The sequence below is a fragment of the Odocoileus virginianus genome, chromosome 5, assembly GCF_023699985.2.
Source record: "Odocoileus virginianus isolate 20LAN1187 ecotype Illinois chromosome 5, Ovbor_1.2, whole genome shotgun sequence".
NCBI lineage: Eukaryota > Metazoa > Chordata > Mammalia > Artiodactyla > Cervidae > Odocoileus > Odocoileus virginianus.
Genome location: NC_069678.1, coordinates 58,630,349 through 58,774,527, shown reverse-complemented (window position 1 = coordinate 58,774,527; position 144,179 = coordinate 58,630,349). Strand labels below are relative to the sequence as shown.

The 144,179-nt window shown below is 42.0% G+C and overlaps 1 protein-coding gene across 2 annotated transcripts; it reads right to left on the bottom strand.

Moving 5' to 3' along the window:
* Positions 1-22,936: 22,936 nt before the first annotated feature.
* WLS (Wnt ligand secretion mediator) lies at positions 22,937-135,838 on the bottom strand. Of its 2 annotated transcripts, XM_070467962.1 has the most exons (13): positions 135,484-135,838; positions 95,930-96,202; positions 66,372-66,496; positions 60,506-60,667; positions 59,422-59,558; positions 54,172-54,340; positions 52,147-52,244; positions 51,726-51,789; positions 49,273-49,416; positions 41,494-41,577; positions 34,694-34,847; positions 30,909-31,039; positions 22,937-23,762 (listed from the first exon to the last, which is right to left on the bottom strand). In XM_070467962.1, exons 1-13 carry the CDS (start codon positions 135,587-135,589, stop codon positions 23,676-23,678), a joined length of 1,734 nt encoding a protein of 577 aa, XP_070324063.1. In that variant the 5' UTR covers positions 135,590-135,838; the 3' UTR covers positions 22,937-23,675. The 2 variants fall into 2 exon arrangements, with proteins under 2 accessions (XP_070324063.1, XP_020751837.1); XM_020896178.2 differs by lacking the exon at positions 30,909-31,039 and having other exon boundaries at positions 135,484-135,836.
* Positions 135,839-144,179: the final 8,341 nt, after the last annotated feature.

The window sequence follows — 144,179 nt, the reverse complement described above, 5'->3', positions numbered from 1 at the left end:
TGTCCAGGGCTTCTAGATCCTTGTCTGCACCTGTTGTCGTTTATGAGTTCACCTTCAGCATTTTAAAATTCAGGACCACAGGGATTGCAGTCTCCTGGCTCTTTGGCACCTCTCCTGGTTTTTAAGTTCCCAGGAGGTCACTGCCTGTGGATAATTGATCTCATCAGCATGTTGCTATTCGCCTCAGCTCTAATTTATTCAGACCAGTGTGTTTAATGAAAATAAATGTCTAATCTGCCCTTTATCAGTGTCCAGTCTCTCTTTCTAATTACTTGACTAAAAAGTTGGAGGGGCTGAGGGGTTCTACTCTTTCTCTGATCTACTGAAGCATCATAGTTTATCTGATAATATTTATCTTACCCATGTGAGAGATAATAGTTTAGGATTTTGGAGAAAGACTTCCAACATGAGTGTTTTATATTTTGCATAGCCCTTTCACATTGTTTAGTACCTCTTGTTTATGTGCTAATTGTTTTAACAACTTCCGGGTCTATAAAAAAGGACACGTGTTAAATTCTTATTCACTCTTATTGAAAATCTAGTTTTCTGTGCCACAAATTCATAACCAAGGTTTGCCTCACTGGAGAGAAAGAACCCAGGTAGAAGTAACTGGTCATGAATGGCAACTTTGCAAATTTCAAACTATGGAATGATGGCAGACATCGTTAAAGGAGTCCTGGGCTCTCTAGGAAGTCCAAATCCCAGATAAGAAAGAATCCTAGTTTTCTCTCAGAATTCTGTTCAAGAATTACTAAGAAACTAGCTACAATGTAAAACTGTAAATTATACTCATTAGAATGTGGGGGGTGTAGGTAACCTCAGATTTAAGAGCAAGGAGTTGGAATACGTCTGATTTAGGAAGCAGGGGTGGGAAAAAAGGACTGGGTTCCAAGGCTGCATCTATGGGAAACCTATCAGGAGTACACATTGGAAGTCAGAGGAATGCACAGACATTCAGTAGGAAAGAGGGAAAGGATCCTTCTATGAACTGTGAGTACGTGTGTGTGGCTTTTCCACCTCAGTTGTGCATCTTTGGTTAACTCACCTTACTACTCAGATTCTCAGTTTCTTCATCTTTTAAAAGGAGTCTTAAACAGAGATAATAATGCCTTTATGCTCTAGGATTGTACTGAAAATCAGACGAGGTCATGAAGAATATTAGAAATGCCCACGACTGTCTGCCTCCTCCCTCTAACACAGGGTACTCATCTCTCCCTGCTTCAGGAGAGTCCCTGCTCTGGATTCTGTGGGGACACAATCCCCTCCCCCAACTCCCTTCTCTACTGTGGCTGATTAGAAAGAGCTGAAAAGTTACACCAAAGAGGAGGGAGCTGGTCTCAAAGAAAGTCATCAATATGCTGAACTGAGTTACTTGGAACACCTTCCTTCTTTTGCGATTTTTCACTGAGAACTGACTTTTTCACTGAGAACTGATTAATTTAAATTTAAATAGCCACATGGAGCCAGTGGCAACCATACTGAATGGCATAGGCTTATAGATTCATTCTCTGAAGAGGGTGACAAACAGAAATCAAAGAGCTGGAAAAAATTGAAGAGATTTTTTTATCACAGGAAAAATTCTCACACCAAGATGCTGTGGATTCAGAGAAAATGCCAAATACAGAGAAAAGAAATGGAATCGCCTAAAGGTATTCAAACACCCTTTGGGAGGTAGAGATGACTGTGAACACCAGATAATTTCTGTCCTCAGCAGCTACACCAAAATTCCCTGAGAGTAGAATCCAATAGTGAAGTGCTACAAAGCACGTCTGGCACTATGGAGACTAGATACTGTGGAGTCTCCCCTAGTATGAAATGAATACAACCTGATAAAACACACCTTTGATTTTATCCCTAGGTTTGTGAGAAGCAATGTATGACTCATCCACATTCACACTCACCCTTTCCCAAAGATATGAACTCACTGTAATAAGTGATAAGTATGGGAGAAAGGTAGGGCTGGCAAATGCTGATACTAAAATCAAAAATCAAAGCTAATAACAAACATAGGAAAAGATGCTCAACATCACTCATTATCAGAGAAATGCAAATCAAAACCACGATGAGGTACCATTACACGCCAGTCAGGATGGCTGCTATCCAAAAGTCTACAAGCAATAAATGCTGGAGAGGGTGTGGAGAAAAGGGAACCCTCTTACACTGTTGGTGGGAATGCAAACTAGTACAGCCGCTATGGAGAACAGTGTGGAGATTTCTTAAAAAGCTGGAAATAGAACTGCCATATGACCCAGCAATACCACTTCTGGGCATACACACCGAGGAAACCAGATCTGAAAGAGACACGTGCACCCCAATGTTCATCGCAGCACTGTTTATAATAGCCAGGACATGGAAGCAACCTAGATGCCCATCAGCAGATGAATAGATAAGGAAGCTGTGGTACATATACACCATGGAATATTATTCAGCCATTAAAAAGAATTCATTTGAATCAGTTCTAATGAGATGGATGAAACTGGAGCCCATTATACAGAGTGAAGTAAGCCAGAAAGATAAAGAACATTACAGTATACTAACACATATATATGGGATTTAGAAAGATGGTAACGATAACCCTATATGCAAAACAGAAAAAGAGACACAGATGTACAGAACAGACTTGTGGACTCTGTGGGAGAAGGCGAGGGTGAGATGTTTCGAGAGAACAGCATTGAAACATGTATATTATCTATGGTGAAACAGATCACCAGCCCAGGTTGGAGGCATGGGACAAGTGCTCGGGCCTGGTGCACTGGGAAGACCCAGAGGGATCGGGTGGAGAGGGAGGTGGGACGGGGGACCGGGATGGGGAATACATACAACTCCATAGCTGATTCATGTCAATGTATGACAAAACCCACTACAATATTGTAAAGTAATTAGCCTCCAACTAATAAAAAAAAAATCAAAGCTGAGTAAATCAAGATGAAGAGATTAAGCCTGGGATTCTAGTAGGGGGGTCTAAAGTTTTTACACATGGGTAACACCCTCTGATGGAGAAGGCAGTGGCACCCCACTCCAGTACTCTTGCCTGGAAAATCCCAGGGATGGAGGAGCCTGGTGGGCTGCAGTCCAAGGGGTCGCACAGAGTCAGACGCGACTGAAGAGACTTAGCAGCAGCAGCAGCAGCAACACCCTCTGACTCTTGGCAAATGCAATTCTGCTCTAGAGAAAAGCTTCCTCAACTAAGAAATTAGGGTTTCTAGGATTTCCACAGATGAAGATCAAAATAGAAACTCTTAATAAAATTTAAGAAACAAAAACATAAGAAAGCAAATAACTTTGGGCCAGAGATGGAAGAAACAAAGTACATCAAATTTAGATCTTCAAAGATTTTAAATATTAAAATAACTATATATGTGAAATAACTATGTATGAAATCCTTAAAGACATAGATGACAAAGTCACAGAAATATAATGCATTGGGCAGACCATCAAAAATAAAATGGTAGAGTTGAAAAATTAAATAGAATTTTATAAACAAAATATATTATTATTATCAAATAAAACCCAGGTGATGGGTTAAAAAGAGGAGAGAATTAGCGAAGTAGAAGACAGAGTTGGAGAAACTAAACAGAATATATCCCAGTGAGAATCAGAAGAGGATAAACGAGAAAGAAAGATTAATAAATGGTTATAGGTTCCAGGTGAAGACAGAAAATTGAGCACATACATCTACATATAAACAATTTTATTCCCTTCCCAAAACCTATTATTTAAAAAAAAAATTATATATATATATATATATATATGCTCACAAATATGGGTAGAATATAAGAAAAAACAACTACAGCAACAAACTTTTGGAAAAGGGAAATGAGGTGAACACATGATATCAGACTTACTAGAACTGAGCAAGCCAAATCATAAATTGGTGGTGAGGAATTCACTGAAATCCAGCCAATCTGAAAGATAAAACAAACACTAAGAAAGCAGAAGGGAGGATATAACACAGAAAAGAGCATACATTACTGTAACATGAAACAAGGACATGATACAACAGAACTACCAAATCAAAAGTTCTTTGAAAAAATGATTAAAACTTGATTAATCAACCTCTGGTATGATTGAGAAGACGAGAGAAGGAATGAATATATATGAACAAAGGGACATGTCTACAAAATTTTTTTTAAAAGTGGTACTAGAATAAACTACTTTATGCCCATACACTAAAAGAAATGAAAACATTCCTAAAAATATACTGCTTATGAAAGTAATTGAAGAAGAAATGGAAATCTAAATAACTTTATAATTATTAAATAGACTGAAAGAGTAGTCCAAATTGTTTTTGCAAAGAAAAGGGTTAAATGGCTTTATCAGCATATGATTCTCTCTCAATGCAGAAGAGCAAATAGTAAAGCAGAGCCAAGACATTTTGAAGACAAACAGGATGAAGGAACTTTCTTTTCTGGATTACAAGGCTTACTAAAAAGCTAATGTTATTAAAACACTGTGGTTTTGAGGTCAGGATAGTCAAACTTGTCAATGAAACAGACGAGGGAAATAGGTCTACATTTATCATATGGTAAGTTGCTAGATGAAGAGAGTGACCTTGAAAATCATGGGCAGAGCATTCCATAAAACGTGCTGAGGTGACTGGTTATCCATATAAGAAAACTTGAAAGGTAATCCTAATTCTCATACACAAAAGTTAATTCCCAATGGATAAAAATTTTAAATATGCAAAAAGTTTTTAGAAGAAATTGCAAATACCTTTGTAACCTTGCAATTTATTAGAATGATTTCTTTAAAAAGACACAAAAACTACCAACAAAAAATGAAAATACTGACAGGACTTCCCTGGTGGTCTAGTGGTTAGACTGTTCTCCCAGTGAAGGGGGCCTGGGTTCAATTTCTGGTCAGGGAACTAGATCCCATATACTACAACTAAGACTGGCATAACGGAAGAAATAAAATAAATAAATTAAAAAAAATTGATAATACATCTACATTAATACTATCAAAAGACACTATAAAGTGAAAACACCAAGATAATTCTAAGAGATATAACTAACAAGGAATTAATATTCAGATTGCATTTTTTAAAAATTCTACAAATTAGGGCAACTTAATGAAAGTGGGAACAGAACAGGAACAAACAAGCATTTCACAGAAGAGGAAGCACAAATGACAAATAAACATGAAATTATGTTTAATCTCATTAGCAATCAGGGTAATGAAAACTAAGACCAAGAAGACTATATTACACACACTAGATTGAGAAAATTGAGATAATAGCTGGTGTTTATGAGAATGTGGTTTAACAGGGACTTTCACACACTGTCAGTAGCAGTGAAATTCGTACAATCACTTTGCAAAACAGTTGGGTGCTGCACAGAAGTTGAAAATCTGACTCTTTGACCTATCCACTTCATTCCTAAATACATACCTGAAGACATTTGCCCACGTGCACTGGGAGACCTGTGTGAGAACGTGAAAATGAATGAACTACAGCTATTTGTATCAACTCAAATAAATCTCACGAACATAGCTTTGAATTTTTTAAAAATGTAACTCACCAAAGGTATGACCTTTTCGTAACACTTCCAAAACGAGCAAGATGAAACAATACACTGTTTAAATATTCATAAGAATGTGATAAAATATGAAAATAAGGCAAAGGAGCAGTAAACAACCCAAGCCACGCATGATCTTCTCAGGCTAAGGGGTGGACCTGATGCTGGGTTCACCTCCCTGACAATAATGGGGGTGGGGGGAACCCTGAGCGCTCCTTGCTGGGGGGCTGTGCCACAGTCAGTAGAGTCCCCTCACTTTTCAGAGGCGCCTAACCAAGACCCTGGCGGGAGACAGTGGCGCTGCGCTCAGCAGCCTTTGAATGAGGCTGGGACCCTCGCCTCTAACGCCAGGACGCTAGCTCAGTTGTTATTTGGGAATGATTCAACCCTCCTGAGGGGGCCTTTGAAACACGCAGGGGAAAGTTTCTGGTTGTCACAGAGCCAGGAGAACCCAAAGGCTAGCGGTGGCTCTGACGAGACACACCTGCTGCCCCATCCTTGGAGCCCTCGCGTCTCTCTGCATCCTCTGATTCTGTGTCTCCGCTCCTGCCCGGCCCGCAACTGCGGGACAAGTCTCCGCCCAAACCCCTTAGGACAGCGGGCTGCGGGTCCTAACTTTAGGAGCTTGAGGGCTGCAGACGCTCTGCTCTCACTTCTTTCGTGCTGGGAATTGAGTCCTCCTCGCAGTTAAGATATCGTTGAATTCGGTTGCGAGGATGGGTACAGACCACTTGCTCGCTGGTCCGGGAGCCCAGGAGCTGAAAACCGGCTTGCTCCAGTTCTGGCTGCATTCTTAGAAGAGCGCTGCGTTCGGGGCTCTGTCGGCCTGTGCTAAGCTGAGCAGCGCCCTCCCCGGGACACCCTGGGAACATACACAGCGGCAGCTCGGAGAAAATGTAAACACCTATGGCTGTGACTTAAGAGGATCTGACCACCGCCAGCTCACCAGCTCACAAGGGTGTCTTTGCGAACACCGGATTCAGGAGGCCCTCGAGCAGAAGGCAGTCCCGTGCCAGGGTGCACAGCTGGATGAGGAGTGAGAACCTGCTCCCTTGGTCAGCCACTCTGGTGCAGTGCACAAGCTGAACAACCGTACCTCGTGGCTGAATCCAGTGTCTCCCTATCAATCTGGTGACCCACCCTTGGCTTCACTCAAGAGGAGCCTTTCTGTGACTGCCTAGTGGTTGCTGGAACCAGACTCCAGTTCTAAAGAGATGGGTCCAGGTGTCCAGCCCCCATGGCCTGACATTTAAGGCTTTTTACACTTTGCTTCCAGTCTGCTTTTCTATCCATTGCATATCAGAGCATCTTCTAGGCAGGCTACTCTAGTCACAGCTTTACAAATAATGCTTGTGGAAGTTCATCTTCACATTCACACACCCGTCCTTTATCCTGCCCTGTTACCCACTTGAAGACTCAGCTCATTTTCACTTCTCTGAGAGGTCCTCTCGGATCGGCTCGGCTCAGGAATCACTGAAGAGCTCCCAGTGTACTTCCCATCGGTCACTGGCTACACGGCCCATGTACTGAGGGCTGGGGCTCCCCAAGAAGGTTGTAAGTTTCTCAAAGGTGGGAAGATGTTGAAGGGACTACGCCCCATGCTCCCCTATTTAAGAACCTTGCTGGAAGGTATTATTCTTTGTGAAATAAGCAGACAAAGAAAGATAAAGACTGCATATTTTCACTTACATGTGGAATCTAAAAATAATAATCATAAAACAAATGAGCAAATACAACAAAACAGAAATAGACTCACAGATAGAAAGAACAAACTAGTGATCACCAGTAGGAAGCAGGATGAAGGAAGGGAGTGAGATGGGAGTAGGGGATTAAGAAGCACAAACTACTGTGTATAAAATAAGCTCCAGGGATATATTGTACAGCACAGGAAATATAACCAATATTTTATGATAACTTGAAGTGGAGTATGGGGCTTCCCTGGTGGCTCAGAGGTTAAAGCATCTGCTTGCAATGTGGGAGACCCAGGTTCGATCCCTGGGTCAGGAAGATCCCCTGGAGAAGGAAATGGCAACTCAGTCCAGTATTCTTGCCTGGAGAATCCCATGAAGGAAGGAGCCTGGTAGGCTACAAAGTCCATGAGGTCGCAAAGAGTCAGACACGACTGAGTGACTTCACTTTCACTTTAAAGTGGAGTATAATCCATAAAAAATACTAAATCACTATTGTATACTTGAAACTAATAGAATATCATGAGTCAACTGTACTTCCATATAAAAAAAACAAATAAGAATCTCACTGAGTACTTACCATGGTAACAAATAGCTTCTCCTATTCTCTCAGATCAAAACAAACAAACAAACATACATACACACACTTGAAGAGCAAGGAGTTTGGCTCCCTGCCTGGATTGGTAATGAGAACATCAGGACAAGATTGAGGCCGAATCCTTGATCTTGGTTTAATAATTTTCCCATGAACTTGGTTTAATAATTTTAATCCTTGATCTTGGTTTAATAATTTTTCCATGAACTTTGCCTGGGCTACTTTGGTCCTATCTCAAAGTGCTTCATTCTGAAAATAATGGGCTGCCTGTAGCCCATACCCCCAAGTGCCAGAGCAGGATGCCCTCTCTCTCCATGAATGCTCAAAGACCACGTGAGCTGAAGCTCCCATAACAAGAAAAGCAGCCATGCCTCATAGGTGGGGGCCTCACCTAGATGCTGACTGAGTCAGATTTATAAGCTTAAGAAAGAGATGCTTTGGATGCTTTTCGAAATCTTTGGTGAGTCTGTAGCAATCTCAGCCCACTGAGAAACTCAAATCCATCACAGCTCAGCACAGCACATGTTTCAGAAGATGCCTGGAAAAGAGCATCTTGGTGAGTTTCCCTAGTAATACCATCACTTCACAGGTGTGACTAAGCCCCTCTGTGATCCAGGCTCAGCTCCCGGTTCCAGAGACATTGCTGGGAGCAAAACAGATAGAACCCTTTGCTCTCCTGAGCTTCCTCTCCAGCCCGGTGCTCAGCTCACTTTTCACACACTCCAAGCGCTTCAGCAAGTGTTAAGGTTGTGAAAGGGAGGTCACAGGAGCCCTCTGGGGTAGTGAACGCAGCACACACACCTTTCAGAAGTATCTCCTCAAACCCCAACTGTTCCAAGTCCATGGAACCAGTAGCCTCCACAGGACCCGGGAGCCTGATAGAAATGCAGACTCTCAGGCTCCTCCTGAGATCTTCTGAGTCAGAAACAGCACATAAGCTCCCAGGTGAACCATGTGCAGAGGAAGGTCTGGAAAGTACTGCAGGAGAGCGTGTCCCACACAGACAAGAGTAGGTGGTCAAAGAAGTGTGAGGAAGAACCTACCTGTTCCTCCCTTGCAAACTCAAAGTTGGCTTGTGAAAGATGCAGATGTCCTCAGAAAAGGAACTTGCTTAAAATGCCAAGGTTCCTCAAACTTCCTTGAGAGCCCAGCGAAGACTCAGCACCTGTAAACATTCACTGGAACTAGCATCCTCTGAAACACGTCTTGGGCAAAATCATAATGGCTCTCTGACAGTTATGGTGCCAACTTACTTGGTTTAAGCAGTTCCAGATGGAATGACCCCATAGCTTGAGAACTGACAGCTTTGCTGGGCCACAGATTTGAGTCATGTCCACTCCTGGAGCTCTGGGCAAAGTTCTCAGCTCTGCGGGGCTTTTGCAGGGGGTGGAGGGGACCCAGGGACTGCTCATTCATGTGGTTGGGTTGGTCTCTGCTTATGACTGAGTCAGTGACAAACTCATGGGGTAATAAAAATACTGCATCTCAGTGAATTCTGGCCACCACATACTCACCCCCATAGTGAGAGCTAAGCCAAATAGTTGGTTGACTTGCAGTGTGATGATGTACACAGGAAATACTGCATTCAACATGGAACATGTCGTTTGGAGAAACTCAGGAGCCGGCATATGCATTCTTTATTGGTCATTTAGGAAACTGGAAAAGGATTTGGGGTACATTACACCCACAGATGTCAAGAATCCGTGATGTTGATGACCACAGCTAACATTTATGGAGTGTTTCTGACATGCCAAGCCTGTCCTAACTCACCTTTCCCTACAACAACGCAGTGAGATAAACAGTATGAATCATTTTACACATGAGGAAACAGTGGCACAGAGCTGGGTTCCTCACTTCGACCCCTTTCCTGCTGAATGCACTGTCTGAGATCTAGGTGACAGGACCAAACCAGCCAGAGGATGGCCCCCTCCATCCTCCCAGTCAGCACCCAAGAGCACAGCTCCTTCCCCAGACTGCCAGCCAGGCAGTGGCCATGACTCATATTCGTGCCTCAGTAAAACTTCCAGTTACCATGCTATGGTCTTCCTATTCAAATAGTATCAAGCAAGAAAGTTGCATCTTCTTCGGGAAAATGTCTCTCCTGTCTGCAATTTGGGGGTGCCCCTTCAGGTGTGAGGTAACCCTCAGAGGGCAGGTGCAGGCTGCAGCAGCCTCACTGGGGGGCCGGGGCTGGGAGAGGATGCTGGTTTGCCTGATTCTGCATTTCTGTCATGCCCCAGGTGATGTCGATGCTGCTGCGGCTGACCTGGAGGGCAGGGCCACAGGGCTGGACCGCAGGTAGGACTGAACTTACTTCTGTAAGGCTCCAGTGTCCAGCCAGCGGAGAAAGCAATGGCAACCCACTCTAGTACTCTTGCCTGGAGAATCCCAGGGACGGCGGAGCCCTGGTGGGCTTCTGTCTATGGGGTCGCACAGAGTCGGACACGACTGAAGCGACTTAGCAGCAGCAGCAGCATCCAGCCACTACCTGGCCTCTGGCAGGCTTCTTCCCCTGGGCCTCAGCCCCTTCTCTTTAGTGTTCAGAATAGTGATACCCCTTCCCTCCCACCCTCACATAAAGCTACTGAGAATTTCTCACCAAGTATGTGTGACAGCTCCTGGAAGCTCCTGTTTCAACTCACTGACTGCTTCTCATGAAGTCCTTTCTGGGGCTCCCTTGAGCTTTTGGCTGCTCCAGGCTGGTGGATCTGGATCATGTGAGAACTGGCCCCATCACCCCTCTCTCAGGGATATGCAGATCTGCTGCTTTCAGATCGCGTGACAGAAGCCCAGAGATGAGGATGAAACTTCTGTTCTGTGTTCAGACAAAACCCAGTGAAAAACTGTCTTTGCTTTTTGGAATGACACTTAGAAGACCCTGGGACCTAGAGGTCGGTCAGTCAGTTTATGATGTTCTCCTCATGTTGGGACACAGAATAGGGTGGTGGTAACCAAGCCATCCAGGCACAGCCATGAGAGTTGGCTGTGTGACCCAGGACAAACAACTTAACCTCTCTGAGCTTCAGCGTGTTGCTCTCTAAGTGATGTAAATGAAGAACTTGTGTCATAGGGCTGCCATGATATGCTGGCACGTGAGTGCTTCCTACAGAGTAGCTAGTATAATGCTGTTAACTAGATGGTTACCAGAGGGGATTCTAGGGTATACAATGTTAGACTACTTTCAAAATTTGCTTTTAAAAACATCAAATTTCTAAAGATATTTTAAAAAAATGAAATTTAGCAATATGTCCTTTCTCTATAAAACTGACATTTTATGAAGTTGGGCACACATGATAAAAGGAAAATTAGCAAGTGGAAATCTAGGGCTTATAAAATGTGAGGACTCCCTCACTTGTCCTGGGCCCCACGGCTCTCCACCCTCCCTCCAGCATCTGACTGCTGCTTTCCCTGGAGCCTGGCAGGCTCTCCACCTTCCAGTCAAGAGACGCCAGCTCTCACCTGGAGCTGACCCAAAGCCCTCTTGCTGTAAGCTGACCCTGTGCCCCAGAGATCCAGGCTGAGCAGGGCAGAACTTTCAGTTTCATCATTAACCTCCAGGTTGCCTCCTGCCCCTTTGTGCTGAACTGGAGACGCAGGACTCACAAGGACCTTGAGACAGAAGCCTGGAGCAACAGGTCAGAGATTCCGCCCCTCCAGTGGCTTCCTAGACCCTCTCATCTGAAGATCATCTTAGGAGGAGGAGGACAAGGATAACATTTGTCAGGGCCTGCTGTGAGCATGCACTTACCATGTATTAATCTGCCTATAACTACGTGGGATAAGAGACTGGCTCAGGGCCACACAGAGGCTAAGATGGATGAATGGCTGAACCAAACAAGTAGGTCAGAGTTTGCCTTTCCATTTCATGTCAGTGTCTGCACAGTTTTTGGGACAGGGAGAGAAATGTATCTGCTAGAAATGACAGTAAAGACAGTGAAGGGACTTGGTTAAGAACAGACTCTAGAGAAAAAATGAATTAAACCTGGTTCAGTTATTTTCCAGCTCTCTGTGCTTAATCGTTCAGTCGTGTCCGACTCTTCGCGACCCCATAGACTGCAGCCTGCCAGGCTCCTCTGTCCAAGGGGATTCTCTAGGCAAGAATACTGGAGTTGATTGCCACACCCTTCTCCAGGGTCCCAGCTGTTATAACTTCAGGGAAATCGTTAACCTCTCTGTGTATAATTTATTCAGCTTTAAAATGATGGAAATACATACTTATTTCTTAGGATTGATTTTAGGATTAAAAAGAATTGATAAATATCAAAGAATTAAAATACTACCTTGTACATACATAGCAGGAACTCTATAAATGTTAGATATTATCACTATTATTATTGAATTAAATCCCATGAAGGTAGGCATATCAGTACATTTTGGTCACTGATCTGCTTTAGAACAGGCTTCTCAGTGGTAAAGAATTCATCTGCACTGAAGCAAATGCACGTTCGATCCCTGGGTTGGGAAGATGTCCTGGAGAAGGAAAAGGCAACCCACTCTAGTATGCTTGTCTGGGAAATCCCATGGACAGAGGAGCCTGGCAGGCTATAGTCCATGGGGTCACAAAAGACTTAGATACAACTTAGCGACTGAACAACAACTGTGGCTGGTACTTAGGTGCTCCATCAATATTTGGGGTGGGGAGTAAATAAATATCATTATTACAATCAGTTAAATGGCCATCATCAAGAAATCTAAAAACAATAAATGCCGGAGAGGGTGTGAAGAAAAGGGAAACTTATTCCACTGTTGATGTGAGTGTAAATTGAGACAGCCACTATGGACAACAGTATGGAGGTTCCTTAAAAGACTAAAAATAGAGCTACCATATGACCCAGCAATTTCACTCCTAGGTACAAATCCAGAGAAAACCATAATTCAAAACCATACATGCACCCAAATGTTCATTGAAGCACCAGCATTATTTATAATAGCCAGGCCAGGGAAGCAACTTAAATGTCCAGTGACAGAGTAATGGAGAAAGAAGATGTAATACACATATATGATGGAATACTACTCAGTCATAAAAAGGAACAAAATAGTGCCATTTACAGAGTCGTGGATGGACCTAGAGACTCAGAGAGAGTGAAAAACTCAGAAAAACAAATATTTATAATATTGTTTATATGTGGCATCCAGAAAAATGATATAGATGAACTTATTTGCAAAGCAGATATAGACACACAGATGCAGAGAAGAAGCATATGGATACCAAGGGGGCAATACAGGGTGGATGAAGTGGGAGATTGGGATTGACATATATACATCACTATGTACAAAATAGATCACTAATAAAAACCTACTGTATAGCACATGGAACTCAACTCATACTTTGTGGTAACCTAAATGGGAAGAAAATCCAAAAAAGAAGGGATGTATGTATACACATAGCTGATTCACTTTGCTGGACAGTAGCACTAACACAGCATTGTAAGGCAACCATGAAGTGAAAGTGTTCATCGCTTAGTCGTGTCCAGCTTTTTGCGATCCCACAGACTATAGCCCACCAGGCTCCTCTGTCCATGGAATTTTCCAGGCAAGAATACTGGAGTGGGTAGCCCTTCCCTTCTCCAGGGGATCCTCCTGATCCAGGCATTGAACCTGGGTTTACTTCATTGCAGGCGGATTCTTCACCATCTGAGCCACTGGCAAAGCAGCTATACTCTTAAATTTTAAAAACAAACAAACAAACAAAGAAAAAAACCCTTATTTTGTAATGCAGACATTATTTCTTTTAACCAGCAGAGGGCAGCAAGTAGCTGTGAGTGACAATTCTGGACAAGGGTGGTTTTAAATGTTAATTTTGAAGGCTAGCAGGACTATCCCCTCCTGAGGCAGTTGGTGGGTTGAAAGTTTGGTATTGCATCTATATGAGTGATCCCTACCCCTCCCACTTACCTTTATGCAGGTTAGGATGATTGGCAGAAATTCCAACTCACAACAAATCTTGGCTTGATTCTTCTCACAGGGCCAACTTATTTCCAATTTCCTTCTTACTTTCATTCTTCCTTCCCTCTCTCCCTCCCTTCTGTCCCTCCTCCCTGCTCTCTCTCTAATTCTCTCTCTCTCACTCACACACACACACACACTCATACACACACTCTCTCACTCATTCCAAAGCATCAAGCTAGTGTACTGTACACATTCCCCAAATTTATCTGTACAACTGTACCAAGCACTCCGAACCAAGAAGTCTACAGTGGATATCCTTCCCAACCAATTAATGTTGCTAGATATAGTAGAATAGAACATCTGATCTGATAAAACTCGAACCAGAGAGGTATTGTAACTTGGTCGAGGACACACAGCAATTAGTTGCAAAGTCAGAGCACCAACGAGGACATTCTGCTCTGTTTATCCCACCAGGCCATCACTCACCTCCCCTTCTACCCACAGAGGAGGCTCAAGTGGTCGCCATTTATTGGTCCAATCAATGTGGCTAATAGCTTCTGATCCCAGATGCTATTTCCCTGAGCTCCGCATCAGAGGAGCTGATGGCTTTCTAGTGCATCCCCTGGGAGGCCTAGGTACCAGGGACAGTCAGCAACCACCACCTACTTGTTCCGCAGTAAACTCAACCCCTGCCCACAGCTCTGTTTCCTCCGTGACCCCGTGAGAGTCTACCTTTCCTATATGGCAGGGCCCACAGCAGCAGTCAAGGTGAAGACATGGGGAGCCCCTAGGCAGCAAAGCACAGAGGGCTCTACTTCTCCAAGGCAGCCTCTGGCATCACTGGAGGCTGGAAGGGCTCCCACACTTCAGCCTCAGGGCTGCCCCAGAGTCTCAGCTCGGGGGTGGCCCCGAACCACAGCCCCACCCCCACCCCTCCCCTCAGCTTGCTTAAGAGGGTCTTTCCCAACCATTTTCCAAAAAACTTCAGAAAAAAGTATCTGAGAGTCCTACTGAAAAACAAATTCCATATGAATTTAATTAAAGAAAACTTCAAAAGAAGATTTAGAAAAATAGAAAAAAATATGGATGACCTAAAGCATTAATTAAAGAAGATTTCCTTCAGCATTACAGAAAACATAGATTATATAAAGGAAAAGATTTACAGATTTGATTACACAAAATTTAAAAGCTCCATGCCCCCAAGAAACATCAAAAACAAAATTAAAAGCAAGTAGTAAATTGGGAAAAGTTTGGTTACGGGTATGAGAGACAAAGGATGAATATCCTAAAGCAGAATATCAGAGGAAGACAGATGAAGAATCTGAACTGACAACTTAAAAATATAAACTCACAGTAATGTGTTCAATGTCACTGGTCATGTAATAAATATAAAATGCAACCTTTTTGCATCTTGAAGTGGCAAATGTCAAAACTGCATAGTGTCAGTGAGGACGTGAAGCCACAGGCCCCATTCTGCTGGTGGCATGTTTCTGGGGGCCATGGTAAACTTTCAGGTGTCCATGATAAATGCTTTTCTTGATGGTTTTTATCAGCACCACTGTATTTGTTTATTATCTATTGCCACCCTAAAGGAGATTAGTCCTGGGTGTTCATTGGAAGGACTGATGCTGAAGCTGAAACTCCAGTACTTTGGCCACCTCATGCAAAGAGTTGACTCATTGGAAAAGACCCTGATGCTGGGAGGGATTGGGGGCAGGAGGAGAAGGGGACGACGGAGGATGAGATGGCTGGATAGCATCACCGACTCAATGGGCATGAGTTTGAGTAAACTCCGGGAGTTTGTGATGGACAGGGAGGCCTGGCGTGCTGTGATTTATGGGGTCACAAAGAGTCGCACACGACTGAATGACTGAACTGAACTGATTGCCCCCTCACCACCTCCCCCTCCCAGTCAATACACATCTTAGTGACAGAGACATGGCTTACTGGTCTGTCCCAAGGACTTAGGACAGCATTGGCACATAATAAGGTGTTTGACATACACTTAACAAATGAATAATTGATCTTCTGCCTAGTAATTCTACCGTTAGGAACTGATCTTGAGGTAACCGTCAGAGATCTACAACAAGATTTATATCCAAGGATGTTCATTTTAGCATATAATAGTCAGATTTTGCAAATCATTTAGATGTCCAAAGTAGGGGCTTTAATAAACAAATGACATATCCTTATCAGAGACTACAATAATAAAGTAAAATCATGTTGTAGGTGATGGAAAAAGGGAAAGAGTTTTACAATATAGTAAATTGTAAAAAAGGCAGGTTACATAATATTGCTCTCTAGAGAATTTCTCCAGAAATCTTGCACATATAATATCATCATAATACTTGCAAAATACATGATAAATATTATATACACATGTATATTTGATATATACACATATACATGATATATACACGCATATCACAAGTTGTAAGAACAAAATTTATCTCTAAAACTTTGTATGATCAATGAAAAGTTTACCTTTTGTTCCTGACTCTTACGCATCTCTCCAAGGTTTTTAAAACAAGCCTGTTTTGCTTTTGGGATCAGCTAAGCACACAGTGTAGCACCCATATTCTTCAAGCTGACCCTGGCTCCAGGTAGCTAACAGCTCAGGGGTGACCCTGCACCAACAGAGGGCAGGAGCCACCTAGACTCTGCCTCCTTGCTCAGTAGGGCTGCCCCTCACCCTCGGGGCCTTCCCAGTCTCCCACCTTCTCTTTGTCTCCTCTGGTGGCCTTCCAAACCTACATATGAATTCTTGACTCAGAAGCTGCCTTTAGGGTAACCCAGCCAAAAAACAGATACATGATTTAAAGCTCTTGCCCATTCCTAGGAACAACTGCCTTTGTGAAGCATTTCACAAAGGAAGAGTCTTTAAATCAGATTCCCAGTTCTTCTATGTCTTGACTGGCTTCTGGCCTTTCGTGCCGTGCATGAAGCTTCCACTAAGTCAGCATGTGAGGAACGTCCACCAAGCATGTGCAATGAAAGACCCCGTGTGTTGGCCACTCCTGTTTATGGCTCACTTTCAGTCTCTTGGTGTCCCTGAACTGAGAAGAGTTCATCATGAGAGTGAAGACCATCCTGACCTTGACTTACCTTGATGAAAAAGGTTGCTGGATATAGCAGCCACTTGAGGGAGCTCAGAGCCTTAAAGGGGCTCAGGAGAATAATGAGCAGGATCGAAGGGGCTTCCTAATCAATAAATGCAGGGGGTCTATTTGCACTGGCACCTGCCCCCGCTCAGGCTGCCACGCTGCCATGCCTTTGCATCCATCCAGCAGACCTGGCCCTGCATTGCTGTAAGACATCATTAACACAAGCTTCCTTTACAGTTCTTGCAATCAGGGCTGGTGAGGACTTCAGAGATCACCAAGTTCAAGGGGGATAGGGTACAGGCAGTCGTCTGGAAGGTCCCAGAGCAAAGTCATATGCAAAGCTATGACAAGAACTCACTAAAAAAGCAATAATCATCACTGAGCCGCTACAAACTCCCCCATATGAAGGTCTGACTTTTGTCCTAAGAATTTGCTCAGTGATAACCGTCATCCTCCCTTTGGCCAGAAGAGGGCAGGCACTTGCCATCGATGAAAATGGAGAGTAGGCAGATTATTTTCTTCGTCTGGAATAACATTTCCCAATAAGGTCATTCTGTTCTAATGAGAGCCGCAGCTCAAAACAAAATTCTTGACTTTTCTGCTGCAAGTAAGCTACTTAAGGGGTAGGTTCAGAGACTGAAGATCTCTTCTTGGTTCCAATTTTGTCATTTCACCTCTCTGAATCTCACTTCTTTATTATGTAAAGCAGTCACTATGTGACTATACTTAAGGGGTAGGTTCAGAGACTGAAGATCTCTTCTTGGTTCCAATTTTGTCATTTCACCTCTCTGAATCTCACTTCTTTATTATGTAAAGCAGTCACTATGTGACTATGAAGTGGGTGCATGTGTGGTAAGTTGCTTTAGTCATGTTCGACCCTATGGACCGCAAACCACCAGGCTCCTCTGTCCATGTTATTCTCCAGGCAAGAATACTGGAGTGGGCTGCCATGCCCTCCTCCAGGGGATCTTCCCAACCCAGGGATCAAACCCAGGTCTCTTATGTCTCCTGCAATGGCAGGCAGATTCTTTACTACTAGCGCCATCTGAGAAGCCCTGTGACTATGAAGAGGAGATATTAAAGGAAACATATGTAAATTATAAAGTTCCATATTACAAAACACCAACACATGAAAAAAGGAGTTTAACAGTAACAGGATGTATATGCATGTGTGTGTAGACAGAGAGACAGTGGGACAAAGAAGAGGACCAAGCCAAGGGAGGCAATTCTCCAGCAGTTGAAACCAACACATTCTGCACCTAAAAAGGACTTAACTACCTTCATTTATATATCAAATTGTGCATATTTTAAAAGTTAAAGATGTGCTTTACCCATTGAATCTGTGTGTGGGAAAAGTGAAATGCATATGTATAAAGTCCTAAAATTTAGCTGAATACAATATTTTTGGTGATATAGGCATACCTTGGAGATACTGCAGCCTTGGTTCCAGACCACTGGGATAAAGTGAATCCCACAATAAAAGGAGTCACATGGATGTTTCGGTTTCCCAATGCATATAAAAGTTATGTCTACACATACTGTAGTCTATTCAGAGAACAACAGCATCATGTCTAAATAACAATGCACATACCTCGGTAAAAAATATTTTATTGCTAAAATAAAAAATGCTAACCATCATCTGACAGAGCGTTGGCATAAAGCTTCAATTTGTAAAAAGAAAAAAAAAGGCAGTATCTGCAAAGTGCGATAAAATGAGGTATACCTGTATTAATTTTTAAAACTGTGTCTTAGTGGTTAAATGTTCATGAGAAGCAAAGAAGTAAGAAATGGATAATTGTTCAAATCTAGGGCCATTTTCTTAGGATGTTGAACCCTAGCAGAAGTATTATTTTTCCACTAACCTGTGCCAGCTGAAGCAATGCTGCAGTCTGATAATCATATCCTAGAACAGTGAGGAACTAGAATGCAGTTAACAGGGCACTGAGGCAAGGGGGTCTGGAAAACACATCTGGGGGAGGGACTGAGGATCTGAGACACGAGCCTGAAGCAGAAAAGTCCTGGCTAGGACAGGACTTGTGGGACGAAGTAGTCAGAACAAAAAGGCAAAGTCACAAAGAGGGTCTGGTCTCCATACACATGGGTCTTCTCAACCTCTGAAGCCAAATGCCTGGACACTGAGACAGGAGGCTCCCAGACAGTAGGTGATTCAAGGAGTGCCCAGAAGATCCCTCTGATGTGAGGAGAGAAGAAAGGCATTGCTGACACAGTCTCAGAAACCAAGTCACCCCCGTACAACTTATCAGTCACAAAGCAAAGTGTGATGGGGTAAGAGCAAGCAGCCAAAGTCAGAAGGATTCCCATAGCATGAAAGGATGATGGGACCTTCAATGAGTGAGGCACAGACTCAGGGAGTCAGGCTGCATCCATACTTAAGCCTAATTTACTGCATTAACATATCCTGATGCTGAATGGCTGAAAGGAGCAGGGTTTGATTGAACCAAAGGAAGGAGGAGTCCACAGCAGCTAGAGAGACTGGGATGAGCTGAGCTGCGTTCACTGGTTCACCCACCAACCCTCCCCAGCTGAATTCCCACATGGTGTTAGGCACTTTCCAGGGAGCTGTGTGTATTTCCTTTAGAGGAACAGGGATGATCCCTCAGGCTTTATCGTGGTTGAGATGTTACTTCTTTCAAGTGCACTCATTCCTCCGTACTTTTATCGTTTGTCCACCAAAAAACCCTTCTGTATTTCCTCTCTTAGCCTCCATGGTTACTCAACAATAGCAAGGTAGAATGTGTCTGGAATGATGGAGACAGAAGACATAGCAAACTTGTCCCTATAAAAGATTGTATAGGAATTGTCATTCATTGAGATGCCCCAGTGTGGCCAGGCAGCCTCCCAGAATTTGATCTGTCTGAAAGAGCTGACAATATAGAGTTTCTGGAACTGCCAAGATGAGGATGAGACCCATAACCTGCCTTCTAACATTTTTGTAGACTTTCTCAAAGTACCTGCAGGGATCCCAGGGTGCGACTTCCAAAAGCTTCATGAGCTCTCAGGCATCAGAATTGAGGCATCATCTTGGTTCTGAGAAATGATTAGAATTACCTAGAGGTTGTGAAAGAAACTACTAATTTCATTATTATAGACATTTTCTTCCCCTAAGGGGAAAATGTAGGATTAACACCTGGTGAACCCAATAAGTTAATATAAAACTGACTGTTTTCTATGGGAAATACCGATTGTATTTTACCTGTTTGTTGCAGATAATGGCAAGTTTTCTTATTTTTAAAAAGCAGACAGTTGGCGAATTTTAAATTCATTACACTTACTATAATGTTCTTCAAAACTACATAAACATTTTAAGACAATTCTTAAAACATATACATGACCAATAACTAATTTTTGCTCTGGGTGGATAGTCCTTACTAAAGGCTTTTTCTCACCTTTTGAAGAGTTTCTTGAACTTCCCGCTGACTGGAAACAATTGTGTTCTACCTGCATTGATGAAACCAAGAAATTCTTCAGGACAACTCCAAGCTCATTTCATGTTCAAGGAAAAAACAGAACAGAACACAAAGAGGGACAGGTTGCCAACTTCTCTTCTTTTGACCTCAAGTTTCTCCTCTGGCATCCATTGGTTACTTCTCTCCTGTCTCTGGATAAAAGTGACCTTTCACTCTGTCAAAACTAACTCATCAGCTTCTGTCCTTTATCCCAAGTCTCTGACCTTCCTTGGGGCTTAAGCTACTTCATCATCATCTTGACTTCACGGCTGACTCTCGCCCTCAACGTCTACAAATCCAGTCCCATTCTCTCCCTAGACTCTGGTTTCTTTTGGAGCCACCGTCCTACCTCTTATCTTACCATCACGAGCACTCACTGACCTTATTCTACATCTAATTTCTGCGCTTGCCAGGAGGTCCCACACATCAATGCCAAATCCAACATGCCTCATTCAATGTTTAAACACTGTTGAGTTTCTCAGGGTATCTAACTCCTCCCACACCCCTACCCCCGCCTTGAATCTGGTATACTCTGCATGGCTGTGAGTCACCCACCTGTCTCCTCCTGTCACCTCTTGAACATGGCCATGCCTGGTTCACCATACTGATGTGATGTTTTGATGCTCTGCCAAGCCCAACTTCATTCTCAGTGATGGCGGCAAAGCCCCGTGCCCTGATGGTTTGCTTCTCCTCTTGCTTCTGTTAGCTTGTCATTTCTTCCAGAAGACGGCTTTTAAAACCCAGCCCAAGCAAATCCACACTTCTCATCTGGCCCACTGTAGTACATCTTTTCCGACTGTGTGTCAGCTCAAAATGGACTCTCCATTCTTCAGAAACCGACCCCAATCCACAGGGTAATCTGCTAGCGGCCACTGGACTTGGTTTCCTGATCACAGTTGATCAGCAAGGGGCAGCCACTTGCCTAAGACTGGGCCACTCATGCACCTACCCTAGTTCAGAAGCTAGAGTGACAGACAGCTAGTAAATGGTACTGTTTTAGTGCAAAGGTCCATGAATTACTGGTATTGGTGCTCTTGGAAAGTTCTGCTAAAGTCTCTCTTTTAGGTAAGTTTGCTAGATTTGATGTCTAGTATTGATACAGACCCTTAGGTGATAGACTCACTGATGCTGCTCCTCCAGGAATCCTTAAAGGGCCATACCATTCTCTCATCTAGAAGGGCTTGACATTTGACTCTGCTGTTGCTTTTCATGTTCACATTCAGAATGCCCAAACCTTGCCATTTCTATCTCCAAAACGAATCTGCTCTTCTCCATGTTCTCTATTATCGCCCTGGTTTCAGCCTTTGTAATCTTTTTCCTGGGCTTGTCCAGCCTTTCTGTTGCTGCAGCAGTAATTCTGATCATATCACTTCTCCACATAAAACCCTACGCTGAGTCTGATAACTCTTCCCACAGCATTAAGGACCCTTCTCATTCTGGCTCACAGATGCATGGGGCTTACCTTCTGCTACTTCCACTCCTTCTGTATGCCAGCCAGGCCTGATGACCAGCCTTATCTAAACATTCTCCATTCTTCGCTTCCTCTCTGATTTTTGTACTGCTGTTCCTTTTGTCCTTCAGCCCTGGTAAAATCTTACTTCTTCTTCAAGACCTATCTCAGGCCCTTTTCTGATCTCCTTGGAGAAATCCTGCCTCCATCCTCTGAGGCATGAGATTACTTGTCGTATTTGAAGTTTGTCTTCCCTTTCAGACTATGAGACATGGGCTACATTTAAAGCCTGGCACCACAGTGATCAATCAGAAGTGGATGCTGAGTGCACTAGATCAGACATGATCAAATGTTTACCAGGACAGGAAAAGGCCTGAGAGAACAGCCAAAACCAAAATATTTCCTCCCATCACTATTGACCATGGCTTTCGCCAAAATCAGGGAAAAGAAAGGATAGAGAAGGAGTGCTGAGTGGGTAAATCAAGTGGATTGTGTCCCAAACCACCAGGCATCAATGTCTGAAAAACAGGGCACTCATGAAATTGTCTTTAGACTCCAGAAAGAACATATTCACACAGTTTCAGAGTTTAAAATGCATTTCCATACACATTAACTGATCTAATTTGCACTGCCAACCCGTGAAGCAGTTAAAAGTTCATGAATGGCAGTTTGCACGTGAGGGAACAGCCAGGTCAGGTGGCTTTAACAAGGTCACACTATGTAATAAATGTCAGACCTCTGCTAGGAAATGCTGCCTTCTCACCTCCCACCCACTATTCTTTCTCTGTACTACATTGCCTGTCCAATGGCAGAGTTAAAGTGCAATGAAACAGCCCACTTGGGGAATTTGGCATAGTAGAGGAATCATAGTCTACTTCTAAATCATTTACCTTCCCCCCCCCCCCGCACACACACTTTGTGCCACACATGCCATCCAGTGGAGGTTAACCATGCAGTACAGAAAATGTTACCCTATTTCCAGAAATATATACTGCCCCCAAAACTTTGATGGCAAAATATTTTAATTTTTCATAAAGCTATTTCCCCCCACCCCAGAGACACAACTCGAAAAAAGAATCTGCATGCATGTGTTCCGGCTGAGCAGGAGGACGAGGTGTGCATATACATACATGCATATACATACAGGTTTATTTAAATGATCAGATCTACACTTTTGGAGGCTGTTTGAAGCATCTTATCAAAAGAAAACACATTTTAAGCAAGAGGTTAAAAAAGTTTTTTAGACCCAAAGGCCATTTAATACAATAAATCCTACTTGGATAGTTTAGCAAACATTTTTTTAAAAACTCACATCCAACAGACTGGTTAGTATTGGATACACAGATTTGGTTTCAAAGCTGAAATGCCCCTGGTGTAATAGATCTTCTCATGAAATTCGATTATTTTAGACTATGCCTTAAAAAATAGGGACACATATCAATTGACAAATTAAATATTAACTTGATAGGCTACCTGGTGATATAAATAGGGAAAAAAGTGGTCATGGATTAGGAGTGAGAAGACTATGACACCAGCCCATCTTGGACTGCAAAGAATGTTAAATTCTATCCTAGAACCTAAAACAAGAAAAAAAAAAGTCAAATATTCCACTCCATATAGACCCCATCTGGCCCAAACCATCCCCCAAGGAGTGCACCCCCAACACATGAGGTTTACTAACCACCTGCTACAGATGTTACTATGTCACTAATCAACAAAGATCACAGAAAATGTGTCATACACAACACATTAGTGGCTGCAGGAGTCTTCCTCCGAGAACTACTTGTCGGAAAGCAAGCTGACAAATGTCCACACCATTGGTCCAAGAAACCACAGCTAAGAGACAGAGCATTCGTTGGCATGTGGAGCTCTCTGGCATGCTCCCCGTTCCAGTCAAAACGGCTGGGATGTGGCGGACAGTCCCAGTTGGGGGCTGCATCCTGCTACTCCTGGGCCTCCTTGCGGGTCAACTTGTAGATCTCAGTGGGCCCGTCCACGTGGGTGATAGTCGTGGTGAGCTGGAGTTCTTCCCCACTGTGCACCCCCAGATCACCTGAAACAGGGATTTTGCTGTTAGATGTGATCAAGAAGGAAGGAGAAAGCAGGGATTTGCCTCACTAACAGCTGTCCAACCAGACCTCTTTCACATTCTGAGCTTAGAGAGAAAACTATGGCACTGACGCCTAAAACTGGGGCTGACTCCCACCCTTGGCACTCGGACTTGGCAGTAATTTCTTAACAATTTTGTCTTCCAAAAAAGATTTTAATAACAGATGAGTCAGCTTAAGGCTTATATTATTCATAGTAATTATTAACATTTAATGAGAGCTTACTTTGTGCCTACCGCTATTCTCAACACTTTATACATGATCTCTGTCAAATGCTTCATGCTATTTCTGTATCTATTGAGATGAGAGGTTTTGCCCTCTGAGGCAGGCACTCTGGTCTTGCCAGCTTTACAGGTGAGGAAGCAGGGAGGGAGGCCAGGAAGAGGTGCAGACACATGATGGAGACAGGAAGGAAGGTCTGATTCCAAGACCACATACACATTTGCTGTGAATAATTTACAAAGCAGCTATGCCATGTGAAGGCCAAGAAAACCTGCCTATATTTACCAAAAGATTGGATGGTACTACATGTAATGCCTTTAGGAATGATTAGGGGGTTTCTCCACCAAGAAAAATAGTACCAGAAATGTGCTCTGAATTTTCTGTTGCCTCCAGGATTCTACACAACACCAGTGTTTTGGAATCATCACCAGTGAACACAGGTATTCCTCTGCTAAAATGGCATAACATGGCCTCTTCTCAACTATCAGGAGAAAAATAAGTTTCTATGTTAAACCCTTAAAGTCTGCTACCTGCCATAAGACATTCAAGTAAATAATGTATAATTACACGCATGCTTAGTTGCTTCAGTCATGTCTGACTCTTTGCAACACCATGGACTGTAGTCCGCCAGGCTCCTCTGTCCATGAAATTTCCCAGGCAAGAATACTGGAATGGGTTGTCATTTCCTTTTCCGTGAATATATAACTGGCAAAGGGAAAACGAAAAACACCCACACCCAATGCTTCTCAGTTAGGCTGTGTATGGGGTGCATGTATATAGTCATATTTGCAGAGAGGGGGACTGGAGAACAAAAGGTTATGGTTGTATCTGGGATTTTTATACTTACACATGTACACATGATTTCATAGTTTTGGGGATTAAAATTTTTCCTAGTTCAAAGCATGGAATTAAACACACAAGCTCCATTTTCTACTGGGATTCCATACCTTTACTTAGAAGAAAGCTCTAGCCTGACCCTCAGGACTAACATCTTGTCACTAGTTTAGGACCGGCTGTGCATCCATGAATCTGAAGGCCTTAGGAACCCAGGGACCACCCCACTCACTGGCCCTGCAGGCTGCCTGGCTGGTGCCCTTTAAGCGTGCCACATGGTGTTAGGTCTTCACTGTAGACCCTCGGAGGCTGTGGAACTACATCCATCGTATGGAGTGCTGGCATGGCGGCTCTCTACCAGGGGAATCCTTCGTCCTAGAAGGAGGGTCGTTAGTGTTGCAAAGACTACTAATGGCAATCTGGGGCTGTACTAGCAAGTAGCCCACCACCTTCCTCTTTAGTATGGTGATGAGTATCCCCTCCTGTCAAGTGGGAGACCAGGGTTCGATTCCCTGATGGGGAGGCAACATGCCCTTTTGGGCTTCCCTGATAGCTCAGCTGGTAAAAAATCTGCCTGCAATGCTAGATACTCCGGTTTGATTCCTGGGTCAGGAAGTTCTCCTGCAGAAGGGACAGGCTACCCACTTCAGTATTCATGGGCTTCCCTGGTGGCTCAGATGGTAAAGAATCTGCCTGCAATGCGGGAGACCTGGATTCGATCCCTGGGTTGGGATGATCCCCTGGAGGAGGACATAGCAGCCCACTCTAGTATTCTTGCCTGGAGAATCCCAATGGACAGAGGAACCTGGTGGGCTACAGTCCACAGGGTTGCAGAGTCGGACATGACTGACTTAGCACAGCACAGCAAGTATCCCATCAAAGGACAGGGGGTGGAACAGGTACCAAAGGGATGTCAATCCAGCCTCCAACACTCCTGACCCTTGGCACAGCACTAATAGGTGGAAAGTCTGCCTAAAGGCTTTACACAGAGCTGCCTGGAGCCACACAGAACCTTTCCTAGGTCACTAACTTGCTTTCTCATTGCCGCAACTTCTGGCTCACTCCTCATTCAAGAACAGGCATAAACCTCAAATTTCTTGCTCAAAGCTAGTTTTGGATTTGCATATCTAGCTGAGCCACCAAAACTTCAAAGCAGATTCCATGATCTGCATGTCTGAAAGTCATCAAAATTTCAAATAGAGTCCTGACCACCCCAGCAGACCCATTAGCAGCTCCAAGTGTTTACCTAAGAAATCCCTTTCATTGAAGACTTCTTGGAAATAGACATAGAGTGTAATTTCTACTTCAGTTTTGAACTGAAGGTGCCAAGTATTTAAGCTAAAAATGTGATTCCAATTAGCAGGTCCTAGAAAATCTGTCTAACACTACAGATCACATCACATGAAGGAACAGACAAAATTACTTTTTTTAAAAATTTTAACAGATATTGCCCTGTGTCTGACTCTATTCTAAACACTTTCCAAATCTTAATGCATTTAATCCTCATTACCAACCCTTTGATAGAGGTACTATTTCATCACCCTCATTCTTTTGAAGAAGAAACTGAGGCAGAGAGAGGTCAAGTAACTTTCCTGAAGCCCAAGTTGGTAACAGGATTTGGGGTTGAAACTGGAGCAATGAGGCTCCAGAATCCAGGCCCCTCAACCTTAAGCTATGCTGACTCTGAAATATTCAAGTTTCCAACTGCCATTGAGACTGCGGGTGAAGTATGAGTCCCCATGCAATGCATTACCATCATAAATATACACATACAACAACTTGGATGAATTGTTCAGCATATTAATTTTGCTTTTGCATCTGATGAAAGAGAATTTATAGCACACAACATCAGTGTGCTGATAGTAAAGAGAGCTATTATTTATGAGTATTTACCATATACACAATTAGGGGCTTAGCATGCCCAGTATTTCCTACTAAGATGTGAAGACACCAAGGCTCAAATAGGCAATGAATTTCTATAATGTGACCAGGCTTGCTCCCGGCAGAGCTGGAATGAGAGCCCAGATCAATGGGATTCTGGCTAGCAAAATCTATGATGCATGCATGGTTTTACTGTACCATGAAGGCTAACATTTTCCCCTTAGGGAATGGATGGGAATATGGCAGTGACATAGCAGGAGTGGGGATCCCATCAAACTCCCTCTTCTGCCAAGGTCTCACTCCATCTGTTACCCTCCCTCTCTCAGCTTCTGCTGCTCAGCACAGAAACATGCTTGAAGTCTTTTCCTTTCCAAGACAAAAAAACAAGCCCTTCCAAAAATGTGATATGTTGCTTATTAGGGAGGAAGGGCAGAATAAATGGAAAAGAATAAATTATGAAAGGAAAAGAAAAGAATTCTTTAGTTTGCAGTAAGTCTCTTTCCCTAGTTATGATGTCAATTCATCTCGGCTAATAAAGAATAAGATGAAGGCTTATTTCTCACTATTGTGAAATGAGACCAATCTCTGGCATTGAATGTAATCTCAAAGGACTATCAGTGGATCCATATCACATCCATGGATATGCAGCTGCTGCTGGATTTTAACTGCCTGGAATGCATACTGGGGATGTAGAAAGCTACACAAAATGCACTCGAATGATATAATAATGAGCACAGCTTCCTAAGATTGGCAGCATTCTAATGACAATCATTTGTATATCTCTGGATACTTTAGTCAAAAGAAGGGGAACTTCTAATTGAATTTCAAGGCTGTTTCACAAATTTGGGAGAGAGCCACAGTTTTCTAATATTAATAAAGGCTACCTAATTCTGTCCTCACAAGCACTAGGATAAATTAACACCTCATTATCCAGATGTGGAAGCCAGACAACTCTTACACCATGAGTTCATATTTATTTCTTGAGGTCACAGTATATATTGGAGCCAGGATTCCAAACCATCTGTGTCCTTTTGGAAACTTTATGTTCTTTCTATAACACCCCTGCTTTTTTCGTGGAATTTTTTCTCACAACAAACCTCCTCCTATTCACCTACAAAGCTAAGCGCAAATGATAATGATGTCCTTGGTTCACTGCAAAATGAAAAAAATCAAGGCGTGAGTAATGTTTGTAAAGTGAAATTATTTCCATATCAAGGTCTGTTGCTTACTCTTAAGATTACATCCTTTTGGCATTTTGGGTGTTAACAAAGTAGTGAATGGTGGGTTTTCTAAATCTTTAAAAAAAATTTTTTTCCTTTTTTTTTTTTTTTAAAGAATGTAAATCACCAGGACAGTATCTGGTATATAGTTAAGTGATCATTAAAATACCTACCAAGACGTCCTAGCATGGGCTGGTCCAGCTGTTCCCTGCTCTGCATGGTTTCTACTCCCACACCCCAGCACTGGTGTTCCCCACCAGGGTTTAGGGACAAACACGCAGCTAGAAAACAGGTGTGCTCTGGGATGACTCAGCCTTTGTGATCCCTTCTGGGCAATAAGGCAGAGTGAGATCTTGGTGAGACCGCGTTCAGGAAACCCTGGGTCCAGCCATCTCTCCATTCCTTTCAACCATCAAGACAGTTTGTAACAGGCTTGAAGTATGCCATTTCCTGTCTGCAGACACTCTGCGCCAGGCTTCTCTAAGAATACAATAAAGCCTAGACATTTTGCGTGAAATCTTAGCATGATGGCCTGAATCATATGCTATCCCTAGTCTTTGTTGAAGCCCTATTTCCCAGTACCTCAGGATGTCAGTGTTTAGACACAGGGTCTTTAAGGAGGTGACTAGTTTAAAAGGAATTCGCTGGGGTGAACCCTAATCCAACGTAACCATAATGCTATGGTTTTTCCAAGTAGTCATGTACAGATGTGAGAGTTGGACCATAAAGAAGGCTGAGCATCCTAGAGAATTGATGCTTTTGAACTGTGGTACTGGAGAAGACTCCTGGGAGTCCCTTGGACAGCAAGGTGATCGAATCAGTTAATCCAAAAGGAAATCAACCCTGAATTAGAAGGAGCAGTGCTGAAGCTGAAGCTCCAACACTTTGCCACCTGATGTGAAGAGCCGACTCATTGGTAAAGACCCTGATGATGGCAAAGATTGAGGGCGGGAAGAGAAGGAGGCGACAAAGGATGAGATGGTGGGATGGCATCACTGACTCAATGGACATGAGTTTGAGCAAACTCTAGGAGATGGTGAAGGACAGGGAAGCCTGGCATGCTGTAGTCCATGGGGGTCACAGAGTCGAACACAACTTAGCAATTGAACTTCCCATGAGAAAAAGAAATTAGGATATAGACACACACGGGGGGAGACCATGTGAAGACACAGGATGTCAAGCCCCACTTCAGAATCTGAGTCCAGTCGAGGGGGTAAGGCCCAGGCCACCACTGCTCACAGACATCAAGGGGAAGCCAGGGAAACCATGGCTGGGTGCATGGTATCTAACACACAAGCTTGGGAAAGATCGCAATAAAAACCAGCCACTGTTTAAGCCTCACGACTCAAACCAAACATTTACTGAGGCAACAGAGGCCAAAGCCACCTCTCCTGTGAAGCAAGCAGCTGAGACCTCAGGGGCCTCCAGGAGCTAAAATGACACCAGGCAGAGGCTCTGAAGACACGGGGCCCGGGCTTGCTGCTGTGGCTTCCAAAAGAAAGCGTGTGTCAGACAGAAGCCACTCAGTACAAATGGAAATAGAAAGGAACCTGTCAGCAATCAGTGTCTCCTGTTCCCTCTGTCATCCAGTCAGGAATTCCATTTCTTACTTTTTCTCTAAAACCTTCTGACAAGAATTTCGAAGACAAAATAACACAAAAATGAAACCTAGTATCGAGAATTGTCTGACTTCCTAAGCGGCTCCAACTTTTTTCTCTGCATGAACTGGTGACTGAGGGAGTCTGGTCACTGTGTCCTGTGTGCAGGGCATTGATGTCACACCCGTGGGGTATGGAGCCTTCTCTCCGGGCTAAGGGTTACCACCAGCCTGTGCTGGAGTTGGTTTCTGCCTGGGAAGACTTAGGAATGAGTCACAGAGTGGTTATGGAAACAGGTGAAAGGAAGAGCAGGCTTCTCAAGTGGCGCGAGTGGTAAAGAACTTGCCTGCCATGCAGGAGATGGAAGAGATGTGGGTTCGATCCCTGGGTTGGGAAGATCCCCTGGAGAGGGCATGGCAAGCCACTCCAGTATTCCTGCCTTGGAAATCCCATGGACAGAGAATCCTGGTGGGATGCAGTCCAGTGGGTTGCAAAGGCACAGACACGACAGGAGCAGCTTAGCATGCACACATGCAAAAGGAAGAGCTTTAATGAAAACCTAGGAGCAGCAGGGCAGAAAATGTGAATGGTCCTTAACTTTTAAGAATCTAAAGTATCTTTCCTAAATTAAAAAAAAAAAAGTGTATTATGTTGACTGCATATATGTATATATGCATACTTGATACAGACAAGATGATTTGTCTGTAAACAACAAACACACTGATCGTCTCACATATACAGACTGAACTGAATGTGTTCATTATACCAACACTGTAGCTACAGTGGATCCACCAGCAGTGTGGAACCCAGAACACCACACCCCTGCGGCACCAATCAGCTGCTGACACATGAAAACATTCTGGCCTGGACACTTTGGCTGGAGCTGTCCTGCCACGTCCTGTGTTTGAAGAGGCAGAGGAGGAAGTCTCATCTCCCAGACCAGGCTACTAGTTCTGTGAGAGCAAGGGCTGTGTCTTTATCGCTCATCCTCTCAAACCCCACGCAGTGCCAAGCACTGTGGCACCCACTGCTTCATTTCTAAGGGTCACTTTCCAAGCCACACAATAAAGAGAAACAGAATTATGTGAGAGAAAATGTTCTTTGGAAACCGACCCTTTCTCAAACCTGCTTCCCACTTCGTTTCTCTCTGCCATGCCTGGACGGAATGGGAGAAGCAAAAATCCAAGCTCTCTACTTTCACTTTCTTCCTACCCACTCCCCCTCCATGTATACATACTTCTCGGCATCTCCCTCCATCTCCCAAACAAAATGCTTCTTAATATCTCTTTCTCTTTCCTTAGACTCCCTGGCTTCCACTGCATCAGAAACTGCTTACCAAGTTCCTGGAAATGAGCTTTTTTCCAGCGGTCCACCCAGGATCCATCTCACGAAGGCAAGAAGAACAACACACCTGGGATTCATTCTCCATAGCAAGAAATCCGAATTCTTGGCTCTGGACCTTAAAAGCTAGAGCAGGGAGGGAGTCCAAGCCATTTAAAAATAAAAACTTTCCACAAGAAAGGAAAAGAAGGCTGGGGGGAGGAGGAGGAGCGCCATCCAGAGACTCAGAGAATTTAAAAATACAGTGTATCCCTCTGAGAGTTCATTTTCTAGGTTTCCACGTCCTATTCCAAATTAGCTCTTTCCAAGGAGCTTCAAAATCTTGGTAAATGCTCCATAATTCCTGTGATACAGTGTGTGGTCTGGCAGCAGATGAGGAGATGAAAAGAGAGCAGAGAAGGAAAGTGATCAGAGAGCCCAATTTGGAAGAGGCCTTTCTAGACACAGCACTGCCCAGGGAAGCGAGAAGCAGAAAGTCACCAGGGGCTTGCTGACTGCCGCAGTCACAGCAGGTCGTGTCATAACCGCAGAGATGCCGAATTGTGTGCCTACTGTGTTTATGATCAGAACAGGGTCCCCAAAGAGTCTGCTGCCGGATTGCTTGAATGGTTTTCCGCCAGGGCCCTACTGGCATGTTGGGCAGGACCACTCTCTGCAATAAGGGACTGTTTTCCTCAATGTTGGACATAAAGCACCCCTAGAATGTGGCCACTCCATGCAGGCAGCACATCCCGGTCATAAACGACAACCCAGAACAACCATGTCTGTTTCCGAATACCTCTTGGCATGGGATTCGGGGAATATGACCTCCTGTGGAGAATAGCTTTTGAACTTTCTGTGAAATTGCAGATCCGTGTTTTGTGTGGTCTTCAACAGCAACAAATCTACTGAGGAACAAATTGAGTACTTTCCTCAACTGCAAGGTTTGAAGCCAAGGAGGGTGGCTGCTGTCCTGGGTGAGAAGTCATGGGAGCTGCCTAGCACCTGGCTCACAGGTCAAGCATCCGGTGTCACCAGGTAGAAGGCAGTCATCCTGCCCCTATAGGCTTGGCCGCAGCTCTGGCCTCGCATGTGCCTGAAAGTGCTGGGCTTGGGTGAATTCTTGCCAGTGTTTGGAAAACCCTTACATGTGACAGAATCACCCCCTGGATAGCCCCTTCCCTGATAATGGGCAGGAAGACAATCATAGAACTTTATGGTCCCAGAAGACTTTAAGAGATCATGTACAGGTGGGAACAGTGGTACCCAGCGAGGGCAAGCTGTTTGACAAGTCACACAACCAAACCAAGCAGAACGGTTTACATCCAAAAACTGCTGCAGCACACCCACAACTTTTACCCGCAGGATTATCATTCCAACATCCTGGGGAAGTCTAGCTACTGCTATAGGTGGTATTTCCCTGGAAGGTAGGAACTCCACCTACTAGGTTCCTGCTTAATATTCTCAAGTCAAGGACAACTCCATATGGTTTCTGTCACAGTCCAACAGGATGGTCATGAAATGAAATCAAGATTTTTGTTAACAAGTCCAGAACCTCTTCCTCTGGCATTTTAGAAGGCCATGGAGAGAGAACTGTGGTGCTGGAGAAGACTCTTGAGAGTCCCTTGGACAGCAAGGAGATCAAGTCAATCAATCCTAAAGGAAATCAACCCGGAATATTTATTGGAAGGACTGATGTTGAAGCTGCAATACTTTGGCCACCTGATGCGAAGAGCTGACTCATTGGAAAAGACCCTGATGATGGGAAAGAGTGAAAGCAAAAGGAGAAAGGGGTGGCAGAGGATAAGATGGTTAGAAAGCATCACTGACTCAATGGACATAATTTGAGCAAACTCTGGGAGATAGATGGGGACAGAGGAACTTGGCATGCTGCAGTCCATGGGGTCACAAAGGGTCAGACACGACTTAGCAACTGAACATCATCAGAGAGACCACACGCTCCCAACCACCATGCATGTGTAAAATGCAGAGTGCTAGCAGGAGAAAGGAAGCCAAAGCCCACCCAGCTCACATGCTTTCTAGATGCAAAGTCAGTCAAACCAAGAGTCGGGGGGTGGACAGGTGAGCCAAAGGTCTTTACTCTTGCCCAGGACCTATAGCCAGAGATACTGAGTAAGACAGGAAGTCATGGAGTTGTAAGGAAGAGAACCCTGGTGTCTAGGATGCTTTTGTACAGAGTCAGGTGTAGTACTGCACATAGTGGTTGAGACCATTCCATTACCCTTGACCCTCAGCACAGATGCCCTCCTCTCCCTGCCCTCTCTCACGTCATCACGGCCCTGTCTCAAGATCACTGGCCCATCTGTGAAATAAGAAAGCTAATCTAGAGCTCTTATTTCTAAAGCATTAATACAGGACTTCCCTGGTGGTCCAATGGTTAAGAATCCTCCTGCCAATGCAGGGGACACGAGCTTGTTCTTTAGAACATCACAAAGATAGCCTGGAAAACGGGTTGCAAGGTCAAATGACTTAAGAACTTGGAAATGCTGTTACTCCCACCCATTTTAAAAGACTTACAGTACAAATTAATGTGCTAAAGGCATTAATATATCCTACAGTAAATCACATTAATGCTGATTAAAAACCAATGATTCTCAAACTTATTTGACCACCAAAACCTACTAGCATCCCATGGCAACAATATTCTATTGAATATAATTTGCCACACGCCAACTGGAGTGATCAGAAGGAAACATTTTGAATAGACCCAGAAGATGAATAGGACTTTGTCAGACCCAGATGGAGGTGGGATATGTCAGGGGAATAGGCATATGGCCAGGGCTTTAGAGGCTCAGACAGTAAAGAATCCGTCTGCCAATGCAGGAGACCCAGGTTCAATCTCTGGGTTGGGAAGATCCCCTGGAGAAGGGAATGGCAACCCACTCCAGTAATCTTGACTAGAGAATTCCATGGACAGAGGAGCCTGGCAGGCTGTATAGTCCATAGGGTCACAAAGAGATGGACATGACTGAACAACTAACACCTTCACTTCAGGGTAAAGCAGGTATGAAAAAAGAGAAAAAAGAGTAAAGGTGGAGCCAAACAATGTAGGCTTAAGTATGCAAAGAGAAAGGAGCTATCAGATGCGTTGCTTACCAGGCCACCTCTTCCATGCTACTAGCACTGACCCAGGCAGTAATGTTCATTTCCCTCTGCCATGGCTGGAAGAGAAGTCCCAGGGCAAGTCCCTCCCTTCTCTTGGGTCTCAGTTTCCTTGTCTGTAGAACCACTAGACTAAGCTCTCCAAGGTTCCTTGCAGCGTCAGCGCCACAGACAGCACATACTAGTACTTAAGGGGAGGAAGGCGATGGGGACAGGAGCATGGCCATTGGTTTGGACAAGTCAACAGGCTTACAGGAGAACGAGCAGGGAAAAAAATGAAGCCAGCTTCACTTCAACTCAGGACCCAATCCCCATCCACCCAATATCTCAGATTGTGGTTCTCAAACTGGAAGAATAAATTTGGCACATTTTCCAACAGTCAATTTTGCTCAAAAGATTGAGGAAAGCAAATTTAATTTTTGTACCAAGACTGGGAGATATTGTAAACTAGCATGTAATATTCCCAATGCATTTAAAATATTTTAAAAAGTGAGGATTCATAGAAATATCAGTCCTGTATTGGCTTTTTGTCTTATGGCCTCAGAGTCCCTAGAGGTACTTGTTCACACTTGGAGAAAACACTTGACTAGGGAACCCGGAGCCTTTGCTGCCTAAGTCTTGAAGAGTCAGAAGCCTACTTATCCTGAATAAAGCTATGCCAAAGAGACTGTAACTCACCATTGGATTGGTCTTCCCCATAGTTCTTATGGGATGGCGCATACAAGAACATCAAAGCAAAGACATACAGGTTCCACATGCCATAGATGCCCGTGAAAAAGGCACTGTTCACTTGGACCGTGACGCCACCCCACTTCCAATGGCCTTCAGTCACCTATGGAAAAAAGGGGTGACATTCAATTGGACCCAACAAGAAACAACTCCAACATAACAATCAACTAATACAAACACCAAGTCTCTCCCATATATGGAAAAGTGAAGGGCAATGTAAGTGTCCATGTTTTTTTTAAGGTTTTCTTTTTAAATTTTTTGGCTGTGGTTGGTCTTCATTGCTACACACGGGCTTTCTCTAGTTGCAGGGAGTGGAGGCTAATCTTTGTTGCAGTGTGCACGCTTCTCATTGTGGTGGCTTCTCTTGTTGCAGAGCACAGGTTCTAGACGCAGGGGCTTCAGCAGTTGGAGCACATGGGCTCATTAGTTGCGACACATGGGCTTGATAGCACCAGCTTAGCAGTTGTGGTACATGGACATGGTTGCTCTGCAGCAGGTGGAATCTTCCTAGACCAGGGACTGAATCAGTGTCCCTTACATTGCAAAGTAGATTCTTAACCACTGGACTACCAAGAAAGCCCCAAGATTCCATCTTTCAATCTGAATCATACTAGGATGAATTGAGGTTAACTGAGGGTTTCCCATGTCAGGCACAAAGTCAGTGGTTCTCATCTTGTCTGCACATCAGCATCACTTGGAGAGTATTTCTTCCTAAAACAGCAGTACATTGTTACACCTAATTTAATGAACCTGCATTTGAGTCTAACACTTCTCCACAGTTATAGTTCCTCCCCTGCTATCCACCTTCCACCTTCTGCAAGGTGGATGTAAACACCTTGCAGGCAAGACTAGTTCTGGTTTGTTTTCTGCCATATCTTCAGGACCTGATGTACCACAGCATTGATTAAATAAACAAATGGTCCTTGGACTGAGTAGTTTTCCTGGGTGGGGCATTGTAGCGAAGCAGAAAGACACAGGCTTGAAGTCAGAAACCTGGCTTCAAATCCAGGCTCTCCCACTCCCTTTCTGTTTAATTTAAGAGAAGTAAGATTAAGACTCTAAACTTCAGTTTTCTTAGGTACAAAACAAAAACTTGCAGGGTTAACCACTAAGGAGAATTAAGTAAAAATATTTTTAGGAATTTCCTGGCTCATAGAAAACATTCCATAAATCTTATTTTATAATGTTACATATATAAGCCACTCATGAAGGTAATTATGAAGGTTTCATATACTTTACAATTTGGCAAGAATGTTTTGAGGCTGGTTTTGTCTATGTTAGTAACATGGTAATTGTTTTAAGGGCTATCTGATATGACTTATGGATTGCACTAAGACCTGTCAAGAAAACTGTGGTGCAGAGGAACTAAAAATTTGTGCTGGCTCTGAGATCAATGAAATGATTTTGACTACTTCTGCCTGCTACAGGAAATCTTGAAAGTGAAAGTAAAGGTCACTCAGTCATGTCCGACTCTTTGCGACCCCATGAACTATACAGTCCATGGAATTCTCCAGGCCAGAATACTGGACTGGGTAGCTTTTCCCTTTTTCAGGGGATCTTCCCAACCCAGGGATCGAACCGGGGTCTTCTGCATTGCAGGTGGATTCTTTACCAGCTGAGCCGCAAGGAAGGCCAAAGGAAACCTTAAATGGGAGTAAAAGGAAGTGCTAGACAGCTGTTTCTGTGATAGCTTAATGAGGCTGGCTTATATAATCCATCTCTAAGAGCCCCTCCTTCTAGGAGCTAAAGTATAAGATGGCAAGCTATCTCTAAATGTTAATGACTTATATAAGTAGGTTGCTTTCACTTCCTGTTTATGAGGCTGTGGGTCTATATTCATTTGGTACCCTCTGTATAATCCACAACTCACAGGGTCCCCAGGAAGAATAAAGATATAAGGACAGGTATTTCCTTCTGAAAGGCCTGGAGCGTCCGTTAACCAGGTTAATGAATTATAGACTGATCACTTATTTACTTTTAGTTTGACCTTGGTCATACATAATTTTTCATTCTTGTGATTCATAAACAAACCACCATCACTAAGCTATTTCCTTTGGGAAATAATTCACTATATCACATGCTCAGGGAAGTGTTAGCAAAAAAGGATTTCATCAGTGATTTTAGGATAATGCACCAGCATTCAAGCTATTCAGAACTGCTTCTTAGAAACATCACCAAATGTCACTCTTCTTACTTTAAAGTACAGTACTTCCATGTATATGGAAGATCTCATTTAGTCTTAATAACAGCTCTATGAGATAGACAGGTAACCTCTCAACTCATGGGTAAACTGTGACACAGAGAGTATACTGCCCAAGACTATTCAGCTAGAAAGTTGTGGCCTTGACCCACCAAAGAAAGTGGGTGTTCCTAACTACTTTACAACAAAAGAGTAGGAATATTATCTTAAATAGGATGAGTCTCTCACTTAGAGAGACTAAGAGGCAACTATTATGTCAGGTCAGATTTCCTTTGAAATTCACTTAATTGGGCATTATGCATATATTTATACAGTATATATAGAGAGAGTATTATGCATTATACATATACTATATATATAGTTTGTGTATTCAAATCTGTATAATAATATGTATGCACTGTATATCTCAGACGTAGTAATGTTTGGTATATAACTGCATATACATGCAAAATACAATTTTGCATTTCAGTGGTCCAGTAGAACCACTGAAATGAAATGCTTATGAGGGACACACTGGAGCCAAGACTGGCTGAAGAAACAGTAGATTCATGCCCCCTGCTCATGCCTGCTTCAGGACACGTGCACTTGTTTAGAATGGAGTTGCAGAATTGCCCATACTCTTTCATTTGTAATCTCTAAATGCGTTATTTCCTGCTGAGGGCAAAGAGTTGAATTTGCATAAATGGACTGTATACATAACGTCACTCTACTGTTGGGAGACGCCATTGTGCTTTCCTCTCTCCTCTCTCAATTATTCATGCTTGAGACATCCTGAGCTCTGAGTACATTCCCACCAATACATACCACAATGAGCAGCCTCAACAGAGCAGGCCTTGTGAGTCCAAATCTTATGAATGCCAAGGCAAAGAGGTGACAGTCACGCCCTTTAAACTTTCAGAGAGAAAAATCAGGTAGCCCCAACCACAAAAAGAAAAAAGAAAAGAATCTCCCCTCTACCTAAAGTCTTATTTCTAAAAGTCCCCGTTTTTCCTGATTTCACATTTGAACAATTTACTTTTGTGTGAAACCACCCAATTATACTCCTGTAGCCAAGTGAAGGTCAAATCCCTTTACACCCAGTAGTCTTGACAACCAGCATTCCACTTCACAACAAGATTTCCAGATCCCAGACACAAGCTCTCTTACTGGAAACATTTCCTCTATAAGTAACAGAATGAAGTGATGACATGCCCAACCCCCACCCAAGGAAAAAAAAAAGCTGCAGACTGGCTCTCTGGGAGTCTGCTGCATATGACTTGACCTGAATGTCAGGTACCTGGAGTCCCCTTCGTGAAGGTCAGTGACCTTCTCTCCTGCATTGCACTTCTGTTCCCTACTGCCTGCCACCTCTAAACGGAACGCCTCTTTCTTTTCCAGAGTGAACGGGCTAAAATACCAGACTCTGATGTGCCATCGCCCGGTTGCTATGACTGAGGCCATTAAAATGGCAGGCATTAAAAGACTGCACCTCAGTACCCAGCTACAAAGCCTCAAGGTCACTGCATTCCACAGCTTCCATCAGCCTTTCATTCCTGGCCTCAGAGCTTCAATATCCTGGCGAGATCCCCTTGCATTATATTTCATGGGGCTTAAATGCAAGCTCTCCCAGCAAGTCTGAGAGTATAATGGGAGTTTTTAATACATTTCCTTTTACCTAAGGCTGGGATCTATTTCAAAAAGTTACCCAATAGGTTTCCTTTCAGGTGAGCTCATTGCTGAGACATTCCAAAATGACATTAAAAAATAAATCCTCTGATGACTGTATTAATACAGTACCTGGGACACTGAGAGTTATGCCTGAAAACGTCTTAGATATCTAAAAATAAACCTTAAAAAAAAACAAACCCAGCAGGAGGACTGTAAGGAGCTAATGGAATCCAAAAGACCTCATTGCTACCCTCTTAGAGTTGAAATCCACTCCAGGCTGACTGTTGACTGTCGCAGCAGATATAAAAGGCCAGCCACAGGCTGGAACCCTGTTAGAAAATACTAGGGCAGTAGAATATCAATCTTTTTCTAAAAGCCACAAAGTCTGCAACTTGGAAGACTGGCCTCCTTTGCTTCAAAAAGGTGCACTAATTAAATATGTACAAGGTAAATTTGGGCAACACGTAGCCACCTGAAACACCAGCACACAGTCCCTCCTGACTTCAGGTGGGAGGGACTCTGCAGAAAGTAAGTGGGATGGGGTGGGGCTGTGGGGGATGACTTCAGCTTTCCAAAGTTGCAGAGAGACTTCCCTGGCAGTCCAGTGGTTAAGACTCTGCGCTTCCACTACAGGCAGCACGGGTTCAATCCCTGGCTGGGAAACTAAGAACCTGCATGCCACAAAACACAGCCAAAAATAAGTACATAAGAAAATTAAGTGGTAGAAATATGTGCTGGGCGCAAAAGTGCCCTTTCTTTTTGACTCCCTGAGAACGTACCTTGGTAATACCTTTTAATCCTCAGCTACCTTCCTCAAGTTTCTGTTTCTCCAAGAGTGCGTCCTGCTCTCTCAGCCTTGCAGAACTGGCTGTATTATGTGCCACAGTGCATTACTGAGGGACTGGAGGACTAGAGAGCTTTTTGGTCACATGAGGGAATCAACCAAGGGATAAGTCTGGCCTCAGACACCCTTATTGGAGCCTCAACTGGTTGAATAAAAAACTCATTCAGAATTTGAAATATTTTTACCACATTTGGAGCAGAGAGTGAAGTTTCCAAGGTTTTATAAACAAACAGTCTGATACAAACACAGCGCTGTTATAGGTCAAAGCAAAGGTGGTGAACAGGACTTCTTAGGATATGTATGTGTATTTATTTTTTTCTACTCACTTCAGCCTTCAGCAGCAGCACTAGCTCTGCCCAGTGGACATAGCCAACAGGGCTCTAGGGGTTAGAGGCACCCTTGAGTATCCTTGGATAGAATTCAAGGGGTCCATGAACTAGAGTGAGAAAAAATTATATATTTATTCTCACCAGCCTCTAACTGAAAGGCTACCTTTCTTTCCATTGTGAATGTAAAAAATAAATTCCCATTATTTATCTAGTTTCAGCACCCCCTGCAATTTTGTCTCCAATAGAAATCATATTTTCATATCAATTATACTACAGATCTGAAATATCTGTAAAAGTATAATTGCAAATATATACCATCTATCTATATGATTCCCTTTTAAATCCAAGTATTCTGTTCACTTAAAAACACTCAAAGAAGAGGCTTTTGGATGTTCAGAAGGGCAGGGCCTTCACCCAAGTTTGCCTAACGGGTCCAGAACACACAAAAAGCTTAGGAGCCTCTCTCCTAAAAGGAAGCTTGCTAGCTGAATGGGGCACGTCTTGTCGTAAGGCTCTACCTGCACTACTAACATTCTCAATTTTAGCCAAATATAGGGATGACAGAACAGTTGGCAAAGAAAATCAGAAAGATTAGATTCTGGTCCCTAACTTACTAGACGTCCTTTGACACAACACTCACCCTTGTTGCCATTCATAAGAGGACAGCTATTCATGCTCAGGGTGTGCCAGGCAGTCCACAAACCCCTTTATAAGCATTACTTCATATGATCCTTATAGCCACCTAAGTCAGGTGGTACTATTGTTACATCTATTTTATGGATAAGAAAATTAATCTTTGGAATTGTTAAGTAGTCCATTCACAGCTCACCCAGTGGAAGGCAGCATAAATGGGAAATGTCTCTAAGGCCATTAAATTTCATATTCTAGCAAACTGGGATATCCTACTTACCCATAAGACTTCTGTGAAGCTCAAAAGAATGATAGATACGTAAACTTCCCTGGTGTCCAGACGGTAAAGAATCTGCCTGAATTCGGGAGACCTGGGTTCAATCCTTGGGTTGGGAAGATCCCCGGAGGAGGGCTTGGCAACCTACTCCAGTATTCTTGCCTGGAGAATCCCCATGGACAGAGGAGCCTGGTGGGCTACAGTCCATGGGATTGCAAAGAGTCGGACATAACTGAGTGACTAAGCACAGTACATGATTTAAACAGTACTTTCCACTTTCTATAACAAGTTACCAGTATTTAAAAATCATTATCATGACTGAGATTTTCAAGTATAGCAAAATTTTGAGTTTTGGAAATAACTAGCAAAAGGATAAAGCTCTATCAAGGGGACTTTTGAAATACATTTCATGTTGTAAGCAGCAACATAATTATTCTAAAGAATGGCTGATGGACTCTAAAAGGATCTATGTTAATGCTAGATAAGGATCAAATCAAATTAATACTAGCTCATTGGTATTCTGCTACAGAGCTTGAAAAGTTATTCTCTTAAATGAATGAAACAAGTGCCCTTCAATCTAGCTGCAGGCTTTTAATTTATTTACTTTTTCCTCCTATGAGGCTGCACTGAAAGGAAAATTCAGTCTACCTCTGGAAAAAGTGATAACAAGTCCCAGATCAGAGCAGTCTAAAACAAATAGCTTGATGAGCTGCCCAGCATAGCAGTTGCTTCATTCCTTTCACAGTAGCTCTACATAATTTCCTGTAAAGTAGAGGCACCTTCTCAGGACATTCTCATCCTGACCTCTTTGGGTCCACTTACCTGACTAACAATGAAGAAGATGACAGTCATGGCAGCACAGGCCAAGGTGATGAGCATGAGGAACTTGAACCTGAAAATTAGCCCCTATTGGGAAAGAGAGAAAGAATAGTTCAACACTCTACCACCAATCCTTTTCTCAAAATGTAAACCTATCAAAAGCTAATTTTAAAGAAATCTGTAAAACCAATCCCTAAGAGTGACAGTAAAATAATTTCACATAGTAACATTTATCTTGCAGAGGTGAATGTGGCTGAAAATTTTATTGGGCCAAATATTTCCTCGCTTCTTATCTCTCATGAAACAGTGATACCAGAGCCTGGGAAATTACATTCACAGCACGTCACAAGGCTGCTAATTTCCCTGCTAAGCTGGTTATGCTTCTCTGCAAGGGTTCAAAGTTACCAAATCCAAGTTTTCTGCGGTTGTAATAAAATTCTGCTCCAGTGAACAAAAAGAAATGTGCATATTAATCAACATGAAGTGGATTTGGTTGCATTTTCTCATGTGTCATTCCAGTTCGAGACACGGGCAAAGCTTCAGAAAATACCCCCGCTTTCCTCAGAGGAGGACTGAGGAAACCTGTGTTTCAGGGAGAGAGGCCTCTTATTCAGGGACTCTTATTTCTGCTGTCTATGAAAACCCTGTAGTTCTGCAGTTTCCGTTTCTCTTTGCACAAAGGAATGAGGCCCATGCTTCCAAGGAAGTGGCATGAGCCCAAGGGATCCTTGAAAAATTAAGAATGTGTTGCCTGCATCAGAGATGTCAGTCTGTCGAGTGTGTCTTTGAATAGGGGGCATGATCTGTAAACAGAGATCACCGAACTCTATGTGAGCACCTGCTGGATATTTTAGGGAAAAGTTGGCTAACTGAAGTCTGGAAGTTGGCTAACTGAAATCAGATCACCAGGACTGAATCCTACTCTAAAGGCTGATTCTCAGCAAGAGATTTTTAAATAAAGCCTCACTCCAAGCCAAATCCCAATTCTACTATAGTCAGGTCTCCTATCTAGTTCGCACCCACATTCCATTCCAAAGCTGAAGAACCTGCTGAACAAGTTTACTCTTCATTGAGGATAAAAAGACATTTATACCACAGAAAACTCTAAGACCTAGATAAGCCAGAAAGCCAGATGCCACTCAGAGCAGGATTTAGCCTCTTATTTTGCCCAGAGAGCCTATAACAAATGAGAATCTCTGTGTATTTGAAATGGAGGCTTCCATATCCCCCACATCTCCAGGCATAGTGGGGTGTTTGTGTGTGTTCTTATCAAGCAGGGGCCAGTGAGCACCAGTTCCTCAATGAGCCCAGAGATGTGCTGCTCCTGGTGAATCTGAGGTTCTTGCTTCGTCGCAAAAGAATTCAGACAAGTGGTAGATAAGAAGTGAACTTATTTAGAGAGAAATATTCCACAGGCCGAGTACGGGCTATCTCAGAAAGTGAGAAAAACTTGGGAGAAACACACTCCATAGAGTGTGCTCCATCTCATAAGGCTTGAGAGTCCCCAAATAGGGCATGGTTAAGTTTTACGGGCTGAGTAATTTCATAAGCTGATGAGTGGGAGGATTATTCCAATTATTTTGGGGAAAGGGTGGAGATTTCCAGGAACTGGGCTACCGCCCACTTTCTGGTCTCTTATGGTTAGCCTCAGAATTGTCCTGGTTCTAGTGGATGTATTACTTAATGTGCTAATGTATTACAATGAGCACATAATGAGGCTCAGAGTCTACTGGTCTTGGACACTGTTAACTTCTAAGTTCGTGTCATGTTCTATGGCCATATCATTCCTTTAAAGGTTGTGCCCTGCCCTCTTCCCTTCTGTTTGATTCCGCTCTCAGTAGTTTTACACTCATATTCTTACGGGAAGCGGAGGGGCAACTGCCTTCTGCTTCAAGGCTGAGTAGGAGTGTTGACCCTGCCTGTTGGGGAGTAAAAATCTCTGGGTACCTGATCTAGGGGCTGCAGGGGCAGGACAGAGTCTTGTTTTAAACTGCTATGGGCTGGAATCCTCATGTAGCCAGCATTTTGATGTGGAACTGTTGTAACAGCTTCCATAGATTTTATATGAATCTCCTTGATGATGAAGCACTTTTTATAACAGCAACAGAATACAAAAATATCTATAAATCATAGAAGACTTAGAAACACAAGCTTAAACATCTGATTACAGTTTAATCAATAAATTTGGTTACAGTAACCAGAATTACAAATGATTACATTTAAATTAACATACCAAATAATCCTAGTCAAATATTTTTCTTTGAGATACCTCAGGGACCCTGTAAAGTATCCCAAAGTTAGCTGGAAATCAAAAGAACTTTAATTAAAATTCAATATTTGGGAAGCTTGTCAAAAAGTTTTAAAACACTTGATCAACTAGTATCTAAGTCACTGTGAGACAATATTTATACCTTAAACAAAATGAAAATAAAAGATTTTAAAGGCAAAGAAATTTTAAATCTGTTATCATAGGCAATTCAACATTTTAAGAAAATTGTCCTTTTAACAAAGAGAAAGCCCAAATTCAGGTTCTGCACCAACTTACTTTTAAAATTAATTTACTCAATTACATGTATTCCAAACTTAGTCAATTCTGACCATGCAATTTCCCTTTTCTCAGGGTCCAGTTTCCACAAACCCTCCATCACTGTCTGTATCCATCACTTTATTTTTTTCCATCCAGAAACAACTGGAAGACAGACTTACTTTCTTTTCCCTTAATAAAATGCAATCCCACTGCTCATAACTTTTTTTACCGAAAACACACAACCCACTTTCCTTAAAAGCTTTTTTTCATATCGAGTTAATTTTCTTGTTGACAAATTTGTAAAAGACAGAATGAGGTCTTCTTTGACCTCTAATAAATCTAGGTACAATAAAGGTATTATATTTAACGTTGATGACACTAAAGACATGTTTGTATCAATCAAATCAACAAGTTTAGGCACCTCCAATTCCAGATATCTGTTTAGTACTGAATATCTTATAGATGACATGAACCTGAACTTCGTTCTGACCAGTTTTCTATTTCTGAGTGTTTGTATTACTATACGCACTTAATTTCCTTTTGGCAATACCATACATCTACAACACAGATACATACAAACATGCAAACACAGAGACCTCATAATTCCCATTTCAAAATTTCAGCCCTGAGTCAGTTACAAAAATGTAAAACGCATCAGTTACAAGGGGTTGGATTCAAACTGGGCTTCTGGCAGTTGGAACAAATCAAGGTCACTTATCTAGACAGCTAAACCCTTTCTTACTGGTGTTTACAGAAAAGATACTTAGGATTTCCATTTATCCTTGACCAGTCAAGTTCTAAATTACCTTACCCCCTTTTTCAAAATTTGCATTTAACAAAGATGGCAGAGATAAGGGTTCCTGAAGAAGACCTGGTAGGATTTGATGTATTACAGGGAGAGTGGCATGGCACCAAAAACCTGTATTTAATGAATTTTTAGATTAGGGGTTGGAGGCCTCATCGAACCTCTGATTTTACGTGGTACTGCTACCTAGAAGGGTAGTGATTAGTTTCCTTTGAGGTGATTTTTATAGGAGTGACAAATTTTGCCTTCCCTGGGATTTCCTATGGATCTATCAGTTTTTCAGATTCTGAGGGAATATTTTGGATTGGATCATTCATGTCTTATATAATACACAGTCCAGTCAAAAAAATCCTTCCCTTTGGTCTTCGGAGAAAGTAAGCGTTGCCCCCAAAGCTAAGAGAAAATCACTTCCCAATAATGGGTTAGGGATATTCAGGCATGAGAAGAAATTTGAAAGTTGTAAAAGTCAGGTACTAGTGAAAGGGCTGGTAAAATGTTTTAGTTTTGGCTTTCCTTCTGCAACAGAGCAGGTTTCAGGGGCAAGGGACCCAGTGTCAGAAGTCTGGACAGGGTCAGCGTTTCCCACGTCCACTAGGAATTGGACAAGCTTACCTGCTCCATCAGTGGTCGCCTAGAGCACCTCCCATGTGCCGATGACTGTCTTCTCAGAAGCCTTGGGAGGGCCCAGGTCCTGTCAATCAACCACTGCCATGACTGGCATGGGGGAATTTCCTTCCTTCCTTCAGAGCTGGGGGCAGTCCCCTCCTCCAGTGACCCATCTTTTTACAAACTGGGCATGGCAGCTAGGATGGAGGCTGGGACATGTTTGCACAGCATTCCTTGCCCTAGTGTTTAGGGTTGCCACAGTTAAAACATACTCCCTTTCCTGGTGGGAGTCTTCTGGGGGTACTTCTGGGGTAACCAGGAGGGGGTTGGGTCTTGTCATGACAGCTGCCGAAAGCCTGGCTTGCTGTCCTCCCTTAAGTCGCGCTGTCTCTTCTTTTCCTCCTCAGAGTGCTCCCTATTATTAAAAACACGGAAGGCTGGGTCTATAAGAAGACTGACAGGGGTCAGGGGCCCTATGGCAAATTTCTGAAGCTTTTGACAGATGTCAGGGACTGACTGACTAATGAAGTGGGTTGCAAATAATCAAATCTGAAATTGGGCTGGATTTTCATCTTGGGTTTGGGTGATCTCTTTAACCTTATCATAGTTAACAGGTTTAATTATGCATCATTTCATCCCTTTAATGAGGCAAAGGATCCCTACCAGCAAAACAAGGCTGGCCTGGCTGATAGTCCCAACTGGGATCCATTAGCGGCACTGCTATCAGGCCAACAGGGCATCAATGTGGCTGAGCAATGTGTAACTCATCAGCATATTTTTGAGCCTGTGCCCCAATATGGGCCTTTTCCTCACTGATGCAGCAGTGGGAAAGGATAAAATTTACATCCTTCCAGATAAGGTCAGAGGAAAGAGTCAGTGCCTGGAATTCTTCAGTGAACCAGCTAGAGTCCTCTGAGAGTCTGCCTAAGCACGTGAGGCGTTAAGGTCAGACAAGGAAAAAGGGGTGTGGACTCTGGGTAATTCCCTGAGACACCTACTATTCTCTGAAGGGGGCAAGGAGGCTCTGGCTGCGTTTCAGGTGTGGAAGGGCAAAGACGCTTAACAGGCAGGAGAGAGGCTGAAGATGGTGGAAGAGTATTGGGACTTGGGTCTTCTCTCTGGGGCTCCTGTTCTTCCAGGGGTGCCACTAGAGAGGGCTTTTGTGTAGTCCAAATGGGTCCTAGTCGGCAAGGTTCTCTAACATGGAAATTGAATAGGTCTGGGTTTTCTCTTAGGGCCATAAAAGCCTGTGTAAGGAATTTCTATTAATTTTCCCTGCCTTTTGCAAAAAGATGTCTAACTGTAGGGTGGTACTATAGCTGAGGTTCCCGTTTTCTGGCCAGGCCTCACATCCTGAAGTTTATACTGGAGCCAGGCTTCACTACAAAAACAAATGAGCTCTTTTGTTTTAAAGAATCTAGAGGCTTCCCTGGTGGCTCAGTGGCAGAGAATACGCCTGCCAATGCAGGAGATGCAGGTTCGATCCCTGGTCTGAGAAGATCCCACGTGGCACTGAGCAGCTACGCCCATGCGCCACAACTCCTAAGCCTGTGTCTAGAGTCCAGGAACCACAACCGCTGAGCCCATGTGCCACGACCAGTGAAGCCCGAGTGCCTTAGAGCCCGTGCTCCACAACAAGAGAAACCACGGCAATGAGACGCCCTAGCACCATAGCTAGGGAAGAGCTCCCACTCACTGCAACTAGAGAAAAGCCCACGTGGCGGCAAAGGCCCAGCCCGGTCAAAAGTAAATAAATAAAATTACTTCTTAGAAAAAGAATCTAGAGAAAACATGTCCCAGTGACTCAAAATGCACCGCAGGGGTGAGTTCCTGGGGATGGAGGAGGTGTACCCCATCATTCCTTCGGGAGAAAATGCTCCTGTACCAGAGAGGAACACTCTCACTATAAGGTCCCATGGGGGCTGAGAGAGGACTGGTTCCAAGTGCTCCTGACCACCTATCCTGTCAACTTTATCCACGATGAGAGTTAGCTACTCCCCTCTGTGGCAGTAATGGGGCCCGTGTCCTATCCTGACATCCACGGTACCCAGTATGAGTGACCTTCCTGAAGGTGTCTCTTTAGATTAATCCCTGTGTTCCAGGTTTTGCTGCTTTTGGAAGGACATCCTCATGGCTCTGCATGTGCGCTCAGTCGCTAAGTTGTGTCTGACTCTTTGTGACCCCGTGGACTGTAGCCGCCAGGCTCTCTGTCCAAGGGATTTCCCATGCAAGAATACTGGAGTGGGTTGCCATCTCCTCCTCCAGGGGATCTTCCCAATCCAGGTATCGAACCTGCGTCTCCTGTATTGGCAGATAGGTTCTTTACTACTGCACCACCAAGGAAGCCCCCTCATTATTCTCAGACCTATTTAAGTCCCAGCCTTTTTCTCTAAAATGGTGGTTAAGCTTTGGAAAACAGGCACTGGCCATTAAGGGAGATGGTATGTGAAAAAGAAAAAAATAAACCTTTTTCCCTTTCCTTTCTGAGGGCAGCATCCCTGGGGCTTCAGTGTCATCCTCCCCCTGTGCCTTCCCACGCGTGCTCTGGTCAGCAGACAGGGGGACTGGGTGCAGGCACAGATACGGCAGCAACAGTGGAGACATGACTGTAGGTAGGGGGAGAGAGGACCCCAGGACACTGGAAGGACATGCCCAATCACAGGACCCTGGGGGTGTCAAGCACAGCAAATGCAGGCCATTGCCACAGCATGCAGCCCCAGGGGCATAGCCATACAAGCCAGCTCGAGTCTCCTGCCTTGCCCTACGAGGGAAGGGTGGGGTCACGTGGACCCTAGCGGAGGCCAGCCAACACCAGGAGGGTGAGGGCCACCACCAAGCGGAGCAGGACCAACCCCCGCCCTGCCAACACCCAGGGGTAAAGGGCACAAATGACCTACTACTCGAGGGAGCTCCCAACGGAACTGCAGCCCATGGTACAAACTCTAAGGCTGTATTTCATATTTTTACACAATTGCACCTGTTAACAGTTACTTATATGGTGGATAAGGTAAACCCAAAGGGCAAACATCGTATGGCTCGGTTCCCATCCTGTGAGGATGGCTGGAGAGTTTCCCTGACATGCCCTGTGCATATACAACAGTAAAAAGTGGAAGACCAAGTGGCAAGGTTTGAAAACGCCTGGCAGATCTCTCTTTCCCTATTTCCAGCAGAGTAAGGCAGCACCTCTCAAGGGCAAGGGAGGTGAGAGGCTAAGTCTAAAAGGTGACAGACTAAGAAAGCAAAAGAATCAGAGTAAGGGAGAGAGTGGGCAAGTAATGGCAGGAAGTAAGCTAGTGCCTCTTGAGCGTAATGGAGGCCAGAGGCTGAGGTTTACCCAATCCTCCTGGCTGGCTTCACCAATATGTTGCTGGTGAGTTGAGGTTCTTACTTTGCCTCAAAAGATTTCGGAGACAAAATGATAGACAAGAAATGGATTTATTTAGAGAAAAACACACTCCACAGACATACGGAGTCTCACAGAAGGTGAGAGGTGCTGAAATACGGTGTGGTTAGTTTTTATGGACTAGGTAAATTCATAAGCTAGAGAGTGGGAGGATTATTCCAATTATTTGGGGGCAGGGGGAATGATTTCCAGGGATTGGGCCACCACCCGCTTTTTGGTTTTTTATGCGTTAGCCTCAGAACTGTCATGGAGCTGGTGGGTATGTCATTTAGCTTATACTATGTATTACAATTAGTGTACAATGAGGCCCAAGGTCTACTGGAAGCCAAATCTTCTGCCATCTTGGGCGTAGTTGCTTCTAACAGTTTCAGTCGTGTCCTATGGCCATATCCGTCTTTTAAAGGTTGTGCCCTGCCCTCTTCCCTTCTGTTTCCTGCTCACCTCATAGTGTAGCCTCCGGACTTTGCTCATGGCTGGCAGGCTAGACTGCTTCCCGCTGATGTTCCGAAAAACCTGAAAGACCATGAAGCACAGAAACAGGAAGTAGAGGCAGAGACAGATCCCAGCCACTATGATGAAGGCCATCTGATGGTGTCCAGTCAAGGAAACGGTCAACTTGCCAAGGACTCAAGACACCACTCAAGGGTGACACTCTCTGTCTCTAAATATGTAGGCAATTTTCAGGAGGGTAAAATATTAAAACCTGGCATTCTAATATCAACATTAGAGAGGTTCCCTGACATAAAAGTACCAATGAGTGAAGAATGTTCCAAATAGCTTTCTAAGCTGGATAACAAGAGGGACAGAACCTTGCTTTTAGATATGTAGACTCTAGGGTCCACCCTAGACCTACTAAATCAGAATCTGCCTTTTAACCAGGTCCTAGGGAGAGTCATATGCACAGTAAGTTGGAAAAGCACTAAAATATTGGATATTGGTTGTAAAATATTGATTAAGTAGAAAGCTGTATTAAAATCACCACAAAAGTAAAGATACAGGTGCCTAGGTCCCACTACAGATCTACAGAATCAGATTTTCCAAGGGCTAGGAAACCAAGTATAACCGTGTTTGTGAACCATTGGCCTAGTATCCAGATTTTTATGAAGAGGTTGAAGTGCCCTGGAATTTGGAGAGCATGGAGTGGGGGTTGGATGCAATAGCAGCAACTGCTGCTATAAGGGATGCTAGGCATGCGGTTGAAGGTATTGAAGTGAAACCTTCAAGATGAAGTTCTGTTGCAATCTTCTCTCAACACAAGAAAAATCTTGTCAGATAGAATGGGGAGCAGAGGACACATGGCCAAGGTGGGAGTTGAGGGTGGGGGCAGTATACTCTGAGGCTGATCTTCAAAACTTAATCTGACAATCAGCAAAGCTTGGGGTGGAGTGATCTGACTTGGGAGGCACATGATCAGACTCCACAACTTTTTTCTGCTATAACTCCAGGCCAAGTAGCATATTTAAAGAAAAAAATTAAATAAGGGTGAACTCATCATTTATACTTCACTAAAGTGAAAGTGTTAGTCACTCAGTTGTGTCCAACTCTTTGCGACCTCATGGAATGTAGCCCGCCAAGCATCTCTGTCCATGGGATTCTCCTGGCAAGAATACTGGAGTGGGTAGCCATTCCCTTCTCCAGGGAATCTTCCCAACCCACAATGAAATCCGGGTCTCCTGCAATGCAGGCAGATTCTTTACCGTCTGAGCCACCAAGGAAGCCACATATTTCACTAAATAATAGATTTAATGCAGTTTCTCTTTCTTTCCTTGGAGAAGGAAATGGCAGCCCACTCCAGTATTCTTGCCTGGAGAATTCCATGGACAGAGGAGCCTGGCGGGCTAAGGCCTATGGGGTTGCAAAGAGTTGGACACGACTGAGCGATTAACTACTACTACACTCCTTTCCTAAAATCAATGGTGCCTTTGAATGATGGGAAAAGAGTTAGTTGCTGCAAAACTTAACCAATTATTTGCCTCCTTGGACCTCCAGCATTTCTAAAAAATGAAGGGGTTGAAGCAGACTAAGGATCATAAACAGTCCTCAGGTGGTATAGCTAACTTTTTTTGGCGGTGGGATGGCAGAAATGGGGAGCTCAATTCTCTCATCTTTAAAGCAATGATACCTTGTTCTAGTTTACTTGCAAAGTTTTTGCGATACCAAGAAGCCAATATAAAGACCATGGCCAGATAAAGCTTATCTATCAGCATATGACAAGATATTATCCATCAAGAAAGAATACAACTCAAGCCTTTCTCTCCTCTCCCTAGGACAGTCTTTTTTTCCTGAAGCACTTAACATATTATTGAGAAAGATAAATGTTTAAATCCAGCATCCTAAAAGGGATAAGCTAAGATTGTCGCTTCTGCTTCATGAAGATGACTCAGAGAGTTTATGCCAACCAACCAGAAGCCTGGGTGACTCTTCTGGAACTAATCACCTTAGCCTTATCTCCACTTGGTCTTGGAAATGAATAGCAGAGGCATGGGATGCCAGCACACCAAGGTCACCGTAGGAAGTCTGGCACACAGATGATGTCAGTAACGGGGGCCCTGAGATGAACCTCCGTGGCTGCAGGGAAAAGCCAGTCATGCTTCAGTCAGTGGTAAACAAGTACATAATACAGCATTTAGACAGGCAGCGGCAAGACGAGCCACTCCGATCCCTGGGCTGTGTGGACTTGCTGCGACCTCCTCGTTTTGCCTGCTCTCACCCAGGCTTGAAAGCAAGCATTAATTCTCCTCATTATTTGCCTTAATTGTGCTGTTCTCACTGGTCTGAAGATCAAAGCTGCAGCTGAGCACACATGGAGAGCATCAGTGAGACTTAGAAAATGGTCTTGGGGACCAGGCGGCTGCGGGAAGAAATAAAACCCTGAGCCCATCAAGGAAGGATACAGCCAGTTCTGTTCCGACATCTGTAGTCCAGATACTGTAGAAGGGATTCGTGAGTTGTACCCCTCTACAAAGAGAAATGAGACGGAAAGGCAAGACACAATTAATACACAGGCGAAGGGGAGCTTTCCTTTCTACACACTCTCAGCTTTTCAGCCAGAGGGGTGGTGTCTGTATTCAGACTAAGTCGCAGAAGATGTAGAGAGAAACAGTTTGAAGAATACGGTTAGCTCAAATATTTTGTATTTCTAGAGAGCTCTGTCTCTTAATCCCAGTGCCAACCTGAGGATGTGGTCATGTCCTTGCTTTCATCCTACAGGCTCGCAATCCCCTCCTCTGCCTTTTCAGATACTTTTTCTAAAGACCTGAGGGTGAACCTGGTGACATGCATTTCAGTCCAGAGTTCCACAGGCCCCCTGCTTACCTCTCACACATGTCAAATATGAAAAGGCAGAAAGAGCCAACAGCAATTGGTCCGACTTGCTTCCAATACCCTGCTATGTGATTCCGCTCATGCTGGTCCTGAGGAAAACCAAGTTGAGAAATGAGAAAAAGATAGGGGAAAGCAAAGCAATTCTACAGGTGAGTCAGTCACCCAACAACCCTTGCTGCCTATCTGCTGTGTATCAAATCATGATATAGGTTAAAAAAAAAAAAAAACATCAACATAGTGCTAACAAATGGAAAAAATTTCTCTAAATTGTACATAGTTTTTGATTAAAAAAAAAAATTACAACACAGAGTCTTACCAATTCTTTCTCAACATCTTCCAGAAGTTATCTAAATAACTGATCCCTTTGTTGTTTTGCTTTCATAAATACTTTGACCTAATCACCAGACCTAATACCTCATACCGTCTTCAGCTAAGGACAGAAGATGTTGGGAGTAGTGGTTTGGGACTTCAAAGGGGAAGAAGGCAATTCACATGGAGATAGAAAAGCAAACATTTGGTAAACAAATGTTTGCTGGGCCAGGCTGAGACAATGGGACAGGAGGTAAGCTGATCTTTAAGGCCCTGCCTTGCGTTTTCCTTCACCACCCAGCCCATATTCTTTGCAGATATCTCTGGTGATAGCTCTATTCAGGGAAACAGGTCATCTACCGAAATTCTTTTAGGCAGTTAAGGGGAAGGTCAAAGTTTCTCCCTTTTTTTTTTTTGCTCTACTGGGTCTTCATTTCTGCTGGGGCTTTGCTCAGTTTCGGTAAGCAGAGGCCACTCTCTAGCTGTGATGTGTGGGCTTCCCATTGCTGTAGCTTCTCCTTTGTGGAGCACGGGCTCTAGGGCATTTGGGCTCAGTAGTGTGGCTCCCGAGCTCTAGAGCACAGGCTCAATAGTTGCGGTACACAGGGTCAGTCGTTCCAAGGCATGCGGGATCTTCCCGCATCAGAGATTGAACCCGTGTCTCCTGCACTGGCAAGCAGGTTCTTTACTACTGAGTCAACAGGGAAGCCCTCTTCCCAGTCTTTTGATCCTTGATTGTTTTCAGCTAGAAATAATTTATGCGTCAAAGAGATATTTTGGTTTGTGGTAGCAAATTTCGCTTCCTTACATACCTTAGGTAGTAGAAGTTCCGTGATCCGTAAAGTAACTCTTTCAGATTTAAATTGCGATGTGACTTATCACGGGTATTTTTTAAGGTGGTGGGGGGGGGTAGTTCCCAGAGGACAAAATAAAGACTCGAAAGCATTAAAATATGTCAAGTGTAAGAGATTTCTTTCAGTTAGGAAAACAGTCCCTCCATTCCCATCCATGCTGACGAGGGCTCATGGTCAGTGCAGCTTGCTGGAGGACTCCCAATGCCACCCAGCTGTAAGAAAAAGCCTCTCTCTCCTCTCACTATTCTCCTGGAAGGGCTGCAAGGCTTCAGAAGCCATGATCAAACCATGATGGAATTTAAAAATAGTCCGTGTTACTATGAGGCTCATGTGCCTAACACAGGCTCCAGGCTCCAACTGGCACACCACAGCGTGATGGCTGCACCATTCTTATTTTTATCCACGATATCATCAGTCCCTCTTGAAATATGATTTGGTGTCTGTGCAAACTGAAACCAGAGAGGTCAGCATTTAGGGTAACAGGGGTTACTAGGCCACCTGAACCCACTGCCAGCTGGAAAATGCCTGGCCCACAGTCTCTGGTGGTCACCTTGGTCCTGGGGACAAGCAGAGCTGAAGTCAAAGGACAGGAAATGCTGATAATCATTAATGTTTGTGCATCTACTTTATGTTAAATATTTACTCATATTATGTCATCTAAACCTCACAAAAAACCTACACATTAGCCTTTAAAATCCATTTTATAGATGAGGAACCTGAGATTCAGAGCAATTAAGTCACGTGGTGATGCAGGAAGCTGAACCATGAGTCTGATTCCAGGGCTCTTGAGCCCACTCCTATAACCACTAGTTTATTCTGCCTCACCACTGCCCCTTGCCCAGGATGCACTTACCATCATGTGCTCACCACAGAAGATGATCCAGAAGGAGAGAAGCATCGCATAGAAGATGCCCTGTCGGATATCACCAAACAACAGCATCCAGGTCCAGTCAAACCCAATGGAAAACCACTCCACTGGGATGTTGATAAACGTCATGGAAATCCCAAGGGCAAAGATGACTCTGATGGTGAGAAAAATATCAGGAAAACTATTTTATTTATCTGGAAGGCAAAACATTTTTTATTTAAAAATCAAAACTCAATTTTGGGAAATGAGATGCTCCATATTGGCACTGAAGCCATGTGACCAGTTTCTTTGCTCTAATGAGAGTATCTACATGGAGAGTATCTACATGGAGTATCTACATGGAGATGCTAAATGTCTTCTTTCATTGGCACCACTGCAGAATGAAGGACTGTTACATTAATCCTTCTACACAGTAATTGAACCTAACCTGAACGCTCTGAACTTTATCTTGGTGCCACCTCAGATTAAGTGCTTCCTAAATGTTTTCACCCTCCCTTGCCTTCTTACACAGACCTCATTGAATATACCAATAATTATCCTCTCTTACCTATTCAGGGTATCATTAACCTGATCATTAAGAACACTCATTATTATGATATCCTCAGCAAATATGAATCATACAAGCATTTTAATTTCAATAACACATGACTCCAAACAATATGAAATACAAATTATTTTAGCTGCTTGTTTCATTTTTATTTTGCTTTTCTCCCATTAATGGCCACTTCCCTATCAAAATTTCATTTATTTTGTTACTGATTTATCCACACTTTCATTCATACCCACAAATCATGTGTCAGGCATTTTGTTAGGGCTATAGATACCTAAATGAATAGGACCAGTTCCTTCCATTATGGCTATTCAGTAGCTGAACCAGATAAAGTGTGATAAGCAATATGATAGATGAGTACAACAGATTGCTACCAGGACTTCTTACTTTGACAGAGACAGAAATTAAGCTGAGTTGCAAGTCAAGGTTAGGGAGGTGGAAGGGCATTCCAAACAGAGGGAAGAGCCTGGATGGAGCCTAGAAGAGCCTGAAGCATTTAGGGATCTGAATATGGGACATATCAGGAAATGACAGGCCATGAGACCAGAGAAATATATATAAAGGCTGAGCTGGTAAAGAAACTTGCATACCTTATTAGAGAATTTGAAATTTATCCTGAAAGGACTGAGGATCCAATAAGAAGGTTTAAAAATGGAGCAGCATCATTTCATTCATTCTCTCACCAAATTCATATTTATTGAGCTCCTACTGCGTGCCAGTCACTATTCTAGATGCTGGGGATACAGAAGTAAACAAAGTAGGCAATGATCCTGCTCTAGTGATGCTTGTATTCAGATGGGGTGAGCAGAGGGGTAGAGACGGAATGAGAATAAATAGAGAATAAGTATTATGAAGAAGTATTTAAAAAGCCAAGTGGGAGAATGGAGAGTGATGGGAGGCAATTTAAATAAGGTAGATGGGAGAAAGCCTGTAAGACAGAAATTATACTAGGGCTGAAGGAAATGAGGCACTGAGCCACAGAGGTATCTGGGAAGGAGCATTTCAGATGAAGAGGACAGGAAGCGCAAAGGCCCTAGGGAGTGCATGCTGGTCATGTCTGAGCACCATCAAGGTGGATGGCCCGTGGTGAAGAGAATAGGAGATAAAATTAGAGGTGGTGAAGGGCCGGATCACTGAAGGTTTATAGGCCAGAGTAAAGGAAATGAAAAGCCAACAGACAGCTTTGTACAGAGCAGCGACGTGATCCAATTTCTACTTAAAAGAAAAAGCCTGACTGCTGTGTGAATAGACTGCAGGAAATAAAATGATGGGAATAACAGGAGCAGTTAAGAGGCTATTTCAATAATCCAGGTGAGAAACGAGAAATCAGGGTTAGATCAGAGTGGTAGATACGGAAATGCTGAGAATATCCTGGCATGTTGGAAGAGGGGTGTGAATAAAAGTGGAGCAAAGGATGCCTCCTACATGTCTGCTCAGCTGCTCCTAAGCAGTTGAAAGGACGGAGTTGCTATTTCCTAAGATGAAGATGCCCCAAAGAAGAGCAAGTTTGAAGTGGGAGGAAAACAAGTGTTTTTCTTTGTATGTGGTACATTTATATGTAAATGAAGGTGTTTAAGTAAACAGGTGGAATACTAGGGCCCAGAGTTGGGAGTAGCTGAGGTTGACCACGTACATGAAAAGCATCAGAGTACAGATGGTTTTTAAGAACACAAGACTAGATGAGATCACCGGGGAAACAAATGTTGCTAGTAAAGAGAAGAGGTCCAAATGTTGCAGGAAGAGGGATCCCTTCTAGGACCTGAAACTAGGCTCTTGTCTAACACTTGGAAATGAATTGTCTGAGGAAACACACGTGCTGGCAAAGCAAGACCGAGCCTCAGCTCAGAAGCTTAAGAGGTTGGAAAGATGACTGGAAACAGCCATGGAGACTGAGTGACAGTCAGCAAAGGAGAGAATAACCGTGAGAATGTGGAGGAGGCTCTACGAAAAAAAAGAGAGTGATCAGCTACGCCAAATGCTGACACTTCAGTTCAGTTGCTCAGTCGTGTCCAACTTTGTGACCCCATGGACTGCAGCACACCAGGACTCCCTGTCCATCACCAACTCCCAGAGCTTGCTCAAACTCATGTCCATCGAGTCAGTGATGCCATCCAACTATATCATCCTCTGTCAGTCCCTTCTCCTCTCGCCTTCAGTCCTTCCCAGCATCAGGGTCTTTTCCAAGGAGTCAGTTCTTCCTATCAGGTGGCCAAAGTATTGGAGTTTCAGCTTCAGCATCTGTCCTTCCAATGAATTTTCAGGACTGATTTCCTTTAGGATGGACTGGTTGGATCTCCTTGCAGTCCAAGGAACTCTCAAGAGTCTTCTCCAACACCACAGTTCAAAAGCATCAATTCTTTGGCAGTCAGCTTTCTTTATAGTCCAACTCTCACATTCATACATGACTACTGGAGAAACAATAGCTTTGACTAGACAGACCTTTGCTGGCAAAGTAATGTCTCTGCTTTTTAATATGCTCTCTAGGTTGGTCATAGCTTTTCTTCCAAGGAGTAAGTGTCTTTTACTTTCATGGCTGCAGTCGCCATCTGCAGTGATTTTGGAGCCCAAAAATATAAAGTTGGTCACTGTTTCCATTGTTTCCCCATCTACTTTCCATGAAGTGATGGGACCAGATGCCATGATCTTAGTTTTCTGAATGTTGAATTTTAAGCCAACTTTTTCACTCTCCTCTTTCACTTTCATCAAGAGGCTCTTTAGTTCTTCTTTGCCTCCTGCCATAAGGACATATCTTATGCATATCTGAGGTTATTGATATTTCTCCCAGCAATCTTGATTCCAGCTTGTGCTTCGTCCAGCCCAGCATTTCATATGATGTACTCTGCATAGAAGTTAAATAAGCAGGGTGACAATATACAGCCTTGACATATGCCTTTCCTGATTTTGAATCAGTCTATTGTTCCATGTCCAATTCTAGCTGTTGCTTCCTCACCTGCATACAGATTTCTCAGGAGGCAGGTAAGATGGTCTGGTATTCCTATCTCTTTAATAATCTTCTACAGTTTGCTGTGATCTACACAGTCAAAGGTTTTAGCATAGTCAATAAAGCAGAAGTAGATGTTTTTCTGGAACTCTCTTGCTTTTTCGATGATCCAATGGATGCTGGCAATTTGATCTCTGGTTCCCTGGCCTTTTCTAAATCCAGCTTGAACATCTGGAAGTTCACAGTTCATGTACTGTTGAAGCCTGGCTTAGAGAATTTTGAGCATTACTTTGCTAGCATGTGAGATGAGCAATTGTGTGGTACTTTGAACATTCTTTGGCATTGCCTTTCTTTGGGATTGGAATGAAAACTGACCTTTTCCAGTCCTGTGGCCACTGCTGAGTTTTCCAAATTTGCTGGCATATTGAGTGAAGCACTTTCACAGCATCATCTTTGAGGATTTGAAATAGCTCAACTGGAATTCCATCTCCTCCACTAGCTTAGTTCATAGTGATACTTCCTAAGGCCCACTTGACTTCATACTTCAGGATATCTTGCTCTAGATGAGTGATCACACCATCGTAGTTATCTGGGTCATAAAGATCTTTTTTGTATAATTCTTCTGTGTATCCTTGCCACCTCTTCTTAATATCTTCTGCTTCTGTTAGGTCCATACCATTTCTGTCCTTTATTGTGCCCATCTTTGCATGAAACGTTCCCTTCATATCTCTGATTTTCTTGAAGAGATCTCTAGTCTTTCCCATTTTGTTGTTTTCCTCTACTTCTTTGCATTGATCACTGAGGAAGGCTTTCTTATCTCTCGTTTCTATTCTTTGGAACTCTTCACTCAGATGGGTATATCTTTCCTTTTCTCCTTTGCCTTTCACTTCTCTTCTTTCTTCAGCTACTTTTAAGACCTCCTTAGACAACCATTTTGCCTTTTTGCACTTCTTTTTCTTAGGGATGATCTTGATCCCTGCCTCCTGTACAGTGTCATGAACCTCCATCCATAATTCTTCAGGCACTCTGTCTATCAGATCTATTCCCTTGAATCTATTTTTCACTTTCATTGTATAATCATAAGGGATTTGATTTAGGTCATATAGTGGATGTGACCTAAATGCTGACAACGAGTCAAGAAAAGTGAGGACAGAGGAATGAGGATTGGATTTGGAAGGTGGGGGTCATTGGTGATCCTATTAAGAACAATTTTAATAAGGGGTGGAAGGGGCTCAAGAAAAAACAGGAGAAGATATGTACACAAGATTTTTGAGGAATTTTGTTGTAAAGATGAGCCGAAAAATGATGCAGTAGCTTTGAGGGGAAGTACAAAGAGTTCTAACTAAGAATGGGGATGGAAGAGTGTGTTTGTATATTAACGGGAATAACCCAACATAAAGCAAAAAGTCAATAATGTGGGAGAGAAAGGGACTATCTCTACAGGAAAATCATCCTTGCTGAGAGGGGTTGGGATTAGTCAGCAACAATGCCGTTCATCCACTGTATCAGAGAAATGTATCTGATACAGAACGTGAAAAAGCAAAGATAGAACAGACAGCTGGAAATATGAGAGCAGTAGAACCCTTAGGATTTAATAATAACTTGCAGGTAAAAGCTGAAGGAGAAAAAGGAGTCAAATCTCTAGTCCAAATAACACAGTGACCACTTGAACTAGACTCCCAGCAACAGGTCCATGGCAGGCTGTGCCAGTGTTTCTTAAGAGTGCTGCAAAATCAGCTCTTACTTTTCCAGGAGCACTGGGGGTCGGGACATCATGGTGATCCTCCTCCAATACCACACCATAATGATGAAGATGCTGGGTGTAAGGAAGGTCTTCATGGCAAACCACACCTTGGTGAAGCCTCCATTTTGGTGAATTCCCTAGATAGAGACCAATCATAGTTTTGAAGTTCAATATATCTTGGTGTTATTTTCTACCAGCAGATGCATTTTGAAGAGCAGTAAGTGGAGATCTTTATTGCTGAACTTCCAAGATCAAGAGTGTTAACATTCACAGCAGGTAATGTCCTCACACTCCCCTCAACCCCTCCTCAGGCACTGTAGAAAACTAAATCAAAAGGCATGAAGATAGATTCACTCTATCCTAAGGGAATGATTAGGAACATGATCAAAGGTTTTTCTCCAAGGTTTTCATTGAAAAGTCGGAGCTATCTTAGAGGCCCCAAATGATGGCACTGGTACAATATGTTAAGGTGAATACACACTGCGGAAAGCTAAGCAGCACCGCAAAGTATATTTACATTATATTTATAATATACCATTAAATTTTAAAAAGCAAAGAATGGAAGAGTCAGTTGAATATGACCTCCCCCCCCCTCTTTTTTTAAGAGAAGGATTGAGCTCAGTCTCTCAGTTGTGTCTCTTTGTGACCCCATGGACTATAGCCCACTGGGCTCTTCTGTCCATGGAATTTTCCAGGCAAGAATACTGGAGTGGGTTGCCATTTCCTTCTCTAGAAGGGAACAATTTTAAATATATTCACACACACACACACACACACACACACACATATATACACTACACACACATACTATACACACATAGAAAAAAATCAAGAAGGAGATAATAACAAAACCTCGAAATGGTTGTTTCTCAAGATGGTAGGATATTACAGATAACTTTCATGTTCTACTATGTGTTTATTTGTACTTCTAATTTTCTACAATAAATATGCAGTTGCTTTTTAGATTAAAAAAAAACCCTAAATTAGGTTTAAAAAATCTACTCCACACTCTACTTTTTCCCCTACTAAAGAGACAAAATGGTAAGAACCTATACCACTACTGTGATCAATCAGATTCACTTACCACCAGCCGAATATCCTTTATCTCTCCAATCCCAACATTGATTTTCTTCTTCTCATTCACAGGCAGCCGGATATTTAGAAGGTAATACTTATGAGCCACGGACCCAATTTCCATGAAAGGAAGGACATCACATTCATAGTAACGGCCCTCATGTTCTAGGGTCTGAAAGAAGAGTAGAGGGTTTGAGGCAAGGTCACCATTTCCAATAAACTGTGTCTGAAGTGTCTTGCCTTTGACTCATATCACCAATTCTAAAAAGCTAAGGCTTAAATGTATACGTCAGAGGTACCCACAATAGGGTACATGGGTTAATATAAGCTGCCACCCTCCAACCCCAAAATAAAACCCAGCCACATTTGAGGTGGAACCAGAAATCTCAGGTAGCAAGCAGGGATTTCTTTTATTTCAACACCTTTCTCAGCTCTTCAATCCTTATTACAGCCTCACATCAGACTAGCCTGGTCTACAAGGGCTGTATAAGAACTTTTAATTGGCAGTGTACTATCAGATACTGTATGGCTTTGTGGAATAGTCAACTCCTTAAATGTTCAGGAGGAAGTCCTTGCTAATGTTCATCACATTTTTGTATCATGATCACTTATTTACATAGTTTTGGCCTGTAGGAGATGCTACAAGAAGCAGGAAATATCTACTTTTTATTGATTTGACCAAAAAAAAGAAGAAGCAACTCAAGGAACCTTGGAATTTGGGGAAGATACAAAGGGATGAGTGGAATAATGAGATTAGGTTGATAAGAGATGACCTCTTGGAATTTTCTACCTTTAAATCTTTCTAACTGCCCAAGAGACAAAACGGCAGAAGGGAGCAGAAATTAAATAAACATTTAGCACAGTTTCTAGGAAGTCCTTTTTACCTTTTAAAGCTGGCTTAAAACTCAATATTAAAAAATCTAAGATCATGGCATCAGTCCTATCACTTCATGGCAAATAAAAGGGGAAAAGGGGGAAGCAGTGATAGATTTCTTCTTCTCGGGTTTTACAATCACTGCAGATGGTGACTGAAGCCATGAAATTAGAAGACAACTGCTTCTGTGCAGGAAAGTCATGACAACCCTAGACAACCCTTTTTTTTTTGTTAAAAAGCAAAGACATCACTTTGCTGACAAAAATCTGTATAGTCAAGGAAACAGACTTTCCAGTAGTCATGTACGGATGTGAGAGTTGGACCATAAAGAAGGCAGAGCACCGAAAAATTGTGTGCTGGAGAAGACTCTTGAGAGTCCCTTGGACTGCAAGAGGATCAAACCAGTCAGTCTTGAAGGAAATCAACCCTGGATATTCATTGCAAGGACTGAAGCTGAAGCTGAAGCTCCAATACTTTGGCCACGTGATGCGAACAGTCGACTCACTGGAAAAGACCCTGATGCTGGGAAAAATTGAAGGCAGAAGGAGAAGAGGGCAACAAAGGATGAAATGGTTGGATGGCATCACCGATTCAGTGGACATGAACTTGGGCAAACTCCAGGAGATGGTGAGGGACAGGAAGCCTGGGGTGCTGCAGTCCATGGGTTCGCAGAGTTGGACCCAACTTGGCAACTGAACAACAACAGCTAGGAAGGCCTCCTGGACTTCCTGCCAAGCAATTTAAGAGGTAACACCCAGCACAAGGTAGGGGGAGACAGGTGAGTAGGGGCACAGCTTGCTTTTGAAAACAAGATTCTGTTCCAGCTCCACAGGGCACAAAGCTTTGTGGCCTAGCTGAGGGGTGGGGGAAGCTCTCAAGTATGGGCATGGAGAAGCAGGAGCTTCAGCAACTGAGGACTCTTTCCCAATGAACCAGATAAGTGTCTGCCTTCATGGTGGGTTTGTATTCCAGCTTTAATGTTTGCCTGGTACCTTCTGACGAAGTGATGGAGGGATGGAATTTGCTATTCCTGAGCTTGAATTCTCAGGGCCTCCAAAAGTTTTTGTAAATCTTCAGAGCAAAAAGTCCAGAGGAGAAAGAAAGATAACAAGGAGTCTGTTCCTTCTGTGATCTTGGGGGTGGGGGAGTGGTTTACTAGACAGTCAGAGCTTAAGATGCAATAAACAGACCTGCATACAGGGACAGAAGACACAAATGACAAAAATATAGGTGGAGCAGGTACAGACCTGGCTTATGGGCTTCCACTCTTTCCTCTCCTCCTCATGGTAGACATCACTGTTCAATCATGATCGTTTGTCATTTTCTAAGGTCTTAGCGGCTCTTATCAGAATGACCAGTTGATTAGACATGGCATTTGAAGTTTTAAAAATTCTTCTGTAGAAAGAATCCTTCTTTTCCAAACCTCAGCTGCAAGTCGGATAAGTCTTCCGGTATAGATCTTTCTCTCCTCTCTGCTCCCTTCTCTTCTACTTATAAATCAAGGCAGGAAGGACTCTGCAAAACTACTGAAAATCAGCTAATTCAGCCTCAGATGAAACTGAACTAAGAAGGCTGATTACCTGCTCTTGTAACAGCAAAAAGTGGATATTCTGATGTGTTTCCAATAAGCTTATTTACAGAAGTTGAGAGTTTGAAGGCAACAAAACGTATTTACTCTAATGCCACTGCCTTCATTACGTGTCTCATCCAAGGTCTCAAAAGTCATGGCAGAATTGGGTTGAGGACTTCCAAGTCCAGCCTCCAGCTCTGATAGGGAGGAGGACACGTGAATGCAGCAGAAAGAAAGGAATGCTGTGGCCTTGGACATGCCTGAAGGCAGGCATGACCTTCAAGCCAAGAGGTTCAAATTCTAGTCCTGACCTCACCCCTTACTCGGTACCTGGGGAAGGTCATCCACCTCATTTGGTCATAACTTTCTTTCTAAGTAAAGCGTGTTCAGTCGTGTCCAACTCTTTGCAATTCCATGGACTATAGCCTGCCAGGCTCCTCTCTCCATGGGATTCTCCAGGCAAGAATACTGGAGTGAGTAGCTATTCCCTTTTCCAGGGGATCTTCCCAACCCAGGGATCAAATCTGGGTTTCCTGCATTGCAGGCAGATTCTTTACCATCTGAGCCACCAGGGAAGCCCCCTAAGTAAAGCAAGGAGGTTTACTTATGTGATCTCTTGAGTTCCTTCAATGCCCCTTCACGGGTCTTCCGTCCCCTGTCTTCCACTCCCTTGTCCCTACACAGAAGGTAGCACCACCACATGAGACAAATTTACTTAAATCCAACAGATTAGAGAGACACACAGGGTCCTGGGATCCTGGCCTGTCCTACCTGTCTCAGACAAATTCACCATATCCTGCTGGGGACTTTTCTTTATGCATTGAGGTTCTGACTCTGCCAGTATTTAGGGCATTTAGAAAGAAAGATTTCCTGCTCTCTCTCCCTCCTTTTCCTTTCCCCAGCCCCCTCAGCTCCCCCCTAAATCCAGCATGAGACTGGCTAATTAGGACAAATTACAGCAGGTGGCAACTCGACTTTTTTTTTTTTTAAACTTCACAATCCACCAGGGACTAAAAAGCTTTAAAGCAATTTCTCATTTAATCTTCAGACTCAAGTCTAAATTTCACTGCAATCAAAAAGCATAGATTTGATGATTCATTTCCTTCACACTTTTCAAGGTTTAGTATCTTCCTTGAAAGGGATCAACACATCCTAAAGATAATTAAGCAACTGTCACTAAGAAGCAGTTGCAGGCTTCCCAACAACTTCCCCTGACTGCTTCTCAGTGCCCTCTAAGAGTTTAAGGAAGCTGAGAAATGACTTTTCCCTTTTTCTGAGAATGAAATTCCATATCTGAAAGCTTTACATCCTTTAGCTTTAAACATCCCTTGAATGACGCAATCAACTTGCAGCAATAGTTAGAAAGGTTTTAATTAATTTCCTCCACTGCATACAAAGATCTAGAAATATCACATATCTCTCTCCTGCTACCTCCAGTTCCTCTCTACCATTCTTTTTCACCTATAGATAACCCCCAAGGGCCTACTCAAAACAATTCTGGATGAATTTGGGGTGGGAGGAACCCTACATTTGATCATTAAGGAAAGGATCTACTGAAGTAGCTTTCAAACTTTATCAAGCTTAAGAGAAGGAATTGAAATCCTGTTAAAACACAGGTTCCTTGGTCTGAACACGCTGAAATTTTGATTGTTGTGTTTGGAGTGTGACATGGAAATCTGCATTTCCTACAAGCTACCAGGTGATGCTGATGCTGTTAATTCTTAGGCCACACTTTCCGTAGTGCTGGTCTAGGAACCCTAGGGAGAGAGAGACTTAACAAATACCAGGTGTCCCAAAAGATGCTTATGTGTAGGGTGCATGGTAGGCCCATGAGAGTTTTAGTTAATATGTGGCCCATCTGGTGAAACATGTCCCAGACTAGATTCAAGTGGTGAGATTCGTTCTGTTATCTAGTCCTTACAGAGATTCCACAGGCAGGTATTAATTATTATCTCATTTGGCAAAGGAGAAACTGAAGCTTGAGCAGATAAAGCAAGCTAGCCTGAGGGAATGCAGGCAGTAAGTGAAATGGTCTGGAATTGAAGCCAAGTATCCTGCTAGGCTCCTCGATCCACGGGATTTCCCAGGCAAGAATACTGGAGTGGGTTGCCATTTCCTTTTCCAGGAGATCTTCCCAACCCAGGGATCAAACCCACATCTCCTGCATTATAGGCAGATTCTTTACCACTGAGCCACTGGGGAATGTTTTGCTCCAAATCCAGGCCTTTAACCAACAGTAATGAACCTGCAGAGCCCCTTTTTAGTCCTTTTCAGGGCAGGATGGGGGCGTGGTTCTCAGAGGCTTCAACCTGTCATCCTTACCATTTCACAGGACAACCCAACTTTGCAGTTATAAGCAAAAGTGAAGCATTAAATCAATCAACAGAGCAGGTACTACAAAGGAACTTTGGCTACTTTCTTTAGCAGCAACTGACCTGAAGATGTCAAGTGATAAACGACATAATCAGGAAAGTGCTTCAGTGCAGTGTGGCCTCTCCTCCATTTCATGCAAAGAAAATAAGATTATTTCTGTCTGGGAAGGGACATCAGAGATCACCTAGTTGGTGGTGCTCCCTGTCAACACTCTTGAGGAATGTGAGTAACCATGAGTAACAGTAACTATGGCTCCATTTCAACCTCAGAGACTTTGGCAGGTGGGGGAGGGTGAGCGGGACAGAATCTTGGTGAGGAATGTTTGAGGGCAGCACTTGGCACTGGAAAAGGGCCCCCACTAATTCTGATTTGGTCCTTACACAATCAAATCCACTGTTCTCTGAGGGTCACTGAATCCATCCCTATATTTTAATTCCTCAAGATTCTGAGGCCTTCGCCCAAAAGAAAGGGTCTCCCTACACTTAATGCAGGATAGTGACATTTCTCGCTCTGCGTGGCTAAGCAAATCTTCCTGGGAGAACCAAAGAAAGTAGAGTCCTAAAGATGTGCAGAAAGATGGAGAGGTCCCAAAGGAAACTAGATGCCTCCCTCAGGCCCTGCTTTTTGTCTATGATGTTTGTTCCCTGGGATTGTCAAGTCTTCACACCTGCACGCTGATTTTGGCAACAGAGATGCCTAAGAAACAGAGAGCAGACACACGCATTGATCCAGTAGGAACAGATTTTCCCACCTAAAATTAACAAAGCAACATTCTTCAAACACTTTTAGCTAATTAACAAAAGAACAAAGAGCTTATGTTTGTGGAGGTATTTTAGAGAAACAACTAAATCACTTCAAACAAACATTCCTTCTTCTGTTCTTTGCTCCTTTGCAGGGACATGAAATATCGAAATTGCCCTCTCCTAGGACAAAGGATGGTGACTACTAACCTTTATGGGTCATGTCTGCTTAGGAACAAGGAATCTGTCTGAGCAAATGTTCCCACATACCTGGAAACCAAATAAAAACCCCATCAACTAGGAGGTCAAGGTACCCTACCTTGGGGGAGGTGAAGGTACATTTGAGTTTCCGGGGCACTCTCTCATGGGCCATCTCAGTCCACTCAGCAAACATATCATCACGGTAAGCCAGAGAAACATCCATGGAAACTTCTGCATTTTCTCCTGCAAAAGAAAGGATGCACAATTCAGAAATGGCTTCTGGTAAGATACTTGAAAAACAGTTTTAAAACTCTTCTAGGCTCCACCATGGAAACCAATAAGACAAAAGAGATGTATCAGTTCCTATCAAGCGCCAAACCTGACCTTCCAAATCTGAAGACTTAAAAGTCACAGGATGAATGTCTGAGCTGGATGCTGGGTCCCCTCCCATAGCCAACTGCTCTGCTAAGGAGTCAAAGAGCTCCCACTGAAATTCTTCCAGAGATGGCGGTCTCATTCTCCCTGAGACAGTTCCAAACGGTCAGGTTCTGACTCAACATGTATCCTCCTTAATTTATACCACTGGTCCTACATCTCCCCATATACGTCCCATGGCACATGAGGTCATTTTTCCACAAAAGTGCCTTAGTACTTGAAACCTACAGCTCATCTCTCCTCTCCTCTCTGATCAAAATGACCAAGATTTTTCACCACCTCTCAGATAAATGACAAGTACGTTGGGTGCTTTCTTCAGGAACACTCTAGTCTGAAAGATCCTTTCTAAAATTCCCCCAAGAAGTTCTCAAATACAGGCTTTCCTGCTTCTCTAAAATGCAAAACTCTTTCTTCAGAGTGTGGACAAAGTTAATTTAAGATGTGAAGGGTTTCTCTAAACTTAAGATGACTTATACACAGACAGGAATATTAAAATAAGTTCATAATTAAACAAATGAGCATTCAATATACTTCAGTATCAATAAGGACCATGAATGGGTTTAACTCATCACAGAGCTCATTAAAGAGATTAGTTTGATAAAAATTACATCTATCCATTTGGTCTGTTTTATACTCCTGTTGAGCAAGTTTCAGAATAGAGGAGTCTCAATGGGGGAAAAAGCACAACTACATTTCTAAAATGACCATGGTGAGCCAGCTCCCACTAGGGTTATGAGACTGGGCTCAGTTCTGGGCTCTGGAACCTCAACTCCATGTCACAAGGGAAACAGGTAAGAATAGCTGCTGTCTAGAAAATTGGGGCTTTACTATCCCTGACCCAGTGTGGCTCGAAGACAATTTGACAGTGCGAATCCCTAGCTCTCTGAGGAAATCTAGGAAGAGAAAGAAGTAATGCAGGAAAGAAGGGATGTGAGGCTATTCTGATATAGACAAAACTCTCAATGAACATCAGTGCCCACTCTTTTATTAGTACCATTTAAATCTTCAATCACTAATAATGAACTATTGAAGAGAAAAAGTGAAAAAAAAAAACAAACCCCACTTAAAATGATATCAAAAAGAGTAAAAAACCTAGGAATAAACTTAACCAAGAAGGTAAAATACCTATACTCTGCAAACTATGGAATACCGATGCAGGAAACTGAACATGATACAATGAAATGGAGAAATCTCCTATTCTCTTGTAATGGCATAATTAACACTGTTGAAATGGCCATGCTATCCAAAGCTATCTTCAGATGGAATGCAGTACCCATGAAAATACCCATGCCCTTTTTCACAGAACTAAAACAAATAATCCTAAAATTTATATGGGACAACAGAAGACCCCGAACTGCCAAAGCAATCTTGAGAAAAAATAAAGCTGGAGGTATCACCTTCCCAGATTTCAGACTATACCACAAAGCTACAGTAATCAATAGTGTGGTGTGGACACAGAATAGACACATAGATCAACAGAGTAGAATAGTGAACCTAGAAATAAACCCATACACCTATGGTCAATTAATCTATGACAAAGGAAGCAAGAATATACAGTGTAGAAAAGAAAGTCTCTTCAATAAGCAGTGCTGGAGAAACTTGAACAGCTACACGTAAAAGAATGAGATTACAATATTTACTCAAACTATATACAAAAATAAACTCAAAATGTATTAAAGACCTATATGTAGAACATGACACTATAAAGAAGAGAATATGAGCGGGACACTCTTTGACTTAAATCACAGCAGTATTTTTTTTTGGATCGGTCTCCTAAGGCAAAAAAATAAAAGCAAAAGTAAACAAACTGAAACCTAATTAAACTTTAAAGTTTTTGCATAGCAAAGGAAAGCAATAATAAAACAAGAAGACAACCTATGGAATGGGAGAAAATATTACAAATGATGCAACCAACAAGGGGTTAATAGCCAAAATATAAAAACAGGTGGTACAACTCAATATTTAAAAAAAAACAAATAACTCAGTCAAAAAATGGACAGAATACCTGAAAAGACATTTTTTCACAGAAGATATTCAGATGGCACATGAAAAGATGCTCAACATTGCTAATTATTAGAGAAATACAAGTCAAAGCACAATGGAGTATTACCTACACCTGTCAGGATGGCTAGCATCAAAGAGTCTACCAATAACAAGTTGGGGTTAGGATGGAGAGAAAAATGAACCCTGTACTCTGTTGTCGGGAATGTAAATTGGTGCAGCCACTATGGAAAAGAACATGGAGATTCTTCCAAAAACTAAAAGTAGAACCATATGACCCAGCAATTCCACTCCTGGGTATATATCCAGAAAAACCAAAAACACTAATTCAAAAAGATGCATATACTCTAATGTTCATAGCAGCAATAGCTTCAACATAAAATACAGAAGCAACCCGTGTCCATCAACAAATGAGTGGATAAAGAAGATGTGGTATAGGAAGGAGACTCAACAGGGAGGGGACATATGTATACCTATGGCTGATTCATGTTGAGGTTTGACAGAAAACAACGAAATTCTGTAAAGCAATAATCCACCTGAAAAAGAAATAAAAAAGATGTGGTACAAATCACACACACACACACACACACACACACACACACACATACAATGGAATATTAGCCATAAAAAAGAATGAAATTATGCCATTTGCAGCAATGTGGATGGACCTAGAGAATATTATGCTTAGTGAAATAAGTCAGGGAAAGACAAATACCGTATGTTATCACTTATATGTGGAATCTAAAATAATACAAACAAATGTATATGGCAAAACAGAAATAAATATAAAAAACAAACTAGTGGTTACCTGTAGGGAGAGGAGACAGGGAGGGGCATGTCAGGGGTATGATGTTAAGAGACACAAACTACTATGTATAAAACAACAAGGACATATTGTATAGCACAGAGGATTGTAGCCATTATCTTATAATAACAGAATAGAGTATAACATGCAAAAAAGAAAATCTGAATCTCTACACTATATATCTGAAACTAATATAATATTGTAAACCAGCTATACTTCAATGAAAAAATAACTAAAGACGATAAATCCTCAGTCAAATAGGGTGAATTGGCCACCTGTGTTTTCCTTAGCTCACTCCTGAAACTCCACCAAAAAACAAAACTAAAAACAGGAAAGGAAAATAAAAGCCATTAAATCACATGGGGGAAAAATGATAGTGACATCAGCAGATCAGAGATTGCAACAATTGTTTTGAAGATGAAAAATAGATGAAGTAGGATTTCCAGGCAGCCACAAAGACGGGCACAGCTGAAATTCCACAGGAGGGATATTTTGAAAAAGTGAGCCAATATGTTCAATAGACCCCCAAGTCACTCAGAAATGGGAAGTACCAGGTGTTGCATAAGACAGGAAAAGCAAGATGCTGACGACAGAGAAGTGGGGTCAAAGTCTATACACAGAGTCACTGGAACCCCAGTTCTCATCCATCTTCTCAGCTCCACACAGTCAGGAGGAGACCCTGGACTTGAGGACACCAGGCTGTGCAGAGACCCAGGGCTGAGAATGCAGAATAATAGGAGTTTGTATAAGAAACTGTGGGATGCCTGGCTTGGCAGAAGCAATAATCAGAGTTTGTATATCCTCTTGGTTAGGAGCCACAATGACTACAACTGTTCCTTGCTTGGCAGCCTCAGTGGTCCAAAGAAAGAACTGGCCAGAGCTTCCATCTGTGAGTTGAGTATCAGGCACCAAGTTACCTCCTTTTCACTTCTAACCCTGGGATTAGGAATTGGGACGGTCAACTCTGTTGAAAGGGCATTTTCACAGAGCTCAATAGTATAAATATGAGAGGTATAAAGGAAGTTACCAGTTCTTATGTTGAGCTCCTTGGAGGGCCAGGGTTCAGGGCAGCACTGGCCTTAGATACAACACAGCAGGAGAGGTCCTGAATCTCAGCCCCAGCCTTTTAAAGGGTCCTTCTCTAGGAACTTCACTGCTGGCCCAGTGGTTAAGAATCTGCCTTCCAATGAAGGGGGACATGGGTTTGATCCCTTGTCAGGGAACTAAGATTCCATGTGCTGCAGGGCAGCTAAGCCCACACACAGCAACTAGAAAGCCACATGGCACAACCAGAGACGCCTGCAAGCTGCAACTACCGAACCCATGCACAGCAACAAGAGAGAAGTCCACAGGCTGTAGCCAAGAGCACGTATACCACAGCGAAGGCCTGGCGCAGCAAAAAATAAAGAAATGAATGAAAGTCTCTCAGTCGTGTCTGACTCTTTGTACCTGCATGGACTGTAGCCCACCAGGCTCCTCTGTCCATGGGATTCTCCAGGCAAGAACACTGAAGTGGGTTGCCATGCCCTCCTCCAGGGGATCTTCCCAACCCAGGGATCGAACCCAAGTCTCCTGCATTGCAGGCAATTCTTGACCATCTGAGCCACCAGGGAAGCCCAGTGTAAATAAATAAATATATATATAAAATTAAAAAATAAATAAAGGGTCCCACTCTGTCTCACCCTTTCCCAGCTGTTCATTTCTTCTCCGGATGAGAAGACCCTGAAGTGAAAGGGACATGTTCACCAAGAGCCTAACCTCTCCCCCAATTTATAGAATATGGCCCAGGAACTCAGGAATCCAGAATACATACTCAGACAGCTCTAAGCCTATTTCCACATCCTGGGGAGGAGGACAACTTCCCAAGATCTGGTCTCCCAAAGGGAACTACACAACTACTTGTGCACCTCTGGGCTCATGAGTGATCAAAGGGCTGCTGTTTGTAGGAGGACATGGACAGAGGTTGAGCTTGGAGGGCCGGGTATCCACACATAAACAAATTCTTTGTGTGGGATGGAGTCAGGGATGGGAGGAAAAGACACTGAGAAGCCCACACTCCCTGCTCCATCACATTTTTGACACAGAATCCCAAGGAGTCCAAGAATCCTAAATTCAAACCCAGACTTCCAGTTCACCATGAAGGTAGATTAGCTACATTTGGGTGATAGGACTTATTTGGCTTAACAATTTGTTGGTGTGATTGATTACTATAAAATATGTAGACATATGGCAGCCATGCCTTCATAGGTACTCTTGCCCTGAGCGCCACAAGTGTTAGGGGTGGGCCTTATAGGGCAGGGGCCTCAGGGAGAGAAAGGGCCAGACACACTTGCCTCCTGGCCATCTTCCTATTTTAAGAGTTATTGCTACCTGTTGGGAATCTCCAAACTGTTTTAAAATATGCTGTTAAAAACAAAAATTTTACAGACTGTTTTCACGTACAATTACTCTCTATTAGGCCCTCATGACTTCTGTGCTTTCATTTAAATGACCTTACTAAACAACTCTATAAAGTGGGCATGGGTATTTCCTTTTGATTAGTAAGTAAACTGAGGCCCTCAGACATGAAGTGACTTGCCTGAAGTTGTATTGTTGGTAATATGAGAAAGAACTATTTTGAAACCTTCTTAAAAGACAACCACCTTTTTTGTATTGCTTAAAGAAAACTGGGTAACTTGTGATGAAAGAAGCCCCTCAAATGAGTCACAAAACATGAACAGGTACATCTTTAATAAAAACAAGGCTCCATGTGAACACTGTACTCTTTAATCCTCACACCCATCCTATGAGGAAGAAGTCAGATAGAAAAACTGCCCAAGACTACACGCTGCCTTACACCTCAGTCTGGTTCCCCCAGACCCCATTACCCTCTACCATCTTTGCTGGCAGAAACAGAATTCAGAAGAAACCTAATAGTTGAATCAAGCACACTGCATGCAGAGGCCACTTAACTGACCAAACACAACTCTCTAGGGGAAGGAAACACGCAGTGCTTCCAGGAGACCACTGGGAGCATGGCTGCAATTCTCTAACCTGAAATTTGAGGAGAGGAACTGCCAGAACCTACACAGCATCACTGCAGAAAACTGCCTGGAGAAGGACAAAGGGACCCATCCTGCCTGGAGCTGGAAGCCCAGCGACACCTGTGTTCCGATCGTGGCTCTGGCCCTAAGCTGGTGTGTGATCAGGGACGGGAGAGAGCCCCATGTACGGGGGGCAGCTGCTTTCAACTCCAACCCTCAAGAGACAGCATAGGTTATCTTTCCAGACCTGCTGCTTCGAGAGAAGCCAGATTCAGATGGTTATATATCTCTCAATTTTTGAATGTCAACTCACTAAAAACAAAATGAAGGGACTCCCTGGAAGTCTAGCAGTTAAGAATTTGCCTTGTCATGCAGGGGATGCAGTTTTAATCCCTAGTTGGGGAACTAAGATCCCACATGCAGTGAAGTAGCTAAGCCTGCGAGCTGCAACTAGAGAGCCTGCATGGTCTGCAGCCCATGTTCTACAACCAGAGAGTCCACGCACCACAACAAAAGATCCTGTGTGATGCGATGACGATCCCACGTGCCACCTCTAAGACTCAACACAGCCAAATAAATAAAAATAAATATTTTAAAAAAACACAAAAAGGAAACAAAATCTCTGTGCAGGTCAGCTAAGAAAACATCATTCTTTGGGGTGAAGGGAGACACTTTTCATACTGCCCCATTCCACTATTCTTTTCTTCCCATTTTACCATCAAGTGAAGTTCTTTCTAAACTTTTTCTATTTCGTTCATGAAATTTACCATAGGCTCTGCCTAATCCTCATGGATCACCTCCCTACTTTCTGTGCTGTCTGGGGCAGAAGTTATCATTCATGTTCATAAGGCAGAGAAGCCAAGACTCAGCTTCCCCTAGAAACATCAGACTCAAGCTTTTAGAGCTTCATGGCCCGTGGTTGTTATACAGGGAGAATGGCCAGTTCAAGTGACCTGCAAGCCTCCCCTCACAGGACTCTGTGACTCCCCCCACCCATGGACACTCATAGTTTCTTCATCCTGTTGAAATAGGACTTGCCTCCTAGGGATGCTGGGGCTTCCCAGGTGGTGCTAGTAGTAAAGAACCCACTTGCCAATGCGGGAGACAGAAGAGACATGGGTTCCATCCCTCGCTTGGGAAGATCCCTTGGAGAAGGGCATGGCAATCCATCCCAGTATCCTTGCCTGAAGAATCCCACGGACAAAGAAGCCTGGATGGCCACAGTCCATAGAGTCGCACAGAGGCAGACATGACTGAAGCAACCAAGCATATACCTAGGACTTTGTGATCTTTAAATCAGTTACTACCCAAAAAATTCTTAGATCAGTGCTGAAAGCATGACGGGTTTAGCTATTGTTTTTATCATTTCATAAGGGATATGAAAGTAAGTCTCCTATCTACTTTAATTCAAAATAGTTACCAGGTTTCAGAGACATGAACCTCCCACTGTGAACCCATATCCAAACCTGGAGCACAAAACGCAGAGAAAGGAAAACACTGGGCAGAGGAACCCAGCAGAGCTGTGAAGCCAGCCGCCAGAATCACTTTCTCTTCTGTCTCCAATGGATTCGGAAACAAGCTCAGCTTTAATGACTATGTTGCAGGTAATAAAACACTGGTCTCACGACTCCTACAGTACTGTTTGGGCAATACTCCCCTCCCCACCTCCACAGAGAGAATGAAAGGGAAGCATTCAATTTGAACTCCTTGGGAGAATGGCAGGAAGGCCAAGACTACCTCTGGCTCCGAGAGAACCACCTCTATAAGACAAGAATGCTGGTTACACCAGTTCTATGGGGTGAAACTGTAAAGTATCAGCATAGGGCTTTCATAGATTTGAGATGCATGGCTTTCCACACCTAAATGAGACCAGCAGCCTTGTTGTCCTGTGGGCTGTCTGAGACTCACATTTCCCAAATGACTTTGGAGATAACATTTTGTTTGCTTGGAAAATCCATTCTCAATACTGGGAAGGGAGGTGTGGAAAGGCACAGCTGGGATTCCCACCCTGTTATGGAAGCAGTGCTCTGACATGAGGAACCTGGAGTGCAGGGTTCTGTGGGAGCAGATCCAGACCAAGTACCATTACAAGCAGAAAGATCCGTGCCTTCCCACACTGGGACACACAGACCAAGCATACCCTTAAGAAGCATTTATCTCTGCATGAGTTAAACCATCCTGCCCTTCACGCGAAAAGTGTTTGCCAATCAGTTTTGTGAAGACAAGTGGAAAGCCAGAGAGGTGAACAAGTCCTCAGCATAAGCCAAAAATGACGGGGGAGAGGGGACAAAGAGCTAGGAAACAGCATGAGCACCCCAAGAAACCTAGGGCAGCTGCTTAATGTCAGAATGGCCCCTGGGAGGAGAGGCTGAAGTTATGAAAGATGAGCCTTCTTTGAGGAATTCATCAGAATGCTTCTTACTTACACTTTTGGAAATAGGCATTTGCCAGTCAGGATATTACAGAGTGTGGGGGCCAAACAGATCCACTTTTCAATTTTATCTTTATGTCTTCTTAGCTAAGTGACTTTTGATTAAGTCCATTTCCAGCTCTGCAATATAGAAACAGCGGGGACCTACTTCCCAAGGTTGTTGACAGAGTCTCTGGCATATAAACACTTAAAAATCTTCATTTCTTTCCACCCAGTCCCATGATGATTAGGTGATATTATTGATCAGTTAAAGAAATAAAGGTGAAAGGGGGGAGGGCAAGTTACATTAAGAGAAAATAAAGAATTATTTTATGGTTGTCAAAAGCTTTTCAGTTCCCTGAGAAACCTTGATTTCCCTGGACCCTTGCCCTGGGAAAAAATTAAGAGATTTAAAATGCTCACACACATTCCCACATTACATAGGGGAGCTGCCAGTCACCAGGTTTGTTTGGGTAACCTCAGAAGGAGGCCGTGCAGACCAGCCTCCTCCCAGCCTCCTGCAGACATATAATCTGGGGTTATTTATGCCAGCGTTCTTTCCCTGATCAAAAACTCCCTGACCTGGCTTGTATTTTCTTGACGCTTTCAATTAAGGAAATAACAAAACCAACCCTGTCCTATATCCATGGTTAGGTCTGGCAAAAATGGACTCAGCTAATTATAATTTGGTCCTGGCTGTTTTTTTAAGATGCCCTACAGGCCTGGGTGTGAGGTAGTTATAAAATGAATGAGTACAATTATTTCACAAACCAGACTAACAGTTGAGTTCACCTGTCTCACTTTTACCCCATCATGTGAAGCATTTGCATTGTGGAGAAACATTTTTCACATGTAAGACATTTTTCTAAGCATCGTCAGAATGATCCCTTGCTATATTCTGAAGCGGTATCTCCTAACTGAAGTAACTTGTCTATGAAAATATGAGGAGGACACGGTGGAATGTTCCCCACATCAGGCCCTTTGCAAAGTGACATCTTCTCAGTTAGAAAATATCCACATAGCCCTACTGCATCCTACTGGACTGCTTAAAGGATATACATTTCAAAAAGTAGTTGGGGCATCAAATGTTTTGTAAACAAATGAATTGGTAGGACAACAGAATATAGAAAAACCACATCCTGGTGTTCACTGAGTTGTAGAGTAGCTCTTTTCCCCTCCTTATTTTATTTAAGCTTCTTGGCTGCATAACATACAGGATCTTAGTTCCCCAACCAGGGAATGAACCCAAGCCACCTACAGTGGAGACATGGAGCCTTAACCACCGGACCACCAAGGAAATTCCACTCCTTCCCCTTCCAACTCAGCACACTCATTCTGAGGGGTCTCATCACTTCCTGGGGCATCAGCCACCTCTCAAGTTCAGATTTCCCTTCTGAGTTTCAAATCTGCATGCCCCCTTTCCACTGGATGGATGGCTATATTTCCACAGTTCACAAAAGAAAGCCAAACCACCAAATTCAGTCTTACAGATTTATCTCCCTCTCTCTCCTCACCACCACCCTCCACTTGTTCAAAGTGAAAGTGTTAGTCACTTGGTCATGTCCAACTCTTTGCAACCCTATGGACTGTAGCCTGCCAGGCTCCTCTGTCCACGGAATTCTCCAGGCAAGAATACTGGAATGGGTAGCGCCATTCCCCTCTCCAGGGGATCTTCCAGACCCAGGGATCAAAGCTGGGTATCCCACGTTTCAGGCAGATTCGTTACCGTTTGAACCACCAGGGAAGCCCTTATTTGAGGCCACCATCATCTCAGGTCTAGATGACTCAGACACATGCCCCATGTATGTTTCTCACACTGTAGTCAGATAGATGATTTCTAAAATACTTTCAATGCCTTTACATTGCTCTCAGTCTAATATTGAAACGCCTTAAATGGCATACAAGACTAAGACCTGGCTCCTGGTTAGCATCTCAGGATCTCATCTCACAACCCCTTTCCTATCCCTGCCCGCTACACTGGTCACCTTAGCCTGCCATCCCACTTCCAGCCTTGAAGATGGGTAAGAGCTCAGGCTCCAGGGAGAGGCAGCCTGGGATCAGGGACCACCTTGACTACTTGGTGCCCGTGCGATGGTCGGCAAGTCACTGTACTTCTCTATAAAGGGGGAATGACAGTGTATCCACGTCCTATGGCTGTGAGGACTACACGTGCTAGTCACTCACACAGCCCTAGCATACAGTAAGCACTCAGGAAACGCTGACTGCTTTTTTAAGGCTTCCCTGATAACTCAGCTGGTAAAGAATCTGCCTGCAATGCAGGAGACCCAGCTTCAATTCCTGGGTCGGGAAGATCCCCCGGAGAAGGGATAGGCTACCCACGCCAGTATTCTTGGGCTTTCCTTATAGTTCAACTGGTAAAGAACACACCTGCAATGTGGGAGGCCTGGGTTTGATCCCTGGACTGGGAAAACCCTCTGTGAAAGGGAAAGGCTACCCACTTCAGTATTCTGGCCTGGAGAAATTCCATGTACTGTATAGTCCATGGGGTTGCAAAGAGTCAGACACAACTGAGCAACTTTTACTTTTCAGTTTCACTAAAAGTTATCTACACTTACTGCACTTGGGGTCCCTGCTAGCACACTGGGTTTTTACTTTGAGAGGGTATATTACAAAAGAGCTTTTTCTCTGGGCTGCAGACAGTACTCTGAAGATAATGCTTGGCATCCCCCCTCATGCCAGAATAACACTTGCTCATCTAGAATTCTACAGACTCATTCCCACCTTCCCTCACCCACTAAAACAGATGGAGGGCTTCTCCTCTTGCTCCTATAGACCCTGTGTGTCCTTGCTGTAACATGTATCCTACTGCAGCTCAGCTACTGACTACTTCCCTGTATCTCTTTGCCCACCCACCTCCCACTTGGAGAGGTTCTGAGAGCCAAGGACTGACTGCCTCAGTCTTGTTCATAGCTACATCACTCATGTCTTTACAAAACATCATTAAATATTTGCCAAATTAATGAATGAATATAATTCTTCTTTCTCCAAATAGCCTTAAAATCCAAAATTCTCTCTGTCACTCCATTTCTATACCACTTACGTGTAGCCTACAGTCTGCTATTTTGGGGGGCATTCACTTTATTTCCCCTACAGCCTGCTTCCTTTCTCCCACCCCCACACATACATATACACACACACACACTCAGAAAAAAGGATGTTCTTCAAATTTGGCCAAGGGTACCATCAAAGAGCAACACATCTGCCCTCTAAGACTGGGTGGAAACAGAGTGAGCCTGAGGGGGTCATCATTCCCTTCCTCCTGCCCCATCTGAATTACAATATGGAGTTGCAATAGTATTCTGCTTGAGAGGGCTAGCAGGGGTAAAGGAGGAGACAACTCCTGAAAGTCCGTCGCACTGCAAGGAGATCAAACCAGTCAATCCAAAAGGAAATCAACCCTGAATACTCATTGGAAGGACTGAGGCTGAAGCTCCATTACTTTGACCACCTAATGCGAAGACTCAACTCACAGGAAAACACCCTGATTCTGGGAAAAGATTGAAGGCAAAAAGGAGAAGAACCTGACAGAGGATGTGGTGGTTAGATAGCATCACTGACTCAATGGACATGAATTTGAGCAAACTCCAGGAGATAGTGAAGGACAGGGAAGCCTGGCCTGTTGCAGTCCACGGCGTCACAAAGAATCAGACATGACTTAACTGAACAACAACAATCATGCCTGTCCACATCTACAGAGATAAGAGAATAGATTGAACTACTGGTAAGACTCCAGAGAAGAAAAATCTACAGCATTCATTTGGGTATGACATGTTAGGTCTCTGATAATCTCCAAGCCTACTTTTCCGGGACAGAAGAGAAGCCCATTAGGAACTGAGAAATCATAATAGCTGATGCTGCCACCATGATGGAGTAATATACCTCTGAAACCACTAATGCTAGTTGGACCATCCAATCCCTGTTTTCCTCCACCAAATACATTTAAGCACCTACTAGTTTCAAGGCAGAGTCATTGCCCTCAATTGTTCACAGTAAGGTAAGGAAGGCAGTTGTTTTTCAGTTGCTAAGTCATGTCTGACTCTTTGTGATCCCATGGATTATAGCCTGCCAACTTCCTCTGTCCCAGGGGTTTCCCAGACAAGAATACTAGAATGGGTTGCCATTTCCTTCTCCAGGGGATATTCTCAACCCAGGGATCAAACCAGCATTTCCTGCATTGGTAGGTGGATTCTTTACTAATGAGCCACCAGGGAAGGAATATTACCCCATGTGGGTAGTGTATATGAAATAGGTATATTCAGTCAATCCTCTGTATTCACAGATGCAGAACCTGCAGAAATGGAAGGCTGACTGTACTGTACCATATAAAGGTGCAGTATATAAAGGAGGTGGGCATCTGTGAATTTTGACATTCACAGGGGTCCTGGAACCAAACCCCCAGGGATATCAAGGGACAACTGTAGTCAGCATAAGATGTCAAGAGTACTAACTAGGGGGATGAGAAACACAGCACAGAATATACAATCTTCTGGAGTATCTCATCTAAAAGAAATGATGTTTAACTGTTGACTCACAGGATGAGTAAGAGGTCACTAGGTAAGGAAGCAGGAGAAGGAATTATAGGCAGAGAGAATCACATGACTAAAGAGTCATGGGAGCACAAAACAGCACAGTGCAGTCAGAGAAATCAACTCATTCAATACGCCAGGGAATGGGAGATGGAGTAGAGAAGACAGACAAGGTTGGGATGAGGAAGCATCTGCTAAGAAAGAGAAGAAATGTGCTCTGAACATTGAAGCATCTTATTTAGAAGGATGTTTAAGCAAAGAGATCTGGCAGCTGTGTGAAAGGGATGGGGTGGGGATGGGGGGAGGAGGGGGTAGAGAGATCTCGAAAAAATAGAAGCCTGCTGCACTTACACAGTTCTCAGGATGCTTAAGATTATTGACTCTCACAGCAAATGTCACCAGAAGGATCTTCCCTGTTTTCCAAGGAACCTGAACTCAACAATGAACCAATCATTTCCCGACAAAGCTAGAGAAATCAGAAGCATCCAAGCTGGCAAGTGTTAAAACACTGGAGAGCAAATGCGGCAACAGCTCTTTCCTATTTGACCATAATCAACATAAATGTGGAGTGAGGACAAACCTGCCAGCCAGGGGAGGGAAACGCACAGTGGGCTGCTTTGCTTTCTCCCCAGGACGCCAGCAGTGCACAGAGCGTTTAGAAGAACAGCTGATGGTTATGAAAACCTACCTGCCCTCCCCCTCCCCCCCAGATGCAATTAGAGAAGAGGGCTTCATTCACCCTGAATCTAAGAATAGATGATGGCAGAGCTTACAGACAGCTGCATTCTCATACAGTAACCAGGAGAGGAAAGGGATGGCTAATTTAACTTAACAACTCCCAAAACAAACAGCGCAGAAGGAGTCCAGGATAAAGAGAAAACACAAAGGTCACTTCTTCAAAGGGCCAGAGGAGGAATGGGGTCACTCTGTGGCAGTTTATTAGTCCTCCTAAAACCCTGCTTGAAACCGAGGAAGCAGTGTGCCCAGAGCCCAGAGTCCTTCAGACAGGAGCTCTGACGGATGAAGATGCAGAAGCTCAAGCAAGATCAGGCAGGAGGGCCAGGACTTGCCCGCTTCTTCCTACACCTAAAAGCTAAGAAAGTCACATTTTTCTAGATAAGAGCTCTTCCCCATCATCCCCTCCTCCCACTCAACCTTCCTCTAAATCACACTCTGCCTAGCCTGGAGCAGGGGGAAAAAAAAAATAATATATATATATATATATATTATCCAGGAAATAAATTATATATTATATATATATATATATTATATATATATATACATATATTATCCAGGAAATAAACATGGATCATTAAGGAAAAGAAACCAGGTGTCTCAGAGGAGTGAACCATTTTGGTTGTCCTCTCCTCGGTCCCAAAATGTTTCAGTTTTCTTCCACAGTCTGCCAGGCCCAGGGAGAGGATTACGGTTGGGCTTCAAAAGAAACAAGGACATGCTTGTGAATGGCAAGCGGACCCTCTCCGAGGCTCTCCCACAGATCGGTGCTGGCTCCCGGGGCGGCTGCCAGCCAGCTAAATGTCAGATCTCTGCACCCCGCATTCCCGCGCCGCACTACCTCCATCGCCCTGGTGACTAAGCTGTTTCAACAGCTGTGTTATTGCTGGAGTCAGGCCAGTGGTATTCGCACAGAGTATTTGTTTCATGTGGCTTAGGTGGGGATGGGGGGGCTTCCCTGGTGGCTCAGATGGTAAAGAATCTGCCTGCAATGCAGGAGACCTGGGTTTGATCCCTGGGTTGGGAAGATCCCTTGGAGGAGAGCATGGCAGCCCACTCCAGTATTCTTGCCTGGAGAATCCCCATGGACACAGGAGCCTGGTGGGCTACAGTCCATGGTGTCACAAAGAGTCGGACACGACTGAGCGACTAAGCACACAGGTGGGTACTGGGATTCTCATTTGCAGATGAGGTCCTCCCCTTGATCATCAGTGAGGGCATTCCCTGAGCTCCAGGCAGCAATGGGACAATGTGGGGGAGCTGCTCAGGCTTCCAGGAGATAGACAGACTCAACACCACAGAGAGGGTGGAGCAGGCATCCATGTCTGTGAGAGTGAAGGAGAACCAAAAACCAGAGCTCTGGGTCGGGCCCCAAAGACCTGCATCACTCCTCCCTCAGTAAGAGCCACGGATGCTCAGAGCAGTTCCTCCTGCTCTTCCTCCCCAGTCCCTTCTCCCAGTCTCTCCTTTGAAAGAGTCTTTCCTTTCCAGTAACGTTGGCACTCCCCCCGCTCCACCCCATCTCAGTCAATCTTTCCATGCATCTATCTCCCCCACACTTGCCTCTGAGTAACACTAAGCCTGGGCACTGTCCTCCTGAGTGCTTGTCCCTCAGGCCCTGGCCCTTCCCTCTCTCACTGTGTGGCTTACTATCACTGACACTCATCTCACTCCTGCAGCAAGTTAGGCCCATTGTTCATCCCCTCCAACCCCCTCTCTATCTAGCCTCTTGCCCAGCATGGCGGGTGCGGCAGGCATTCCTCACCAACTGCTGAACAAGTCAACCCAACTCCCTCCCATCGAGGACTGATGGCACACAGGCCGAGGCATGGCGCTTGTTACCTTTCTTATCTGTGGGCAGGACCACTTTCCACTTCTGGTCCATTCCAGGCTGCATCCTCCCAAGAGCCCCGCTAGCCTGCTGTCCCTCCTAAGTTGTTCTCACCAACAGCAATCAAGTTACATTTTCTGATGGTGAAGAGATCACAGAAATGTGTTTTCTTATAAAGGAGGTCTTGTATTTTTAAAAGACATAAAACAAAGTTTCTCTAAAGCTCTCATTCTTGAGTGCTGATTATGTGTAGACATTTTCAGCTGCACCTAGATGCCAGCCAGATATAGAAGATTATCTGTAATCTCAAAATGAGAAAACCGAGGCATGCGGTCTCAGGGTCGGTGTGGGAGGGAGGCAAACTGAACCGGGTTTGCCTGACTTCATCACTCCAGGCCTCTGCCATGACATCATGAGTTAGGAGATGAGACCTGTTTCTTGCTCTGGGAAAGTCACTAATTAGCTGTACAATTGGAATAAGTCACTTTACACATTGTATTCTTTCATTAAATTCTGAAGTTGAACATATGATGACTAAGGTCCTTCTAACATCTCTTGAACACATAAAACGAAAACACCACCAGATGCTTAACTGCCTTCTACCTTTGCAGCGCTGTGTTAAAAACAAAGAACAGTAAAACAATTCCTGCCTTCAGGGCACTTGCAATGGAGTTGGCGTGACCAGGGATAGAAACTTGATGTTGACTAATGTAAAGAGTTAAACAGAAACAAGTGTAAAAATCCCAGAGTACACAGCAGTCCTGGAGAAAAAACAATGTCACAGCTATTAAATGACAAGAGGACATTTCAACAATGGTTTCCTTCCCCCCCATAAAAATACCTTTGTGCTGTCGCCAGGACAAGCCAGCTACCTAAAGGGATCCCGTCCGTTTCACTGGAAAGCTTTGTTTCCGACAAGTTTCGTAAAGGAAAAAGTAGGCTAGCAAAAGCTTTTTATTTCCAACCCACCTTTTCCTCATTCCCATGAATGAGGAGGGGATAAGAGTGACAGCAGGCAGCCAGGGAGAAAAATAATATGGCTGGTGGGTCCTGACCTCTTGGATTCCTGCCGACAGACGAGCCCGAGAGGCAACGTTTAATTGTGAAAAAACCAGCCTTGCTCGCCTCTTATCTTTTTCCTCTGTGACTTAAAACCCACAATTACTGGCAACCCCTAGATTCCGAGTTACTCAGCTGGTGGTGGCAGCAATGGCTGTGTCTGTGGCTGAAAAGCAAAAGGGGAGTTAGATTTTACCTGCCTCGGAAGCCAGCGTTGTGCGAACACAGCCCTAACCCAGCTTTATGACTTCTCCCATTAAAAAGTTCACAGATGCCCTCCCGTTGAGAAGACCACCATGTGAGAAGTCCAGATTGGGGGGGGGGAAAAAAATCAATTTCCAGCTGCTGTATAATTCAAAGGACAAGCTACAAGTCTCAAAGCCTGAATTCCACATTTCATTTCAGTACTAAATATGTGATTTTCAATTCTTTTTCTTAAGGATCAAACTCCAAATTTCTTAGCCCAGTCATCATGGCAACTCACCAATCAGCCTCTCTTTCTTTTAGGAGCTTATCTTTTCTCTCCAATATGAAATTCTTCTAACAAAGGAATTTACCATCTTCTGTATACAACATGTTATTCCACAGTATTTCATGGTGGAAAGATAGGGTTCTTAGTCCTGCCTTTCTCAGCTGCAACCTAGATGACTTTGGAGAAGTCACATAACTTCTATAATCTCCATTTGCAGACTTCTAAGAGGTTTTCTCCCACATACCTCTGCTCCCTTCTTGAATTATTACTCTATTCCCAAATATTTTAATTTACATATTCATGTTTGCAGTCAAATATGATTAAATCATCCCTTGTGCACATAATCTCCTAAGGGTGCTGAGAATTTCCCACATTTTTTATTTTAGGGTGTTCTCCAATTGCTTCACTGGTGATCAACATGCAACCAGGCACCCAGGGGGTCTCCCTACACCACGAAGGTAGAACTCTTTCCTTGAGATTCAGGAACCTCTGAATCCCACAGATGACCTTCAGGTCTTCAGTTGAAATATGAATACAAAGTATCTGAATGGAGTTTGTGCATATTTTTCTCTCAGTGTCAAGGTCCTTGACCCAAAGTTAAGAACCACTGTCTTCAGCAGTGAAAGGCCTGTGGCGAGCGTCTGTTCAGGTCCTTGTTTTACACACTGCGTCCTGCTGCCTGCCGCCATTTCTGGGCTACTATGTTCTCTTCAGGACTTACATTTCTTCTCTCTGCTCAAGTCCAGTAACTCACCTTTATTGAGCATTTATTCTGTATACTTATTATGTAAAAGCCTCATATGTATTACTGTTTCATCCTTAAAACAATCCTAATAAGTGTGGTACTACTATTATCTCTATTTTATAGATAAAGAAAATGAAGTATAAAGAAGTTCAGAAACTTACTTGCCAAAGGTGTCACATAAATTGTTAAGTGACAGGTCCAGTTTTTGGCTCAGTACTCTGGCTTCAGAACAAAATAAGGCTGCCCTTGGATTGTCTCCTTGCCAACAGATAGTAGAGAGTCACAGATTCCACCATCTCTCATTAAGACTCCACCCTTCAAGGCTCAATTAAAAAACTGTATTCACAGTGAGTTAATCATTTCCCCCTCCTGTGTTCATGGAATATTTTGGGCACTTAGCACTGAACACACTAGTGTGATTTTTTTGTTTCTTTCTCTTCTAACTAGACAGTGAGCTCCTAAACTAATTCTTTTGAGTACATCTCAAGTATTTACTGTTCTTGGGGCTATGCTAAGTATGGGGACACAAAGATGAACAAGATACAGTCCCTGCCCTGAAAATTCAGTCTTTCAGGATAGAGAGAAGTAAACAAAGAAGGACCATGAGGTTTTTTGAAATTGTATTATGAAAAATAAGGATTTATCTTTATACCTTAATTTCTGAGTAAAAAAATGCCAGCACACAGTAGAAGCCCAATAAATGACCACTAAAGTGAATGAGGACTTTGGAAAGGGGGCCTCAGAAGCTGGGCTGTTAAATTTAAAAGATCTACCATCCCTTTATGAAAACTCTTTGAGGTTATTTATATACTGACTCACCTAAAAACTGCTTCCTGAGTTGGTGTCTATGATACATTTTTTAATGTCAGCCTAAAAATATACTTCCAGTACACCAACCCTGTCTGCCTACCCAAGGACTAGAAATGAACACAAGGTAACACGTAACAAAATGAAAGACAAGAAAACTCACTCAACACTAAGTTTACCCACTAACATACGGGCATCCATCCCCACTTAACAGCCATCTTCTAAAATGGTTCACTCTTGAGGGTCTTTGAAGTAACTGATTCACAAAGCTGAAGGGATACTCATGAGATTTTTATAGTCTAAGAACCTTAAGTGAGTCATGGACTTTCAGCAAAAGAGACACAGTGTGGACGGGACCTTAGGGGTCATCTCGTATGATTTCCCACTCAGATCAGAAAGCCTCTCCAGGGCACTATCGATGGATTCATGCCATAGACTCAGTGGGATCAAGGTACTCGATTCCCAAGATCACTTACACTTATAACCCCTCTATTTCTCAGCTAGGAGACTTTGGACAAATCATTTAACTTCAGTTTCCTCTCTTCCTATAAGGGAGAACTGTTGAGATGATCAGATGAAATAAAAATAAAGTTATCTTACTCAGAGATAATTTGCTTGCAAGTAACAGGACTTTACACACACTAGCTTAAGTAGAATTAGCCGGAAGGATACAGAGGTATCTTGAGAAGCTCAAGTGCTGATAAGCCTGAGGAACCAGAAGCAGGAAGAGAAAACTGTCAGGGAGAGATTCATCACTTGTAGTCGATTGTAATTATACCCCATGGGCCTTCATCTCCACTTTTTCTTTGTATCTGGTTTTCCCACTTTGCCAACCAACTTTCTCTGCTTCTCCAGGCATGTAATGAATGATGGCTGCCCAGGTAGCCCTCAGAACTTTTCAGTTTAAATGTCAATGAAGGTGAGCCTAGAAATAGTGAACCCCAATTTCTTATAAGACAGAATCTGATTGTTCTCCCTTGGGGCAAGGGCCCATCCTGATCCAATCAGCTATGGCTGAGGGACTGATCATGGGGCCTGGGGCCCATTCAGGAGGCATGATGGAAATCCACGCTCTGAGGGAGGGGAAATAGACAGGTTCTGTAAGAAAATGACGTGAGGCCAAACCAGGTGGCTGGCAACACAGACAACCACCAGCATCTCTAGTACAGAAGTACTGTGTAAAGAAATCGACACCAAATGCCAGTTATCACTGTGGTCATCATGATGATTGCCCCTCAACCAACTCCTGCTTGATTGTTACCAATGACAGGCTGCTCACTCCCTGGAGAGACAGCCCTTTCATTGCTGAACAATTTCATTTCTTAAAACTTTTCTATGTGGCAGCAATTTTTTTTTTAAAGACACTAAATTCTTCTATCTTCCCCTAGCCCTTACATTTAAAGAACACATAATCTTGTCTGTTAGGTCAGGCCTGGGCTTTCCCTTGTGGTCATAATATGAATAACCAGTAAGGCAGGAAAGATAGATTCAATGGACAATTACCTTAGGGAACAACCTAAACCAGAACAATTAAAAAACCAGAACCTCCTCTTCCTTCAAAGAATTACTACTACCTCGCCTACTAACACCATGAGCACTCACTTACTAAAGCAAAAGAAGAACTGGAACCTTTTTTAGCATCAGTGTGTAGATAGTACGAAGCTGTTGAGGAAAGTGGTTTTTTCCATTGTAGAGTCCCTGGCACTTTTTAAAGTAAAATTCTGCTTTGTATAACAAAGGATTTTCTTTCTCCATCTTTCTTTTGCTTTCAGAAGTATCATTCAGAAAATAATTTTACTTCTTATTTTCTTAGGTCACCCAAAATAAAGGTATGATTTTCCATAAAATAACCTCACATTAGCTATGTGATGACTGACTGGCATTTAAATACTGACAATACCCCAAATTAGAAGAGGAGGTAAAAAAGCACAAAATGTCTTATATATAGTGGGGCACCATCAAGGAATCTGCTGCTTGTGGTGGCTTTGCTGCTCACATTTTTCATTGATGTCACCAGGCTTTTATTTTAGTAACCAGGATATACTTGTTATGGATGCAAAGAGAATCTCCTCATTTATATTCTAAACTCAGAGCAGGAAATGAGACACGTGGGTGATCTGCAGCTGTGGCACTATAAACAGGACCAGCCTACCTCCTAGTCTAGATTCTAGACTGCACTACATTTCCTGAACTTGAACTTGGGAGATTGAAAAAAAGAAAATACACCGTTTTAGAATGACCAGCGCATTCTGTCCAAGAATCTTAGAGGCCTCTGTTTGATAGAAGCCTCATGGACCTGTATATTTAGTCTACACAGTTGATACACAACCAGGAGATCCTGCTCTCTCTCCAGACAGCTGTGCTGCAGTGGGCAAGTATTATAAGGTTTCCTCATCTCGTAAATTAGTCCTTTAACATTTGGGGACCCATTTGAAAATCTGACAAAAGCCTCAAAACCTCTTATTCCCAAAATGCACATAAGTAAATAGGACTAAAATTTCACACAGTATCAGGGGCTCATGTGGTCCTTAAAGTCTACCCATAGAGTCCTGTTTATATTATTAGACCAATAGCATTCTAACATTTCTTCCAGTGCTCAAAGTCTGCAATCACACAGTGGATGTTTAGTAACAATTACTACAAATTATTCAACACCATGGATGAGTGTTTTGCTAAGACTAGAGACCAATCCAACACAATCTACATTCTAATGCTAAATTGACCAATAAGTCAATGGATGACTAGAAGAAAGTGGGAGGGATCTCATATAACAAACTATATGTGTGCTCAGTTGTGTCAGACTCTTTGCAACCCCATGGACCATAGACCACCAGGCTCCTCTGTTCATGAGATTATCCAGGCAAGAATACTGGAGTGGGTTGCCATTTCCTCTTTCAGTGGGTCTTCCCAACCCAGGGACTGAACCTGTGTCTCCTATGTCTCCAGCATCAGCAGATGGATTCTTTACCACTGAGCTACCTGGGAAGCCATAGAAAACATTAAACATTAAAATAAATAAATAAATAAAGTCTTGGGAAGGTGTTGAAAGAGTCCAACTCTGTTTCTTGATTGGATTTTTTCATTTGGAAATACATACCACAAAACCATTGAGCCAGAAAGTACAGAGATCCAGACAGCTTTATAGGGATGCTGTCCAAGTCATGGGCTTACACATATCACACCCAAATAAAGCCAAAGGTTCTTACCCTCTTGCCAATATAAACATGTTCACAATGGTTAATTTCAAAGTTGTGCCTGAAGATTCCCTCAAAGGGAAAGATAATCCATGAATGAGAGTAAACAAACATGATGTCTTTAATATTCACTATCCTGGGTTATAATCAACAAAATATGGTCCTCTCCTGTGATTTTAGTTTCTTTCTATTTTAAGTCAGTAGGTAAGACGGAGTTATACTTGTAAATTCTAGGTTCTAGCCTTGGTTTGAAGGGGAAACACAACTCCATAAGAAAGAGGACTGGCATGTAAATTCATCTTGAATATTGACAACCTCTCTACCTTTACTCACCACCTCAAACCCCACTCCATTTAAGGCTGCTACATCTTTCTGGTGTGTTCTGAGCTTTCTCAGCTTATCTTCTTTTGAGGGGGTGGGGAGAGAGAAGAGGAAAAATTTGAAGTTTTTATTTCTTCCCCCACTGACGCTGGGGTAGGTAAAGAAATTTACAAAGGAACTTTAAAACTCTTGGTGTCACTCAAATTGAAGTTGCTCAGTCATGTCCGACTCTTTGCGGCCCTGTGAACTTTAGCCTACCAGGCTCCTCTGTCCATGGGATTCTCCAGGCAAGAATACTGGAGTGGGTTGCCATTTCCTTCTCCAGGGGATCTTCCCGACCCAGGGATCGAACACCGGTCTTCCGCATTGAAGGCAGACGCTTTACCCTCTGAGCCACCAGGGAAGCTGTTTTTCTTGGTGTCACTCAATTCAGTTCAGTTCAGTTGTTCAGTTGTGTCTGACTCTTTGCGACCCCATGAATTGCAGCAGGCCAGGCCTCCCTGTCCATCACAAATTCCCGGAGTTTACTCAAACTCATGCCCATTGAGTCAGTGATGCCATCTAGCCATCTCATCCTCTGTCGTCCCCTTCTCCTCCTGCCCCCAATCCCTCCCAGCATCAGGGTCTTTTCCAATGAGTCAACTCTTCACATGAGGTGTCACTAGCCTGTAATAAAAACTATCCACTCAGAAATGTTTCTTTATGAGACTGTAACATAGCCATAAACCAAAGAAGTCTCTTTTAGGGAAGGTGGGGGAATGGGAGTGGGAGGGTAGAATTAGATTTCTTCTCAGTGGCTTGCCTCAACATAGTTTGTTAAAGAGGATTAGCTGATGAAGCATGGAATTCCTGTTGTGTGGATACCATATTACCAACGGTCTGCTCCATCACAGCAGTTACAGTTTTATGGTGTAGAGAATCTTCTGCTCTGTTAAGCTCTCTTTGTGGACTCTTCCCAAGAGGCATCCGAAAATACAGAATTAAGAACCACAGCTCTTGCTGATGGTCAACAATAAGATCACAAAAGGATTCCGTCTTTTCCCTTCTATAAATTCTCCCCTAATCATTTTAGATAAAGTGACAGTTCACTTTTTACAGTCAGTAAAGTGTTCCTTTATCCTAAGTATCTTCATCTGGTGTCTACCTAACATTCTATAATAGCTACACAAATGGAAGAGCACAATCATTTCATAAAAAGTTAGGCAATTTTCTCCCAGGACACTCAGACAGACATTTAACTTGAAAAATGACTGGATAATTATGTTCTATATTTTTACTAGAAATATTTCAGAGAAATATTTTCAGTTTGAGAAAAGAAAAATCACTTGTTAGAGAAATAATTTTATCATTTCATGTAGTCATTTGCAAAAGTGAAACAAGACTTAATGCTCAGTTGTAGAGTACAGCATAGAGCTCAAGGCAAAACATAATGACTTCATTACCTAAGAACAGAATAAACACCCTGGCTTTCACCATTCCACACCATTTACCAATACTTCTTCAGTCTAAGAGTTCTTTAGACATCTGAAAATCCTAGATTTACTGCTAAAGACAGATCAATCCATCCTGATGCTTTCTGCCAATGTACTTCAGTGCTTCTATTTCAATAGAAAATTTGAAAGCTGGGTAGACACATGTTGAAAAAATAAATAAATAAAACACCTTTTTCTTTGGTCTCAGCACCCAAGTTCCTCAAAAGAAGCCCTACAGAGTCTCTGAGGTTATGCTAAGTATATGACTTGCAGTTGTAATCAGTAGAGTGATTTTACGTTACAAGTGGGTACCATTTCGGCCATCCCAAATCTGTATTTTAAAAATATCTATGTAAATTGAGTGATTGATAAAACACTATAAAAAGAAAGGTATATATCCACTCTAGATGATATTTTCAAATAAGATAATTTGTTGTTACAGTTTATGTTACAAGTGGGTACCATTTCGGCCATCCCAAACCTATATTTTAAAAATATCTATGTAAATTGAATGATTGATAAAACACTATAAAAAGAAAGGTATATATCCACTCTAGATGATATTTTCAAATAAGATAATTTGTTGTTACAGAACAATCTAAGTCATCACATAGATAAACATTCATTTTTTCCAACGATTAACCATCCATATACCAGGTGTTTAGGCTGACTTTTTTCTGATATCTTTTAGTCTACTCATACTCCCTCCATTTGCTAACTCTCCAGAGCAAAAACTGAAGTCCTCTGTCCCTTTCAGCTCTAAAGAAGCACCAATGTTTGTGCCCTGACAAACACATTAATCCCATGCCTCTGAAATGTTTAGGTAAAAGTCAACCACTGACCCAAACACAGATTTCAACAGACAGGTCTGCTCAGAATTCGTGGTCATCCCTCATTATCCACGGGAGATTGGTTCCAGGACCACCCCCACCCCCAAATCCCCACCCAGTGGATACTAAAAGCTATGGATGCTCAAGTCGCCTATACAAAACAGTTCAGTAGGCCCTCAGTATCCACAGATGAGACACAGAGAGCCACCTTGAGTTGGCATTTACTGAACAGTCCAATCTCCCAGGTGGCGTCAGTAGAAAAGAATCTGCCTGCTAATACAGGAGACACAGGAGACATGGGTTCGATCCCTGGATCAGCAAGATCCCCTGGAGAAGAAAATGCCAACCCACTCCAGTATTCTCTCCTGGGAAATTGCATGGACAGTGGAGTCTGGCAGGCTACAGTGAGTGGGATCACAAACAGCCGGACATGACTAAGCAACTAAACAACAACAACCAGTTTTCAAGTATCTAGAAGTCTCTAGATTCTCTTTGACTGGCTTTCCCTTCCCAGTTCTTGCAGACTATTGTTTTAAAAATGGAAGTTGCTCAGTCATGTCTTTGTGACCCAATGGACCATACAGTCTATGGAATTCTCCAGGCCAGAATACTGGAGTGGGCAGCCTTTCCCTTCTCCAGGGGATTTTCCCAACCCAGGTCTCCTGCATTGCAGGCAGATTCTTTACCATCTGAGCTACAAGCAAAGCCCAAGAACACTGGAGTGGGTAGCCTATCCCTTCTCTAGCAGATCTTCCCAACCCAGGAATTGAACCAGGGTCTTCTGCATTGCAGGAGGTTTCTTTACCAACTGAGCTATCAGGAAAGCCCTTTTAAAACTATTACCATTTACAAGTTGAACTGGTTACTACTTTTCATACTTAGCAATGAATGACAATAGTAGGTTATTAAAATGTTTATTTTTAAAAAATCAATGTAGGTGGACTTCCTTGGGGACCCAGTGGTTAAGACCACGTGCTTCCAAACGCAGGGGTGCAGGGGATGCAAATTCAATCCCTGGTCGGAGAATTAAGATCCCAAATGCAGCACTTTACAGCACAGCAAAAAATATTTTTTAAAAAATGAAAGTAGGAATTTTGTTTAAAATTGCTCTTTCAAGTATAGATTACTTATTTTGCATAACAAACATGGAATATCTTTCTCAAATAAAATATACACATTCTCTAAACACTTTTATTACTATAAATTATTCTATAATATCATTATTTCCCCCTCCAAAGACATAGGGATTCCCTGATAGCCCAGTTGGTAAAGAACCCGCCTGCAATGCGGGAGACCCCAGTTCAATCCCTGGGCTGGGAAAATCCCTTGGAGAAGGGAAAGGCTACCCACTCCAGTATTCTCTTGCCTGGAGAATTTCATGGACTGTAAAGTCCATGGGGTCGCAGAGAGTCAGACGTGACTGAACGATTTGCACGTTCACTTTCACTTTCAAGACATGAGTCTGATGAAATCTTGGAATTGATGAAACAATGACCAGTTTTTAAAGTGAATATCAATGCTTATTCAGTTTCTGAGGGATAGTCAAGATCTCAAATCCTAGCCAAAACCTGTATCATCTTAAACTGAAAGTTTAAAAGGAATAAACAATTTAGCTTCAAATGACTGTGTCATGTAAAATATACAGTACTTTGATTATTCTGTCTGCTCAAAGACCCTTAAAAGATACATGAAAACTCCACATGTGTATGTAAAATCCTAACTTTAATTTCATAGTCCAAGTGTGAAATCTCTTATTATTTGAAATCTGAAACTCATTTCATAGACTGCCTAGGAAAGCTTAAAGAAAAAACAGGATTGGTCCTGACTCTTCCTTCCATTTGAAGTAATATTGCTAGCACTGCATCTTTAATAAACAGAAAGTCATCCACATATAATAGGATCTTATTAACCACATTCCAAATCTTTTTTCTTCTGCCCCACATACTGCTATCAGAAAGGCATTCAAACAATGATAAAATGTAAAAGGTAGACAGGAGGTTGCACATACTCTTTAATATAAGGATCGGGGGGACACCTAGACCTACTATGTCCTATAAATATTATTATATGTATATGTCTATACAACTCAGCAAAGGCACACCATCCCTCTTTAACTGATGCCCTTTTTAGTGTCCATTAGCAACGGTAAAGAAAATGCACTTAAGGAAAGAATATTCTCATGAACCCAACAGATAACATTTTTAAATTAAAGTCAACAGGCCCCATCAGAGCTACTGCTCAAAATAAGCATTTTTTGATCAATTTGGTTTTCTTGATGGTTCCAGTTTATTTTATTTATTGAAGCAACTGTTAGTTGTCCATCTTATTAGAATTTTAGTGTGTCCCTATTAAGTACAGATATTCATGTTACAAGACATTTAAAGGATGTTGTTTAAGAATCTTTAATCCACTCTTTTTCTAGATGAAGATAAAATGTCTTTTGGAACCTGAAGATGTACTTGGGGGAAAAAAAACCATACAATGCATTCACATTTCATTTACACATAGCAGTGTTTTAGTTAAAGCGTCATCAACATAGGTATTTTTGATGTTTAGGTTTAATATATGATGGGAAGCAATTCCTCTGTGAAGTTATTCAGATATGTAGTAGGTTCTGATGACCAATTAGGATGGAGGGTGGAATTTCCCACACATCCAATAATTTTGACACCACTATCTACCCAGAGATAACATCAGATTCCACAGGTAAAGGGCTCAGCCTCACAAAACTGTCCCTCTCTTTAGATGCCAGTCGCAAGCTTGGTTGAGGCTTCAACCTTCTGATAAGACTGTAGACCAGACCAACGGCTTGAGTCCAACCTCAGAAGAGTCAGCCAGAGACTCCCAAGTTAAGACTGCCCAGATTCCTAGCCCAGAGAAACAGGGAGATGATACATGTTTATTGATTTATGCTGCTAAATTTTAGGACAATTTGTTACCCAGCACTAATACAGCCAATACAGAGCAATTATTTAATTTCTATTACAGAGTAAATCATTTCCTTTACCCTTGGAGTTAGGAGTCTGTCTCGGAATATTATATGGAAATACACAACAGGCAACCAGCCCAGAAAACAGAGTACTGTGTCCTTGACCTTCACACCAGAACATAAATCAGTTAATCTACCCATGTCAGCTTCCCATGGCTCCTCTAATGATGCTAATTCTCCTTTTCTTGAATACATTCTGGGAACTAGGAATACAAAAACCCAAACCTCAAGGTATACACATTAGTTTTAGTCTCCGTTTTTAACCTCATAGCAAATTTCCCTTCCTGAAGCTCAAACATTATACTGTATACTCCTCTCATTATAGCACTTAGCTTTCTTAATCGTATGTTTAAGTGTCTGTTTCTCAACCATTTCTCCCCTAGTGTTTTTTTCAATCTTGTATCTTCTGTATCTAGTACTTAACACATGGTTGAGACTTAGTAAGATTGAATGAATAAACCCATTACACAAGCGATGAATGAGCAAGCAAGCCAACAGGCAAGAGAATCGGGACATAGGAAGTACCACTTGAATGTGTCAGGTTGTTATTAATATGAAGGTCCAGGTACACTTCAACCACTCCTTCTAGCTACAATGCTGTTCCAGGGACTTCCCTGGTGGTTCAGTGGCTAGGACTCTGCACTCCCAATGCAGTGGGCCAGGTTTGATCCCTGATCAGGGAACTAAATCCTGCATGCCGCAAATAAAGATCCTGCATGCTGCAACAAAGATTGAAGACCCCACATCCCACAACTAAGACACAGCATAGCCAAAAAAAAAAAAAAAAAAAAATCCAAAGTAAATAAATAAAAAATTTAAAAGAAAATGATCTTCCACTTGCACCCACCCCCATCTCCAATTCCTTGTCAGAATTTTCACTCTTTAATACTCACCTTAAAGATCTGTCTGCTCACCTCTACACACACACACATGTGCACAGATGTGTGTATGTGTGTGTGCCAAGGCAGACTTCCCTTTCTCTGCTCTAAAGCCTTCTCTTCATACGCCCACAGCTCCTGGGTATACCTTGGACACTGTACTGTAATGATTGATTATTCGCCTGGCATCTCCACTGTAAGCCCATTGAAGGATAGTGTCTTTATATGTATCTACATGTCCAGCCATCAGTTCAGTGTGTGGTAGCAGTGGGTACTCAAAAACAGTCTGAATTAATGAGTAAGAGATTGAATGAATCAGGGGTAGAATTGCATTTTGAAAAATGATCTCAGCATAATCTGTTCCAGATAAAATGTCAATCAGGCATACATACTGTTCTAACTCCTAAGTGGAGTAAAATGAAAACAATTATGTATCACAATAATTTCTGATACAAGAAAATTAGAATTTAAAAAAGTGCTCTAATCCATGGACAGATTCCCTATATTATCTCCAGATGTCACAAGTGAATCTGCCTCTCAAAAATCACCAATCTCCCCCTCACAAAATGCTGATATGCCTCATGCCCTCAGAGTCTTGAATCACAACTGAGCAAACTAGAAAAATAACCTGATTTTATGAGAAAATGGGAACTCCTGGGTTGGTGTTCCCATTTTGACAGGTATATTTTTCTTGGGCAATGGCTTAATTCAAAGCCTCACCAGAAAAGACATTTGGAAACATGGGACCTTTCAGAAATTCTCCAATCATTCCATTGGCAGCTCCCTTGTGGCACTAAGGCATGGAACTTGCCTAGAGCAGGGCTCCTAGGCTGCCTGGCTTTGAATTCCAGCTCTTCCACTCTCTGGCCTTCTGACTTTCGGCAACCTCACTGATGCCTGAGTTTTCTCTCTGGAAAGTGAAATAAGACCTACCTTTAGGAACTGGTAGGAAGACAAAATGGGTTAATTCAGGGAGAGTACTGAGAAACGCATCCAGTAAGTAGAAAGCAGTCAATAATTGTCACCAGTAACACTATTATTTCACTCCTATTATAACTGGCTCTGAAAAGCCTGAAGAGAGAAATTCCCCAAGACAGGAGGGGGTAAGGAGGGTGCACTTACTGATTTGGTTGTTCAGCTTGAATGCGATGTCCAGCTGCAGGATAAAGAGCATGAACTGGAACCAAGGACTCATCTCCATGGAAGGGAGGGGGATGTGGACAGAAAACACAATGTCATTGGCTTCAATTTCCCTTGGAATTGCTTCCTCGATGTCTCGGATCTTGTCACATTGGTTGGGTCCCCAAGGCATTAACCATTTTGCCTTGTGATGGTTTTTACGAACATCCACGCATTTCACTGACATGTAGGATACTGCCGTTGTGGGTCCTGGAGCTGAAAAGAGAATGTTTTTCTGTTTTAGAAGAATCATCCATGCAAGTACCTAATTCTGGCTAACATTCTTTCCACAACTGTCCTCTCCATTTTTCACACTGCCTTCCATAACTTAGGATCATTAATATCAAGTGTTAGTTGCTCAGTTGTATCCAGCTCTTTGCGACTCCCATGGACTATAGCCCACCAGGCTCCTCTCTCCATGAAATTCTCCAGGCAAGATTCCCTTTCTCCAGAGGATCTTCCCAATCCAGGAATAGAGCCTGGCCTCTAGGTCGCAGGTATATTGTTTACTATCTGAGCCACCAGGAAAGTCTATTAATACCAAGTGAGTAAAAGTTAGTCATGTCCAACTCTTTGCGACCCTATAGACTATACACTCCATGGAATTCTCTAGGCCAGAATACTGGAGTGGGTCGCCTATCCCTTCTCCAGGGGATCTTCCCGACCCAGGAATCAAATCAGGGTCTTACTGCATTGCAGGCGGATTCTTTACCAACTGAGCTACCTATTAAGGAAGCCCTATTAAAACCAAGAGATCTCCCAAATCCAGTGAGGATCCTTCAGTGATCTCTAGAGGTGTCATAATACCCAAGAGCCTTCTCATTGTATTCTTTCAGTTATCTCCTCACACCAAACAAATGTCACAAGAATCAACTATGCTTCACTTTCACCTGCGTGAAGGCTTGGAGGGCACTGGGGCTTCACAGAACACAGTGTCTGAAGTCAGGAAACCTGGGGTCTGAGGCATGGTCAAATGACTTATTCTCTGGTAATTTGGAATAAATTGGTTAAACAAAGTATATCGCTTCAGGATCCTCATCTGAGAAACAAGATGGTTGGCTTCTAAAATTCAATCAAGATGGTTGGTTTCTGAGGCTTTTCTACACTCTGAAATTCTACAACACCGCTTTTGATTGAGAGAAAGAATTATTTTGACTTTGGGATCCCAATGAAGGTACCTATCAGAGAGTGGGAACCCAAACACCGACTGGACACTTGAGGGATATACTAAAATATGATCCCTGCATTTTGAGAGGGATCATTTGATAGAACATTAATAACACAATTTTGTAATTATAAAGTGGCCATATCGCTATAAAAGAAAATTTTCAAAATACAGAAATGTTGAAGTTCAAAACAACATTTACCCAAAATCCCACTTGAGAGAAGGAACCACTACTGTAAAAATATCAAAATATTATGTTTTTTCTATCAGTGTATACCAAGATAAAAATTCATAGAGGAATTAATTTGTATAACTTTAAAATACATACTAATATTAACATATGTTTTTGTAAAATAGGGTCATACCATAGTTTTGTAGCGTTCTCTTTTCTATTCACTTAGCAAAGCAAAGTAGCACAGTGGTAAATAACACAACCTGTGGAGCCAACCTGCCTGGCTCTGTCATTTCTGGTTGTATCACCATTAATTCAAGCTAGCAAAGTTAGGGGTGAATTTCTAAACCTGTGTGTGTATTACTTTTACTATCTCTTAAATGGCAATCCTAGTAGTAACTATCTGAGTCACTTTATACATTAAACAAGTTGACATATGAAAAGCATTCAGAACAGTGCTTGAAAGTACATGAAAAAATACAAAATTTTAGCTGTTATATGTAAGTATTTTCCATATAATTAAAAATTTTCATCTAGTGGTTGCAAAATAATCATGTGATATCTGAAAAGGTTGTCTATAAATACGAATAATTCTTTACCTAATATATTTTGTTAGTAATTTACCTCAGTTCTTCCATCTGCTGCCTTAATTTGTTTATGGCATATTTTAATACTACAGAGAAGTTCCAGATCTCATATATAATCTCTCCTTTATATTTTTTCCACTCTTCTGTATATAGAGAGATTTTCTAATTTCCAGATTCAGTAGTCACCTTTTTACTTTCTATTATTTTTAACAATTTCATTTTTTAAAAACTCTTAAATAGTTGATCCACTTGAAATTTGGTTTGCTCCAAGGGATGAAGTAAAAATCTAATTTTTCTAAATCTTTAAATTATTCCTTACTGAACAAATGCTTCTCTTTTGTTGATTTATGACAGCACCTTTGTCTTATGTTTACCAATAGATTTTTTTCTGGACAACCTACTCTATTCCATGTACTGTACTTTTTTCTTTTTTTCCATGTATTGAACTTTAAATTCATGGCCCAACCAACTGATTTTAAATCATGTAAATGAATGGTTTATATCAATATCTGATAGAGTAAAACCCCTCCCCTACTCCATTTAATATTTGTATTTTTTGTTGGATTTGACTGAAATTACAATAACTCTATAAATTAGTGTGGACAAAGTCAGCCTCCTTTCCCAACACTTAGTTTTTTCACCCAAGAACAGAGATTATGTCTCTATTAAATGTAGTCCATTTTGACATCTCTGAAAATTTTCATTGTTTGCTTCATGTAGATCCTTCTATTACAATATATTTTTAAATCTATTTATAAAGCCTTTCTCTGAAAGTAGTGAAAGGAAAACATAAATTATGGTTTATGTTCATGGTTTAAATATCTTTAATTTGGTACATATGATACTTGACGTACTGTGCTTTCAGATACTTAATGAACAGAAATCATCTCTTATTTGGAAGAGATCAAATAGCAACTAGAGGAATATGTAAAGTAAGAGAAAAAAATCATTTATGACTCAAGAGTATGTATTATTTATTATTAATACTTTGCCCTACTTCTAATACTCAAATACACATTTTTCTATCCCTAAATATCCATCCTAATGGTAAATTTTGAGTAGTAAAATGTTATATTCCCAGGAAGTTGGGATAATACCTACTAAAACTTATCAGAAAACATAGCACTGCTGAACTCTAGCTGTAAGCCCTGCAGTGCAGTATACTGAATACTGCAACACAGAGCCGTCACTAATTCAAACCAGAGAAGTTTTTCTTTAAAACTCAAAATGTATCATGAAGACATTTTATACCTAATCCATCTGAAATCAGACATCTTACTTATTATTAGAAATATGAATCGATCAAACTTTGGTCATCCTGACTCAGCTAAATAGTCCACCAACATTACAAAGATCAAGTGGCACATTTAACTAAACTCCTTTTAATGTGGTTAGAGGTATAAACAGGGAGACGAAAGTCATGAATTCTATTTTTGGCTAACACACTCAAACTGACTATTTGCTGCAGAAAATAGTTACTACATTTTAAAACTTCTATTCTTCCAAAATGAACCTTTTTTCATTTCTTTTTTTTTTTTTAATCCTTTTGAAAAACAAGTCACTCTCTTCTTAGACCAAAATGAAAAATAACTATCTGAGTTTCTAGTTAACCTCCAAAGCCACATTCCAAACTTTAATAACAGAGAAGCTGAACACTTTACGGGCACAAAGGCTGCATTTTTAATGGACGTGGTGAACGCCTGCCTTTGTAGCAGCCTGAATTATTTTCATTCTTTCATTAGTCTAGTGTTTCTCGCAGAGAGAAAAATATCCCAGGAATACTAATATTTTCATAAACATTATAACTTGGAGAAGCCACAAGTGCATCTCAAGCTATATGAGAATCACAAGTATTTTTCTCCACTTGAGTAAATCTAGTCTAAAAAAACCTTCTGCATAACTTTAAAAACCTGAAGATAATTCAACATTTTTCATTTCTAGGAGTGCTCAAAAGGCAAAACACTTGTTTGAGAAAGTAAACAGACATGCTGATAGTTAAACAGAATAATGTTTCCTAAATAATATATTTACAGTTCAAGACAACTTCCTACTCCAGCTAAAAGTGAATTTCCAGGTGTTTCTTAAGTAGAAAGCATATCAATGTAAACCAAAAACAAAGCCTACAGCTACTAGCTGGCTGGCTACTGTAGCAGGTGTTTTCATCAGCTATGGCCAAAACTGACTACTCAGGTCACAAAATAGTGTTTAAAAGTCAAAAGAACTCTGATTTCTGTCTTCAAATTTTTTTTTAGAATTGTGAAAGATTTTATTGTAAGAGAAAAGAATGAGATGGGAGAACCTGAAATTATCTGTAACCTTTGAACAAGCCCCAGTTGACTAACCAACAGTTATACATAAAGAAGGCCTCAGTTAGTCACCAGCGTGGTTTTAGGGATTAATAGTTTGTGTATTTAAGAAGGGGGCTGGATGGATTCAGGTCAACAAACTGAGTCATGTTTGCTCAGGTGAAAGCTAAAAATAACCACTCCTCAGTGTTCCTAGGATAGTAATATAATATCACCCAGCTGCCTTGGCACACATTTTAAATGTCCCCTCTACCCATCCATATAACATTTAGTCGAAAACAAGTGGCCTAAAGCTACTTCCACATCAGTACAATTTAGTAGAGTCTTCAGGCCCAAAATGAATATGCCCAGGCACTGTGGACTGGTTAGTCTACGCGGGTTAATACCACTCTCCCAGGAAGGCACCGAAGCTACTCTTTGAAAATACCTTCACAAGCTACCCTTTGAAAACACCACCCCATTTTAAGACCAGTCCTCTTTACCATGTCAAACATAAGCTGTATTTTCTACTTTTTAAATCTGTATTTTAACACAGTACTTTTGGCCTCCATCTCTTCACTATAATGGAGAACTGTGAAATCTGACACTATACAACCTTTAATTTTAAAGTGATAGGAAATCAGTAAGACTTCTGATTCAAGGCTGTGGAAAACTGAACAAACACAACTTGAAGCCTCTTTGAAAAGTTGGTGACCTTTCAGTGAATATATTACTAAGGGTCATATTGCATTCACCAAATACACCTTGAGTACCTACTATACATGAAGTACTTAAGTGAACCTAATAGACACCAGCCACGTGGAATGTAAAAATAATGGGGAAAACAGACAATACATAAATAATTACAGGAAAAAGTAATTATAGCTGTGGTGATACTATATTTACCCTGACATTACCTGAGAAAGGGCAATAGTTGGATATTTGGAAGCTAGGAGAAATGAATTCACTAGAATGAGGCAAAAATTCCAGTCATCATTACAATGTAACCTTGAATAAAAACTCAAGTGAACAATGACTAAACCTGTACTTCTTTTGGAAGAATATTCATTGACTCCAGTCAGCTTCCTGTTATGGCATCTCAAATGGCTGTCCAGTTTACAAATTGCTATCTGGCCAACCACTACCGCTATCATGCTCAAAGTTGACTCAACATCAAATCATTAGCCCCTACTCCCGCCAAACCCTATAATTAGAGAGTTGGACAGAGATAAAGACTTGGTCGCCTCCTAGAAAAGTTAAAATAAAATTAAAACAACATGCTGACATGACACATGGTCTCCATTTAAGCCAACACAGACTATTTATTTCTTTGCTTTATTACAAATAAAGACAATTCCTTTAGCAATCATCTAGAAGTATTACTATTATGTGGGCACTGTGCTACCTAAAGATAGAGATAAATGACAGTCCCAAAGCCCGAGTTGCTCACACAGTCTAGTGTGGGAGGGTGAGTAGTTGGCAGAGTACATCTTGATTGAAACGTGCCCTTACAGATGTTTGCACAGGATGCATCATTTGTGAAGAGGGCTGGGAGAGCTGCCTGCCTGAGGCCTGGACTTAAACTTCAAAGAGAGCAGGTGTTCATTAGCCATGGAAAAGGGGACGGGAGTGGGGAAGGCACTGAAGAAGAGCACGTGCTGGGTCAGAAGATAGCTAGAAAATCACAGTACCGTCGTCCCTATGTATCCACTAAGAATTGCTTTCACAACCCCCACAGATACTAAATTCTGAGGATGCTCAAGTCCCTTCTATAAAATGACACAGTACAGTCAGTCCTCCTGAGCAGCAGACCAGTCCCTGGCTGGTTGATCTGCAGATACTGAAGGCTAATTGCATAGTCTGTGTTTGAGGATTAAATTTAAAAAGTGATCATTTAATAAGTGAAAATGCTGGACCACACCAACCTTGGTACGGCCCTTGGCTTTTTCCGACCAGTGGTACAGTTCTCTCAAGGGCCTTGGCTTCTGCTCCAAGAGTCTCAGCTTCACTTACACAGCAACATAAAGAAGAGACCCACAAACAACAGAATTTTTATTTGAGGCGGGGGGGGGGAGGGGCAGGCTGGCAGATCTTTCCTTACAAGCTGATATCTTGGAGGTAGCTACAAGGTAGCTAACAGGGTGCCCCAGAAGGAATGGAGAAGGCAATAGGGTCTGCAAAGAGCTTTGCAGTCTCCATTATCAGGAATAGCCATCACTGAACGAGAGGAAGACTCACTGAAACCAAAATGATATTTCAAGATTAATCTGCTTTGGGTTCAAGATGGAGGAATATGGAAAATAGACCAGGTAAACGGATAATTCATGTTTATAAGCACTAATAACCAGAACCCCTCAAAGTAAAAACTAATGATTTTAATTAAAAATAGTCAACCATTTCAGAAATATTTTAGAGAATTTTATTTTTCTAATAGCATCCTAGCTAACAAAAATGAAAAAAACAAAAACCATACACACTGATTTAAAAACACAATCATTTCATGATGTCTGTATGTCAAATCATTATGCTGTACACCTTAAACTTATACAGTGCTGTATGTCAACTACATCTCAATAAAGCTGGACAAAAAAAAATTTTTTTTAATAAAAACATACAGACAACTGCTAACAGATACTTTCTGCTGGCTCAAGAGGGAGGTTGATTTAACTCTTGAAATCTAGTCTTAATTCAAAATCTGCTGTCATGATCTCTGCACCTCTATAAACATGAATAATTGATTTATCAATTTTTTTATAATCCCATTTATTCTCTTTGTCCCCCAAAAGATTTTGGTTTACCAATGAATATTAGACTTTTACTTTTAAAAAGGAGTTGAAGCTGATTTTAAAGGATGGAATTAATGTTTGGGGCATTAAAATTACTTGGTCTATGTCTATATGTTAAAAGTAGAGAGTAGATGCAACAGCTGGATAATTTAAGCCCCCACAACTTTCACCTGAACGAGTGATACAACGCTAAATGGCTCAATATCCATTTCACTTTCTAATATAAAGAAAATTTCCACTGCCTGGGTATGAATGGTATGTATAAGACATTTATGAAAGATTATATATTCAAATTGGTTCTAAGCTTTGCCTATCTGAATATCTATGCTTGCCTAAATGAGAATTTATAAGAAATAAACTAGGCATTTAAGTCCATTGGACAATTCCAGGATTTGCTTAGAATTCTTTGATTCCCTCCCAAGAAAGGGCATGAGGGAAAGAGGTACATAAGTGGCAAAAACCAAGGAGACCAGATGAATATCTTTTATACAACTACAATTTTTATTCAAAGACCCCCCTCCAGAAAAACACTTATTTAACATAGAGGAATCTGGCTAAATTTAGAAATTAGCATTTAAATGTATTAAATAGAGCTCCCTCAGAGACCCTACCTGACTTTCTTAAATTCAGGAACCACCTACATGAATTCTAGTTAAAAAGATACATGTGGCATATACCATAGGGCCAAAGTAGCCATATCATATTATCTGGTCTAGTTGTGAGGTTTCAGACACTAGCAATTCCTTGAGCTGATTCTAGTTACTGTTCCCACTAGGTCAGTTTCTAAAAAAGATTTCTTAGCATCTACCACAACATGTACCTCAGTTTTAGAATGTCTCATAATAATAACCACTTCAAAATTTTCAGCCAAAGAAAGTGTAAATACTTGTGTTAAACTGACTTAGTGCTTTGGAATTAACTGACTCAGTCTGTTAATTCCTTTACTGAAATTGCTCTGAAGTTATAATGGTCAGACACTCTACCTCTGCCACTGACTTTGAAGATAAAATTCTCCTATATTTCAACGAGACCAATTAAATCTTACTAGATTACTAAGTGAAATATTATTTTACAATTCAATTTCAATTATTGGAGAACTGAGAGTGGATGTGCAGGACCAAGATCTGGGGAACTAATTTTCAGAATTACCCTAGCTATGCCCTAGTGCATGTAATGGGGTACACTAAGTGATATGTAATTCATTCTTGCCAGCAGTTTTCAGTAAGTAGTAATTAATTATGCTAACATCTGTTCTAGGAAAGCTAAATTTTTAAACATAGCAGAACAATCCTCTACACTAACCTACCACTATCAACCCACACACCCCCCAAATAGCAGAGTTGAATGCAAAGTGGTTTGTACTGTACACACACAACTCAAGCACATATTTAAAAACAGCTCCCTACAACAGAAACTTATGAATAAATGACATTTCGAGATCAAAGTTTCATAAATTGTAGCAAACACTTGGTGTAATTCATTCTTTCTTTGAAAAAATATTGAAAAGTAGTATATGTTTATATCTTAGTATGAGAGGATTTTAAATGCTTAGCCGGCAACCTCAATTGTTCTGGAGCCAAAGATGTAACAGCTTTGAAGAATAGAAGAATTACTCTACATTTGTCAGAATCCACACAGCAAACACGAAGCACCACTTGGCTTCCATTATTTGCCTGGCTTGGATCCCGTGGAACTGAGGAGTGTTGGAACCAAGAGGAAAAAAAAAAATTAGAGTGCTTTGGGAAACTGAGCCAAATTCTTACATAGTATTTGAAATGCTGTGGTAAACATGAAGTTTCTTTAGGCTCAAGATTAGTGCCAGTTTTTTTTTTTTTTCTTTTTAAAAAAATAATAAAATGCACATAAAGAGCCCTGCCAGAGGTTTAGCACATAAAATCTGCCAACCATTAGACATGCTAATTGGGGGAGCAATCCCAAATTCAGGTTAAAAAACTGACCCTCAACTTTGGTGTCTGGCAACAAAGAGCAATTAAATTAAGAAGCTTGACAAGAATATATCAAATCACCGCTTCTAACCTCTAGCTCTGAAAAATACCTACAATTACTGTTTCTCCATCACTTTAGAAATACTCAGAACACTATAAACTAAACACACATGAAGTGAACAAAAAAGGCCTCCAAAGAAAAACCAAATGGCTCATCTGTTGATCCTATTGCTCATCACTCGGCAAACCAGTCATCTGGGCTGAATTTTTGACTTTGTGCCACTGTGTCAAAATCAGCCACCATTCAGCCAAAAGGCTGTGGAATGCAGCCAAGACCACCTATGGCAAGTGAATTATAGCATCTTATAATTTACTACCTTGGCTATGATCTCATAAACCCAGCATGGAGAGCAAACCACCTCTTGTGTGGGAAATCTCTCAAGAGTCCCTATAGAGGCCCCCAAAGCTGCTTTGGCAGAGTACTGGGGTAGGGAAGACATCAAGTTAGCCAGCTGGCTCTACAAGCCGGTGAGCTTGCCACTGGCACATCTGTGGGGTGACACTCTAGGGTTAGAAAACCTTCAAATTAAATCTAGGAGAAACAGCTGCTTTGTTCTGAAGTATGTATGACACTCTATAATAATGTCACACTTTTATTACCTGTAATTATTATTATCAGACATGTATTTTTATAAATGACAGATATTCTATTTTTATCAATATTATCAATGTTAAAAATAAACATGAACATGAACTAATATATGACTTGCACACTGCATTTTACAAAGTGCTTTCAGACACTTGGATTATTAAACAGGTCAAGTTGTCATTATAATGGTCCCCACTGCATATGCATTAGATTGGTGATTTTCTCCCACCAGTAAGTGGCACAGCTGGGACTGGAACTCTGGTCTTCACTTCACATTTGCTGCTCCTTCTAATACACCACATTGCCTCGATCGCCAGTTTATTTATTAGCCCTCACTACGTGACTTGCAGAGCAAAATGATGGCTAAGGATGACTGAATAGAACCATAAGGAGCTCCACAGACAAGGCACTACCTAGCACCACCGACAGCTTCTCTGGAAAGACTACAGTCAGCAACAGATGGCCTCCACCAAGTTCCATAAAAGGGTGACGGAATAACAGGCTCCCAAAATACACTGAACTCACTTGAAACTAATTTTACTAGAGTTTCGGTTCTAGCCTCAAATTCTGGGCCAGAAGTCTGGGATATTTCACCTAGAGAAGATCCAACTCAAGGAACACATGATGAAGTTGCCGTGGAAGAATCTGTGACAGACCTCGTAGGGCCTGGATAAGGGCCAAGGATACAAATGAGAGGCAGAGGCTGAATTCAGAGCAACTAAAGGAAGAATTCATTGATAATCTGGGTAGACAGACAATGGCACAACTTGACTCAGGAAAGGGCGAGTTCTCCACCACATCCATGGACACGTTCAGGAAATAACTGACTAGATAAGAGCCTGAATAAATACGTTTTTCTCAGTGACAACAAAATAGTAAAGTCACAATGTATTAACACATTCAGGATATTAGGGAATGGAGACCTTAGGGTCCAATAAAGAGGGTCATGGAGTTTACTTATTTATTTTTCTCCATATTCTGATCCATTTAGGAAAGGAACAAAAGTACAGGACATGCTGAACGGTCAGAAATTCAGTGTTGGACAGAACAAGTTGAGGCTAAGGTCAAGCAAGGTCTGCTAATGACTTTATCTGGAATTTCACAAATGCTAAGAATAATCATTTCCCCTTCCCTGATTACTCAAGAGAAACTGGACCTTATACTCTGTAAATTCCTTAGAACTGGAGGTAGAGGTACATGTTAAGGGTAAACTGAAATTTTAATGGTCACATTCTTAGGTATTGGGTGTTTTAAAACACTGAAATAACAAAAAATTGAGTAAAGTCACTATAGGACTTCTCTGGTTGGCCCAGTGGTTAAGAATCCACCTGCCAATGCAAGGGACGCAGGTTTGAACCCTGCTCCGGGAAGATCCCACATGCCACAGAGCAACTAAGCCCTTGTGCCACAACTACTGAAGCCCACGAGCCCCAGAGCCCATGCTCTGCAACAAGCGAAGCCAACACACCACAACCGAGAGTCGCTCCTGCTCCCTGCAAAGAGAGAAAGCTCATGTGCAGCAAGAAAGACCCAGTGGAATAAAAAATTTAATAAAGGTAAAGTCACTAAATACAGGTTAAATATTTTAATATTTTCATCAGGTCCAGGTGTTAGCTCAAGTCCCATCTCCTTCATTCAATTTGTTAAATACCTATAACATGCCAGCATCTAAGGCCTCCACCAATTTCGCATCAGTAACAAATGATCCTTACACTACCTCTGATGTCAGTATCATCTGGCCTATGTCTCTATTAGGGCCTTTTACTTTATTTGTAAACATAGCTTCTGAACCCCACAAAATTATAAGTTCCACTGGGGAGGGACCAAGTCTTATATAGCATCAAGCACAGAGATTGAATATATAGGTCCTCCGAATCTGAAATGAACTATTTACATTGAAGAGTCTTTATGTCATAATAAACACATTGTTATGCTCGATTTATCTAACAAGCTTTTATCAAACATCCATTAGATTATTTAAATATGTCTTTAGTGTATCACATCCATGGCCCACCTATACCAAAGAACAATTAAGACTAGCATTCAGAGAGTTTGGGAAGAAGCCACGGCTGCCTTCTGTGATGCCAGCCTCACAATGGTACATATGCTCATTTCCACTGAGCACATGATGGTTCATGCAGATCTTCATTAACCTATATATGAAATGAATACTGAATTTTGAGGATAAAAATGAACTTGTCCTAAACTGAAACATGCACACCCCAATCCACAGGAAAAAAAAAAAAAAAAGTAAATTCACTCATCAAAAGAAAGTGTATAAGACAACCAGCAGACAAGTAAAAAATATGGTAATTTTTGAAAAATTTCTTCCAAAGGGTTTGCAGCCAATATTAAAATTATAGAAGCATGTTTAGATACCACTCTTTAGCATATTTCCTGGAAACTAAAGTTCACAAAGGTAAGATAGTTATTTACCCTGCCAACACTGCCTTGAAGGGATCAAGGCCTGCACAATGGAAAGAAAATAGGAGACAAAATGAGATAAAATATTCACATCTTAAAGAATCCACCTGCCAAGGCAGGAGACACAGGAGACATGGGTTCGATTCCTGGGTCGGGAAGATCCCCTGGAGAAGGAAATAGCAACCCACTCCAGTATTCTTGCCTGTGAATTTCAAGTCATTTCCTTTTAAAGGCATCAAATCCTACTTTTGAGACCAAATCTACAAAACAGTTCAGACAGAAACCTGCTGCCTGTATGATCAATTGACCTAGCAGCTCTAAATGAGTTTTTCTTTCTGGTCCAATGAATTACATATGAAAGTTCTCAAAAGAGTAGCAAAGAAAAGCAGTGAAAGATTTGACACTGAAGGAACTGTGGAGCACAGGATGGTACAGAAGTCTTGAGATGATACATGGAGCTTCTGAATGGTGACAGGCAAATGCAATTGAGACCAGAGTGAAGATCTAGTTAGGGTAAAGACTCTGAGGGCATGGGCGTGAGAGCGCGAAGTTAAGGATGTCCAAGTTCTTTGCATGGGCAATATCATTTGCTAGGAGAGGAATCAAAAGGAATTGAGTGATATGCCATATGACAGTCAGACTATATAGAAGCTGGAGTATCAAGCTTATTAAATTAAAGAGCTCAGTTTATATGAAGTGGGGGGCATTATAGCTAAAAGGTCAAATACACAAATGGCTAAGGTTTGAAAGAGTAGTTGGAATTATTCTAGGTGGTTCCAATGTTGCAAGTTCGAAGGAAGAAAATCTGAGAGCAATAAAAATCAGACAGCCCAAAGTTGACCTAACCAGTTGAAGACAATCAATGTGAGGAGGAATGCTCCGGTTACTAACACTTGGTAAATGCAAAGAGTACAGAGGATGAGGGGGCTTCCCTGGTGGTCCAGTGGTTAAGAGTCCACCCTGCAAGCAGGGGACACTGGTTCAATCTCTGGTCTGGGAAGATCCCATATGTCATGGAGCAACTAAGCCCATATTCCACAACTACTGAGCCCATATGTAGCAACTACTGAAGTCTGGTCGCCTAGAGCCCATGCTCCCCAACAAGAAAAGCCATCACTCAGAGAAGCCCCTGCTCGCTGCAACTAGAGAAAGCCCGTGTGCAGCAACAGAGACCTACCACAGCCAAAAAATAAAATAAATCTTTAAAAAAACAAAAAAGTGCAGAGGACATCTGCCCTGGATGGGGATGAAAGACTGCCTTGAGGCCTTCTCCATCATTACATTCCATGAGCACTCTTTATAGGTTCAGAGCTTCAACTCTGGCCACAAATTGGCTTGCTACTCCTGAATTACTACAAGTTTGAGGATAAGAATCTTGGCTGAATGAATTATCCCAGGGGTGGGAATTGTGGCTTTCGAGCACTAGATATACCACTAAGCAGATAAACCATTTGACCAAGCTTGAGCCCCCAGTTCTCTCAACTGTAAAAGGCAGTGCTTTTACTGCTAGACACTCCTAACTTAGAAATGTTTCCACTCTAAAGATAATTTATATATTCTATGTTATGGTGAATTTATATATTCTATGTTATGGTGAAAGTTGTTCTTTTTAAGGTTAAAACATACCCTTTTAAATTAGAATCAATGTATAAGCTGATACTATAGGCTGTCATGCCTTACCCATCTAGCCCCCTCTCTCATTTTCCTTGTTATTTTCACATCTGTTAGAGGAAAAGACTGTAATCTCCTACACTTTCTGTTGCCTATTAAGGCCAAAATGGGTTCTGGGTGTTTTCTATCTTCCAACAATTGGTGATATCAACAAACTATTTCAGAAAGTAAGGGCAAGCTAGAGCCACCTGTATATGTAAAATTTCATCCTGATGAATTCAGCACAATGAAATATATAATATATACTATGGGAAGGTGGTCCAATCTACTCATAATGAAAACATTTAGGGAAAAAAACAAAAACCTCCATTCCAGCTTCTAGCTGATGTCCCATACACTCACAGTATAACACAACACAAAGACATTCCAAAACAATGAAATAATCTGGAGTATGTCCAACCTCTATTTTTCAGGATGATAGAGATAGGCTCAACAGAGCTGAGTCTACTATTCAGAAGAAATGGAAATCGCAGCAAACACTGCCCTAAGCCAAAAGATCATGGGCAAAATTTGCTAACAAGATATCAATTCATAACATTCATTCAGATTTTCATTTAAACTGCTGGGTTCTTAATATATTTCAAAGTTTATTCAGATTACCCTTCATGAAAAAAGTTCCATAAGAGAAAACAACAATTACTGTGCAGCAAGGAAAATGTTTTCACTGGAAAGATTTTTTAGATTATTGTAGGCATCTACAAAAACAGAATAAGAAAATTTAAAAGCGAGGGCTCTAGACTCAGAAAAACTTGGGATCAAATTCCAGCTCTATTACTTGCCAGCAATTTAGCTGGGCTATTTACTACATAGCCTTACAAAATGCCAGTTTCTCCTTTGAAAAGGTTGCTGACAGAACCCACCTTGTAAGTTTGTTGTAAAGATAAAAATAATTAATAAAAAGAGTCCATCACACACAGTACCTCGCACATAGCAAGGTCTTAATGAGTGTTAACTATTGATAGTAAGGATGCTGCAAGCAGATGGCGAAGAAGAATCTGATGGGAGATGGCAACATACTCCTTGCTCTCTATCCTGTCTCTCCCTCCTCCCTCCAGGGATGTGTTTATCTAAACATTCAAAGAACTAAAAGGTCTGAAATTTGGGTCATTAAAAACAGAGGCTCTCAACAGTCAGAGAGGATACTATCAGAATTTTAACTTGAACATCTAAGATGTCTTTCCCTAAGAAATATCCCAGGGATATCCTAAGTAGCATGTTGTTTGAACACAGAACTAGCTCTTAATTTTCTTCTCAGCAAAATGGGATTTTTAACATCTTTTTTCACATTTTCATATTAGAAAAACTATAGCCAAGAGTATTAATGTGGGCCTTCCCTACTCCTCCCTGCAGATAGGCAAAGCTGGTCTTGCTTGCTCTGCTGCATGCCCTTCTCTGGTCCCCAATGAGCATTCCACTATTGCTGCTAAATGGATTCTTTGAGTTTTCATGACACATAGTCAAGAGAAAAGGGACAAGTAGAAGAGAAGGGCTTGGATTACAAAGAATTTTACCTGAGGAGGTTTTAGGGATATTTTGGAAGACGGAGGTTAGAAACATCAAAGAAAATGGGGATTTCCAGAAGCAGTGCTACTGATTATGTCTTCTTTACTGTGTTTCACAGTATGAATAGAAAACTTACGTTATTATACTATTTTAAATTCATTTTTGGTGGATTGCCCATTTCTCTGACAGAATCTCTACTTCAAGATGGATCAGTTAAAGACATCGGTCATCTTTAAATAGGGGCAACATTAAAAAAAAAAAAGATAATAGGTGCAAAAACTTCATACAAACCTTTGGCAGGACTTATTTAATTAGCGCATAACACATGACATTGGGAAGATGGAAAGGACTGACATTATAGAAGGGCAAGTTAGGGGCTGACTATATGAGGTTTGAGCTATAGCTATGCTAGATCATCATTTTATTTCAATATCTTGTTCAAAGTCTGAGCTTTTTACAATCAGAGAGCTGCACATGCCTATTCCCTCTTAATATTTCTGGCTACCCTGTACCCTTACCTCCACTCCAGAATTTCTCCACCTCAGCACTGTTGACATTTTGGGCTAGATAAATTTTGTGGAGCTGTTCTGTGCATTATAGGGTATTTGACAGGAGCCCTGACTTCTATTTACTAGTGGCCAGTAGCATCTTCTCTCCTCTCGAATTTAGTGAAAACCAAAAATGTCTCTAGACACTGCGAAATATCCTCTTGGGAGGTGGGGGATGGGGGGGGGTCAAAATTAATCCTGGTTGAGAACTCCTGCTTTATCTCAATCCCTCAGACTTGGAAGAAGAATTCATACCCTGCTAAGCCAACCTGTGACAACTCCCTTCTCAGAGTTTACCACTCGGGGATTCTAGGCCCTCAATCCATAACCATCATAGTTGCCTACATGCTGGACTGGCTGTATTATGCATCAGTTTGTCATCTACAAATTATAAATGATTATAAAAGTTACTGGTCATTGGGTATTTCTTACGAGCCAGGAAGTAGTACAGAGGATTTAACTGGGTTGATTTTCATTCTTATACAGCAGTAAGTGGTAAATATCATTATCTCTGTTTAGAGATGAATAAAATGAAGCTCTGAAAATGTAAATAATTCAACCAAGGTCACAGCCAATAAATGGTTGAGCTGGGGTTTAAACCTAAATCCATCCAGGTCCAGAGTCTCTATCTTAGGTCACACTGTTTCTCCTAATGAGAAAAATTAACGCAGACACATATGGGAAGTACATTTGGCATAAGTTACATGAGCTAAAATGGGGAGGTCAGTGCATAGATTGTTGTAGAACTCAGTGTTCTCTGAACTAAGCTGATCACCAGTAATAGAGATGTGTTTGTTCTAAGGATACTAATAAGTTGATTTTTGATTTATGGATTTCCTGCTGAAAACAGGAAAATGGTGGTTTCCTGTAAGCAGAAACAAGCAGTATCTGGTTGCCATGGTAGCAGAAGTAAACTTAATCTTGACTGAGAATACAAGCACCATATAGAAACAATAAGTATGGTGAGGAATCTTATCAGAAAAGGGTGTTTTCACCTGGAAAAGAGAAAGTCAAGAGACAGAAATGATATAGTCATCTTATCGAAAAAACCCAAATGAAGTTTTCAGCCAACACAATACTTGAACTTTTTGGCCCACTCAACATTTGAAAAGTCACCATCTAACAAAAGGGAAGCAGCACATGTTCTAGGTTATTCTAAAAGGAAAATCCAGGATTCATGAGTGAAAATTACAATGAATTATAATACAATCTGGTAAGGGAAGCCAGTTTTTCACTGAATCATAAGAAAGAACATTTAACCATCATAGTGTTTCAACTAGATTGAAAAATTAAACAATTTTAATTGTCTATTGAGCAACTGTCACTGGAATGGAAAAATGCTGGCAGGGAGGTTGTTGGGGAGATCCCAGTGTTGGTAAGGTCAGACTCAACAAATTCTCAGGTCCCTTATAAAACAAGAATCTCTGTTTTTCTAAAGAATTGGGAAATCTCCGATTCCAGTGAAAACAGAGGGTGGGGAAAGCTGGAGGCCTCCATTAAGCAAAGAATACCAGCAGTAGCTCATTGCCATAACAGGAAAGGCAGACTCCAATCTTGCCTGGGAAGGAAATATTTAGGTGAAACAGGTTAAGAGAGGAAGACCTTGTGGGGGATATTTTTCTGTTCTGAATAGATGAACACGGGATAGTGCAGTAGGGTCCTTTTTTTTTTTTAAGGATTGTTTTCCAACTCTAAGATACACTGTGATGCATCTTCCTTGGAATTTACAGCCACCTCTCACTATCTGATTTCAAAAATCCATTCAGTATTTTAAAGAAAACAGAAAAAACATCCAGATAAGGAGAAGGCTCTTGAGAGTCCCTTGGACTGAAAGGAGATCAAACCAATCAAGCCTAAAAGAAATCAATCCTGAATATTCATTGGAAGGACCAATGCTGAAGCTGAAGCTCCAATACTTTAGCCACCTGATGCGAAGAGCCAACTCACTGGAAAAGACCCTGATGCTGGGAAAGATTGAGGACAGGAGGAGAAGGGACGACAGAGGATGATATGGCTGGATAGCATCACCAACTCAATGGACATGAGTCTGAGCAAACTCTGGTAGACAGTGAAAGGCAAGGAAACCTGGAGTGCTGCAGGCCATGGGGTTGCAAAGAGTCGAAACCAACTTGGTGACTGAATGACAATAAAGGAGTAGTTAGAAGAATAGTTCATTAGCTTTCTTCTAAATGCTAATATTGCCTTTGGCTTCACTATCTTTGATATGCCTCAATGAACAATTCATCACTAGATTCAGAGAATGGATAGGACAGGGCTAATCTTAAACTTTCCACTTGGAAAACCAGCCACATTGTAAACTTGTTGGACCTGTCTTGGAAAATAAAATTGTTACAAAGTCAACTTCTGCTAAGGCACACAACCTCCCTTGTAAAAGGGAAGAGGTGCTAAAATAATAACAGGTTTAAAAAAAAATACTGATTCATCTTACCATATTAAATATGAATAACACTAAGAGAATTTTCCCTATCTCTTCATCTCCAGGACACACAAAGCATTTACATTCTCATTATTTTGCACCCATTAAGTGGGTAGCAAAGATTATTATCCTCCTTTGATTTCTAAGAAAGGGACTACAGAAAGATTCAACAAGTAAGTTGTCCAAGTTGCTCAGTAAATTGAGATGTTTGAAGCTGTCCATTCAGCATTTGCTTAGTATTACAAAGTGACTGAATTCTAACTCACCGAAATTCCTAAAGCTTCTCTCTTCCCCATTTCCAAACACAGGTGAAATTTTCTGCTAAGCACAAAGCTGCCACCAGGTTGATCGTGGACAAGGGGCTCCTACCATGTAGCACCATGTCTACAAGAAGCCTGTCACCACACCTGACTTGGTTTTCCAACCAGAATCCACCCACTACTTTATCAAGTGAAGTTGATTCTGCCTGGCCATGTCTGGGAAATTTTTAACTCCTTGATTAGCTATTAACAATTGGTTTCACTCAGACGAGACAGAGGACAAAATAATAGTGGTTTTAAAAAATGCCTCCACCATTCTGATTACAAAGGAGGCATGATTAACGAAGTTCCCTTTGTGTCCAGGCTCCATTCTGAGAGCCAGAGAAAGAGCTTTCCACCCCCCTGTTTTGATTGCTGAGTCTTTTCCTACTTGTCTCATCACCCACACAATCTGTTCATAGCCCAAAGAGACAATCCAGCCAGTCTGTGGAGAGTTCCTAAAACATTTATGTCGTGAAAGCAGACAGGATGAACAGGACCTCATCTCACAAAGGATGACGGGACATTCAGCAAGAGTTCACAAGGGGAAATACAGACGGAAGGCTCTGGGCTGAATGGATTTGCCCACAATGACTAACACAATGCCTGTCCTTATGGGTATTTGTAAACTTTCTAGTCAATTTACAGCCACCCCTAGGTTTTGTCCCTAAAACCACTGCTTTTAGAAAGCACAGTTTTGAAAGAAAATATAATTATCGAGTTAAAGAGGTCAAAATCGGTGCTTTCAGGATCATCCAGTCTCTCTAGACCTTTAAACATGAAAACAGCAAGTAAGACAAAGATTCTTAGCTCAAAGTTCCAGCTCAACCATGTCAGTGGGGCAAGATATGCATATAAAACAGAGCATTGCCCAGCACATAGTAAGTGCTCAGTGAATACTACCTAACATTTTTACCATATCCTGCTGTTTTATTAATGATATTTTTATATATGTCCTGCCTGTCTACTCAGCTAAAGCAGGGCCACCTTATCTTTCTTTGGTACATTTCAGAACATAAGTTCCCTGCCTTCATACACATCTTATTTACAGATGTACAGATCTGTGGCAAGTTACAGACAAGATACTAAACCTAGTCTCACAGCTGGTGAGAAGTAGGCTCCTTGAGATCTCAACTCATTAACTTCATGCTTTCTTTCCATGACAAGATAGATAATTATCATGATTTATGCCTCTTGACATATCTAAACAGATTTCTAATCTGTCAAAGACTCTGAGGACTCACTTTAATGCCCTTGACACAAAGAAAAGAAATGAGTGGTAAAGGTCAACATATTTGGCTTTGAGAAAAACATGCCTCTGTTTTTATTTGCCATGGGAAAGCATTACTAGCTCTACGTAGCAAATAATCAAAGGCAAGAAGAAGCATAAGGGATTAAATGATATGTCTAGGGAGGCAAATGGGCTACAACCAGATTTCTCTGATACGCCACTCATAGCTTTTTATTAAGTTTATTCTTAATTCAGTACCTTGAATGATATGAATCTTGCCTTGAATTATGCACATCAAATTGTGCTTCCAATGATCACCCATACCACAAAGGCCCAGGTCAAACTCCCTAATTCTTAAAAAAAAATATTACTTTTATCTGATCTAGAAAATACTTAGAACACTTAGTCTATTTCACTCACTTTGACCTTAACAAATATCTTTATTTTATCGCTCTTGCCTCTCCAGTCAAATTTAAGGTGCCTGAAGGCAAGATCCATGTGTGCATTCCTTCTGTAGCCCACGACTAGCCCAGCCCAGGGACTGGAGTAACATGTACCAGCTCATTGTTTGTTCTGCCTCACAGACTTCTGGATGTCCCAAAAAAACTTCGAGTCATCAAAATACCTACTCACATTTCCCAACCATTCCCCTCAAATACTAGTCTACTTGGGTAGTCATTAAAGTTTCTCCTGTGCCTTCGAGAACCTCATTTTAGCTGCTAGGACATCCTCTTGCCATTCATTTCACACACACACATCCAGCTGAGCAGGAGTACATGTTGCAATGAGCTTTGCTTCAGAGCCAACAGCCTGGCCAGGTTCCAAGAATTGTCACTAATGATCTTTACCAGCCAGTTGGTGCTCCAACAGTGGTGCAACGCGTGCGCGCGCGCACACACACACACACACACACACACCCACACCCCATTTCAACTACTGCTCTAGTTGGAAGAGCTGTGCCTAACAGAGGTTGGTTCCATGCCTAGTTTTATTTTTTAATTGCTACTAAAGGCCTATTCCACCAGACATGAGCAAACTCTCCAAATATGCTTTCTATGCTAGAGTAGTGGTCTCCATTGATCTATCTTTAACCAAAAGCATAGTAAGTGTATTTGTCTGGGGTCTTTTGGTTGCAAAAGAAAGGAAACCCTGCATCAAGCTGCTTGAGCAAAAATTAATCAATAAATTAGTAAAGAGATGATGAAAAATGTCCAGAGACAGAGTGGTCTTTAGATAGTGATTGTTTCGAGAAGTCAAATTATATCAACAGATCTCATTTTTTTTTTTACAGTCACTGAATTCTAGCTTATATATTACCAGCTTCATTTTCGGGATTCATGGGAAGGACTCCAGTTCCAGGCTCATGTTATCTGAGTTCAAGTTCAATAATAAACAGAGAGGACATATCCTGGTAGCTTCCACAACAAGTCTCAGACTTCATTCTGATTAGACTAAATTGAGCCACATGCCCCTGTGGCTTGGTCACATCCCATCACTGGAGTCAGAGGTGAAGAGTCTCTTAAACCTCATGGTCTGAGATTGAGAAAGGGGAGGTACCACAGAGGAAGTGCAGAGTCCTGCTATCAACGGAATTAGGCTGAACCATTCTCCCTAGTAAATCTTTCCTCTTCCCCTAATCTCTAAGAACTTGTACTACAAAAATGGTCAGATTTGAAAATAGCATACTAAAGAAAGGAAACAGACAAGTCACAAAGGAGTATAAATAGCCAATAAGCATATGGAAATAGGTTCACTCTCACTAGTAACCAAAGAAATGTAAATTAATAGAAACAACATTCTTGGCACATTGGCAAAATTGCTAAAAAAAATAAAAGTAATGCCTAGTACTGGCCAAGATTCAGGGATTGGAACACTCCCAGGATTGACTTATGAGGTATATGGGTGGTTATTATTGATTTCAAAGGGCAAGCGGAGATTATTATCAAAATCTTTTAAAATGAGCATGACTTTTTTTTTGGCCATGCGCTATGTGGGATCTTAGTTCTCTAAGGATCAAAGTGCAAAGTCTTAACTACTGTACTGCCAGGCAAATTCCTTTGTGTTAATTTTTTGGCATGATTTTTGACCTCAGATAAATTCACAGACGTGAAATTGATAAAAAAAAATAAGGGTACGAATAAAAATTTAACTACAAGGGAGGTTTTCCCAGTATTGCTACTATATAGCCCCCAAAGAGGAAATATCATTAATGTCTGACAGTAGGAGATTAGATAATATAATTATGATAATCCATTCTATGGGCTATCATACCAACACCAGAAATGGCCTTTCAATGCATATTTGTTGGCATGACTTGAAGGGAGAAAGGCACGCCAGGGAAGAGTCACTATAGTGGGTAGCATCAGCATATAGTGGGTATACAGCATCATTTACTAGCGAAGATTAGTAAATTAGTTTCACTCTTATCTCAAGGTGCTCCATGGCTCCATCTGTAAGATTTTCCATAGGGTTCTAAGGACTGAGACTCTGCTCAGGGAAAGGTCAAAACACTCGAACACCTTCAATGGCTCAAATCTGTTGTTCCTTCAAAGATATTTTTTACATATTTGCTTAACAATTGTTTAAGAGAGCAGCTGAGTGTTATATAGGAAAATTAAAGACGATGAACCACAGATGACATGAACTTGTCCTAAAAGATAGTTCTGAAAGTAATGTTTGGTTAACATACAGCAACTTCTACAAAAAATTAATTCTCTATATTAAAAAAAAAAAAAGCTCTTTTCCCATTCTTTATCCTATCATCATGTAGCAATTACTCTTCAAATCCTCAGAGTAATTCCACGACAAATAGATCCCACCGAATCAATCCCTCTCAAACAAAACCAACCACAAACACAGCTATTCTCCATTTCAGTTTCCATAACTTAAAAATGTGAATACTGCTGGTAGACTGGCCTGTCTCAGTTGCTGGTAAGATCAAATACGATAACTCCTATGAAAGTGTGAAGGATAAAAGCACAGTACAAATATGAGGTATTAGGAGTATGAATTCATCAAAGGTTTAACATGCACTTAACAAAGCATCTCTGAGTCCCTATCTAGTCATCAGCTCTGCATAGCCTTCACATTCTCTTCCCACAGTCGTCTCTGAAAACCAGACATTGGTCTGCAGTTTCCTTGCGACAAAAGGACAGATGCCTCTCCACTTTCAAATTGGAAGAGGGATTATAAAAGTGTGGTGTTCCATGCTGTTGAAACTTAAGATACTTAAGTAATGGAGAGAAATGTCAAAGATAATGCAAAAAGCAGACAGACAAGCATGGTTTAGACTGGAGCCTGAAATGGAAAAAGGGAGCAGCATAAATGAGTATAGGGTTAAGGGTTTTTATTCTATCTCATTCAAGCCAGAGCAATTAACAATCCTAAAAGATATAAACGTTTGAGAGTTTGAGAGTGAGAATTCTTTGAGAACTAGCACTCAGTACTACTCTTAGTAATTTAATGATATTTCATAGCACTTCAAGTATCTTCCCAAAGGAAAGCCAAAAAAAGTTGTTTCTTGGTAAGGTTGTGTCTCTATACTATAGACCTAAGGTTTTTTCTACACTCACTTTATCAGTTTTGAAGAATGATAAAAGTTTAAATAAAAAATGGATGGGTCAATAATAAGAATACTGAAGTTCTCAAATGCCCTTCTTTTTCAACTCCCACCCCAATTACATCCCTCCCTTGAGGATATTTACAATCCTCTATGACACATGCTCTGTACCTTCTTGGTTCAAGGAAAACACACCTACAGCATTTCAAATTAACTACTGACCCTTACTCTCACACTATAAACAAACCCTTTTCAAAATCTCAATTGCATTGTGTCCACATTGATTAAAGCTTGAAGCCTGGTGACCTCATGTGGTGTTAACTTCTCCCATGCACCAACAGCATTCTGCCTTTCTACTCAATTACCCCCTTTGGTGCCAGAGGATCGCTACCCAATGAACATACACAATGGACTTCTGCTTCATTACACTAACCAACAGCAGGATAGAAATAAGCAGAAGAGGAATAAACAAGCTAATTTATCATGAAGACAGAGCAAGCTTTCACCAGTCGCGCCATGGAAAACTTCAGTGGTTAACAGGAATATCAATAGTCTGGAGGTTATGTTTATGATCTTACAGATTGCAGACAGAGTCAAATGGATTCTCAGTGATTAAAGAATTTTGCAGATTAGCAGGTGTGAACACATGCACACAAAACCATGCCTTAAAACTCTGGAGTCCTACGTAAACCCTACCAAATAATTATTTGGGGAAGCACAACCCAGGGCTTTGGATAATGTGGACTGACACCCTGGTAATTTGCCCCAAGTGTTCGACTTAACTTGGGGGCCCCTCTTATTCATCTTTGACGAGGTGGTCAGGAGGGACCCAGGCTCTTTGTGAGAGGGGTCTGGATGCCCCCCCGTTCATTAGGCATGGCAAGGACACAGCAGCTGATTGAATTAACAACTTTGGAGGGCTTCAGTCCCAGTTCCCAGACATTAGCACCATCATCCAGAACAAATTAAAAGTCTCACAGCAATTAAGCAGATTTTGAAAATGAATTTCCCATGGTTCAATGGTTCAACAAGCAATCTTGAGTTAAGTATTAGAGAGGAGTTTTAGAAGGAGAGGAGGAACTGACTGCTGAATTTCCAAAGAAAGCACATAATTGGTAGAGGCATAAACAATAAACTTCTGAGCCTCTGCTAACTAGGCTTTTACATTTCTTTTATATAAAATTGGAAATAGTCAAACAGAAGTGTGAAAGAATAAAAAATTAACATAGAACTGTATTAAATGGTGGATTTTAAAAAAAATGGTGGATTTTAGAAGGATTCTTTTCCTTTTTTCTTTGCTTTTAATTCCTTTAACATCATTGTATTCTTGTTGAAAACAAATAAAATTAGGAGGCAACAAAAATGTGTCTTTCTAGTCACTTGAGTTTAATTTCACATAAGCAATCTAAACATGACTCTAGAACCACCTTCTTCTCCCTGGACCAGTGTATCCAGGTTCAGAGCAGGCAGAAAACCTTTTATGAACTCTGAGAGACTTCACACTGGGAGTTCATTCTTGGGTTAAAAGAACAAAACTAATAATAAAATACCATGCAGCACAGTCTATGTGCTTACTGTTTGCAAGTTACTATACACACAGTTTTCATTTCACAAATTATTTCACATAATCCTCACAGCAATGTTATAAAACAAGCACTATTACTCCTATTTTACCCAAGAGATAGATGAGGAAACTCTAACTCGGAGTTTAAATAATTTTTCAAGACCACATAGCCAACAAGGGCTATGTGCCTTGTTAAGAACCAGGATTTCTATTCAGTCCTTCCAAACCCTTGCTTACATTTAGAATAGCAAACTCTCATTTCCAGTGTGGCTTTACCTAGCCTTTCGAGCAGTAGATAGGTTCACAGTGCATGAACACACATACACAAGTGCCATTATTTTAGAGGGGAAGGCCTGAATGATGATGTGTGATGACTCAACCAAGGAGGAATTCCTGTGGCCTCTTTCAAGCCTCCATTTTCTCTTCATCACTCCCCTACCTCTCCCCGGACTCTTGTGCCAGGCTGTGTCCCCTCCACAACACTCCCCCCTCTAGGTGAAAGGTAGGTGTGGCTAAGAGAAGTCCAAGTCCAGCTTTTGTGTGGCTTCTCCCTTATTTTTGCTTCCTTCTCTTTTGGTTTACATCTCCTTCTCACATCTCTGTTCCCACATCTCCACTGGAAAGTCAACAGGCCCGGGTTCCTGGTTGCCTGCAGGCACATATTCTGCACAGCATGTTTCAGTACTATTCAGGAACCTGGAAGCATGTGTGGATGAATTCATTCCCACCCACCAGACCGACAAGCTGAACACAATGGAATGCAGAGGTGGTTATTCAAATGTCTCGTGCTTTCTTGTCAAGGGCAGTTACAAAAGTTGACATCATAAATACATTACTGATCTCTAAGAAGAACCATAAATACATCTGCAAAATTTTAGAAAGGAAACTTTGAAAGATGCACTTTCCATCTTTAAAAGTTTTTTTAAAAATTAAGCAAATCATATATTTTTTTAAAAAAGCTCCTAAAAAACAGCCCTCATGGAACAGAAGAAACACATTTACTTCTTAAAGAAATCACAAAACTCTATTATGGTTCACATTCCCATCTGAATATTCAAAATTCATGCACAAGGTGTGTTCCCTTTTTCCAAGCAAACTTTATCAACTAGTATGGATTGTTCAGTTGCTACGTCACATCTGACTCTTTGAGACCCCATGGACTATTGCATGCCTGGATCCACTGTCCTTCATTCTCTTCTGGAGTTTGCTCAAACTCATGTCCATTTTGGTCGGTGATGCTATCTAGTCATCTCATCCTCCACTGCTCACTTCTCCTTTAGCCTTCAATCTTTCCCAGCATCTGGGTCTCTTCCAATGAGTCAGCTCTTCGCATCAGGCGGCCAAAGTACTAGAACTTTAGCTTCAGCATCAGTCCTTTCAATGAATATTCAAGGTTGATTTCCTTTAGGACTGACTGGTTTGATCTGCCTTTATGGCCAAATAAAGACCAAATACATACATCAGACCTGGTAGTATAATCAGTGTTAACAGTAGGCATAAGTAATGAAACATTCTTATAGCAGTCTGTAATTTTGGTTCAAACCTTTTCTCCTTGCAACTTCTCTGGGCCCTAGTTTCTACAACTAGAGAAGAGCCTAAGTTTCTACACCTAGCATTGAGGACCCGGCACAGCCAAAAAGGGACAAATAAATTTTTTTTTTTTTTTTTTTTTTAGTTATAAAAGACTAGCCCAGAAGAGAGTGTTACAAATTTTAGGGCTGATCTTAAAGTTGAAGTATTTTGACTGCCTCTGTAACAGGTCCAAAATGCAAGGTGTTTATTTCCTCAAAAAGTATTACTGAGCATCTATACCATACCACCCTGCGGTAACCATGGAAAATACAGATGCACAAGATAGATGACATGTTGTCATGTAGCTTACAGTCTTATAGGGATTATATTTTAGTTTTATTTTTTCTTTATAATTCCTTATGATACACCATGGTAATTCTAGCTAAAGTTTCAGAAGTAGTTAATATTTTATAAGGAAAAGATCATTTTTTTCCCTTGAAGCTTGACTTTCAAACGTCTTTGTCTTTACCTTCTATCTAGAAGCAAAAACATTTCCCAATGGATGATGACTTCAATTTTATAATGTAAAACAGATGAACAACTGGGATTTGCTATGCAGCAAGCATGGATGGAACCTCTCTTCCACGCACTGAGTGATAGTCATTTAAAACTCAAGCTACCTAGGCTTATCTATGCTACAAAGAGCCATGAGTACTGGCAAGCATTTTCACAGGCAAAATTTAAGATTCAAATTAAATCTTAATGAAAACTATCACTAACTGGATCAAAAAGTTAATTGCTCTAGTTCACCAAATGTATGGATGACATGCTTATTGAACTATTGGCTTGCATGGATTATGCTAAATGGGAAAGTGATCAAGCAGGGTGGCTGGGGTTCTAATTTTATGTAATCTACTAAGAGACAGAAATAAGCTGCCATGAGCCTAACTAGATGTGGGATGACTAAAAAAAAACTTTAAAAACTTAATTTTGTCAACTTCTAATTCAGGGAAATGGCTAATGTATACTAATCAATCGAGCACATATGCGCAGGTTACTTATCTCATTTAAACCCACAACCACCTATGAAGGAGACATTTTTAGATGAGAAAGTTGAGGTTCATAACATGCATATGGTTTGTCCAAGTTGGATAACAAACCAGACCACACACACTGATCAACCATAAAACTGCATGCCATTTGTTAGAAAATCTGATTATTTGAATGCAAGGATCAGTAAGTCTATCATTGAACAGAAACATATGGAAAACTTGGAGATAACACCATGCTGTTTTTTAGTGCAACAATTTCCCAGGAATCTTATAAGCAGCCCAAGTCATTAAAGGCAACTTTCAAATTTCTGCACCAGCGCTGCCTGGCAGGGAGAGTTACTCTAACATGAGATGCACAGAGAGTCAGTGGCTTCCCTGGACAGGCTTGGTATCAGTACCTAACCACATCCTGACCTGGAAATGTGATCTCAAATAGATAATAGTGCTGATTTTGTTTAAATACCAAGCCTACTGCTCATCTTTCTCCCAAACTATATTTTCTGTTTTTTTTTTTAACAGGTAGGTAGGGTAGAGAAGAAGGGACATGAAAGAATTTCCTGATATTTATAAAGGAAAAAAGAAAATGCTAATTGAACAGTGACTTTAGTATACTTTTCGTTTAAAAATCTTGGGTGTCTACAAATTATCCTGTTTCTTTCTCTTTCATCACCTATTATCCAGAAACAGCATGTTCTCATAGAGCAGAACTCTGTTCCGTTTGGGCATGTTCAAAGACCAATGCCAGCCAAGGGTTTAACACGGGCTGGCTCATGAGCAGGCGAATGCTGTACAGTTAGGAGGAAGGGTGCCTGAAAGGATGTCCAAGGCTCTGGAGTTGCCTGACACAGACAAGTCCCTCCCCACCCTACCCACCTCCACCTCACAATTTTGCAGAAGCGGATCCCTTCTAAGTACAGGTGTGTTCTTTTAAGTGACAGTAAGGCTCCTGGTGCAATCTTTCCAAAGCTTCAGTTAAAATCTTATCTACGACTTCCCATAGCCCAGGCACGCAGGAGCTAAAGTCAGAGCCTGTTTCACACAAGCCAGGACTAGCTCAACAGACCAGAGAAAAGAAAGGAATGTGGGGATGTGTGTTTTCTCCACTTGAGGCATTCCATTCTCAGGCGAATTACAACCTAAATGAAAGCAGATAAAATACATAAGAACCCAGAGTAAAAGAAACAGGAAAAAAAAAAAAAAAACCTGATCTGCTTTAAGAGACGGCTGGGTTTCACAAATATGGAACTCAACTTTTTGGTTGTGATCACCTGAAGACCTGCATGCTAAACACAGACTTAAAAAAAAAAAAGTTCATTATAGCTAAATCAAAGGACGCAAAAAACAGTGCTTTGTGACTCTGCTTAATATCAACAAAAATAAAAGAATTTATCCTGTAATACTTGTACCTCTGAAATCACAAAAATAGGCTTGTCAGTCACAATGGCATAAGGCCTTCAACATTCTAAGCCCTATTTTGGCAATTTGAATTTTCAATTACCTTCAGAGTGAAGAAATGGCAGAGACAAAGCATGAGCTTTGGTATGTTTCTTTGGTATGTAAAACAGATCCAAAAAATATAGGGCACGTCACTTCCTCGAAACTCACTACAATTTCAAAATTATGCCTGCCACAAACACCCACTGGAAGCACAAAAGTTAGTCACAAAATTTTAGACAAGAAGCTTCAGACTGATGAAGTCTTAAAACAGGAGAATGGCACTTTGGTTGGATTTGGTAAGGACCACAGTACATGTATTTTTTTTTTTTATTTTAAATTTACAGTTTCTCAGGCAGGACAAAGGGGATATACTACACTCTCAGAAAGCAAGGAATTTAGCTTGTTTTTAAGTATGTAATATTCTTTAAAATCCACATAGAACAGCTTAACATTCCATACAATCCTGTTGCTTCATAAGAAATGAGCTAAGAATATTAAGTACACAAAAGCAAGCAGGAGAGGACAGTAAAGTTATTACTATTTTATTTTCAAGGAACAGAAAAGTCAACAGAGCTTTAAGAACCACAGACTGGAATTTTCTGCCCAATAACTCGAAGGTCTCAGATAGAAATCTGATGATTTTCACCCTGCAATTCAGGAGGAGATACATGCTTGGAGTGCTGACCATCATTAGTCTGAGTCTAAACCAAGACACTTAATTGTGTAAACTGAGCCTCTTCCCTTTCTTGGGACTCTTGTCCCTCCTCAAAGGAAGTGAGACAAGATGATCTCCAAGGCCCTTTGAACTTTGCAATTTAATAGAAAGTTCCACAGCTCCCATTGAGCCCAAATAATACCAAACTGGACAGATACTGTGGATCCAAAAAGCTGCACCCATGGCAAGCATTAAGATCACACAGCTTTAGCGTGGAACAGTTAACATGGGCCAGCCTATAATGAATGAAGCCACTGCAGTGGGGGTGGGAGAGGGTTCTAGTGTGAAATGATTTGCCTATATCCAGACACCCCACAACCCTGGGAATGCTCCCTTTCTCTTCCTGTGTCCTCCTATTACTTACCACATGCCTACATCTCTTTGCTGCCAGTGAGTTTCTACAGCAAATCATCCCAACTGTTGTAGACTTAGAAAATGGCATAACCAAGCTCTATTAAAATTGTGTATAAAGCCAAAGTAATAGACCTGGAGCAAAATGTGCATGCTTTAGGATAACAATTTAGAGTCATATTCTTTTTCACTAGTTATCTGCAATAATATTATTATATCTACCATCCTGGGAAGGCACCTTATGAGGCATAACAATTATAATGGGAATCCATGTTAGAAAGTAGTTGAACTCTGTATGCACTTTCAAACCCAAAATGAGTAATGCTTTGGGTTATATTTCACTTCCCTCTGTCTAAATTGATCCATGAATCTGGAGGTGTTTGACAAAGTGGTGGTGACTCAAGAAAGAAAAAGAATAGAAAATAAACGACCTCAAGGCTACATTTTTCCAAATCTAAGAGCAGAGAGGTACAGAGAAAGAAAAGTAGGAGAGACGGATACAGGATTAAGCAGATGTTTTCAGCAAAAAGTCCTCTGAGAATTACATCTCTGATGGCCCTGGCTCCATGAGAACCCAGAGGGTGCCTTGTCCTCGGGATCTTGGCTTCCTCACTACAATCATCCATGAAATAGGAGGCCTCTGCCCCACATCACAGTTGAGGGCTGGAGTCAAGAAGCTTCTGTAACTTATTTGAGATCACGGAGACCACAGATGGTCTGCTGAGTTACAGTCAAGTTCATCTCACCGACATGATGCTGCCCTGACACCAGGCTGTCTCTCTGGGAGGAGCTTAGCCCAAAACTAAAAGCAGCAGTTAATTGGCCCCCAGCCAGCTCTCATGAGCTTAACCTTATTAATCTGGGACTGGCGGGGCAGGGAGCAGGGAGTGGGGAGTGGGGACGGACTGCATCATTTAAGGATCGGTTACCTTCTTCCTAAAGAAAAGTCATAATGCCTTGCCAAAACAAATGTAATAACTTGGCCTCTTCTTTCAATCACTTCTGCTTTCTTAGAAATGTGTGTTTGTGGATAAAGCCTCTGAGTTAATCCAGGGAATTAACTGGAAGATTAAGAAGGCCCTATAATTCCTATGGGTCAGTGAAAAAAAAAAAAAAAAACACCCTTTACCAAGGAATATTAAAAGAATAGAGTAGGAAGAAAAAAGAGGGAGCAGAAATTGCACTTGGAGTCCCAGGATTTAAACAGGCATTGAAGACAGAAACACTAGCTCAGTTTGGGGAAAGTGTGTGGCATCGGAAGTAGATTCTGGAAATCCAGGCATAAGCTAAGACCCAAAGAGTGTTCTCATGTATTTGTAGTTGTTGTCTAGTCACTAAGTGGAGTCCGTCTCTTTTGTGACCCCCTGGACTGTAGCCCGCCAGGCTCCTCTGTTCATGGGATTTTCCAGGCAAGAATACTGGTATGGGTTAGCATTTCCTGCTCTGGGGGATCTTCCCAACTCAGGGAACGAACCTGTGTCTCCTGCTTGGCAGGCAGATTCTTAACCACAAAGCCACCTGGGAAGCCCTCTCATATGTTTACAGAGGCCTTAATTTTTCTTTCCTGAGTCCATATTCTACCCTTATCTCTTTTCTCCACATCCACATCTACCTCTCTTGTATTCAACAGTAATATTCAGGACCTACTGTGTATGCTAAGTCTAGCTGGCATTGAGGTCAGGAACTTCAACGAGTTTTCGATTCCAACTATCAGTCACTGTTGGCTATGTGCAATAATTTCTTTTGGCGGGGGGAGGTGGGGCATAATTATCTCAGGCTCAGCCTTCCCCAGCATGGCTTGGAAGCACTGGTCAACATTCACAGTAGCTGTTGAAAAAGGATAATATGTTTTTGTTGTTGTTGTTCAGTCACTAAGTTGTGTTTGACTCTTTGTGACCCCATGGACTGCAGCACACCAGGCTCCTTTATGCTCTACCATCTCCCTGAGTTTGCTCAAACTCACGTCCATTGAGTTGGTGATGCTATCCGACCACTTCATCTTCTGCTGCCCCCTTCTTCTCCTGCCCTCAAGCTTTTCCAGCATAATATATTTTAGGATTTGGGATTATTTGTACAGAAAGTAACCAGGTCAGTGAATAGTACCCAGGCAATAATGGGAGCATGTGGTCTAGAAAAGGGGTAAAATCAGAACAAGCCAATCTGAACTTTCACCTTCTACTGAATTTGTGTAGAATGCTTCATCACACTTGATTCTTTGCTTCCAGTAGAAACTGAAGGAACAATAGAAGGAGAGTGACATTAGACTTGAGAGCATGGCTTGACTGAGTTTAGGATCATGGACTTGAATGCCAGGCCTTTACTGACTATCTCTATTAGACCCGAAAAGATCCTGATGTGATTAAGTGAGAACCTCACATTCATCTGAACTCTGGAGAAAGTACCTGCTGCTCTAGGTTGTTATGTTCACTAAATAAATCAATACAACATGTAAAATGTTTTCCATAGTCACCCAGTAAATCTTCAAAAAGGCAACATATTGTAATTGGCCAAATCCTTCACTACTGGTCAGATGACACTCTAAAGATTGTTGCTTTTGCTCCTCTACAAAATTTAATTGTGTGTGGAACATGGTGGGGGCGGGGGGGAGGGAGAGCTAGTGTTAAAGGGCTAAAGAACCTTAGGGTTTTGTGTATTCTAAAACAACAGTCCTCATGTTTTTGGCACCAGGGACCAGTTTTCATGGGAGACAACTTTTCAACAGAGCCAGGTGGGAGGGGATGGTTTTGGGGTGACTCAAGCATATTAAACTTATTGTGCACTTTATTTTGATTATTATTATATCTGCTCCAACTAAGATCATAAGGCACTAGATTTCAGAAGTTGGGGACCCCTGTTCTAAAACATATCAGCTGATCTTTTCTGTTATTTATCAATCCTTTTAGATTAGCCCTGTAAAGAAAAGGGAAAAATGCAAAACATTTCACTGTCAAGTCTGAGAACTTCAGTGCCTTAAGACCCTCCTCTCGATTCCCATCCCCGTCTGGACACTCTTTCTGGGAACCATCCACATAAGGCACACTTGTCTGTTCTACTGCACCACCATTACACCACCTCTGAGAAAACACAAGACCAATGAAACAGACATGATCATTTCACGTCTTGATGCTCTCTGTCTCCCATTATCTCTTAGAGTCTCTATCAAAACTGAGAGCAGTAAATCTTTCAATAGAGAAAATCTATCAGCATTTTTTCCAAAGAACAAGATGTACCTATTCAAGGTATCAGCATGCAAGGCTCTGGTTTGAAACGCCCTCATTATTAGGCATGGGCGTGTATATAAACAAAAATCATCCTTTGGGGAAACTGAATTTTCAACTTTCAGTATGAAGTTCTTCTTTCAACAGATCTGCTATCACTGCCAAACCACACCCTCTAAAATCTCTACAACCTCAGTTGACTTATTCTCTCCTCTTCCTTTGAAAAAGCCTAGACCTCTATAACTGCTTAAATACGTTAAAACCACTAACTAGCGAAAATAAAATCAAGTAATTTTCCTTAAGGTAGTAGAACTCAAATGCCTTGTGGCTAATGAACTTGGCTGCTCAGCCATCTAGATGATTCACAGAATTACAGGGACTGGTTAGAACCTGAAGACACTGGATGGACTGGCATATGTAGACTTCCCAGAAGTTGTCCTCCTTTAGCTTGGCAAGGCTCTGCTTTATTAAGCACAGTTGGACTCCATTTCACTTATCATCAGATTTGAATTTTTTTCCTTTAACATGTTACCCAGTGGTTAAAAATGGGAGATTATTTGCATTTGCAGTCTTATTCATCATGCCTACATTCAAATCATTTCTATTCAGCCCTAGAAGTCAAGGCCTTGGCAGGTGGGCGCAGGAGCACCTAATAGTTGATTATTCTTGATTGACTGGAATCCAATCCTAGCTTTGACTCTGACTAGCTATTAATAGGCCAGAGAAGGCAATGGCGCCCCACTCCAGTACTCTTGCCTGGAAAATCCCATGGATGGAGGAGTCTGGTAGGCTGCAGTCCATAGGGTCGCTAGGAGTCATACATGCTTCCCTTTCACTTTTCACTTTCATGCACTGGAGAAGGAAATGGCAACCCACTCCAGTGTTCTTGCCTGGAGAATCCCAGGGACGGGGGAGCCTGGTGGGCTGCTGTCTATGGGGTCGCACAGAGTCAGACACGACTGACGCAACTTAGCAGCAGCAGCAGCAGCTGTTAATAGGTGGCCTTGACCAATTTTACTAGACCTTTCTGTATCTCAGTTTACTTGTGTGTAAAATGAGCACAACAGCATCAACGTGGCAAGTTTTGTGTGGCTCAAGTTAAATAAAGCCTGGTACACAGTACACATTTAATGCACATTAAGTTATCTATGTTGTTAATATATTTATTTCAAGATGAAATATTAATACAACGATTTGATGACATAATTAACAAGGCTTCTCATTTCACATACTCTCAAATTCTCTATAAATAAGTGAGAACTCTCATCATGTCAGAAACCTCATTGTAGGAAATCTTTTGTTAGTGACCCTGTATTAAGAGGGACTCTTTTCTGCCTCTGGCTCCCCTATGTTACTCAGGTTTCAAATCCGGTCTTTTCTAAGCACCAGTCAGCATTGTAGTCCTGTCCTAGGTACACATTAGGCTCTAACCAGTATTTTGCACACTAGGCAGGTACCATTCATGAACTCTCAGTGAAGGACTTTCATACAATTTCAAATTCTAAATCTCCATAGAAACATCTTTATGAGGAAGATAAGGTTAGAATCTTTCCTCGGTCTACATGGATTTAAAAAAAAAAAAAAAATCTTTTTAAAGGCCACATTATTGCAAAATGTCAACCAGCTAGGAAAGACTTTGAGTCTAGGTCTGGGTTCCAAGCAGGGAACTTGAAAATCTTACAAAGCCACACTATTATCTCAAGGAAATGTTTCTTACTCTGAAAAAGAAAAAGGGAAAGTTCCAATCGAAGGCTAGACAGGCTGTACTAAATGATTAGATGAAAGCATGATTAGAGACTGTTAGCACTCGCACTGATTTTGTTGCAATACCCAAGGAGACAGCTTAGTTTTTTTAAAAGTTAAATAATGTAATTTCAATCTACAAAAGATTTTCCACTCTTTACAAAAGAATTTCTGAAGTTGCACAGTACTTTTACCAACCATATTAGATATTCTGGTAGTTAACAAAAAAAAATGACATAGCTTAGTCAAATATGAAATGTTACAAAATAAAAAGCAGAATCAAATACAGAAAAATGTGGAGTAACATCAACCAAAAGTCAGTTCATTAGTTCTTTTCTCAACAGATAGCCAAACACTCAGGACTGCCCAGTATTGCATTATTAATATATGCTAAAATAAATACCACACAAGCTTAAAACCGAATACACTGAGAAACAAACCCTTATACACTTTGCATAACTGTAATTTTATTTAATTTCTTAAAATCCTGCCACTTTCCAATAAGTGACAGTAGCAAAAACTATTTGTATGAATGGACCATGATCAAAACCATTCACAGTACCTATTCAAACAACAATAGCATAAAGAAATGGGCTAGCTCTTTGAAAAGCAGTCATAAGTCCATGTTAAAACTGAGAAAACGGATAATAAATGTGTGTATATATATGTACATCATACATATATACACACATAACATTCTCAGCAATAAAAAGCAATGAAAGATTGTTCACATACTAAGCCTCTGAAATAAAGTAATCTTTCCTAAAGAAATAATAATGGTCAGTTTGTTGATATTTATTTGGGTTTAAGTTTGGAATGTTCCCACTTATGGGTACGCTTAAAACAATGCAATAATTTTCTATTCATCCAATCCTGATCTTTTATACTCTTACCAGTCTTTAAAACAGGTGGGAATGGTGACCCGATTTTCCAACCATTATATCCCCCAGACATGACTAATTTGAAGCCGAGCAAATTGCACATAATAGACCAGGGAATCAAGTTCGTGATTTTTTAGTCGGCTGCACTCTTGTTTCAGGGAACATGGTCTCCTCCCCCTCCCCCCTTCCACCACCCTGCAGCTGCTTCTCCAGGAACAAAATTCACCAAACGTGAAATCAAAGGAAAATTATTTTTTTTAATTTCTGCAGGCTTATTTTTAAGAAGGCTAAAGATTAAGCTATATCTTTAAAAATATTTTCTTTTCCTTCAGGGGTTCTTACATTTTTAAATGAATTCTAAATACAAAATAAGTTATCCACTTAGGAAACCTTCTCAATACATAAGAAAATAATCAAATGCATGATTTTATAAAGGCTCAAAGTTTGTACAAAAGCATGGCATGGCATAATTCAGTGAATTCTTAAGTATCTCAAATTCTACCATATAAGATATTGCTTTCCAGAGCCTTCTTGCAAAATCCCATTAAAGGTTTAGCAGTATATAGACCCTGGCACAAAACAAACGAACAAGTACAAAAACAAATAAACCAAAATAAAAATCCTTGGTTCTAAGAAGGTTGTTGGAGTAGGGGAAGATCCCTCCTATTTCCTTTTTACCTAGTGTTTAAATTTTCCTCCATCAATTCTAGAAAGCTATAACCAAACGCCAGTCTGAATGTCATATAAAACTCTCAAAAGCACTGAGAAATTCATACAATTTCATAAGTGAAAGGGATCTTAAACTCATCAACCTACCAGTGAGAAGATTGAAGCCTGTTAGTTAACTGAAAAGGTGCCTCCTCACCAACTTAGGTGCATGGTTTGTCAATATTGTTTGGGGTGGGGGTTGTTTTTGTTTTGCGAATATGTGTGGGGTGTACTTACACACTTACAATAAGGAGCTTTGCCATTCAGCTCCTCCCCTTTCCAGGTAGTCCTGTTTCCTTTCATCTAGGACAACAGTGATCAAAAAGGAACATTATACCAAAATACCAAGGCCAATTCAAAGTGAAAATTTCACTTTCTCACTTGGCCTCTGCAAATGAATTAGAAAGACACTGCATAAGCAAGACACCTGACTTCCTACCATCAGTAGGGTTGAGCAGTGAAGGAGCTCTCCTTTTACTGGGGAGGGTGGAAGCAAGGGTTTCTGGATTTAGACTTTCCACTGCTCCTTTAGCTACTGATTCCACTTGTCCGCTTTCTTGAAGGTCCATCCTTTGCTTAGTTTCACCTGCACTCCAGTTTGCTAGGAAAACATATCACTTACCTTTTGTTGATATTTCCCATACTTGGGTCTTGGAGCATACCTAAGTTCTTAGATTTAACAGCTCCCCCCCCCCAAAAAAAAAAAAATCACTCTCTAAGTGGTTGAGATAAAGGCTAAGCCACTATTCAAAGTGTTTACAATGAAATGGATCTGGTCTTTTCAGCCTTCAGGCCAGAATTAGGGACACAGTCTCGGCAACTGAGGAAGGAGGAAAGGTAAGAGTTACACAACTTTCCCCAAGAAGTGTTATACAGAAATAGTTGTCTTATTCAAGGAAAGCTGGGACTAAAGCAGTTCATATATTGAGGGGAAATCTAGACCTATCACTAACTTTTTCAGATTGTCACCAGATGCGGTCACTATAAAATTCTATTGGAAAAACAACCCTTGGCCCAGTTTACTCCAAACAAACTTCTCCTTGAACACACAACCTTTCTGAACCTATGGCAACTCCATCAGCAACTCGTGAGTGCCCTTGGATCTTCTCCTCCATATTAAGATTCCAGAAATGATGCCAGTTCCAGAAAGGCTCTAAGAAACCTACAACAGTGGATAATGGGCTAGATCAGCTTTAGAAAAGGAAAAAGAAACACACACCAACAAATACTAGGGCACTGTGTGTAATGGTTCGCTGCTTGTGCAAAAACCTCAAAGAGGATGAAGGTCAGACAGGGATAATAGGCCAATTTAATTCTGAAAGCACAAGGTGCAAGAAATTTTAATTATGGTCTGCCACTGAAATCACACAAGATCCAATGGCATCTAACTGCAACTGCTCATCAAGGGAGACAAGAGGTATAATTGTAACCGCTGCATAATCACTGTGAGGGCACAGGGAAGGCTGCCTTCAGCTCCCAGTAGAGAATGTATTAAGAGCCTCGAAAAATCCAATACAGGGTAACATGGAGATTGCACTTAGCTAAACAGGAGCTCATCGGGGTGAGGGGTGGGGAGAAGGTTTTCAAGAATAAAAAATTTAAGCTGTTTGACCCAAACTGAGGATATGAGCTTGGAAAACTCGGAACCTCTTTCTGCTTTGTGGATACATACACAGAGAAAGGCATGTTCTCCTCTAGAAATTTCTCTCCTTGAGAAAGCTTCACCCACTCTCCTTTGTTTAAACTGTTAGCTTGGATGTTACAGTGATTTACAGAACCAGACTCCCCTTTTCATTTGTTCCCATCCAACCCCAGCCTGGAGACAAACGCCACGCACACGACTCGGGGTGCCCAACCACGACGACACCCGCACCACGCGGGCTCTGGACAAGAGACGCTCGCAGAAAGCCCCTCCGTGGACTCTTCGCTCCGCAAAGTTTTTACAAATCTGCGAAATAAGGAAGCCAAGCCTTGCATCCGCACCCGCGGCGAAGTTGGCGCTGAAGTTTGCGCCGGGACGTCCTGAATCTCGAGGGGGAGGGGAAAGCGACTGTGCGGAGGGGCGGGAGGTTGGAGATGAGACGGAGACGCAGGAGAAGAAGGGAGTTTTCGGAGTGGAAGGTCCATGAAACCATCTTCTTCACCCGGAAGCCTGTTTAGCTCGAGAGGTTCGGGCGATACACGCCAGGGGAGGTCTCCCGGGGGAAGCTGTCACCTGCGGGGGGCTGTGTCGGGGGCCGACCTCCGAGGCGCCAGGGCTAGACCTGGGGCTCCAGACTCACAGGCTCTCGGGGCTCTAAGAAATGGGGGAAGGGAGATTCCCCAGAGGCCAAATGCAGCACCTTTCTGATACGCGTTTTCCCTCCGACCTCTCCAACTTCCCGCGGCGCTGGCCGAGGACTTTCTCCCACCGAACCTCACCCCATCCAAGCTCCCAGCCCAGGCTCGGACTTTGTCAACTGCCACGGCTGGGGGTGGCTTGGGGATGCGGCGAGGAAGCAAGAGGGCACGAAGGTCAGGACCCAAAATGCAAACTCTCAACCCCCCAGCTGAGACAACCAAAAGCGTTTACACATGCAGAGATCACAGCCCAGTAGCAGGGCTCGGGGTTGCGCCGGGCGCAGTTCTCCGACTCTTCAGTTGTTCCTAATAAAGTCGATTACGTTGCCCTCCCAGAGCTGATTGGGAGGGAATCGAGAGGAAAAGGGGGGAACGCGGGAAAAAGCCGGGGGGAGCAGCAATCAAGTTGGTAACCCAGCGCTTCCTCGCGCGATCCGTCGCCATGCTTAAGATTCCCACCCCCGCCACCCCCCTCTTTCCTTTCAAGTGGATACTGAAACTAGGCCAAAACTTTTTCCCCTCCTTTTCTCTTAGCCACTAGACTGGATTGTGCCCCACGGAGCCCCATGGAGCTCTGCTTTCTTAAGCACAATAGCCGGACTAATTAGATCATAGAAGCGAGGCAGTGATACTGTAACAAGTAGCCCGAGAGGCAGAGAGGGAAGGGGCCCGAAAAGAGAGAAAGGGGGAAAAGTTTGCAGCTCTCGCACTTACCAATCAAGCCTCCCACCAGAAAGGCGATGATTTGGAACACAAGCAGAATCCCACCAACAATGCACAGCTTCTTGGTGCTCATGTTTTCTATAATTGCCCCAGCCATTTTTGCGCCCCCCTTTTTCTTTCCTCCTTGAAATAAATGTTTTAGGGTGTGTTTCTGCTCCCTCTCTGCTCACGCTCCCTTCTCCCTCGCCTCCTTTCCAGGCGCTGAAAAACTTCAGGGGTACGGGAGCGCGGCGAGGATGGGACCGGCACGAAAGGCGCCCGCGCGGATTCCCCCGGCGCAGCCGGCTCGGGCTCCCCCAGTGCCCGGAGCTGTGATTGTGGCCGCTCCGCCGCCTGTGGACGCTTAAAGGAGCAGGGAAGCGATCACATGACGCCGCCTCCCTCCCTCTCTTCCTCCCTCCCTCCCTCCCGCGCTTCCTCCCTCCCTCCCTCCCCTCTTCCTCTCCCCCTTGCCCGCCGGTGCGGGGCTCCGAGCTCCGCCGGGTGCCCGCGTCCCGCTCCCGGGTCTGGCTGGCAGCCTGTCCCGCCAGGAGCTGGTATGGTTGAGGGGGCTGATGTTGTTGTTTAGTGGGTTCCCCCTACTCCGCTTCCCACACGTTTCCTCTTTTGGTGCGAGATTTAAATCACCCGTGGGCAGCTTTGCAGACCTTTAACTTACGCGTTGACTTTAGGAAATGGTCCCCGCCCCCAACTGCTAGAACTCTCTTTAGGAAAGAGGAGAATTTTTTAAAGGGACCCAATAGATGCTTAAGTCAAAACACGGAGATGAGGAATAAAGTCTCAGCTGGGCTTCCTTCTGCCGGATCCCAGCCTCGTTATTGGGCAAATACCCAGCAAAATACCCCCACTGCACCCCTTGAAGAACCCTGCGCTCCAGCCAAATCAGGCCACTGTTCATTACTACATTATCCCCCCAGCTCCATAGGTTTCCAGAGCCTTAACTCTGGCTCTTGCCCTAAAAGAATATATTTTACCCCATCGGAGTTTTAAACCTCATTGAAAAACCAACTCATCTGAAAAATCTTGTTTATTTTCTAAACCACCTCCTTTTGATATCTTCAGGCACTAAGCCCTACAATTCCTGTGTTTACGTTCTTTCCTCCTATTGCAAGGACTTGTGTGTACACGTTTGTCTCCACTATTGAGCTGTAAATTCCTGGGGATAGGGACCGAGTGCTATTCATCTTGGTACCCCCCGTGGTGCTTAACAAAATTCTAGCTCTAGTAGGTCGTCCGTAAACTTTTGTGGAATGAATAAATAAGTGAATATGAAAGCAAACCCACAGTGTGCATTTCAAAAGCCTGGGACCTTATTTGACTTGGAGGGAACACATATTAAGTTACAATGTTTGTCTTTTTTTTTTTTTTGTAAGGATATATTTATATTTATGCTTAACTTACAGGGGGAAAGGCAAGTGGGACCCTAGAGATTTCCTGCTCCATCAAGCCTAAATTCCTGGGCCTGGTTGTTCCATGTTTCATAAACTGGCCACTTGGCCAGTATCACTCACACTGCCCAATAGACCCTTGGTTTGGTAACACCCTGTTCCCATACATACACCGTTTCCACCACCCCACCCCTGACACACCTCGTCTCTTGACACTCCCCTCCAGCTACACCCTCTTCATGCCAAGGGACTATCCCAAGTCCTCTCCCCCCTCCTCTGTTTCTGATTTTTCATTGCCCTTATAGAAGATGCCATGCAGGTTACACTTACTAGAAGTGTTCATTTCTACCCTCCAGCTAGACTAGACACTCCTTAAAGACAGGTGCCAAACTATATATATATATATACACACAATATGTATATTCCACCTCTTTGAAGTCTAACAGTTTTTAACAGTTCTGGGGATACAGTTGCTATTTATTTATTCTTTCCTTTCATCCTTTAATCAATAGGCACATACTTAATTTGTCCTAAGCTTTCTTTTCTAAGTACTTGAGGGGACCAAGGTATGAAGACACTTGCCCTTGTCCTGGAGGAGCCCTAGTCTAGCTGTTACTCACTAACTAGTCATTAACAATCTTTAAAGAACACCAGTTCAAATGGCAAATGGGCAGAAGAGCACAGAATTGAGGTTAACAGTTTGACTGACAGTGGATTATTTGTATTCCTTCTTTACCTTTTCAGAACTTTTTACATCTTTTTTCCCCACTTCAGGAGGAGGTTCCAGAGCATCATATAAAAGAAGAAAGAATGTCCTCTCTCCTCTACCTCTAGTTAACTCCCCATTCTGTGTTCTCATTTCAGCAAGCTGCCAGCTTCCACACATTTAAATAATACTGCCTTGGGGTTAGAATATCTTTTTTAATACCAAGGGATATTTCTAAAGTAAGGTTGACAGGATTCAGTATCAAGATTTACTCTCCATTTGATACCACATTTCACTATTTAAGAAGAAATGGTATCCAATGCACTTTAAGTATGAATTGGGTCCATTAGATATTCTTAGCTAGTTGCATTGGTTTAGTGAGATTAGTGAGTTCTCAATTCATTTTCTTATCAGCTGCTACAACACACAAATGCATCTCTTCAGAATAACTGGCCTAACTCTTTAGGTTCCAGTGTCCACATCTGGAAACTGGAGACTTGGAATAAAGCCCTGTTCCTCACAAAGATTATCCCCTATTGTGAACAGGTACTTATACAACCAATTTAGTTAAAAACAGATATTTCTAATTGCCTATCAATACCTCTAACTTGTCTGAGATTACCAAAATTGCCAAACTGGGTGTAGGGCAGACACATGTTCGTCAACCTGAGTGTAGGGCAGACACATATTCATCACCCTGAACTGCCTTAAAAAAAAAAAAAACTCACAATGTCTGTTGTGTCTTTATGAATATTAAAAGTACTGTTAGATCCATATTTCCCAAGGGAATAACATAGCTAAGTAGAAACAAGCATGAGCATTTGAGTTGCTGGATCTAGGATGCGCCTAGATCCCAGCTTTGCCCCCTTTGCTATATGTGATCACTGTAAGTCATCACAGTCATCCATTCTGAGGCTCAGGTTTCTCATCTGTAAAATGGAGATAGTAATAGTATCTGCCTCACAGTATTCTTGCAAGATATGATGATGATGATGTTGATGATAATGATAATTAAATTTAGGAGCCCTTAAGTGAAAACAAAACCCTTGTATTAAAAGACTAGTAAAACTGATCACTAACTGATTCTTTCTCAGCTCTAAAATTTTATCATATTATAATTATTTTTGGAAAACATGTTTTAGGAGCTTCCTGAGTGATTAACTATTTGAAAAAAGTGCTAATAAGGCCAACATCTGGTACTGAACTCTGAAAAACACTCAGTGATCTTTAGACATTAAAACATCCTATTCTAAAACCTACTCCCAATCACCAGTGCATGTGTATGTTAATCACTCAGTCATGTCCAACTCTTTGTGACCCCATGGACTGTAGCCTTCCAGGCTCCTCTGTCCTCGGAATTCTCCAGACAAGAATACTGGAGTGGGTAGCCATTCTCTTCTCCAAGGGTTTGTGGTCATTGGGTAGATTGTCCAAAAGACAGATAATCCAATGGTGCAATCCAGCTATGCCAACTGAAATTGATCATTCCAGTTTCTTACCATTAGACTTTAAATTGGGGATCCTGATTTATCCATTGATTTATTTGAAGGGTTTGGCATGTGGAAGATCTTAAGGATGTGCAATGCATGTTTATTGATGGGTGAATGAATGAATGAACATATGAATAAATGAATAACTGCAGGTGGACTCACTGCAACTCCTCCCCCTCCCTCAATCCCATTCCTACATAGCAGTTACTGATTAAATGCCCATCTGGCATATTTCCCTGCACCAAAGTTTGCACACCTATCTATATATGTGCTGTGTTGGCGCCTCTGGCTTGCAAGCTTCTTAGAAACAAGGGGAGTATGACCTGAGCCTTTGTGTCTCACAGCCTAGCACAGCAGCTTGCACAGAGAAGGGCTCAGTTCCTTGAGTTGAGAAAGTCCCCTCTGGAAGCCAAGGGTGGCATATGATTATTGTCATTGCAGTAAATGTAACATAGAAATAGAAAAGAATTATATCTACCTACTCAAACACCTAATTTACTTCTCAGAGGGACCGAACAAGAGTAATAATCCCACTCTGAGGCTTCTCATTCTCATAAATAGCTTTTATCCATAAATGGCATCCCCGTGGCTCCTCCGCTGTTGGTATTTTCTCATAGTTAGTGCCTGTGAATGTGAGCAGGCATTTTGGGTTCACACTCTATTATTCAGTGTCACTTCTCTCTCTCCCACTCTCCCTTCCTCTCTCTCTCTCTCTCTCTCTCTCTCTGTGTGTCTTTATGAATATATATATTCAGTTTCCTCTAAAATACTTATTTTTTTTCCAGACAGTACCACCCTTCCCGTTTTTCTCTGAGTCCCATTGTCTTGTTTTGTGTATATGTACAAGACTTTTCCCAGTCCCTCCCTTCACACGCTAATCTTGAGTAGCAACTATTTAGAACCCAGAGCTTGGAAGATCAGTATTTCAACCTTATCTTTAGATGAATTTGTTTAAGCAATAAACATCCCCACCTCTGCTCCCTTTTACACATCAGCACCTGCCCTGCAGTTCTCCACTTCACCTTTTCTTTCACATTCCTCATACATTTCAGACATTAGACTTACTCATGCTCATTTTTGCTGCTGCTGCTGCTGTTAAGTTGCTTCAGTCGTGTCCGACTCTGTGCGACCCCATAGATAGCAGCCCACCAGGCTCCGCCGTCTCTGGGATTCTCCAGGCAAGAACACTGGAGTGGGTTGTCATTTTCTGCTCATCTTTAAGTCTTACTAACTGTATAAATAAGCTTGAGAAAATTACATACCTTTTTGATATTTATTTCTTTTTTAAAAAAAGGTGAAAAGATCAACCTTATAGGTTGTGGTGAGCATTAAACAAAATAATGTTACAAAGTGCCCAGCATAGAGCAACAAAGTGGGCATTCAACCAACATTTTGCATGTTGTTAAGGAGATTTCTGTTCCCAGATAGGAGAAAAAAACAAACAAACAAACAAGAAAACCCCAAAGAACTATGAAACACCTAATTATTGTCTCATAAAATTGTCTCTTTGAAATTGCAACCTGGAAGGGCAGGTAAGAAACTTTATAGGTTTCCAGAGGCCTCTGGTGGGAGGCAGCTGGCAACTTGAAGAAGCCAGTCAACCCCCTGCCGTTTCCCAGGCTTGAAAGAAGCTTCAGCAGAGAACAGACATGCCTCCAGTGTTGAAACCTCCGAGGTCACAGGTGCTGGATTCCCAGAGCAGAGGTGAGGGAAATGGCTTTCTCCCTCAGCCTGTTTTCATAGGATAAGCCTAATGGGGTCTGAGCTGCCTGCTTACCCCACCATCCCCTGTCTCTCATGACTGCTGTCCCTCTGCCTCTGACCTTGTAGTCCCCCATACTTACAAGCTCCTCTCCATCTGCTCCTCCCCACGAGAGCAGTGTGGGAGGAGAGCCTGGAGAGTGATTCTATGATGTGGAGACAACGCTCAACACCTTGGCACAGAGTCAGCACACACATTTTGCTGAATGAATGAATGACAAGTGAACATGCTCCAGTCCCTGGCTATCCAGGGGTTCAAGTCAAAGGCCCCCCACAGGTGGCCAATGGCAGGAAGAGAGGCTCAGACTTAACGTCAGCTCCAGACCATCTGGGGTGAGAATAGGCCCTGACTTGGACCAAAGCCCAATCCTCAGCCCATGCTAATTGTAAATTAGCTCAGAATCATCACTAAGAAGCTCAGTATGAAAGACAATCTCCAAGAAAAACAGCTTCAGGCATCTATGTGTAATGTGGGAAAATAAAAGTTGTATGAGGATAAAATACATGGAGGTATTCAAGGACCTTCACATTTCTATTACTTCCCACTAATTAAAGGAAGCTGGGGTGACTGGGAGTGAGGGAGGGCAGGTAATTTCCCAAATGCAGATACGTGGCAGCAAACAGCCAACAGCAAACAACCCTAATAATAACAGCAACAACTGCAAAAACTTACCTTGATTGCTTCCTATGTACCAAACAATCCACTAAATGCTTTACATACGTTGTCACCATTAATCTGCACAACAACCTTATGAGGTAGGGACTATTTTTTATCATTTAAAAAGAGAGAGCCGTTTCAGAGAAGTTGACTATTCCCTTGGTCACAGAGCTAATAATGTGGAGAGTTGCGATTCTCAAGTAGATGCAACACACTGTTCATTCAATCACCAAATATGCATCAAGCTCCTGTGACTGCCAGGAGCTGATCTAGACCCTGGGGAAAAGCAGTGAGTGTAACACAGGCCTTGCCTTCATGCCACTTACATTAGAAAGCCCACTTCAGAGCCTCAGTCTTTACCTCCTTTACATCAATCATACCCTTTGAACTCACCAAAGAAAGAACCTCCTAAGGCTGTGGAAGTGAGTAGAAATTGTGTTGTCATTGGACTGAGTCCTTCTTTCCCATGTTTCCATCAGGAGACAGTCATTCCGAAACACCTCCTGCCAATTCTCAGGCAATCTTTTAGTGTCTTTCAGCTAGCACTGTTCATACACTCAATTCTGTTTTTTCCTCAGCACCTTACTGTCACTTAGGTCAGACTCCATCCAATAAAGCCTTAAATCTTTGCAAGTCTTTCTTGCTTGCATCTGCCACTAAGGCTTTTCCAAGTTCAAGATCAATTTTCAAGTCAAATGACTCATAAAAGTAATTGTTAAGCATGATTTCACAGTGTTTTGAGGATATCCTTGTAGAGTACACATTAGCAAAAAATATTCAATGCACACACTTAAGTTGGCTTAGTTAAGCTGCAAATTGAGTCCTACAATACTTTTGCCTGATATTTTGTTGTCTTGACCCCAAATTTGAAGTTGCTTTATAAATATTATTCATCTTACTGTATCATTTATATGGGTAAAAATTCCTAGTTCTGATATGTGTCTAACCTTTCTAAGAAATCTGATATTCTGAAGCCTGAATGATTCTATGATTTTTTTTCATTTATTTCATAAAGATTTATTATATATTTAACATCTACTAAGTGTCTGGCCAGCACTGGAATACAAATACAAAAAGGACAGACATGCTCTTACTCTCATAAAGCGTATAGTCTCAGGCAAGTATAAGGGTCTTGGTGATGCAACGGCTCTATTTAGCCAACTCCTAAAGAGACACTGATGTAAGAGGCCTCGAGGACACCTCTGATCTGAGAAAGGGAAAGGAGAGGTTGTGTGCTGTCCTTGGCTGGGTGTATAAGGTCCTCCACAGTCTGACTCAATTAGACTTCTGGAGAGAGATACAGTGTAGCAGTGAAGAGCATGGGCTCTGGAGTCGAATTACCTGGAGTCTGAATCCTTGCTTTGCCCTTACTGATTGTGTGCCTGGGCCACTTAGGGTAATTGTTTTGTCACTCAGTACCCTCATCTGTAAAACGGGAATAAAAATGAGATAATTTGTGTAAAGTATTTAAAACTGCTTAAAACATTTTAAGTTCAATGGATTTGCTTTAAAAAGGAAAAAGTAAAAATTTTCCTTTTCTACCAATCCCACAAAGGAACCCTGGATTCCATTCACTTTAACATCTTGGCAAATCCACAAAGCACCACATATTGTTGGATATATATTCGTTAGTAATTATTATTACTATTATTATCACTGTTACTAATTTGGGATATTATGGGATATCTCCTATATGCCAGGTGCTGTTTTTATTATTATTACAGCCAGTGTGAGAAGCAAGGATAAAGACCAGTTGGATCTGAGTGGAATTCCTTGGCCAAGTAACTTGACCTCTTAGAGCCTCAGTTAACTCACCTGAAAATGGAGATCATGGCATCTTCACAAAAGCTATGGAAAGGACTGAATATATTCAATGCATGAAGACCTTAGCAAAGCATCAGGAATTTGATAAATATTCAATAATGAAGAACTAAAGGAAGAGGGAAAGAAAGAAAAGGAGAATAATCTAAGAGGGGGCTGACATTTTTTAGTTAGAAAACTGAGGCTCAATGTTCTCAACCTCTGTCTCCCCATTCATCCCTGTTCAGGAACTCTTCCTCACCCCATACTGTGTTCCCTTCAACTCCTATTTATCCTATAGTTCTTGTTTAAAACTCTCTCTCATTGAACAACCCTGCTCGCACTGAGCTGTGGAGCTGTCCATTGGAAAGAATGGGATACTAAGCTTCTAGGACTGCTTGTTGAAACTATTTTTCCGGTATCATAGGCACTTGGAGATATTTGATCTCTCTTGCCTCATAAGCAGATACATTATCCCCTTTGAATGAACCCTTATATAGCTATGTCTATTATGTTCCTTCACATATGCTACCTGCTATTGTAGTTATTTGGGGACTTACCATATCTACTCCAATAGGTCACACTTTTTTTTTTTTAAGTTAACAGGACTGTGTTTTACTCAGAAGATCCAGAGGTAAAGACTCCACCTGTCAATGCAGGAGACATGGGTTGGATCCCTGAATCAGGAAGATTCCTTGGAAAAGGAAATGGCTGCCCACTCTAGTATTCTTGCCTGGAAAATCCCATGGATAGAGGAGCCTGGCAGACTATAGCCCATGGGGTTGCAAAGAGTCAGACCCAATTTAGTGACTAAACAACAACCCCAGCATCTGTAGTGATTCTTCCAGGTCTTTCTTCCTGATCTTTGGCTCTTCACTTCCCTC

Coding starts and splice junctions, on each gene's coding strand:
- WLS (XM_070467962.1), bottom strand. CDS start 135,589: ATGGCTGGGGCAATTATAGAAAACATGAGCACCAAGAAGCTGTGCATT. Junction 66,497..95,929: donor CAAGCTGAACAACCAAATCA/GTAAGTGCACCC, acceptor TTTCTTTTGCAG/GAGAAAATGCAGAAGTTTCC. Junction 23,763..30,908: donor AGCTCATTTCCAGGAACTTG/GTAAGCAGTTTC, acceptor TCCCTGTTTCAG/GTGATCTGGGGGTGCACAGT.